This window comes from Plectropomus leopardus, chromosome 13 (genome assembly GCF_008729295.1).
Source record: "Plectropomus leopardus isolate mb chromosome 13, YSFRI_Pleo_2.0, whole genome shotgun sequence".
NCBI classification, from domain to species: domain Eukaryota; kingdom Metazoa; phylum Chordata; class Actinopteri; order Perciformes; family Serranidae; genus Plectropomus; species Plectropomus leopardus.
The window spans coordinates 17,902,463-18,024,364 of record NC_056475.1 but is presented as its reverse complement, the minus strand read 5'-3'; the positions used below and the strand labels follow the sequence as shown (position 1 = coordinate 18,024,364).

The following is a 121,902-nucleotide window of genomic DNA, read 5'->3' as shown; positions in this document are numbered from 1 at the left end:
AAAATACTTTTTCTCATAGATATGCATTGTGACACAGATGTCTGAGCATCAAATCCTCCAAGAAATGATTCAAGCAACTATCAGGGTTTGATCTGTTTAATCCAGTTACATTCGTAGAGTCTAGAAGAACCGCAAGATTAAAGTATTTCATCCCAATTCAAGCTAGCAGAAGGCTAAACCAGACGTTTGCTGCTTGGCTGGTGGAAGGTAACTGCACGGCTGCAATAAGTCACTAGTGATCTTGCTATGGACTGAATAGCAGAAGATTTCTGTAATTTTATGCTGCTAAAATTGAGTTCTTTTGGCTTTGTGCACCATTGAGCAACTTTCATAGTAATGAACAGGGTCCCGTCTGCAACGCTGGATCCAATGCTCTTTATACATCCATGGGTAAATGCCAGGAAGGGAGCCGGGGTTTGAAGCAAATTTTCATAGTAGCCAGTGGAATTACAACTTCTGCATCCGTCACATGATGCCATTGAGCCAAAAAGGACTTTTTCCCCCATACACTTACGATGGGAAGCAGACATATGTCAATCAGTAGATTTATTTTTGTGAGCGTTACAACTTCTATGAAATGACTCGTTTCACTGTTGAGATTCGATCCATTCAGACTGATAACAGCTCAAAAGTCAAGAGGAGTTGCAACATTCATTCATTTTTCCCCATTTAAAGTAGCAGAGCACTTAACTTGAAGAAGCCACTTTGGTAGGCTAAAATTAGCTGCTCAGCCAGAAGTCTCATGTGTGCTTGCTCTATGGGCCAAATGATGCAAAAGATCCAGTTAATTTACAACCAAAAAGTTAAACTTTTTGGCTTAATGCTTCACTGAATAACTTTGATAGAAATGAAGGGGGCCCTGCCTCTGATGCTGTATCCAATTCTCTTTATTCATTCATAGTAAATGCTCGTTGTCTTTCAAAATGCAGGCCCTAGATGTTCTGTAAAACTTTAATGTCTAAAGGTCCAAACAAACATACTCATGCTGACATTTAATAAGATTTGAATAGCTCTCTACAGAGCCACAGAAGACATTATATAAATGTTTTTACAGACTAGTGTTCCTTATCAGGTTGAGTAAACTGAGCTTGATTTGAAAATGTGATTAAATGCCCTTTTTAATTTTTTTTTTTTTTTTATCATAATAGGCTTTATCACACTTATAAGACAATGCATTTGCATAAATGACATGTCTACCGATTATTATTATGTAAACTATCAATATGATATATCGATACAAAGAGATGTGACCTCAAGTCTCGAGGCACAAGTCAATACCAATATAACTCACAATTATTGCCAACAGATGCCACTATATCTGACACATTGGACCTTTAAGGCTGCAGTTCAGAAAAGATGAGAGGCCTGTCTTCTTATAAGTTATCAGCCAGGAGTCATAGGTTGTTTTGTGTACATATGTATATGAGTGTCAGCGACTTGGGTGCAGTATAGACAAAGGGAAAAACATCAGGTAACATTTCATGACTCGTGAAGTGCAGCCTCCCTGTCTGAACCTGTACTGCTACACTGTTATCTTCGCTGCCTGAGGGCACAGATCAGGGAAAGCATCAGATGCCACAAAACCACACTCTTAAATGTGAAGTGTGTGTCATCAACGCACGCAACACAACCCAGATATCTGTGCATGCAGGTGTGCATGCATCTACATCATGCATCTCTATCTGTGCGTGCATGTATGAACAGATGCACCAGTACTTGCTGGTTGCTCAACAGCTGTAACTATCTTTACAGCTGGTGGACAACCTGGTTTCTCCACCCTTTCCTGCCACACAAAAGTAATACTATAAGACCGAAGTTCCAAACCTTGATTCAGAGGTCAGGAGCCACGGACAAAACTGAACAAAAAAAGCTCAGCTATAACTTAAATAATTCACCGTATCGGCTTGTTGTCATCAGCAGTGTTTTTTCCACATCATAGACAAAAATAGGAAGAATGTATCATATATAACATTATTTGTTCAATCCCTTCACATTTTTCACCTTACAGTGCCTTGCGAAAGTATTCGGCCCCCTTGAACCTTTCAACCTTTCACCACATTTCAGGCTTCAAACATAAAGAAATAAAATTTTAATTTTTTGTCAAGAATCAACAACAAGTGGGACACAATCGTGAAGTGGAACGAAATTTATTGGATAATTTAAACTTTTTTAACAAATAAAAAACTGAAAAGTGGGGCGTGCAATATTATTTGGCCCCTTTACTTTCAATGCAGCAAACTCACTCCAGAAGTTCAGTGAGGATCTCTGAATGATCCAATGTTGTCCTAAATGACTGATGATGATAAATAGAATCCACCTGTGTGTAATCAAGTCTCCGTATAAATATGATAAATAGAATCCACCTGTGTGTAATCAAGTCTCCGTATAAATGCACCTGCTCTGTGATAGTCTCAGGGTTCTGTTTAAAGCGCAGAGAGCATCATGAAGACCAAGGAACACACCAGGCAGGTCCGAGATACTGTTGTGGAGAAGTTTAAAGCCGGATTTGGATACAAAAAGATTTCCCAAGCTTTAAACATCTCAAGGAGCACTGTGCAAGCAATCATATTGAAATGGAAGGAGTATCAGACCACTGCAAATCTACCAAGACCCGGCCGTCCCTCCAAACTTTCATCTCAAACAAGGAGAAAACTGATCAGAGATGCAGCCAAGAGGCCCATGATCACTCTGGATGAACTGCAGAGATCTACAGCTGAGGTAGGAGAGTCTGTCCATTGGACAACAATCAGTCGTACACTGCACAAATCTGGCCTTTATGGAAGAGTGGCAAGAAGAAAGCCATTTCTCAAAGATATCCATAAAAAGTCTCGTTTAAAGTTTGCCACAAGCCACCTGGGAGACACACCAAACATGTGGAAGAAGGTGCTCTGGTCAGATGAAACCAAAATCGAACTTTTTGGCCACAATGCAAAACGATATGTTTGGCGTAAAAGCAATACAGCTCATCACCCTGAACACACCATCCCCACTGTCAAACATGGTGGTGGCAGCATCATGGTTTGGGCCTGCTTTTCTTCAGCAGGGACAGGGAAGATGGTTAAAATTGACGGGAAGATGGATGGAGCCAAATACAGGACCATTCTGGAAGAAAACCTGTTGGAGTCTGCACAAGACCTGAGACTGGGACGGAGATTTATCTTCCAACAGGACAATGATCCAAAACATAAAGCCAAATCTACAATGGAATGGTTCACAAATAAACGTATCCAGGTGTTAGAATGGCCAAGTCAAAGTCCAGACCTGAATCCAATCGAGAATCTGTGGAAAGAGCTGAAGACTGCTGTTCACAAACGCTCTCCATCCAACCTCACTGTGCTCGAGCTGTTTTGCAAGGAAGAATGGGCAAGAATTTCAGTCTCTCGATGTGCAAAACTGATAGAAACATACCCCAAGCGACTTGCAGCTGTAATTGGAGCAAAAGGTGGCGCTACAAAGTATTAACGCAAGGGGGCCAAATAATATTGCACGCCCCACTTTTCAGTTTTTTATTTGTTAAAAAAGTTTAAATTACTCAATAAATTTCATTCCACTTCACGATTGTGTCCCACTTGTTGTTGTTTCTTGACAAAAAATTTAAATTTGATATCTTTATGTTTGAAGCCTGAAATGTGGCGAAAGGTTGCAAGGTTCAAGGGGGCCGAATACTTTCGCAAGGCACTGTAAGTCTTCTATTTAAAGTGTCTATCCATCAGTTCATGTATCCTTTTGTCAGTCTACCAATCAATTTATCTTTCCACACATCCCACAGCTCATTTTGTCATCACTCCATCGTTTCACCCATCCATCAGGCAGCTTTGGTCGTTCTGTTTGTACCACAGGGATTAGTGAGAGGCCAGAGATGAGATGAGATGGAGATTACGACAGAGATAATGGTGTTTGGATTTAGAGTCAGAGGCAGTGGGAATTCAAAGCTGCAGCTTTAATCACAGGTGAGCCACGTGCTCTCTGATCTGATTTAGGAGAATGACATACCACAGGTTTAGAACAGCGCGGCTGACAACACTGAAAATAACAAACAACATGAGCGAATAACATGAGATCAGTTTATTTGCTTTACAGTAGCCACAGCAGCAGAATAAAAATTCCTGTAAACTTATATTATATGCTTTGATTTGTGGTCATTGTGGTGACTGGTTCCAAACCTGAATGTGAGGACCCCTTCAGTGGGTCACGAAATGAACTTCAAGGGTTGCAGGATGATTACAAAATAAGGAAATATAATAAAACAAAATTTTCCTAGAATTATGTATATTTTTATTTTGATTTTAATTATCATTTAATTTTTTAAATATTGTGTAGTTTTACCCCATCAGTCCTCTAAATCCTATTCAAATAGGACTCTTATAGAGGAAAATCACTCTTTGACTTTTCTGCTCTCAACACCTACAGATATATACCCTGTGATGAGAAATACTGAATAGACATGTTTAGTAAAATAAAAAAATAGGGAGCCACTAACATGTTAAATGCTGCTAACTCTTTAAAAATGTTTTAACATTGTCCTATGTGTTTTGAAAGGGATCATTTGCCCAAGAGTTGAGTGAATTTCCAGCAAGATGAACTGTTAACATGAAAAGCATCCAAACAAGAGCTGCAATGTTTTCACACATCTGCACAGTCATTTTGCTTTTGCACTTAGTCCATAGGCCCAAAATATAAAGATGACATATAATTGAATAATGTGCCTCAAATTCAAGAAGTGTACATTCCCCCAGTAGTCAAATTTTGTTATCCTCAAATTCATCAGAGTTTACAGATATCTCACAGATTTGAAGCCCAACTTCTGTTTGCAGGCTAAGGAGAACATTTCGACATTGAATTTTCTGAATTTAAAAATTAAAACTTTATGTTTGCTGTGGAGCAGAAGGTTACTTGGATTGATTAATTAATTATGCTACTGTCTGATCAATGAGGTGGACATTTTGGAGCAATAGCGTCATCTGTTGGTAACAAAAACAATGCTTTAACCACTGTAAGGCTTTACAGGTAGGCCTATAAATACAGCACGCACACACACACACACACACACGCACACACACACACACTAAAACGTTATCTATGACATTATTCTCTTACTATTATTATTGTTATTCATTTTTCTATTGACCAAAGACGCCCTGCCAATGGTCAGTGATAGGATAACTCACTTTTTTTCTCCATCATGATCATCTAACACTTGCTTCTGTGTCAGTGGAAGTCCGCATATTCGTAACAAGCTGACAAACCAATGTTTAGTGATTTGAGACAATTATCAAAGTATTAAAAAATATAAGTAGCAGTCATATGTGCGGAGGTAATATAAACATGGCTTCTTACCTGTAAATATGGCAGGGACTGTTATGTATGAATTTCAGGAAATACTGTGTTGAATCTGTCGCGCTCGTTCGCAGTCACTAGAGCAACATGGCGGTCCCTACAAAACAGTAAGTAGCTAACCAGCTAACGTGATTATAATAATGTGTAAATAAGTAAAAACAGACTGTTTTACATGGTTTGTGGTTGTAGTTGTAGTTATGATAAAGAGGTTAATGTACCATAGAAGTCGTTGTGTTACAGCTCATGGTTATTTGTAAAAACGGTGGTTCGCCCCCTGCTGCTCCTGAAGCTATCTAACGATACGCTAACGTTATGCTAACCCCGCTAATAAAGCAGCTAGTGAATGTTTACAAAACTAGAGCCATTTTTGTCTGTGTAATACTTACGATTTTAAGTTTTTCATACCTGCCATGTACTTATCAACTCGCTCTTAATTTTACCAGAAAGATCTTATTTTTTTTTTTTTTCTATTTAGGCCAATGACAAACTAACAGGGAGAGTTTCAAAGCTAATGTCAGTCATTCAAACTGTATTCAGCTGTTTGGTAGGTTTCGCGTAAGCCTTAGACTTTTTAGTTTCTTTCATTGTTGCACGACGTATTGCAGTAGTGAGCTTAACCTTATGTTAGCCCACAATCGCCTGTCTCATAAACAAGTTAACAAACCATAATTTAACCGTCTGAAACCTGAGTAAATTGGCTCGATTTCTTGAAAAACATGGGGAGAAGGAAGTGAGCAACATAACAAGACATGGCCCATAAAATAGCAAGAAATTAGTTACAAGATTAGTAACAAGTTTCAAAAATATTACCTGAAAATAAGAGAGAAAAGTGCTGAAAAAAATACAAATGTAAGTAGAATTATTATAAATACAGTTTTCTGGACGTGTTCTTTTTCCTAGCCTTTTTTCCCTTTCAGTAAAACCAACAATTTTTCAGGTCATTTTCTTGTTCCTTTTAGTCATCAATTTATGGGACGTTTCTAGCCATGTTGCTCACTGCCTTTTCCACATGTTTTCGAAAGAAATCAAACCAATTTGCTCAGGTTTCAAAGGGTTAAACAACTTGTAAAAGACACTGAATACAGCACAAGAAAACTGATGTCAATTCAGGTTTTAAAGGGTTAAATAAGACTGCCCTTGCTACTGGAAAGCAAGTAGGTTCTTTGCAAATTGCTGACATGCAGGATTTTGCCAGTCTGGGTTTAAGAAGACTTGTTGCCTGATTGTCCACAGGTATGGGCTGATCTTGCCTCAGAAGAAAGGAGTTTCAAAGACCCTGCAGAAACACTCAGTGTTTGGAGATGACTCAGATGATGAGGTAGGTAGACTTTTCGATTTACTAAAAGCTGGACAATAGAATGTGCCTTTTGTCACTCACCAATCACTGCATGTGATTTTTGGTTATTCCCGCTATTATGGAAACTGGACAAAAAAACCAAAAACTTACCCAGTTCTCGTTTGGCAGTCTAGCAGACTTCTGTCCAAATTCAATGAATATGTTTTTTTCTTCCTCAGACCACAGTTGGAGAGAGTCTGCAGAAAGAAGCAGTCAAAAAGAAGATGATGAAGCAGGTGAGAGGAAGACTTTGTGACTTAATTTTATTATTATCATCAATGTTATTGTTATGTATTTATATAACCTTTATTATATTATTACCTTTACAAATACATTTTCATTTCTCTGGTGTTTCTCTCTCTGTCTCAAGACACGTTTGGAGATGCACAAGGCCTTGGAGCAGGACAGCACTGTATATGACTATGATGCTGTGTATGATGACATTCAAAAACAGAGACTTGAGAGCAACAAAAAAATTCTGGGAGGCGTTGACAAAAAGGTAATAAATGTGGAACACGTGTATAGCTGTAATTGTCAGCATTGGGATTTCAAAGTGATCTAACGGTTAGAAAGACTGTGCAGCATGCACTAAAATATGTTAGAGCGACACACTGATTCCCTAGGCTGTGGTGCTGCTTTTTTGGCAGTATTGAGTTCTGACATCCTAACGGTGAAAAAAAGGCAAAATGTGAGCTTGAACTTTCTCGTGATTATGAACTTAACTTAATAATGCTCTGTTTGTCTGTGCCTCTTTGTTACAGCCAAAGTATATCCACCAGTTAATGAAAGCAGTCGAGGACCGAAAGAAAGAACAAGAACGAAGGGAAGAAAGGAAGATCCAGAAGGAAAGAGAGGCAGAGGGAGAGAAATTTGCAGATAAAGAAGCTTACGTTACTTCAGCCTACAAGCAAAAACTGCAGGAGCAGAAGGAGGAGCAGGAGAGAGAGAAGAGAGAAGCAGCGATGGAAGGTTAGACAAATACTCTACAACAGATATCTTATTTAAAGCATGAAAACTTCAGCTCAGTTAAGGTGTCTTAACTAGATTCCTTCAAGAATGTTTGTGCCAGTGGGCTTTGGAGAGGTATCTCCTTCTTTAGGGCACAAAAAGGATGACTTAAGGAAAAAGACTTTAAAATGTTTTGGAAAAGTGGATACTTTATATTAAACAATGTAAATTATTATTTTTTTGTTTTGTTCAGCGGCTTTGGATGTGAAGAAACAAAAAGACCTAAGCGGCTTCTACAGGCACCTGCTGAATCAGACTGTAGGAGAGGAGGAGATACCGGATCGCTCAGCAAACAAGTCAGTCATAGCTCCACTTTACATTCGTCAACACAACAAGCACATACATTTCAAAAATATTCAGAGCCTTTGTTTGTATCTTTGTTTTTCTCTCCAAAGAACTCAAACCTCAAAGATTTCAAAAGACACAGAGAGGACTTCGCCTTCACCTCATGACAATATCCCAAGTTCATGCAGTGACAGTGAGGAGGTTCATGAGCAGAAGTCTGGGTTTAGTAAGCCTGGGGCAGGCTCCGCTCACTCAAAACGTCAATACAGACAGAGGTCACCCTCATCGGGGAGCGGAGAAGAGAAAGAGAGAGAGAAGGAGAGAGACAGACATAAGAAGAGCCACAGAGATCAAGACAGAGACAGAGGACGGGACAGAGACAGAGAAAGAGACAGAGAAAGAGAAAGAGACAGAGACAGAGATAGGGACAGAGATAGAGACCGAAACAGGGGAAGGGAACGGGATGACAGGCACGGAGGAAGACGAGATGACAGGGATAGAAGGAAAGACAGGGACAGAGACAGAGACCGAGGCAAAGACGATGACAGAAGCAGAGGCAAGGATACAGACAGGGAGGACAGGCATGGGAAGAGGGAGAGGAGCCCTAAAGAAAGAGAGAGGTATAAGAATGGCGAAAGAGAGAAGAGGAGGAATCCAGATGAAGACAAGCAGAAGGACAAAGATAATGAAGAAGAGAAGGAGAGAAAGAAGGAACCAGAGAAGGAGAAGGCAATGAGGAGAGAAGAAAAAGATCCAGAAAAGAAGGAAGCAGTCGGAGAGCACGGAAATGAAGATGTACAGAAAAAGGAAGGCAAGGAGAAAGAGGGCACGGAGGAGAAGGCGAACAAGTTTGCAAAGCGCAGCACGGATCAGACTGTGAGTTCAGCCAGAGACCGGTACATGGCCAGACAGATGGCACGCTCGGCCTGCAAGACTTACATAGAGAAGGAGGAGGACTGATAGCTGTGCAGCACAAAGCACACACATCCCTGACCTGCACACAACCTTTATCTCTGTTAAGAGGATACAGCTAATGTTAATGTTATTTTTTTAACAAATCCCATAAAAAGCCCAAAATGAATGACTTGTAGGGTTCCCACATCATGGAAAAAAAAATCACAATCTTATGTTCCAGGCCTGGAAAAGTCATTTGTAAAAATTATTAAAAGTTTTGTAAATGTCACAAAATTTTGTTGTGCCTAATAAAATTAATTGTTACAGTAACCTTCCGGGGATAACCTTCCAAATAATGTAACCTAACGGCAAATTCATTTTCTGTACGTGGTGCACGGGTCAACTTAGAGCAGCAGCACGATATATCGTTTCGGCATCGACTTCGTGGCACACAATAGTCGAATTGAAGGGCTCTCTCCCTACATGCTTCAGTCTTCCCTTAATCCAGAGCAGGTACTCTACCTCATGCCAACATTTTTACTTCTGCAGGTTTTCCATATCAAAGCAACCAGACACAACCAGCTGTCCCAGCTGAGTAAACACTTATTTTCACTCATTTTTGTCATACAAAAAGCAAAAATGTACCTAAAAAAAGACTAACAATCAAGCTTATACACAAAGTACTAAAGTCAGGGTAACTTATCTCCAAAGACAAACAAAGTGACAGTAATGCCACTTTTTGTGCAGTTGAGCCACTCTTAATCATCATCGGGGGAATTCCATCACTGCGACAGCCCTAATGTGGAATTGACTCATTATAAACCACAAGTGACCATGTTTATTGGAATACAACTATCACATCAATAATGGCTTATTGATGTGATAGTTTTGGACAACAGTTGAGGTAGCTGTGACAATAATAAGTAATGGAGAGAGTAATCAGGTTTGGGGTACACAGACTCGTTTTTAGGATCTATTTTAATCTTTTTATGGGATTTGTTGACAATAAAAATATTGAATATTGACCTTAACCTGTAACTGCTGACTCCACCATACACTGCAGTACTCAGGTTTAAACAGCAGAGTGTGCTCATGGTCTTTAGTGATGAGAGAGAGAACTGGACTTTTTTTTCCCCTTTGATTTATTATTGTGAAATAAAAACACTGATTTGTAAATATAAGTTTTGACAGAGAGCCCTTTGTAATATTACACAGAAGAATGAGTGTATATAGTAAATCTTATTAACTGGGAAGAAGTTCAGAACTAAATGATGAGCCAGTGATGTTGTGTTTGTTAGTTTGGGTTTTGTATGTTTCTGATGTACTCAGTGATGAGTTAATAAAATCATTTCTGATCCCCGCTTTCTTCTGTTGCTTTGTGTTTGTGCTGCCACTGTCACTCACAATCTGATGTCAAAATGTGTGCAAGAATGAAGATTTCAGCTCACAATTCCACATTTCATGAGGTAACATTTACTTCACCAATGTGATCACACAAATGTGTTACAGCTTTACAGGTTTTGCGCAGGAAGACATTAGTTCTAATTAAAGCAGCGTTTGGTTGCAGGATTCTTCTCTTGTGCGTCTCCTGCGTTCCTGTGTCAGCTTCAGTTTAGCTGTACAGGAAGGAGTTGGACCACTGAAACAAAAAAAAGCAGTTCGTAAATCTTAAATCTCTAATGCTCTTATTGACTTATTTCTACACAGAATGGGACACACACTACAGTGGTGGATGTTATTTAGTCAATTTACTCAAGCACCGTACTTTTTCCACTTAATGCTTCTTAATACACCTAGAACACTACATTTCAGAGGGAAGTACGATCCTTTTTACTCCACTACATTAACCCCTTGAAATCTGAGCAAATTTGCTTGATTTCTTTTTAAAACACAGAGAGAAGGCAATGAGCAAATTAACAAGAAATGACCCAAAAATTAGCAAGAAATTTGTAAAACGTTGTAAGAAAGTTACCTGAAATAAGCACAAAAAAAGGGAAAGAAAAGTAACAGAACAAAAACAGAAAATAACTAAACTAAAATAAAGTTTGAAAAAAATAATAAATATAAATAGCAATATTCTTTCTGTAATCAAATTTTAAATAATTGTAAATATAGTTTTCTTAATATTTTCCTCTGGTCACTTGATAATTTTCTTTTCTTTTTTTTCAGCTAATTTTCAGATTTTCTTCTTACCATTTATTTATTTTTGCAATTTGTGGGACATTTCATACCAAGCTGCTGATTGCCTTTTTTAATTTTTTTTTTTTTTTTTTTTTAAACCAAGAAAAACCCCTATTTCAAGTTTTAAAATACTTGCAAAAGGCATCTAAACGCTGTGCAGGAAAAAATTCTGTCCATCCAGGTTTTTAAGGGTTAAATTGTCAACTTTATCTTCAAGTAATTTTTAAGTTTTAAGCTAAAACATGATGTGCTCACAAAACATGATGCAATGTTAGAGAAAAAAACTGTCAAACAACTAGGCAACATTACAACTGTAAAATGCTATGTATACATTACTGTAATTAGCAATAATCCAATAAATTGGTAACTAATTATAACTTGCCTCATCCCAGGTGAAGTTGATCACCCCATCAGATGATTTTCCACTGAAAACATCTGTAAAGAAAAATAAATATCACATTTTAAAAGCAACATATAAGTAAAAATATTTTTATATGGAGAAATACATAAGCTGCAATACAGGCCACAGTGGTAATCTGACATAACATGATGTGCATTTGAGATTTCATATTTGAGGATTCAAGCTAGGTTAAGTTCTTTCGCCCCGCTGCCCTCTTCATTCTGACCAAATAAAAACCTTTTTTATGGTGTTTATTTGTTCATTTTTCAAAAAAGTGATGTGATAGGTGATTGTTGCTCACTTGAAGCCTTGTCCAGGCGTAACATGAGAGTGATGAAATTCTCCATGTTGGTGCTTGAGGAGTCTGAAAAACGGAACATCAGCAGTCTCACCAAGATGTCGTCCACATCCATCCCTGGAGAAAGTGACAAGTACTCCAGTTACACTCACAAATATGAAGCACGTATCCAAACAAAGGGCATGCTGACTGTCATCTACTATATGTAATACACTGCCTATGTATAAGTACCTCATGCAGTCGTTACTAAAAAAATTGAACTATCCCTTTAGGTTTTGATTATGTTTAACTGGTACCTGCAGACTCGATTGCCCTCTGGAGCTCATAGTCAGACAGGGATCCACTCTGGTTCAAATCTGAGCGATGAAAGAGTTTCTGCAAAAAGGGATTAAACTCCATTTAGAAACAAAGAGCTCTTGAAGTGTGTATGTCATCATCAGAAAGTCCACAGTTTTGAAAGAATTATTTTTAGTGAATAATTGAGGTGATGAATAAAATATGTCTTCATTGATCATGCCCATATTTGCTGCATTACCTTGTATTGACTTATCTTCTCCCAGAGAGTTGAGAATTCAGTGAAGGTCATTGTCATCCTTTTGTCGATCTTTGTACGTTAAGAACCAAAATTGGATCAAAATGTAATAATTTAACTCCTGAAAAGAATGCATCCATTTTGATTTTCTGGCATGCTTTGTAGGACAAGAAAAGCAGCAAAACATGGTGAAGCATTTGAATTGTTCTTTTTCTTTTTAGGATACATCCACAGAGACTATCATGCTCTTGCAGGTATCCAAACCAAAGCCGTTCCAGCCGCCTGTGAATGGTTAACACAGGAAATTTAAATGCCCAAGGTAACTCAGCTGGTGGTGAAACCACCAAAAGATTTCATGATTCACAAAAAATGAATTACAAATGTTCACAAAGCACACGTGATATAAATCAACTCACCATGAGGGAAGTTGTCATTCAGGAGCCTCTGAAGCTGTCTGGGTTTCAGCTCACCGTACTAACAACAGAAAGTGTGACCGATTGATATCAGGAAAAAAAATTGGACAGGCAGATGAAGGAGTGAAAAAGGAAAGATCTGCACACCTGATTAGCGTAGCGGTTAAACATGGTACGGATGGGACTGGTGTCGTCCTTATCGTCTTTCTCTTTTGGAGGCTTCAGATGAAAAGTTCAAAGATTTGACATGAAATTGGTTAACTAAATTTGATCTCTTTAACTTAAAGCTGAAGTATGTACTATATTATTTTGTTCCATACCTCGGGAAGAATCAGGTTCTCCTCCTCTTCGTGGTCATGATCGTGGTCATGATCGTGGTCATGATCATGGTCATGATCATGGTCATCTTCATCATGGGGGCTGGGACCAGATCAGACAATTTTACTTTAGCTGCTATTTTAACTTTAAAGCTACTTTAACTGCTAATTTAGCTGCCAACTGCGGGCAGTACAACAAGCTGCAAGACAATGTGGACAAACTATTAAATTATGAGATTGTTTTGGAGAACGTGATGGCAAACCAAAGTCATGACATGCTTATTTTACACCCCAAAAAACATAGATCCTAAATAATACAGCAAGGACCTGACCTCAGTATCTTAAATCATAGCTTTGACTCTGATCCAGTGTTAACACTGCAGCTTTAAAGCTCTTCTCTGCTTGAAAATTACATGCCCAAAATGAAAGTATTTCTCTAAAACTGCCAGGTCTATGTAAATAATTTTGGTATCAAAATAAATTTAACACTGGGGAGATTTACTGCAGGTGTGTACACATCAGTATAGATGTTACTGGGCCAGATTAAATTAAGAAATAACACAGTATAAATAAAAGATTTTATCGCCGCCTATCAAAACTTTACACTTTCAATGTGAACATCCTTTAAAAATCATGCAGTTGCAGCCCAAAACCTCCACAACATAAAATGTGAAGCAGAGCTAATTCAGAGAGGCTTTAGTGGAGAGATGTTTAGGCAAAACCTCCAGTTGGCCGTTTTAGGCACAATTGTGTACCATCAGTGCACCCCAAATAACGCAAAACTCATTTGAAGTCATTAAAAGTATTAATTCTGTCTAAAAACAATTTTTTTGGCTTTATTAATATGTCACTCAATCAGTTTGTGTTCCCATTCATAGAAAACCTGAATTATTATTGAACCAATGGTCTGGAGTCAGCATGTTATCACTTTCAGCCATCAGACAGGGACACAAAGCATGAAATCAGTGTTCTAATATACAATATATGTTGAATATTTATTTTTACCTGATCTTAGTCTCAGCCTTGGAGTAGACAGTGAGAACGAACTCTGCAGACATGTAGGGTTTCATGGTGGAGGGGATGATCACGTACTCTCCAGGCTCCAGACTGTGCCGCTCAATCAGATCCCTTTTGTTGGTGTAAAGCTGTCTTTGCTTCACAGGATAGTTTCTGTTGAAGAAGGAGGACCTCAGGCGTCCTTTTGGTGTCTGGAAAGGATGTTTATTTAATGTAATGAAACGGCTTCCTAAGCATTAAATTGTTTTATTTGGGTAATTTAAATGTGGAATTTGCACATTTGGGGTGTGATATTTGCTCTTACCCCTGGTGGAATCTGTTGGATATGAAATGGGAAGAAAAAAAAGTCATTTTACAGTTTTCAGATAAGTCAATAAAGCTTGTCACAGGAATAGCCTAAAATAAAGACTGTTTCATGATTTTAATACTTGCTAATTGGTATTTTGCATCATTTATCATGATTTAATACTTAATGAACAAGGAGTCAGGATGCAAACCTTAAAGATGGTAAGTCCAATTGGGTAGGAGTCTTCCCTTTTGCGATGCTTCTGCTGAGGTTTCTGCATCAGAGAGAGGAAGATGTTTTTGTCTTCCTGCTCCTCTCTGTCGATTTTAGTCACCTCCATGCGGAACTGAGGATTGGTCTCAAAAGTAGCTACAGGAGATGCAAAACATTAAAAAGATGAAACTTCAGAGACATTTTTTTACCCTTGCACACATAAAAGACGCAATAAGCATTTTGTCCTTGCAGTTTTTGTTTAAGGTAAAACAGTTCAGCTCACTGTAAGATAAGTTGCCGCCTGCAGATTTCCCTGCTACCCAGCTGCCATCATAAACCATGCACTTCCACTGGCAGGTGAGGTCGCCGTCAATAAAGTTGGGGTTCTCACAGCAGATGGTCAAGTCGGCGAAATTGTGACAGAAGTCCTCCAACTCAATCCTAAAAGACCAAAATACCCAAATGACACAATAGGCTAGGGGCAGATGTCAACCATTTGTTTGAGGGAGCCAAATTTGACCTGTAAATGTTTTATAAGAAAGGAAGTACAATTGTCACTTCACAGGGACTTTAATGTAGCTAATTTACCAGAACTCCCCATCGTGGCGGTCAAAACACTTCTCCCGATCCTCTGGGCTTACTCTATTCCACATGTCAGACCTGAGCACAAGAGGAAAATACATTTATTCTCGGATATTTTTCTTCACATTAAAATAATAAGTCTTCAGTTGTCCTGCGGTGTTTGCATTTTTTTTTATTGCTGTAACATGCACATATGGCTGGAAGAATGAATAATTCAAGTACTTGTCACTCCACTTTCCGTTCCACTCTTGTCTGCCCCAAGGGTTCATGACTCGCACCAGTTTCACTTTGGAGCCATAATATTCAACCTGAAGATGAAGTAATAAATTGACAAATCAGAAACAAAATAACGCTTCAAAGACTTCTAACTTTTCTTCTTGTTTGCCACGTATGCACACATTGAATGTACCTCAGTGACTGCTGTAACAGAATAGGCATGTTGATCCACAATTCCATTTTGCGCCACACTGTTCACAATCCCACCCTGAAAACAGACAAAACAGTTAAATCACACCAGTGACTAATTTTTCCAAATAAAAATTTCCCCAAGAAATCTGTTCTTACCCCTCTTGAGGGAGCAGTCCCGCAGCAAATCATGGAATTGCAATCGGTGGCTCTGCTCAGTGAGTCCCACAGCTCCATATCATGGCCTGACTTGTGGGCATTCTGAAGTTCATAAGTCATATGCACGCCTCCACTGAAATCCTTGCAGGCCTCTGATGGCATCCCAGCATGCAGGTCTGCATACGAACCACACACTCTGAAAAAACAGAATTAGAATAGAATATAATTTAGCTAATGTAACATTTTACTCCTGGATTCTGGTGTTTGTGCCACAACAATGACCCAGGGAAGTGTTTTATATGAGGGTGAGTGGGTTGGTTTCATACTTGGCGTATGCTTTCTCCATCAGAGGACCCCAGAACTCATTTCCACTGTTGGATCGCACAGATAGTAGCTGCTTGTTGAATGTTGGCAGATGGTCATCGATGACAACATCCACCCACTTGCCGAACCTCCAGAACTGATGCAGAAAGGCCGAGGGAGAATTATAAGTTAACTGATGGCCAGAGTAAAAGCATTGTTTTTAAAGGTCCAGTGTGTAGGATTTAATTACATCTAGCAGTAAGGTTGTAGAACTAAAACTCCCCCTGTGTGCAAAGCGTGTAGGAGAATTTCAGTCAGCAGCCTCTTTTACTCCACCAGAAATATCACACCGCCTCGCCATTCTGTGTAAAAGGTATGATCACAGAATAGCGGGACAGAGTTATCTTGCCTTTAAGCCCCCAAAGGAGTTGGCAACAGCATGTAAACAGTGTCTGCATGAACAGGACAGCCACCCGGGCAGGACTGTGGGTGGCAGGTGTGACGTTTTGACAACGTGTTCCGTGTGCGACCCACTGCGGGTGATTTAAAAACCAGCTAGGAGCAGTTAGCAGCTATACAGCAGCCGTAAATGTCTGCAAAGAGAAGGCAATGAGACTCGTAAGCTCCTTACCCTTCCAGCATCAGACTAGATCAGCCCCCATATAACAGAGAAGGCAAATGATTGTTACTGCCATGGAAACACCATTGTTATCGTTAATAAAGTGCTGCAGATGTGTATGTTACATGTCACACTAGAGGCCGACGCTGTTGCTGTTGTGTTACATGCTACACCCATCATGTCTCTTTGAGTTATGCAGTAGCGCAATGCAGTCTATAATTACACAATGGCATGGTGCAGCTGTTGTTTGGTTCCATGTCAAAATGCAAAGGAAGCATAAAGACGGGACTTCCTATCAGCACTATAGCACAGTCTCTGTGTCAAAAGGTCGAATATTTGATTTGGCCACTCTGGGCTACTGTAGAACAACACAGTGGACTCCATGGAAGAGGGCATGCTCTGTATGTACATATAAACATTTAAAGATAAAGAAAACACAATGATTCTCATTTTCAGGTGGTTAGGAACTCATGAGAAAGTAGTAATTACTATAATATACCATTTATGGCTACAGATGCCCCTAAATCCTACACGCTGGACCTTTTACACACTTAGTATGTATCAATAAGTCTTTACCCTGAAGTGAAATATCCCTGCGTAGTTCTCGAAGGTCTGATCCATAGGCACAACTTGCACCATCAGGCCTTTGTGGAATGTCAGTGCGGACATTGCAGCCAGAAACCAACAGTTACCTGGCAAATTATTGAACAAATCAAGCATCGCCACATAAATCAAATTTTTACCAAAGCAAGGTGTTGATGTTGTGTCTTTAACTAAAAAAACAGATCCTTGCTTACCCACATTGCCTTGACCAAAGTCAAAGCGTGAGGCTCCTTTTGTGCAGAAAACAGGCTCTTCGCTGCGGTTTTGTGCTTTCAAGATGTCCTAGACAATGCAACAAAGGAAATAAATCAGATGTGCAATAGCATTTAAAAACACATAAAAAAAATCACAATGTAAAAATGTGCATTCCTCTGCTGTACAAAAACATATATGTGATTGATTAACAAGAGGAGGTAAAAACATATTTGAGAGTATTTTACCGCTGGTCGAAGCCACTCCACTTGGGCTTCATGCCTCCAGCTCAGATCAGGCACGTCTCCCAGAGATCGGTTGTCAGGTGGGAAGGTGCTGTCCACAAACAGATTACGTCTGCGCAGGTAGGTATCTTTCAGCTGCACATAGTCTTGGTTGTTGAACTTGGCAGGGTTGGAGGAGCTCCCCTCGCTGCCATCTTGGTAACGCAAGTTGATGACAGAGGTGCAGTTTCCAGATGGAGCCATGTTGACGAGAGACTTCAGACTCTGATACAAAAAGAGAAACAAAATTAGAGAATGCAGATTTTAATTTTAAAAGCAGCATTTCATGGATGGCGATAATTACCTGCGAGACAGCTACAACCAATCGCTGCTTCTCATATGAGAAGTGACTTGGAGGTGTCCAGTCGTGTGTTTGCAGCGGAATATCCTTCATTTATATACACCTGGTCTTACATAAGGCTGGCCTCAGACCCACCCCCTAAGTACGTATAGAAAAGCTAAAATGGCAGGGTAGCTGACAGGTTTCTGGTTTTAGGCCTTTAAATCATCCCCTGCAGTCAAATAGCACCTGAAATTCTCACTGAATCCTGTCAGACCTGCTAAACTGCACTGTTTTCTCAACCATGGTAATCACGCAATTTTTCTTGAAGTTGTCTGTTCTGTTTTTTTTTTTTTGCTTTTTTTTGCTTTATTTGTTTTGTTATTTTGTTTTGCTTTTTAATGTACCTTTCTATTGTTACTGTACTCTTTCTAATAAAGGCAAAAAGACAAAAACAATGTTTGAAAAAAAATCATATACAAACTATCATTCATAACGTGGTTTTATATTTGTTTATTATTACTATTATTATTATTATTATTATTATTATTATTATTTTTAAATCTATCAGTTGTTTCAAACATTTTCATTTCCTTTTCAAATATTCCACAGAGGATTAACTCCTTTGTCTCTTACACGTCCTTTTTTTGCATTTGTTCTAATCAGTCTAATTTAAGTGAACATGACCAATTAGTTTTGTCTTTGATAGCTAATCTGTTGCATGTTTCAAGTCTTATTTGAATAAATAAATGAATAAATTAAAGAAAGAAACAATAGGATTGGCTCGGTTATCTCTCTCAAACTGCTGAATCACCTTGAATATTTAAAGGTCAATCATCAGTGACATTGTGTCATATCTTATGAGATCTGCCTCAAATATTTTTTAACCAGCAAAACACAAAAAACAAAGTATGAAAACAACAAGATCTGTCTCTGATTGTAAGTTAAGGATGTATGTCAAATCTAATCATGTATGGTTATGTAATGTACAGTAAGATTTCACTGTTTTCACAACAGATCCAAGGATTTTCCAAAAGGGGGGCCTTTGGGGGACTTTACATCTGCTCTGCACTATAATTGTGGGATAACTGAGACTCGCCTTGCGGGAAAGTACAGTATGTTCCTGAGAACTATAATGCACAGAAAGATGGGACGAGATATCTTTTGTCAATGTCAAGCCGGTTTTAGACGGGACAACTTAATTTACTGTATTCTGCTGAATATTTATGCACCAATTCTTGCTTCCTGTTCTGCATCAATTTACAGTGTTAGTGTCTTTAATTTTGTCAAAAAAAGGCTTTTGTCACATGCATGTACATTTACCTGTTCCCCACATTTCCCAAGAAATCTATGCCTATGAACATAACGGCAGTGATGGAGCTTTACATTATATTAGAAGCTTCATTAATAAGTGAATCAGAGCTGCTGTAAGAGATTGCATTACAGATACACTGATTTACTTTTATAGTGCACGCCTCCTCTGGGACCCTGCAGCACTCTCATTGGATGTAATGTCGATTTACTGTTGCAGGATTAATGCACTAACAAAAGCATGTAGATATTAGAATTGATGTCACTATACCTTCACACCTGTTGCCAAAAAAATGTGCACTCTGTCAGCAAGTCTTGACATGTGACAGTAATTATCTCGGCATGTTCTTTTTCAGATTTTTTTCTTTCATTTACATGCTTGCTGTTGCCCTGCAGACAAAAGGTGTCAAGGCGAGATATATGTGAGACGGCGTCAATGAAAGTGGCTCAAAATTTGCATATAGTGCTGCAGTGCTGCAGGCTATCCCGTAATCACAAGGATTTGACACATAAAACAGTTCACAAAGGGAGTACAGAAGTGGTATTTGTGCAAACCATAAACAAGGAATTATGTTTATTGCATAACTTTTATTGCTTGAATCTTCGGCTAGCTTTATAAACATGAGGAGGTAGAAAAACAAGTGCAGACATATTGCCTTTTAAAAATCTTTTGCCTGCAAGCAATATCAAGTGGGTGCTGTTTTCTATGTTCCCTCACAAGACTGACATCACAACTGTACACAGAAGCAGCTTTTTTTTTATTATTATCATTATTTCTTCCATCAGCTCCTGACATGTCAGCATATGTGTCTGCACTTTCTTTGCTGAGAGACCGTATGGATGTAAATCTGCCTAAGTAAAGGTAGATGTAAGAGTTGCCCTTTGGACAAATTCCTTCAAGACGAGATATTGACACGCAATGCTTAAAACAAGCTTTTATAGTGAGTCCTCTCGCATAACGCACATTTTCTTTCAGAACTATTGTGTAAAGAAGTGCACAGAGGAGCCACGAGTAATTATTGGCTTTGAATAAGTGCTTTAGCAAAAATGCTGAAATACTGAACAAAATTTAAAGCAAAGTCAGAAAGTACAGATGAGCAAAGATGCAAGTGCAAGAATCTGCATTGAATAAACACAATTTAAGGTGTGCTTTTGATTGTAGGCTTCAGTCTGAAGCTTTTCTCTCTCTCATTCTAATTACATTCTTACTTGTGGTTATAAGAATTAAAAGTGTGACAAGTGCCAGCAACGTCTGCCAACTTTACTTCCTAGGTGTGGCTCTAACATAATGTTTTGTCAATTCCTAAAGTACTCACTATGTAATCACTTAAGCCTTTAGGAAATTAAGCAAAAGCATACAAAAGAATCACACTATATGTGCTTAGTCTTGTTTATTCTGTTAACTCACCTGTTGCCATGGTTTATATTTGCATGTCCATGCAATGAAGATATATTAAAAGTAATACGTAATAAACCTCATGCAATATGCATGTTGTTTCTTGGTTTGCTATAGGATTATGCAATGAATGTTTTTGCACCAACAATCAGCATATTTTTTATTTTGTCTGGTCATTTTGTACGCAGTGCACACTAAAGGAATACATAAAAACAAAATATTATAGAGATACAACTGGTGCTTAACTTTCTTTACATTGTTTCATTTGAGAAATAACAATTTACTAAAGAATGATTGATGGTTACATGCAATTACACAGAATACCAAGTTTGCTCCAATAAGAGTCAAAACACAATTTTACTGAACCTGCTGCTTGAATAGTAATTTCTGCAATTTGAATGTTTACATCATCTACACAGATTACTGACAGCTCTAATACACATTGATTATGGAGTGATGGTAATTACTAATTATCTAACAGACTATAAAACCATTTTTTTGCTGAAAAACTTAAGCAAACCTGCCCCAGCTGAATCATCACATGCAACACGGAGAGCTTATGTGACAGGATCTGCATTCTTTGCAAACAAAATAGTTCAAGACACACCAAAAACAATGAACACAGGTTCCAACTGGTTTTAAGCCATGTTACCAACGTGGTTCTACGGGTGACAATCGGCCAATCCACCACTTTGTCCCAGACTGATATATGTAAAGAACTACTGAATGGACCGGATGGACTCTTAACACAAGTCAGCTCTGTTTATTTTAACAATGGAGAAAACGTTTTAAGGATTTTAAAAATGGGTCTGTGCATTATGTCACTGAAAAACATTTGCAGTGATATGGGTTGAAGTGAAGAGCTCAGATAGTTCTCACTGTCACTGGAGTCGTCATTAAGTATCTGCCATGTTAGACTGGTGCTGACTGTAAGTGATGAAGCAGCAGCAGGCTAAAACAGGTTAAAAGCCTTTACGGTGATCTGATGGATGAATTTGGTGCAGGAGAAACAATCGTCTGAAACTGTTTCTCACAGTTAGGGAAGGGATATGCCTCTTAATCCAAATAAAATATTACACCTGAAAATGTTCATTTTATGCTAATTTTCAGGTTCATTTTCAGAAGGAGTGAGATTGGGTTTGGTTAAAATTATCAGGGTAAGCTAATCAGGGGCAAAGTAAGGTAAATAAGGACAGGACATGCCTTCGCCATCCTGGAAAATGCAAATTTGCATCTGAAATTTTTTTTTATACAGTGAGAGGAAGTAAAGACATATTTTCCATCTTTGTAAACAGTCTATGAGCCAAGCAAACCTATCAGTGATTTATTTGTTGTCTTGTTGGATTCATATGTGCAGGAAATAATCAAAACTTCCCCAACTTTTAGAAACTCAATCAGTTCTCGCGACTCCCTGAACTCAAGTTTTATCAAGTTTTGCTGTTTCTATACTGTCAAATGCTACCAAACTATTTGTGGGGAATGATTATTTTACTATCACCCGCAGGCAAATTTCCTAAACCACACATTAGAAACTGCCCTTGTTGCACTTCTGTCAGTTCTACTCAGCAATCAGCCGATTTGCCTCAGGCATCATCGATCACATGTCATGTAGCTGTACACACCTGCTTGACTTCTGTCACAGTGAAGGCATCATGGTCCAGCAGACCAGCCTGATGATCAATGGGGATCTACCTGTAAGTGACATAGGTAGCCACCTAGGGCACCATCCAGGTGGGGGACTCCAAAAATGCCTCCCACCTCCAATTTCTTTTTCAAAAAAACTGAAGGGAAATGACGGAGTAGAGTGTATGTTGAGAGTATTAGAGCAAGAGAAAATGAAAAGGCAAAGGCCATCTGTGGCACAGTTCAAAACTAGAAGAAGACAAAATTTGCAAATTTGCACATACCTTTTTTCTTTTGTTTAAGGCTGCCGAATTTGTTGGTTTCCTGCAATTATGTCTCTGTAAGATCCATATGTCCTGAAACAAATAAAGAGGCACCACTTAACATAGCCCAGAAACCTCAGAAATGTATACGTGACTGCCAGCTATGGTGTTGACTTTTGTTAAGTTATAAACTACTTCATAAAAATGTTTTCAACACTCTTGACAAAGACAACTTGATCAATGAATAACATTTCTAATTGTAAATTCTTTGATTATTATTTTAAACAAAACAATGAAAAAGAGAGAAAAAAAAACAAATTTTACTTGGCTGATTATTTACAAAAAGTACACATGTAAATATCACAGCAGAAAGCTTTTCCAAACCTGGTGAAATCTGAAACAGGGACCTTCATGCAATAACAAGTCCTCTCCAAAATGTCAAAAGAGACAGAGGGCGATTAGTACTCAATCATATGATTACTTCTATCACTTAGTTTATTGACAGACAAATAAAGATTACTTGAGGATGAAATGAAATCTCCCAAATTTATCTTTGAAGCTTTGATCCGGAGACACCACTTGTGTCAGATATTATTTGTGAAGAGTCAGTGCCCACACAGGTGAATGCAACCAGCACTTGCCTGCAGGCAGTCACACAGCACATTGCACACTGTCAGAGCTTAAAAATAATTCAAATACCTTCTTTCGAGAGGCCTGTATTTGCATGTGGGAGAACATGTATGTTTACAGATGACTGTCAGCTTGAGAGAGTAAGTCAGATTTGACAGAATACTCCTTTCACAATAATAACAAAACAAGTTTTAAACTAAAGGCTCCTCTGTCTGAACACTAAAGACTCATCAGACACAAAACAGGACAGAGAAATCTTTGTCATGTAAAACAACCAAAACTATGAACTAGAAAATGATTGTGTTTGTGTAGGATCCAGAGTAAGAAGCCAGAGTGTCTGCAGGTCGATTAAAGGCATTAAATTCAGTTTTATAAATATTATGCCTTTAAAATCTTTAGTTTTACATTTGAATTTGTGAGGTCTTAATTCCCACAAATATGTTATCCAATTCAATTTGTCAGTCTTTTAACATATTTATTTATGTAACTTTAGCTTATCTTTTATACTTACCTGCAATACTTGAATAAGAAAAAAAAATTATTGGTCTTAAATGTAATTAAACATTGTCTTAAAAAAAGGTCTTACCCTGACTTTAAGTGTCCAAAAACCTACCTATAGACACCCTGGAAGCTGGTTGAGAAAATGGGTTTTAAAAATGTTAGCTACTTAAACCTTCAAAATGAAGACAAGGGCCAGTTGCACACTCAAAAATCTCTGAGGAACAACTTAAAGGTGTCCCATAAGTTTCTGTTCACATGCAGGATTTCTCAGCTAAACACAATGGAAAGCTAAAATTGAAAGATTTGCACTGTTTACATCCCTGTTGCTAGCAGTCTTCTTTCCTGCATTTATGTAAATTGTAAATGGACTTGCATTTGTATAGCGCTTCTTGTTTAACTGCTCAAAGCACTTTGACGCTACCTGTCACATTCACACACTCGTGGCTCAAGCTACCGTGCAAGGTGCTACCTGCTATTCAGTTTTTATACACAATCACACATCAGTGGCACAGTATCTTGTCCCTGGATACTTTGACTGGACGGGAGGAGCTCGAATCAAACCACCAACCTTTTGAATAGAGGACAATCCACTCTACTGAGCCACAGCCACTCCAGACATCTCAAGAGATGTTTTGATTATTGATGCATAACCAGCTGTAGATCAGAGGAATAGTGTGAGGCTGCGTGCATTAAAATCATCTTTATATGCATGCATACGCATCCTTGTGCTTGTGTATGATACAAACAAAAAGGGATCACATAAAGACACTGCTCTGTAGCACCACAAATGGTTAAACACTCCACAAGGTGCCTTTAAGAGACCCAATCAACAGTCAGTGCCAATACATTATTGTGAACATAAACAGGTTTGTATTTAACAGCATGTTGCAGTTTTAGGATAATGTATGACTGAATGTATAATACAACTGCTCATTGCAGGAGGGTGAATGATTATGATACCTTGGTATAAGATACTGTATATATTGTTTGTTTATGTCGTCCTCTGTGCTTATTTCCTTCATCTTCATCCTGCACGTTTTTGTACTTATTTATTAATATAGTTTATTTTGCACAGTTATCTTGATATTTTGCTATCCCTTTGCTGCTGCAATGTTGGAAATTTCCCCACTGTGGGACTAATAAAGGATTATCTTATCTTGTCTTATCTTGGTGCACTGGGTCCTGAACCCCACTAGGGATCGCCAAAGCTTCATGGGAATATGCAAGGCCTTCTTAATTTTAAGGGGCATTATAAAACTTTTTATTTACATCTTTAGTAGACCTATATCTCATCATTTAATTCATACAGTGATGAAAATAAATCAAATTGTCATTTTTTTTAGATGATTATTCAAGATATAAACGTAAAAAGATCTAACAGCATAAGGACATAGTGAAGGCTTAAAGGCTTATTGGGTTAATTGTACAGTTTATCAATTTATTTGGACTTAAAATGTTATGCATTAAATATAATATGAAATATAAAGAAAATATTTAACTTAAGTCAACAGTCAGCAGGGAATAATCATGACTCTCCCTTCTCCAAACTGTAAAACTCAATCAGTTCTCTCCAAGGGCTGAACACACTGACTTTGAAGGGTTCCTCATCCTTGAAGAGCATGAACAGAAGTTGCCCTTTTTGAACCTGTAAAGATTATAATTCAGACATTCCCTTTTATTAATGTATGTATCTACTTAGGCTTTACTGCATGTATAACCTATATTATTTCTTTCATGCAAAAATATATATCAAATAATTATTTGTTCACCTGTAATGGCACCTGTTTAGAATAAAGGATGACGATATCAGATTAGAGACTTTGCTATCTATATGAATCGCCAATATACAATAAAATTCAGCACAATGACCGTGCACATGTTCACAGATCAGGGACCGAGGCACGAACATGAACATCACTGACTTTGTAGATCATGAACCCCATGGCATGGTATTTAACTTTGCTGCAATATTCCTCATCAGGCTGCTACAGCAGAGACGGTAAGACGTTTTTGTTCTTCTCATTCACAGTGAGACAGAGGTACTGTGGATTTGTCAAGAACTCCTCTGAGGAAAAATATGAGGTAGTTACAGCAGTTACAGAAATGTCAAAGACAAAGTCAACAAGCCAAAGTCAAAAGTTCTTTGTCATATAATGAAACAACAAAAGAGCGCAGCATCTGTAAAATAACTCTTAAAAGATAGTAAGAAATAGCAATCAATCAATCAATAAATACATAAAATAAAAAAAAAAAAAAGGACTTTTACCTTGGCCTTGTTGACATTGTCTATAACATTATGCAAATAATGGAATGAATGTGTCATTTTTCTTATGAGCCTCAGTTGTTTAAGATATCTAGCTGAACTTTGGCCGAGTAACTGGATTTCTCCAGATGCAGAAAGGTGTGTGTGAGGTTACGGTAAACGCAGTACTCTTGTCACATTCACACACACATTCACACACTTTGGAGGGTCTGCCCTGGAACAGAGGCTTAACCAGCTCAATCACACCGACTCTTGGGCGAGTATTTTTTTAACCTGGCCAAAGTGACCAATGTTGCCACAATAAAACTGACTCAAATACGGAGATAGCAATGTTCACCCATGCTTTTGCCTGTCTACCAATTTGGTCCAAATTGAACAATCTCAAACACTATTGGAAAGATAAAGGAAAGCAGATTTCCCAAGGCTTTTTAAATAAACTGGAAAAAACTCCAAAATGATAAATGTAGAAATACTGCTTAAACAGTTTGGTAAATCATGCTAAAGGAGCTGTATAATGACATTTGGAGCAATTACGGTCCAGTGCGTTGGTTTTAGTGGGGTATGTTTTTGTTTATTATCACCTAAAAATTAAGTTAAGCTAACTGTTGCTGTTGCTAGTGGTGTTTGCACTTTGCAGCCATCTGCGTGCAGACAACCTGAAACAGACTAAAAGTCGCATACAGCTCCTTTAACTTTTAGTTATTGCTTTTTGATTGATTGATTGACTGATTTACCAGATTTCTCCACCGTTCTTCACTTTCAGACACTCCTCCCAGACCTTGTCACTCACAGTTTCCCGCAATGCTGACCTGAAACAAAATCACAATTGCTCATTCATATAATGAAAGCAGGAGTCATATAGATAGAGCTGTACTGTTAGCTATACGCAGATAACACTACTTAACTCCAGTCTCAGTTCCACTTTTTTCGCCCCCATGGGTCCAGATTCTCACCAGATTCACCTTCTTCCCCTCACTCTGTTAAATAAATCATGAACAATCACCTTGGTTATATTTGAAAACTTTTTTGTTTTGTTTTAACAAACATCTTCAAATGATGCACAGTCAGAGATGAGACAGTAAAAGAAGAACAAAAGCATTCAGCGTCAGCAGGTCTTATATAAAAGGCAATCACACATCCGTCAGGTACAAACCTGCCTGACTCCTGTCACAGCAAAGGCATGAAATTCCACCAAACTTTTCAGAGATTTCTTTTCCTTTCTCCTGAAACAGATCAATTTCACAAGTTTACAATGGACGATTATCATTATTAACATCTGTATCTCAACTTCTGTCTTTTCACCTCTCCATAAGTCCCACATCCCATCACAGTTTTGCACTGGACGGCTCTGTTCATGACATCCCAGAGTGTCAGGTGGACTTTTGGACAGCGTGTAGGTCATGTGCACCGCCCGCTAAAGTCCTCAAATGCCTCAGGTGGGTTGCCAGCGATCATGTCACCATAAGATCCACAAACCCTGAAGCAAAACATAAACAGGCACTTTTTAATGTAGCAAATGCAAATTATTAAGTTTATCTGGATCTATTTTTCAAAAAAATTAGATTTCAACCACAACAACAAAAAAAGCAGAGACTTAATTCCAAAGCCTAACAGTGGAAGAAAATCTAACTTGGCTGATGTTTTGGCCTCAGATTTTTGGGTATTGACAGTAATTTCAGTGTACAGTGTGCATAAATGAGCACATACTTGGCATACGCTTTCTCTAGCAGGGGAGCCCAGAACTCCAGGAAAGCCAGGAAACTGAGTTTTTTTTGTTGCGTGTTGGCAACAAGTCATTGATGACAACACCCCCCCATTTTCCAAATCTCCAAAACTTCATCAGGGATAGGAGGCATTGTAATTAGTAGAAAGTTATATACAGGGTCCCAAAAAAATTTCCTGGACAAATTTAAAAAAACTTCTGTGACTTTTTTCAAGACCTCTTTTCATGACCATTCGCAACATATAACAAGAACTGTGGAGTTTATTCCAAATGTCTATATTCTTGTAATATATTATGTTTTTTTTTTGCCTGTTGGTTAACTTGTCATGTCGGCGAGCAGTAGCCGAGGTATCTGAAATGAGAAAAACCAATTGCTTGACAGCTTTCAGGTAAAACAGAATTCAGTAATTTAAGAAAAAATGACACGCAAATGCAGCATTTACCTGTTCAAGTTGGATTCTTAAAACCGTTGGGAAGCAGAAACGCAGTGACTGAAGACGAAATCATGCAGTTTAATTATTTCCATGGACTGAATACCAGAAATAACACACCTGCTGCAAACAAGTGTTTGCAGGCTCAGTGCAGAGGGAGTCAACACCCATAATTTGGCAAAAACTGTCTGAATTTAAGCCATCACATTGCACTACATGCCTGCAACACAAAGGATTCAATCTCAAAATCTTCAGTGATTCCAGACAACTTCAAAACTGAAGCAAGACACACAAACATTTAGCGGCAGACAGATCAAAGACCTTTGCAGCGTCTGTTGACAGTCGAGTTACATACAAGAAGGCAGTGAAGTGTGTTGGTACAGTCGGTCAGTTTAAAAAAATAACAAAGGCGATGCTGGTCGCTTTAACGTGTTCATCGGGGAGTCAGTGTTTGCTGAGCTCAGAGTAAGAGAAAATGAAAAATGCAAAAGCAGAGACAGGACCAAGTCATTAAATCTCAAGTCTTTGCACTCAAGTCCCAAGTCAAGACAGGGAAGTCTGAAGTCAACTCAACTTTGCGTCATGAGTCATTGTGCGCTCTTCACCAAATGTGATGTCATTTTAACAACAGTGACAAAAATCAAATTAAAACTTGTACTTCTTAATACAAGTTTGTTGGAAGTTTTATCTCCGCTCATTTTACATACTGCAATGTTTTCTGTTGACCACTGAATATTTCTGTACGCAAATGAAATTATCTTTGTATTTTTTCTCCAACTGGCAAATAATAAGGTCCATTCTTCATGATTTTTTCATGTCATGCTTCTCTCCTGCAACTTGATCGGACGCTGTCAGGTTGATTAAATAAAACTGAATTTGGCGAGTTAAGTGTCGACCTGCTAGAAATAATGTTGACATTCGTGAGTTCAAGCAATAAATAAAACTATAATTGTGACAAACTTCTTAGTTACTAACTTTATGACTTCAGTCTGACTTGAGTTCAGGTAACGTGGTTCAGACCACACCTCTGGGAAAAGCATCCAACCAACAGCACACAGGAAAACAAATTTAAAAAAATAAAAATAAAAAGAGATGATTCTAAATTTGAACGTACCATATTCTTTATTTTTTGTCATTTGTTAAACCTTTTTCAGATAAGCACACCTGCTTTTACACATGAAAAGACTTTGATAAACAATTTTTTATATATGCCCAAATATCACAGATGACCTTTTCAAAAAGGTGGTTAAAAAATACAAAAACGAGGTTGTTTGCACAGTCCAACAAGTCCACCACTAATAACTTTTTTTTTTAAATCCCATTTTTATGCAAAAAAAACAAAATGGCAGAAGTTGCTCCAGCTGTCAAGACGTCACACCGTTGTTTCAGTCGTTGGGTTGTTTTGACTCTTTATAACAATCACATCTAACAGTTACTCATACTGCATTTCACAATGTAAAATGCTGACGTCCGTCTTCAGACCATGTCCAAGAGTCCTCCTGTCATCTGAAGAGAGGATGCCAAATTAGTATTGTATACAAATCTTCACAGCAATAATTAGTTTTCTCCCATATTACGATCACGAGAAAAAGTCACCCAATCACACATCCGAACAGTAAACCAGCAGTTGGCCTTACAAAGAGGCAGAGTCGTGAGTTTAAGAGGATCCTGATATTTAATGTCGAAACAAACCAGTCTCCTCTGGAGTGTTAAAGATTTAGGGTCTTTCTGAGTGACATTTCAGCGACAGATATTTACCTGAAACTCTAATTTAAGCCCATTCTCACTGTTGTCATTTTCATCTTAAAAATTAAAATCACATGATGTCTTACCACATGTAGCTTTGCCAGCACACTGAGGCAGTTTCCTCAACCGCTTGATCCAACTCTGAGGGACAAGAAAGAGCGTCAGTCTGCAAATTATATTAATTCAGGTGTACTGCGTGACACCGGCGTTAAATGTTCAGAAAACCGAGAGTCACCACTGAACATCTGACGGTAATTCCAGCTATTTCAGTTTAGGTTTCATCATAACAACAAAGTTGACTGCAATTAGCATGTTAAAGTTTAAAATCTACCTGTGAATTTACTCCAATGCAGACTGCAGGGGACACATCAGACTGGCTTGACACCTGCAATAAAAAAAAAAAACGTGGAAAACTGAGAACGGACAAATACTTTGAAAACCAATCTTTCTTCAGTAAAGCTTTAAAAGACTCAGAAAACTGGATCTGAGACAATCGTCAGTTGTCGCATCGGACGGCACTTCCTATTCCAGGTTTTCATCACTGAAAAAGCTGCAGATTCATTTATAAGCTTTTTAAATAACTCAGCCTTTGGACATTATTCATCTGTGGACAAAGTCGGCGATGTTTTAAGGCAGGAACACACCAAATGATGTAAGAGCCAATTTGACTTTCAGGATCAGCTGGTCGATGTGTTGGAGGTGCAAGTCGACAACAAATAGAAACCTACAATATGAGCAGGATTTGAAGATTTCAAATCTGTTCATTTTGGCCCCAGAAAAAACTGGACTCAATGTTTGACTTGATCTGGACAACGACAAGTGGGCAGATCTGACTGATGCTGCCGTTTTGACAGAATTAAAGTGACTTCTGTCCCATTAATGCGTCCGCTGCTTGTTGCAGCACATAAATCCAGATGTCTCACTGTACAAAAGGCGAGCTTATAAAAAAAGCTTATTTCTTTATTTTAAGGACAATGAAAACAAAAATTAACTTACAAGCTCCGTCTCGAAGATGAAGTTGCAGCTGCGCCCCGTTAAGATGATGCACCCAACCTTGAGGAAAAAATTCAAAGTGTTGAAAAACTAGCACTGATCAACTCCACTAGAGATTTTCTGGAAATTTTGTGTTCAGAAAACCGAGAGTCACCACTAAACAATCTGCCGGTAATTCCAGCTATTTCAGTTTAGGTTTCATCATAACAGAAGCAGTCAAGTTGCCGTTTTTACAACAGGAAATGCATATTCACCTGCAGGAAATGAACCTCCGTCAAGCTGGTTTAACAGGGCGCATCGGCAGTGCTGCACGACGATTTAACAGCTCTTATGGCAGCTCACACCTTTTTCATAGACAGAAAAAATAAGGTTAAAAGTGACAAAGTCCATTTATTTTCACAGGTCACAGAACTGTTTCATGTCATGATCAGAAAACCGAGAGTCACCACTGAACAATCTGCCGGTAATTCCAGCTATTTCAGTTTAGGTTTCATCACTACATTTCATAGCAACAGCATGTTTTCCACGAGTAAAAACACATTAAACGTACCTCAGTCGTGGCTGAACGTGCCTCTATCACCTTGCATAGACCCATTCTTCTGACCCGTCTTGAAAAGAAAAAAAAAAAATCCTTTCAAATATCTAAAGATGGATCATCACTGACGATAAAACTGCAGTTTTGGCGGCTCAGAACAGTGAGTATGAAACATCGTCAGTTGTCGCATCAGACGGCACTTCCTATTCACAGTTTTCATCACTGTCACAACTTCATTAAGACAGTTTATTTCACTGTAACTCACCCTGCAGGGACATGAGGAGACCTGTTATACCCGACTGGACATCTGTTGGGCTCATGCAAAGAGCCGCCACACTGAGGTCCACCTGGACGAAAAACAAGACAGGCAATATATTAGGATTTAGGTGAAAGTTAAGACTAAGCATCACTCAGTATTTTAGGATTAACATGGATGTGGGTCCATGTGTTTAAAGGGCAACACACAGACTAACATTAGTTTTCTTCCCTCATACTAAAAAAAATACCAATAAGTATAATAATATAATAATTTGTTTAATATCTGTTAAAAACTTGAAATAAAAACATGAGCAGCTTGGCAAGAAATGTTGTGCAAACGGCAAAAAAAAAAAAAAAAGAAACAAAAAAAAAAAAGTAAAAGGTGACAAGGAAGTGATCTATTTGACATTAAAAAAAAAACTGGGGGGGAGAAGACTATAGTTGCCTTACAATTATATATTTTTTAATCACTTTCTTGAACTCACTGTCTTCCCCTTTTGTCGTTAGATTATTTACTCATAACCTTAGTATCCATGAAGTTAAAGTAGACAGTGAGGAACCAAATATAACTAAGTAAGGTTCAAATCTAACCCGCCCTCACAACCAAAAAAAGCCAACAAAAAAACACGAGCTTGCAGAGAAAGAAAACGTTAAATGTAAACAGCAAAACGACACACAGCCCTTTCAGTGGGTCTTAAAGAGGACAAAGAAAAGAGGACTAAAACTCACCTTGTCTTTCATCTCTCCGTTTTTCTCCACGTGGCTGCACGAGGCCCGCCGTCAGAGCTAACGTCACTTTAGCTAACAGATATCACGATTTAACTGAAGTCACGAAATATCGCTCAACTAACGCGATGTTTGGGCAGACAGCGCTGTCTCTGTGTTTACTGAACACTTTTAGCGGGTGCAGCTTCAGCTGCCAGAGACAAGCGGACAGCCTGCAGACCTGAGGACACAGTCAGAAAGGACCGTGGACGCTGTCGCCGACGCTTTTAAAACACTGAACGTCGCGGAAATTAAACGTCACTTATTCTTTAGTTTTTTTGGCGCCATAAAAGCAACCACGTTGTGTCGCCACCTGCTGTACCGGAGTGTGAACAACACTATGTTGTTATTTTTTTTATTTTAATGAGAATGAAATTCTTTGTCCACAAACAAACAAATTTTGGTTCACATCCCTCTTTCTCTCTTATCTTGATTTATTTTAACTCTACACTTTGATCTGTTGCTCTAACAAATAACAAAAAGCAACAGATTGTTTAACAATTACAAAAACTGAATATGAATGATTTTTGTTTGCTTGCTTTTGTTTCTGTCTGTGTCCATTTTTTTTTTTTTTTTTTTTTTAATGATTTGTATTGAATTGTGTATTTGATATTATGATTATTTATTATGTTCTTTGTACAATGTCAACAATTTGTCCTCCCATGTATGTTTATGTTTTTGTTGCCTGGCATATTTTGTACATATTTTTGTTAAATACAGCTGTGAAAAACAAAAACGAACTTCATGCTGTGTTTTGAGGTTAATTTTCTTTATGTGTGGACTAATTTTATTTTAATTTAAATCCAGGCTGTAATTTTTAAGCAGTGGTGAAATAAAAACTAATTTAATGAATGAATAGATAGGCCCTACTGTATCTTCGTTACTATATTTTATTACTATTATTGCAGTAGTAGTAGTAGTAGTAGTAGTAGTAGTAGTAGTACTAAAAACGAAAATGCAGCTATATTTTATTTGGAGACATAAAACATTCATCATCAGTAAGTTGCCATAGAGCAGCCTGTGGCCGCAGGGCGGCGCTGTTTCGCTGGTTTTCTTCTGTAATTACCAGGAGAGTCTCATTAATTTCTTGTCTGTCTGTCTGCTGTCAGTCTGGAGACTCAGCTCGCTGCTGTGAGCATCATTTTGTGCTGGATTTATTTTCTCAGCACACTTTGGATATTACAGCCCATCTTCACGACCAGAGCACATTTCTATCAGCATTTTCCCATCCAGCTGTTTCAGGTAAAGTTGTCAGATTACTTGCACTCTTCTGTCTTTTTTGATCCTGCACTGCTGATGCCCCATCCTTTATCTGCAAATACGCTCCGCTTCTCCACACCTTTCTTAAACTTTGACCTATAAGTTGACAAGTTAGAAATATCGTGTTAGACAAACAAAATGCTCTTGGGGTTGTAATTTTGCCATGAAACAATACCTATATTTGATCTAACCTGATCTGTATATTAAAACTATATTTTATATGATGTTTATCAGGGTTTCATACTTTATAGTTTTTGATTTACTGTACACCCTGCATATACTGAACAATATTTTAACTGTGATATTTCCTCTCTTACAGGAAAACATTAACTATCCTTTCCTGAATTGTGGAGTTTTAGAAACAACAAAAGAGAAAAAAGGAAGATTAAGTGTGTGTCTCATCTTGGAGTGAATGAAAAGTGTGTGTTTGCTGTGACCGAACGTGACAGCTTGAAGGTGTGTGTGAGTGTGTGTACTGATCCACTGCAGCAGCATGTTGCCACCTGTGAAGAAGGACCGGATCATTACTCAGCTCCCACACGTTAGTAACACACACACACACGCACACACACACACACACACAGACACAGACACACACACACACACACACACACACACACACACACACACAGACACAGACACACACACAGACACACTCACAGGCCTATAATGCAATTACAGCAAACAGCATTACTATTCATGATGAGGTTATTTAGAGCCTTAAATGCTGCTCTTTGTTTCTCTGCAAAATTTGCAACATGTTGTTGTCCTCACAGAACCTTGTTACGTTAAGTCTCTATATTTATGATACAAGTAAGGCTTGTTTTTATGGCTGATGTAAAGGACATACTTTTAAATATCAGCCATGAAAAGACACTCAGAGTAGGCCTTTACTCCCTCCCATTTGTCTGTCCAGTGTGTTTTTGTCCCATTATTTTATTTATTTTGTCCCGTTTCCTCTCCTCACTTTGTTTACAGTGTTTCAGTCCCAATGCAGCGCTGCACACCAAAGACAGCTTCCACCCCACAGGTGAAAGCTGCCTGCCAGGTACAGAGGACAGACACAGTGAGGTAAGGTCACAGAGGGGTTAACAAGACAACCCACCCAGTCCTGCTACTACACACACTGTCTGTGACGTGTGTTTAAATGAAATGAATTAGTTGTGGAAATGCTGTTTAAGTCATGCTCTGTCGACTGTGTCAGCTGACAGCTGTTGACCTCACCCATCACATCTGACTGCGCTGATCTGGTGGTCGCTTGTCTCTGCTTATATTGAGTACACTATGTTGTTTCTATGGTAGCCCATAACGGACAAACCAAACACTGGCTCTGAATAGAGACATTCACGTTGTTGTGTCGGCCGCAATTGTTCTTCTACGCACTTAGCACAGGGGAGAAGTTTGAGTACTGCAACCGCAGAGATGCCACTAAATCCTGCACACTGGACCTCTGACCCTTTGAAACCATCATTTCTAAGTACGCAAAATGGTTTGATTTCTGTCACAAACCCGGGGAGAAGGCAATGAGCAACTCAACATGACCTATATATATATATATATATATATATATATATATATATAAGGTATGTATAAGGTACAAGGTAGATTTTTATAAATTTTTTCCTGTAGCATAACTATAAATGTATAACTACGGTATAATGATTACTAATATATTAGTCTGGACATTTTTCCCTAATTTTTGATGATTTTCTAATAGTACCCTCCCCTTTTAAAAACAAATTTTCAGGTCATTTTCTTCACCACATATTACTAATTTCCTGCAATTTGTGGGATATTTTTTGCCAAGTTGGTCACTACCCTTTCCCCCATGTTTTGGAAAGAAATAAAACCAATTTGCTCAGGTTTTAAAGGGTTAAACACCTTGTGAAAGGTGACTGAATGAAGCACAAGAAAACCGATGTCAAACCAGCCTTTAAAGGGCTAAAGGATGAAGGCCTGTGATATTTTTAACAAGTCACATCAAAAAAGTAAATTAGTCAATTTTTTAAAACTTTTTTTAAAGCTCAGTAAATTAAATCAGCTGGGCAGCTTTTAGTAAATGTTACTCAAACAGGACTTTGTTTCTGTATTTGTTAGCGACTATTTTCAGCCGCATGTTTTTATACATTTGGTGTAAGAACAGAGTTATTATGTCTATTTTTCTCTGATATTAAGATTTATGCAGAAAACTGTCAGATTTGGAACAAAACTGCATAATTACAGAAAGCAAACTCTCAGCACATATAATGAATTAAAATGATAAAGCAGATTTCAACAAAGGCTGTGCTGTGCTTTTTTAGGATGTAAACACATTCTGAAGCAAAAAATGATCAGATAATAATCCTTTTGGAAAGCTCAAAAGTTTCTGATTCATAAAAAAAATCCCCTTAATTTGTGAAGTAAGGCTGCTTAAACCCGATCTAGATAATTTAGTTATTAAAATGATTTATGTTTAATGCAAGAGCAGACTGAGGAATGATGATTCATACATTTAGCTGGTTAAAGATCATGTTTAAAGTTACTTATTTTTTAATGTTACGTTTGAAGTGTCTGTGAGGCTTACCATTAAAAAGGTCAAACGCTGTCTGCTGTGTTTCATGGAGTCACGAATGACTTTTCTCCTTTCTGTTGCCAGCTTTAATATCGCCAAAGTCATTGTAGTGGGAGATGTTGCAGTTGGGAAAACGTGTCTGATCAGCAGGTAAGAAGCTGTCATGAATAATTAGGTTAACCCCTTGAAACCTGAGCATATTGGCTTAATTTCTGTCAAATACATGCGAAGACGTCAATAAATAACTTAACAAAGAAATTACCCCAAATTGGCAAGAAATAATTTTTTAAAAATTACTATAAAATTACCTAAAAATTAACAAAATAAAAACAAACGTGGAAATGACTTGGAATATGTGCTAAAAATGCAATTAATTTTAAACATACAATTATAATAAGTTTCGTGTTTTAATTATTTCTAATATTTTTCTCCATCGCTCTCTTTTCTGTCTTTTATTTCAGTTCATTTTCTTGTCAGCTTTTCCTTTTTTTGTGTGTTTCGTTTCTTTTTTTTTTTTGTTTTCAATTTGCTGGACATTTCATACAAATATACATCCAAGTTGCATCTATCCCCATGTTTTCCAAAACAAATTCAACCAGTTTGCTCAGGTTTGAAAGGTTTTAATTCCTGTGAAAAGTGTTTGAATGTAGCACACGAAAACTGATGTCCATCCAGGTTTCAAAGGGTAGATGAAAGGATCTCAAGAAATCAAACGTTTCTAACATTTCAAAGACAAAAGAGTACGTAGTGAAGAAATTAACCGATAATAAAAGATAATGTTTTTTTGTTGCAGGTCTAAAATGATTTATTATTTCTCCCTCTGTTCCTCTGGTGCTTTTAAGATTCCGTAAAGGTGCGTTTGAGAAAAACTACAAAGCAACCATCGGGGTGGATTTTGAGATGGAGCGTTTCGAGGTGCTCGGAGTTCCCTTCAGTCTGCAGCTGTAAGTAGGTTTGTGTATCACAGAAAAACACTCAGTTCACTCAAAGCTCCACACTAACTATCTCACTGACTCCACTGAGGGATCAGCAGGGTTAAATCGCTCAACAGTCTGTTTAACCCTTTGAAATCTTAGCAAACTGGCTCTGCTCTGGGGTGTCCTGTGGCTCAGTGGATAAAGCAGGCACCTCATCCCCTCTCTACCCCTTTCACAAAAAATAACCTTAAAAAAATTGTCTCTGTTCTTTCCAAAACACGGGAAGAAGATAATGAGCAACTTGAGAAGAAATTACCCCAAAATTAGCGCAAGTACACACACAGTGCAATCAGAGTAAGTAAATTACCAGAAAGTCAGTTTTTGAAAAAAGGAAAAGAAAGTTTAAAAAAAATGGAAATGACTTGGAAAAAGCGCCTAAAAAACTTCTGTAACAATTTTAAATATGTAATTATGTAATTATGAAAATCGCAAATGTAGCTATTCTCTAGCTTTCTTAAAAATAATAATTTAAATATTTTACTTTGTGAAACATTTCTTACCAAGTTTCTCATTGCCTTTTCCCCAGGTTTTTGATACTAATCAAACCAATTTGCTCAGCTTTCAAAGGTTTAACCACTCCTGAAAGGCGTCAGAAAGCAGCACAAGGAAAGTGATGTTGCTCCACATCTGCACATTTATGACATCGCATGATTAGATCACTTTTAGGTTATATAACATCCTCTAGATTTGATTAGCTTGTTGTTTGGACTCTTAAGTGGTCCTTAAATGGCTTTAATACATTTTTCCATCACTGCGCTGGTTGTGCAACTCAATGCATGTGTGTAGAATTAAGTAATTTGGCGCTATGAGCTCCAAAAGCCGAGTGCCATCCAGATCCATTATATTCAAGAGGACCCAGACATCAACTCACACCAAAACAGTCTATAGGGATAAATATGTAACAGGAAAAAAAATTTGTCATTTGGGGTGAACTGCTCCTGTTCCTGTTACTGTAAAATCTGACAAGTTGATTTTATATAAAATGACCTTGGAAACCAGTTGCTTGAAAAAAGTAAAGTCAGTATAACTATTAATGTTATTTTATGTTTACTTTATATTTAATTGTTACATTTACTTAAAATGTGGCTGTATTTACTGCATTTTGTGAAGTTGCTGCAACCTAAAAATGACAATGGAAATGACCTTGTTTTTTGTAAGTGTTAAAAACTTAAGTAAACCAAGTTAGTCTGACTTAACTTGATCATCAAAAAGATTTTTCTAATGGTGAAGTTAGGAGATCTGTTAGTTCTGTTTTGTTAACATGTTTAATAATAAAAATATTACTAGTATGACTATTATCCAGACAGCAGGATACAGATACATAGCTCAGTAAACATGGTTTACAAGGGTTGCTAAAAATAAAGATGATTTAATTAAACTTGTCATTTCTAAGTTGCAACAACTTCACAAAATTAAGTAAATGTGACTTACACTTAGAGGAATTAAATATAAAGTAAACACAATACAAATAGTCATATTTAACAAACAAGATTTTTTTTAAACATGAAATCAACTTTTCAGATTTGACAGTAGGGTGAAATCATCAGGTCAAAAATATCAATCTGCCTAATATTTTAGGTTCAGGACCACATCACTTCAAAACTAATGACATTGTCATCAGCTTCAGCTGGACCTTGTGTTTTGTGTAAATTGGCAAATGCTAACACGCTAAACTAAGATGGTGAACATAATAGCAGCTAAACGTCAGCATGTTCACATTGTCATCACGAGCGTAAAGACATTAAAATTTGCTCATCTCCACCAAATATCAAAAGGAGGACAATCAAAGCTGCGTCTGATCTGTTTCAGGTGGGACACAGCCGGTCAGGAGCGCTTCAAATGCATCGCTTCGACATATTACAGAGGAGCACAAGGTGAATGGAGCTCACTCTCTCCAGAATATTACACATCTCAGTTTTAAACCAACATTCACACACGAACACCGTCTGACTGTCCGTACTGTCTCTCAGCCATCATAGTGGTGTTTGACCTGAGCAGTGTGAGCTCGTTAGCACATGCCAGGTGAGGAATACCCCATTAGGATCTTTTTATTGTACCATTAAAATGCCATTTGAAGTCTAATAGTTGTGTGTGTGTGTGTGTGTGTGTGTGTGTGTGTGTGTGTGTCAGGCAGTGGCTGGAGGACGCAATGAAGGAAAACGACCCCTCCAGTGTTTTACTGTTCCTTGTTGGCACCAAGAAGGACCTCAGTGTGGGTGAAATTAGTCTGATACATTTATGCAGTTAATCGATCAGTCAATCGACAGAAAATTAACCAATAACAACAATTTTGATAATAAACTAAAATATGAACGTTTGTTAATATTAGGAGAAATTACCATTTGTGCTGTTACCTTAAATCCGAGAAGAAAACTTGCTCAACTGCCTCCACGGAAAATGACAACATATAGATTTGTTGAGGCGGTTTAAATGGTTTAAAAACAGCAAAATTATATCAGCACATCTGTTTACAAACTCTCACACAGCTCATGTCGTATAATCCCAGTCTAAATTATCCCGTCATATGCTCAGTACTTGCCAAACACGTGCATTTTCACTGAAACATTATTATTTAAAACTGAACTGAAAGTGAAACTTACCTTTGCACACTCCAATTCTGATTTTGTTTTTCTTTTTTTTGGGAAAATGTGTGTAATTGGGAAGTGCTGAACATACGACTGGATAAATGAGACTTAAAATGTGTGAGAGTTTAAACATGGACCCCGATAAATCAATGTGCTTCCATTTTCTGTGGAGGAATGCGAGAAACAAAAGTCTTCTGTACAAATTCAAGATAACACGGCATGACTGATACACACAAGGTCATTTTGTGGGTGAAGTATTCCTTTAAGTTTAAATGTTGTTTTAGTGCTGTGTTTTAGGCAGGAATGATCTGAAGTCATTTTAAAAATGACCTTCTTAAATGTAGCTTTCAGTTGAAATGTCAGAAGTTTTTTTTCTAATATCTTCAGGGCAGAAAAAGACATTTGAGTACTTTGAATCCTTTTTTAAAAATCATCGATTAAATTATTTTTGATTCATTGTTTGGTCCAGATAACTTTCATTTCTAAAGCACTTTGCCGGAGCCCAAAGTGTCGTCATTTAATGTCTTGTTTGACAGTTCAAAGTTCAATCCATTAATGATCGTGTAAGACAAAGAAAAACAGCTAACTCTCCTTTTAAGAACATGGAAGCAAAACAATATTTAGCACTTTTGCTTTAATTATCAAAATAGTTGCAGATTCTTTTTTTTTTGTTGATCAACTAATAATTGCAGCTCTGAATATTTTGCTTTTAGTTTATGATCAGTCTAATTCTACAGTATCCTCTCTCCACGTTTCTCTTTCTCAGACTCCTGATCAGTTGGCTCAGATCGAGCAGGAAGCCATCAAACTCTCAGAGGAAATCAAAGCAGAGTACTGGGCTGTTTCTGCCAAGTCAGGTGGGAGTCAAACACACATTAACAAGAACGAATCCCACAGACTCCCACGGTCATCACCCCAGCATGCTTTTCATGTTCGGTTTTATCCCCCTTTGTCTTTCCTCCGTCGCTTTATTGTTCCAGGAGATGGTGTGAAAGATTTCTTCTTCCGTCTGGCCTCGCTGACTTTTGAGGCCAACGTTTTGGCCGAGCTCGAGAGAAGTGGATCGAGGCACGTCGGTGACATCATCAGTGAGTCGGTTTCCTTATATTCTTTTTTTCTGGGAACTACTGTATCTCAAAATATCAAGTTTGCAGTCACGATTACAAACTAGGTTTTAGGTTGATTTATTTTTTTATAATCTATCCACTGTGGTTTGCGAGAGTTTCAAAAGCTCAAAGGTCTTTTTCTCAACCGACAGAGAAAAGTGTGATTTTTTGGTTAAAGTTGAAGCATAAAAACTTGTGTTGACACATATGAACTGAAGCATCACTTCAGTCTGTAGTTGGATGCTCTTTCATTTCTAAAGTTTGGATCAGGCAATAATGTACGATTCGGTTGATGTTTTTTTTTTTTAAATTTTCTTATTCAACAGATCTAGGATCAAAAAAATAATATGTGTTAATGTGTTCATACCTCAATACTCTGTCTGTCGCACTTTCGACACCTTTCACAAGCATTTCAACCCATGAAACACGAGAAAATTGGTCTGATTTCTTTTGAAAATACAGGAACAAAGATACTTGGCAGAAATGTTTGGAAAATTGAAAAAAAAAAAAAAAACAAACTAAAAAATGACAAGAAATAATTTGAGCAAATGAGCAAGACAGAGATTGTTCGACAGCCAAAACAGTTAAAAATGTCCAAAAACCAAATTTATCATTCTTATAATTATATATTATATTATATATAAATTATCTAACAATTTTTTTTCGTACTTAGGTCTTTTTTCTCTCTTTTAGGTGTGTGTTGGGTTTTTTTTGCTTATTTTGAGGTAATTTTTTTGGGGGGGCATTTCATAAGTTGTCTTCTTCCAGTGTTTCTGAAATAATTCATGCCAATTTGCTCAGGTTTCAAAGGGTTAAACAATAAACATAATTCTAACAGAAGTAAATTATGTGTCTGTTTGAGACTATTTTCCTGTGCAGATCATTACAAACATAATGCTCAGTGGTAGCACACCTGTTTGTTTGTTTGTTTGTTTGTTTGTTTGTTATCCCATGACGTTAAGGCAGTTTTTATGTAAATAAACGTCATAGAAAAGGATTTCTTACCTCAGCCATTCCTTGAGGTCTGACAAACGTGTTGAATGAATCGCTTTGCCATTAAACATTTTCAAAGCTTTTTTAATAATAGTTAAAAAAGTTTAAATCCTGAATTGTTTATATCCACACTCACATGCTAGCAGTCTTCTTCTTCTTTCCTGCTTTTTTGTGTGTTACTGCCACCAACTGTCAGTCAGTGGATTAGCTTGAAACAAGCAACAGGAATGTGTATCACATGCATCCATATGCACCACAGACTGTGTAAATATCAGACGCAGCTACTGTTTGTGGACTGCCATTCAGAAGCATTGGGTTCAGGCTTTTTGGTTGTCACCATCTTCGGTTTTTTTTGGAGCCACAGCCATATTTGAGCAAGAGGTTGGCACAGTGGAGTAACAAGCGGTGGATCTGACCCGCAGACTGTAGTGACACCTTACAGACAGACTCAGCCGGCCCCGTTCTTAAATTTGCGTAATTTTGGGCCTTAATAAAATGTAAAAAACTATTTTTTTTTATACCAGGTTGTAAACAAGTTTATTTCTGCTTTACAATCAGGCATTTTAGCATGGGGGTCTATGGAGATTGATTCTGTTTTGGAGCCAGCCTCAAGTGGCCAGATGATGAACTGCAGTTTTTGGCACTTCCACGTTGGCTTCATTTTCAGCCTCGGAGGTGGCTGCATGGTACGCGCAGGCAAAAAACAAACAGTGACCCACCTGTAAAGACGTTGCTACTAACGTTTAAATATCTACTCGCGACTTCTCATCACAGACTGTGAAGATATGAGCAGCGTAGCACAAAGTGATTTATCTTCTGAGATAATTAGCTCTGAAGGATTTTTGCTATACTGGATAAAAGTTGCCTTTATGTCAAAAGAAAGAAAAAACAGTTTTTCTTTCTCTCATATTCCTTTAATCATTTTGCCGCCTCCAGGTTGGGAACCACTGCTCTAATATATAGTTACAGCCTCCCACAGACGTTTTGTATGTGGGAAAATGTACTTTGCCCAAGTTCATGGCAAAAAAGGAATATGCCTCCTAGTACACCAATGTGGCTCATTTTGTTTTTTTTAATAGTTTTAAAACAATGTTGTTCTTCGGATCAAATCAGTGTTTGTTTTGCTCATTTCACTGGATTTTTGTGACAGTGAAAAATCCATATAATATTGCCCAGATTTTTTATTTAAACCCGTCCGACTGTAGTTCACATTGTTTATCTGAATGCCCAAAAAGTAAAAGGTATTTTATTTTCATTTTCATTGAACACAGGGCTCACAGACAGCACAGAAGCTCATCACAAACCGCCCAAGAGGAAATCCAACTGCTGCTGATGACAGAGGACGACGGCTTGGATGCACCAATAACACAGCAACACAAGGCACAACGAAGGGGGATATAAACCCTTTGAAACCGTGGAAAATTGCCTTGATTTTTTTCAAAAACATGGGGAGAATGCAATATGCAATGAAAGAAGAATTTACCCAAGAATTAGAAAGAAATATTCCAAAAAAAGAAAAAAATTAACTGAAATTAGTGCAATAAATAAATACATAAGTACAATGAAAATAAAAAAACTACTGAAATGACATGAAACAAAAACATGATAATAATGGAACATGGTGTAAATATATAATTATGATATATATAAATATAGTTTTTCTCTCAGCTTGTTTTTCCCAAGCTTTTTCTTTTTTTCCTCATTTTTAAAAAAATATTTTCTAAATCTGCTAAGATCTTGCAATTTGTGGAATATTTTTTTTTACCAAGTTGCTCATTGCCTTTTATTCCCACGTTTTTGAAAGAAATCACATCAGTTACCTCCAGGTTCAAGGTTTAAATACTTGTGAAAGGTGCCTTAAGGCAGCACAAGGAAAGTGATGTTGCTCCAGGTTTCAAATGGTTAAAGTGAAATATGGACTCATCGTGCTCACCGTGGATATCATGAATAGACACTGTAAAAAGCTGTCAAATCAACTAAATCATTTTATGTTTGTGTTGCCCAAGCAGCCTGAGAGGAGGCTGGATGTTTGACATTAGTTACGGCTATAAACAACAGGAAGTCCTCTCAGGAAAGTTTGTACTGCTGGAGTTTACAACAAATAAAGCTTTGTTAGATGCTTGTTAACATTTATCAAAAAAAGGAAGACTATTCTCCACTAGATCTTTAAGCTGCATTTGCTTGTTATAAACGTGCTTTTCGGAAGCAACATTTTTATCCCGTTCCTGGAGAAAATGCCAGACTTGGTGCATATCTGTGGGCTGTCTCGGTGATCCTGCTGTCATGTGTCTGTGCTGCTAATCTGATGCGCACACTGGCTCCCATGACCGCAGTCATACCCACAACGCATCTCTCTCCTCTGACATAAGGGTTCTCATGATGCGGAAAAATAGAGGGATTGTTTGCGCAGACAGGAAGTTGAACCTGAGACTAATTGATTTCCTCACTTAGTTTAGTCAGACAGGAGGAAGAAGTCTTTATAAAGCTGCATATGTTTTCCTATTAAACACAGATATACTTTTATTTCAGCTCATGGATTGTGTAAATAAATTGGTTTTGATCACTCAGTTTTCCTTTTCTTTCTGTTGAGATAGAAAAGCTGGATGGTGTAAAAAAAAAAAAAAAAAAAAGCGTAAAGATTGGGAAAATTCTTCACATTCTGTTCCATCATATTTCCACTGTGAAGAAATGAACACTTACATGTACACACATCACATGAGCGACAATATTTTTTACCAAATACCTCAATATCGCAAGTGTGATGATATTGTAGGTTGACTATTGGCGCTTTAACAAGTTATTTACCCAATGAGATTTATTAAAAAATAATCACTAGTAATTTTTATAATGAATAATCGGGCAAAGACTAGGGCTGCAACTTTGATCTGTCGTTTAATTTTTTAATTAATCAATTAGTTGTGTGGTCAAAAAAAGTCAGAAAATGGTGAAAAAATGCTGTTTTGTGTTCCCCAAAGCCCAAGATGACGTCCTAAAATGACGAAGTATAATCAGTTTTCTGTCACAGAGGGACGAAGAAACCAGAAAATATTTACATTTAAGAAGCTGAAATCAGAGTCAATACTTTTTGAATTACTCAAACCAGTGTATCACTTCTAAAAAAAACTGGCAATTAGTTTAACAGTTGACGACTAGGCGACTGTCGACTATTGAAGCTGTCGTAAAGGCAAATAAAACAGCGAGAAACAATCTCATAAATTCAGAAGATTAAATCACATTACTGTAATGCAGCTTTTAAAAGCAGGAAAAGGAATATTTATGATATTACGATATCAGAAATCTAAGACGATATCTAGTCTGATCATATCGATAAAATATTGATAAATTGCAGAGCTTGGTCTTTCGGACTGCCAGTTTGTTTCCCAAATTAGCGTGAAAACACTCAGGGTTTAATATGAACACTTTTATTAAAGGGATCACAGGTAGAAAAGGTCATCAGCAGTGCCAGAGACATCGTTTCTCCTCTATGATCAATCACAGCCTCGCTGAGAGACACGAAATATCTTAATCTGGCAAGAGACGTAAAACCAAGTACTCAAAAACCATAATTATTTAAAACCATATGCATATTATGGGACCATGATAGTTTGCACACTGCAAAAATAAGCACACCATTGAATACCAGCGCTGCTTGTTTGTACTGTGGCACAGAGGCACACCAGAAAATAAGAAAAAGCTGAATGCATGAGTCATGAAGGATGCAGAGAGGCTTCAAACCGCCACGCAACGATCACAAAAGAGATTCAAGGTGTTTTTTACAACAATATATTCATTCTACTGAAACAGCTGCGTGCAGTTCAGACTATTATACAGAGTTAGCCATATAAACGCAGGGGGAAGTCAGTTTGATAGTAGCAGCTGCTGATAGTGTTGAAGAAATTTGAACTCATCCCACGTAACGTCTTAATTTTACTGTTGATACTGGAGCAGCGGTGTCTCAGGAGATCACATCATTCGAGGTGGCTAACATCGCACCCCAGCGTCAACAGTGAAAATACTCACTGGACTGCAAACATTGAAGAAACAAAAGATTGAAATCTAAGTCATCTTTGAAAAATAACCCTCTGACACTGACGTGACGGGGTACTTCTGCTTATCGTTACTTAAATGTGAGCCAGCTTCTTCTGCGCTGGCTCACATGAGTGCAGATCACAAACGGCATCAGTTGCCTTTAACGTGGCACAATGTTAGTGTCCACACAGTATTCCCAGATAGGTCAAATAAGAGAGTCAACAGTACATTAGAGGCTATCTACAGCAGCCAAATACATAGTCAGGTGATCATAATACAGCATGTGGTGGAAACGGACAAGTAATGTTTGACAGAAACTCAAGCTGACAGGAAGGTTTCTCCTCGAATCGTTTTTTAAACTCGGCCTCGCACTGGGTAGGTGTCTGCACGGTCACAGGTGTGTTTGTTTTGATAGATGTGAAGAGCGGAGGCTTTAAGGTTGAAACAGAAAGAGACAGTCTTTATTCATTCTGACGCATTCCATACAAAAATTATATTTCCTGATTGGCTTGGCAAAGCGCTCTTTTGGCAACTGCTCGCATATCTCCACCACCCGTTAAGGAGGAACAGTGGGTTTCTGGAAGCTGCGCCTGCGCCCCTTTGTCAAAACCAGTCATGGATCGAACTAAAACCAATCGCAAAAATAAAGGTAGTAGGACAGCTTGTCTGACATTGTCTGTGTAGGTCCATATCCTATATGTAACTGCTGTCGGATATTTCAAGTTTCTTTTTTTTTTTTGCCATTGTATGACAATTTCATTTCTGCATGACATATACAGTGTAATCCTGACTGTACAAAACACTGTGCAGCCAGAGGAGATGGCTGGAGGTGAGGAGGGGATGAGATGGGTACACGGGAAGACAAGAGGAAAGAAGGAACTGAGATGAGCCATGATGCCAGAGTGATAAACTGCAGCTACGATATCAGGAGGTGAAGAGAACGAATGAACAGACAGTCAGCTGGATGGACTGGACTCCAGCTGCTGCCTGGCCGGATGAAAGGGCTGATGGGTCGTGGGAGAGACAAAAGGTGGGGGGTTATCCAGATGAAGAAGCAGTACAAAGGATGGGGTTGGGGGTGGGGGTGGGGGGGGGGGGGGGGGGGGTGTACCGACGCCCCCCTCTGTGTCCTATCGGTCCATTTCGTCCAGCAGGGGCGTGGCATCTCCAGCGATGGACATGGGTGTGCTCTCGATCATGGGGCTGGGCGACGGTCGTGGCGTCATCCTCTGGGCTTTCTTCCGCCCCTCCGCTTCTTTCTCCTTCAGCCACTGCTCCGCCATCTTGCCCCAGTCCACTGCAGAGGCGTTGCTGCTGCTGGCTCTGCAAAGAGGGAGGACAAAGAGGGAGGGGTTTCAGTTAAACACAGTGAAGGGTTAAATGGCGGCTGCTTGCTTGGCCCTAAAATGATGTGCAGACTGAGGGTTTAGCGCCATCTAATGGCAGAAAAACTGTCATTCAACAACAAAGCTATACAGCAGATGATCAAAAAAAACTTCAGTTAACAAGGTTTCTTTTTCAGGAGGCGCATGGTTAAATACATCAGGGCACCCAAACATGCTCCACAGGCACTTACTTTGGCTGTTGCTGCTGGGGCGTCCGTCCTCTGGATGAGGTGGAGGATGATGGCGTCCCGGAAGCGTGGCCATGGTGACTGCTGTGATGGCCGTGATGATTGTGGTGTGACACGTGGCTTCCGTGCGGGTGGCTGTGTGCGTGAGAGTGCGAGGACTGTGGGGTGGAGCCGGTGTACTGCGGCGTGCCCAGGGCCTGCTGGCTCGGTGTGGTGTAGGAGTAGCTGGGCGTCATCATGGGCGTCGCAATGGGCTGCTGGGGTGTGGCAAATACCTGCAGAGGAGGAAGTGATGGGAATGAAAGTGGCTCAATGAGTCAAAAATTTATAATACTGATAAAAAAAAGGCCTGTATCTCAACTGGCGTCCTGCATTTGGCGCCACGGCTTCCTTCATACCAGAGTTATGAAAGAATACTATTAAACTGCGCTCTGTTGTAAGCATCATTGTTACTGTTGTGCATTTCTGGATACGCTAACGTTATCTTTTCTTTGTCATGGAAGATTAAAAGTAGGTAACTGCTTCAGTGAATTTCGACTTCTTTTTCTCGCTGACCTGCTGTTAAATCCTGCCCTGCTCCTCTTTCTGGTTGTGGATGTATGTGTCTCGCAGATTACGCCTAATTTTCCTCACTGCATCTTGGTCAAACATCTCTCTAAGTGTTTTTGAGGGTTACGAAAAATCGCATAAAATTAAACCTGTTCCATAACTTTGATGACGGACCGAGTTTTGCAGTCAGACTGTTGACATGACTGACAAAATGTGAGGTTGTAATTATTTTAAATGTGCAACAATTTTGAACAAAAAGAAAAAATATACATATTTCCACAATGCAGGATGAATAAAGTAATTTGAAAAATCCCATTTTGTAACACATGCAACTTAATTTCAGTTGGACTTTTTTCTCTCAAACTAACCAATATTTTATATTTCACATGTTTTAATTTAACTGCATCAGGTTATAAAGTTTAACAATTTTGCATATTTTTGACTATAAATGAGAAACAAAATTATGTAATGGTAGAGTACAAAACTTTTTAGAAAACTTCTTTCAAAACCAACTGGCTGGTGTGAATACATTTCTCATAAATAAAACATATGAAGCGTGACCAAGTATAATTATATAATGCCTCATGTTATGTGGTAATATCTGAAAAGGAAAAAAATCAGCTGGTTTGATGATTTCCTAAACTGCGCCTTTCAAAAGCTTCCTATTTACCACGCTCACGGGACTTAATGTATCTGTGTTTGGTATCATTGTGGGCACCTACAGGTTATATAGACAAAATAAATATTAGTTTAGTCTGTTTGGAGCCACATAAATCACCAAAAACATCTGTCCTGCCAAAAAAGTTATCAAAATTAAAAGCAGCACTCACATGATAAGCAGAGGAGCTCCCTCCTCCTCCTCCTGTGCTGCCACCATAGCCGTACTGGCTGGAGCCCCACTGTGCGGGGGTGGTGTTGGGGTTCTGGCCCTGGCCTGTGACTGCGGCGATGGCACTGAACATCTGAGAGGTCATGTTGCGTGGGAGGGCGTTGACAGCTCGCGTCAAGTCTAGGGAGGAAGGAATACATTAGGCAATAGTAAAATCTACAACAGCTCCACTCATGCTGGAAGCATTGATTTTTGTGCGTGCTGGAGAGAGCGGGACTCACCTGCGATGTTGATATTGGCCGGAGTGGCGTTCAGGGATGCAGGTGTCCTTGTTCGGCTACTGTTGCTGGGAGTGATGCCTTTGACAGATGAGAAAATGTAAGATAATAACCCACTATATCCTTCAACTGTTGTAATATGGCCAGGGTTCCCTCACATTTTCATGGGCAAAATTTCCAAACTTTTCCATTACTTTCTTATGACCCACAATGAAAAACACTTTTTCTTTACCCACTTCAAACATATCAGATTCAAACTCAGCTAACATACATCACGTGAGGGAGGGAAGGTAGAGAGAAAATGAAGAAATGTATGTGATGGTAAACAAAACGTCACTCATCAAATGTTACGTCAACAGCTACAGAAAATAAATCCCATATAAAATTAAATTCAATGACTTTTCCTGGTTTTCCATGAGCATGGGAACCCTGTATAATGTTTCCATACCTGGTACAGGCTCTTGGTAATGATCCTTAAACCAACGGAAAAGTCCGTTCACTGTAGGAAATATCTGTGAACGGTAGCGGAAGCCATCCGGGGTAATAGTCACATACTCAACCCTAGATAAAAAGAAAAAAAAAAAAAAAAACAAAAAAAAAAACCTTGTTATCATTTAAAGAAAGAAACATCGAATAAAAAATGTCTTGGCTGTGGAGCAGCTGTGTGGGAGAGTGGATATGAATTATGATTAGTTGAGCAAATTGGCACGACAAGTGTGACATGACTCAGAGATTCAGATTTGCAAATCTGAGCCTCTGTAGTAGCTATAGCTGCATGTCACCATATGTCACTGTGATTCATGATGTTTAGAGTGCTGAATGGCATCGTCTGCTGTTTTTGTGGTTTAAATGTGAGCTTGAGCTGCTTTGGGGAAAAGCAAAATTAGAAGAACAGCTTATATGATCTTCCTAAAAAACAATGTATAGACTAATAGAACAGTAATCTCTCTCAATCATCACTAATGATCCACTAGAAATGTGTGGCGGTGTATTTATCTGCAGAGACTCTGCCCTGTGCCTGTATTTTCTTTTTTTTTGCTGTGGTTGGGATGTCTCTGGTTGTGTAGCCCGCAGGTGAGGTCAGGGCTGCAGCAATCAGGATTAGCAGCATGCATCCAAGAGGAAGCTTAAAAAAATGCTGTTATGAAAATTGAAGACACAGCATCCAAAACAACGCAAACATGGCGGGGCGAAATGCCAAGCTGACAGCTTGTTTCAAACACGCTTCAAAATGAGAGTGAATCTGGGGTTGGCTTTCACTCCTTCACAGAACTGAAGGAGAGGACAGGGATGAAGTGCGAGGTTGGCCTGTATTCTGTTGGACAGGCAGGTAGCAGCGGATAGCTTAGTTAGCTTGCAAAAGCTTTTTTTTGTTTGAATGTTGTCTTTATTAATAATCTTTGTCCACCGAAACCAGTGTGTGTATGAGGGTTTTTTTTTTACACAAAGAAACCAAAATATGTGATAAAATGCTTTACTGGTGCATCGTGTTTGACGTCACAGACTGGCTGAAAAACAGGGTGGCAGAAAGAGGGAAGGAGCATGAAGGCCAGTGAAAATGTTACAGTGATTACTTCTTTTATATATCTCTTACTGGTTCAGTCTCTCTCTCTCAGACTTGGTGCAGACTAAATTTTTAGCAATGTTCAGGCACAGCTCGGATGGAGACTGATAGTATTTTGTTGCGGCCCGTTATTGCATTGCGCAAGCCAAGGGGCTGAAATTAAGCATGTCTACCTGGTGGCTGTCCTTCTCGATCAAAGCCGACTTGAACCAATAAATATCCGTGACTATTGCCATTTGTTATAAGTTCTGGGAGAGAATGCTCACTGAATACAAGAGCCAGACGTTCGTGAATGTTAGTGGGGTTTTTGTCCACTGGGAAAGAGGCTTAACAGTAACAGACAAATCCTGCATGGTATTATTCAACATTTTCTGGCATCATTAAAGCGAATAATCAGAAAACAGAAGGGACAAAAACATTTTTGCTCACCGTGGTTTTCCACGAGGCTGGTAGCCCAGGATGAATTTTCCTGGCAGATCTTTACATGCCGAGATAAAGTAAGGAATGAAAGTAGGCTTCTCCTTCTTTGTCTTCATCAGTAAGTCCTCCATTTTCTATTTGAGAAAAAGAACAAGACAAAAGGACACATGAGAGGTGCAACTCTGCAACAAATGACTTGTGGAGTTCTGGTTTCCACAGTAAAAATAACATTAGGGTAGATAAGAATATACCTCCTTGCTTCCCTGGTTGCAGTCCTGGAAGTATTTATGCCCAAGTAAATCCCGAGCAAATGACGCCATTGGCTGAATGTACCGAGCAGTGATTTCATCCAGATCTTCAAACTCCTGCAGAGAACGCAAAAGACTCTTTAAAAACATGAAGCAGCCACAACAACACCGATGTTAAACAATACATTTTCTGCAGGTTTGGATCACGCAGGGCAAAGAGGAGTAAACTGCTTACTTCATTGTTGATCCACAGGGTGTGCCCCAAACTGAATGCGTTCTCTTTGCCTTCTTCTCTCACGTCCACGTGCTGGTAGATGCCATCAGCCACCTACAAAACATCACATGATCAGACTGAAATATAGAATGTCAAACAAACTCTTAACATTTAAGTAACGACTTGATTTTCCACATGCAAATGGTCTGATTTGCTTTAAAATTTTATTAATGTGTTTTTATTTTATCGTTTCTTACTTTCCAGGTGACTGTGAGGTGGTTCTCTCCCTTGCTGCTTGGTCTGATGATCAAGTCTCCCTGGTCCAGGGTCTCCATCATTTTCTCTGCCTGGCTGAAACTGATATTGTGGAAGTTGGGGTGGGCGATCACACGCTTTATATATGCTGGAGAGGCACAGAGAATGCAAAGTAAACAAATAACACAAATAACAATTTTTTTTTTAGATATTCCAATTCTAATAACTTATGTTAATCCTGTAATAATACTAACGCGTTCGCTGTTGTTTCTTTTTGAGCTCCTCCTCCTGTTTTTGGTCTTCGGACTCTGTATCAAAGTCATAGTAGCTGTCCTTAGGGAGCTTCCACTCATTGGCTTTGTCCATCAAATCCGAGGTGCGGCACGTGAGGTCGACACTGAATTTCTCAATGTCAATTTTCATGATGCGGCAGTGAACGGTCATGCCCACCTGGAGGAGGAGGAGGAGGAAGGGGAACAATGTAGTGTTACACCAGTGCCACAATAAAAAGAAAGACAGAAAAAGGTGACAATTAATCGTAGATGTCAGGAAATCTTAACTGTCACAAACAGGAAACTCTCAGAAACATAAAAAAAAGAAAAGCATCAGCAAAAGACAAAAAAGATGACAACAAAAAACAATGCCTCACCTTGACCCGCTCCTCAGGGTGTTTGACAACTTTGTCACTGAGAAACTTGGTGGGGATGAATCCTTGGACGCCGTTATCTAATCTGGACCGCACTCCAATGGCCTGACCTGGACACGAACCGCTGTCAAAGTGATTCCACACCTAACGCAGGGGCAAAAACAAACAAAACAAGATATTTAGATGGCAGACTGTCAGCCGTGTTCTAACATTAAAATGCCAAAAGGAGAAAACTCGTGTCTGTTACCTCACTGAGCTCAGGGAAGTTGTCCTGCTGGCAGAAGGGACATTGCCACAGCCCTGTAGTATCGTTACGGATGGCCTGGTCGTAGCTCTCTCCCTGAGGCCGCCGGTGAGCGATACCAGTTACTACACTGGTGATCAGTTTACCTGGAAGAGAAGGAGGAAAAAAACATCAACCACAGGCAAAAACGTTAACCATACTAGTAGAAAGAGCTGCATTTCTGTGTGTGTGGATTACCGATATAAAAGGTTTCTGGAGTCTCCTTGGTGAGCAGGTTGAAGACCTCCTCAGTGTTGGGGACTCTGTAGGCAACTCTCAGGTCTTTGTACCTGCAGCTCAGCTCTGCACGAATGTCATACAGAGTAATCCCTTTGTTGCCGTAACCCTACGTGGACAAAACGAAGAAAACCGGAATAAAACTTGAAAGGTGAGTTGATGTTTCTTTTGGCTTCACAGGTTTCTGAAACACTTGTGTCTGGCATGCCTCTTTGTCTGGACAGAGTATAAAGGTATCTGCACTGTAGGATTTTTTAGGCTGCTTGTTATAACTCTGGCAGCAGAATGCATGAGACATTGCTGCCGTCAAAGCCACAACACCCACACTGACCTGTCTCTCAAGCTCTTCAGCAAAGGCGTCCAGGTCCAGATCTTTGAGACGTTCTGGATTTTCCAAGATCTCCTCCAAAGCTCCGGCTGGGTTGGCATCTTCTGCCGACTCATCGTACTCGAGGGCGTCCACAGCCATCTTGCGAGCCCACTCGTATGTCTCAGGGTGAACACGAGATCCATCCAGAACCTCGATGTAGGAGTCGGTACTGTTTGGAAGGTTTGAAAGAAGAAAAACCGATGCTGATTTAAAATAATTCCACAACAGGCTGAATGGTAGATCGCAGCCATGTCTGACAATGGTAGATTCAACATCTGGATGGTCCGACTTTTTTAATGCTACTCAAAGTTTTGTTTAAGACCAATATTCCAATAATATTTTTGTCCAGTGAAAAAGTTTCATTATCTACGTTAAAAGTTTGTAAAAACAAAACTTTTTATGGTGGAACACATGGAAGACAATGAACATTTTACCAAAAGATATCTGTTAGGTTAACCAACATAAGGAACATATATAGATTCTGTGTTTCTCAATCTGCAAGTGAGACTCCACCACTTGGATTCTCAACATGACAAGTTTAAGAAAAGAAATGTATTAAATTATTTTACAAAAAAAATGTTACCAGTTATTTTGAAATCATACAATGCAATGTCAGAAAAAAAGATCATGTCATTTTTAAGACTTTCAAAAAATTACTTAAAGTGAATTTAATGCCAATTGAGGCCTTATTTTTAGATTGATGAATTCAATACCTTTAAAGACTTTCTGAGGATGCGCAGGAACTGGCCCAAGCGTGTAACAGAACGCAATATGGTACCAACCTGTCCCCAAGAGATGCTGTGTCGATCTTGATGAATCCGGCACAGTTGATAAAAACTTTGGGTCCCATGTGACACATTGTGACCAGCTGGGTTCTGTTTTCCAGGCGAGTGTTGTTCTGCTTCAGGATCTGCACAAATACAAGAACCATGATGCTTTACAGGTCAGCAGAGGAGGCACTACACTTTCAAAGATTACACAAGAGATTCATCAAAGCGCAAATGTGTACCTTGAGCAGGTGGGAGCCCTTTCTTGGTCCAAGACCGCAGACATACTGGACCAGGCTCTGAGTGTGAGGATGGGCGATGGCCCTGTTCACATCCACTCCAACCTCATTGACACGGTTGATGAATTCACAGTAAAGAGCACTGAGCAAATCTTCCTTAACCACATGTTCCTGAGAAAGAAGGTAAGAAAAAAAATAGAGTTTCTCAAAGCTGTGCTCTATGGAGCTGCAGAACATCGTTTTACTATTTGTTTGTGCCTGTGTGCTCGATGAGCTCAGGTGCTTATGTTAATTAATGAGCACTGTCATTATCAAACATAAAACAAACATGGAATCAGGCTTAATTCTTTGTCAACAGCATCTAGTTTTAACGGCCATTACTGATGATCAAGAGTTTGGAGAAGCAACACATCACATTATCATCTTGATAATGATTGATAGGTTAGTACATATTGCATATTACGAAGCAGAAAAGATTATTGAGGGGTTGTTTCCAGACTTCAAGCAACAAACTTTGCTTGCAGTATGTCATGGGCTCTTAATGCAACAAGAGAATAGAAAGTGCAATTTATCTCCTGTTACCAAAAGTCAAAAAATTTAAATCAAAATTAGCTTTAATGTCCAAGTGTGTACACATGCAAGAAACTGAATCTGTTTTTTGGGTTTTTGTTTTTGTTCTTTCTGTAAAAACACTGAAGTAGGCATTCAGTTAAACAGAAACATTTGACAACTATGTATGAATATAAATACCATGCATAAGAGCTACAAGCAACAAACCCCAAAAAACCCAAAAGTTTTAAAATTGTATCATTACACCCAAACTAATTCACTTAACGTGTCTGTGATGTTGCAGGAAATTGTGTAAATTTGGCTGTGATACTTTACAAAGAAAGCATGTTTCAATAATATATAGCAGTAAATAAGTATATAAATGGAGATAAAACACACAAATGCACTATCTCTTCAAAGTCTCACCTGCAGCGGGTGTAGTTTGAGGCAGAGAATATCATCATCACTGCTGCAAACCTGAGCGTACTCCATCAGGGGATCCTGGATCTTCCTGGCTATCGACACAGCCTGTCGCAGCAACGGAGGGTAATCCCTAAAATCAACCTGCACAGATAAAAAGGTGAGGTTATGTTACTTTATTTGTATAAGGGATGAAAAAACTTAAATAGTTATTATCAACTAAAAATGTAGAAATTATCTGAAATAAATGCACAAGCAAGAGAAAATGAGGGTAGAGATTATGGCCAGCCTTCCTATCTGCGCTGCACAGATTGTAGAGATTCGCTCAGAACAGCAATATTAATATTGAATAGCTTGCACTGCACATTCCTTACGTTAGTTTGTCGAAATACTTTCAAACATCTCTCTTATGCCTGGCCTTTAGATTGCATATCATCTGACTACAAATGATGAACACAGATCCATCTTTTTTTTCTACATGGATCTGTGCAAATATTTATACATAGCAATTACATAACTGCAAACCCATCCAGAAAATGTTAACTTTTAGTATACAGAAGGGTCAATTTTCATTCACATTTATTATCCATTTTCTTCTACAGAACAAAAACAATGTGCAAGTACTCTGTACTATACAGGCGTCCAAATCAAGTACTCCAGTACTCAAGTACTGATGCTCATCTCTAATTTTTGTCCGAAAGTAGATTTGGTTTGCAGTAGAAGAATTCTTCTTGAAACATATATTATAAACAACTGACAATAAAGAGACATGATACAAGTCAGGCTCCAATAATCCCTAATAAATAAATAAACTAATAATTAAAAAATGTTTCTAAAGCATCTCTGGCTGAAAAAGCAGAGGGTAAGTTGAAAATGAACAGCAACAAAGGCAGCATTGGGTCAAATCTTGGATCCATCACTGTGTGAACTTGCTATGTAATTGCCATAGTGAGTTAAACTACTCTTGTGTGTGTGCCTATACATGGTATGGTGAGGTGTTATGAATTTACCTCAGACTTCTTGCTGTTCATGTACAATGTGGCCAACTCATTGTCAACAAGTTCCACTCCCACCGCAGGCAGAGAGGACTCTTGTTCAAGCTCGCTGATGGCCCTCTTTATGTCCTCCATGATCATTTGAGCATCGCTGCGCACACAAAGCATGTTTTGAACATTTCAACTTCAAATCCATTACAGTTACTGCTCAAAATATGTACATGTAGCCTCCCAGCACATACAAAAAGAAATCAATTATTTACCGGTTTTCCCCAGCAACAGCTACCACATGAGGTTTCTTGCTTGACAGAAACCTCTTGAGATTTTCAATGTCGTGTGCCTGAAGATAAAACAAACAAACGAGTGATCATCTCAAAGATGCGTCCAGTAACAAGAGCATCTGTTGACTGCACACTCGCGTTCTCTGCTTGTACCTTCTTCTCTCTCTCGTCCTCCCTGAAGGCATTCCTCCTCTTCATAAAGTAGGGCAGACGTAAGAAGTCGACCACCTCCCCTTCCCCGTTGATCAGAGCACAGAAAACTGGTGTGTCTCTGTCGAAGTAAGGTTTATAAGTTAGAAACTATATCGTCACAAAAGTGTGTTTTCTGCAGCAAACATTGGTCTTATACAGTTGCAATTCAAATGTGCAGCATCGCTCACGCACGAAAGCGAGCACTCGGTTGTCAATACCAAAAATGATGGTAAAACTGATGAAAAAAATACTGGTGGGTACATACCTGCTTGGTGCATAGGCAACACCCAGCACCCGAATGCCCTTGCCCTGACTCTCATCCATCAGATCATCGTCTTCCTCAACCTGCTGATCCGGTCGGTAAGGAGCCACCTTTAGCCAGTTATACAACCGACGGCAGCAGGACTGTGAGGAGAAATGGAGAACAGAGGGTTCATAATGAGCTCTAAGGTTTAAACCAGGAAGGATCGTGGGCCTCCAGACTAATTTTTTCGTAGTGGCAAAACAAGTTCAGGGTCCGTCACGTGGTGCCATGCAGCCCAAAAAGACTTTTTCTCACACTGGGTAAGAGACATCAGTAAACTAGTGGATACATTTTTTTACCATCACAACCCTCACAAAATGATTATCGGGACTTGATCCATTCAGTCCGATAAAACTTATAAAGACTAGAAGAGCTGCACAACTGAATCATTTTATCCTCATTCAAGTTAACAGTCAACCAGAAAAAAAACAAAATAGAAAAGCCAGCTAAGCCAGCATAGGTGTTTAGTGTGCCTCCTCAGTGCAGAAGCAGTGCCGATTGTCCAGTTAATTTTATACGCAGTAGTTGAATCATTTTGGCTTCATGCCGCATTGAGCAACTCCCACAGGAATAAAAGGGAACTTGTATTCAATGCCTTATCCAGACCTATTTATTCATCCATGGTTTAAAACACTATATTGTATAACAATTCTATAATTATTTGGCCCTATAACTTAATTTTACAGACGTGATGATTTTGATGACTTTCTGTGCCTAACACTATAAATGCAGACAAATATCATGACAAATTACCCTGACAATGCTCTCTTTGGCCTCAATGATCAGTTTGCTCTTGAGCTCCTTGGCCATCTGAGGGTACAGGAACTGAGTGAGAGCTCTCTCTATGGCCAGAGTTCGTTGCCTGTTCCACTCCTGCACCTGGTGACTGAACTCATCTCTGTAGTAGAACTGTTTGATCTCATCAAAGTACGTCTGGTCCCCAGCATACCTGAGGACGAGCAGAGGGAAGACACAGAGAGAAGCAGAGACAGAGAAGAGTGCCTTAATGTCACCACAGTCATAATTCAAAAGCCCCGTGCTCTACTGGCAAGGATGTAGATAAAAACACAAGCTGCAGCTTAAAAAGAAATTAAACTCGGGGGATCTATCCTACTTATCAACCCCTTCTTTCCTACAACATCCAAAACAGATTTCTATACATACGCTAAAAATGGCACAACACTTCAAAGTCAAATTAGATCCTGTGCTTGGTAAACGTCCTGTGGCCAAGGAATTTCCTCCATCTGGTTGATTAAAAGTGACTTATTTTAAGTGGCCAGCCTCCCTGATCCTTGGTCTGCCTATAATCACATCTTATCGGATTTGAGGAGGTTCATCCTATGCAGATCTAGCAGACCAACATCTAGGGCTGTACCCGACTCTGAGCTATGTAAGTCGAATGTGATTCTGCTGTTAAATATGAATACTCGAGGATTTGTTTTGTTTTTCCATATACATTTTTACAGTAGAGTATGAATGCTGCATTAATGTGATATAGTAAACAAGCTAATGATGCTAACAGCAGATTGCAAATGTGCAACAATATTTTTTGCCAACTCTAGATGTCAAACAAAAGCCGGGGACTGTCGTATTAAATTGCTGTGAGCTGTAAATTCACCACTTCTAAGCAGAGGAGAGAAGACTGTGCTATCGTGGAGCCTTGCAGTGCAGAATCTCTCTTCCTCTGTGATGCTGCATCGCGTCGGCTGCAGCCTCTACCAAAGAGTAGTGTGACAGTCAAGAGCTGTCACTCCACGGCAAAGTCTGGGAACCAAAACCTCCCCAGAGGCACACGGCACAGCACACTGACTAGCAAAAAAACAAAAAAAAAAAACCCTGGCTGCTCAACATGAAGCTATTTTAGTCGACTGAGGGATCGACTGATGATACTAATCAAGGACTTTTAAGGGGCAGCCCCCCCAACGTCACTGAAAAGATCTTCCCTCATTCAGTTTTTTGTCACAAGCATTGTTACTGTGCTTACCCTTTGACCCCTATGAGGTCTATACAGATGTCAATGGAAAGCAGGCCCTCTTCCTCTGCCAGGCACATCTTCAAGAACTGATCCCCGTTCAGCTCCTTTACAGGCTTGTTCTTAAGATACTTGAAAGAGTAGGCAAAGTGAGCTTCGTCCACCTCCTACAGAAAGTAAGCAAAAAGCAACGCAGGTTTAGAACACTATGCAAGCTCAGAAACCTTTCTGTTTAGGGTTCGTTGTCTACGATTTTTGTCTTGTTTTCCAAATGTCTGCAATTACATGTACCCGTACCTTTTTGCCCTTCTTTGTAGGCTTGATGTTGATCTTGGCCCTCTCCTGAAAGGTCTGTCGGAGAACATGTCTGACCAGAGGTTCACGAGCAATCTGCATGGCCACCATGTACCTGGTTCCCTCCAGCACTGCCTCGGGAGTGCTGAACTGACTGCAAACATAATCTTTGGCCAGCTCTACAGGCTCAGCCGGGAACTGCTCTGTCTCGTGACGCTGGTAACTGTCTCTCAGATTTTCTCCAAACTGCTCTGGAGTTAACCCAAACTTTTTAGCCAAGCCATCTGCAGTAAGGAACAAACAGAAAATGAAGTTGAAGTGCTACCAGGCTAGGAAACAAACAAGCAAACAATGTACTCTGAGACTGTGGTGTGCAAGGTGGGAAAGGAGACTAACCAAGTCCTACGCTCTGACAGATGCTGTACATATCTCTACGAGACGCCAGCTTGAGGTCAGGTCCTTTCTGTTCTTCTTCTTCTTCTACCTCAAATTCCTCTTCTTCACCTAAAGAGGCAGACCGTCAAAATCAGTCATGCAGCAGCACTGTTAAAGTATGGCAAACATTCCTTGCCAAAAGTTCATTTGACTTTGAAATAAATGATTCTGTAGTTTTCATCTATCACCATATAATGACATCGTCAATTCAGGTGCATCCATCTTACCATCCTCTGACACTTCTTTGATCTTCTTGAGTTTCTTCTTACTGCCCTTTGCAGCATTCTGCATTTTGGGGATGTCTCGGCCATAGTAGAGCAGAAAGTGGTTGTAGACATCGCCCAGCTCTTCCAGAGTCTGCACATCTTTCAGCCTACAGAAAATGATCAAATAGGTTTAAATGAGGCAGAAAAATGAGTGGTGAGGATACATTAATTTCGCTGTGTATAATGGATCACTATGTGAACGTTATCACTTTAATTTCCTGCAGTTACGTCTTGATTAGTGCAGTCACATCCAATTACAGTACATCTGAGATTATCATTTTCAGAGAGATGTACCGCTCCATGTCTGCTGTGTCCAGAGGACGGATGCCATCAGCCAAAGGTTTGTCAGGGTCAGCCGAGATCTGCTCAAACTGGAAGGACTGCATCTTCTGAAACAGACGGGTCAGGTTCTGCTTCCGGGTCTTCAGCTGAGTCCACTGGTGGATAAAAATGCAAGTCAAGAAAGCAGAATTAGTACACGTGCGCAGTTGTTGAAAGCAAATAATTTAGTATTATGTAAAAGAATATTAATTAATCTTAGAGAAGATTATTATAGAACTGGCTTTGCACCCAGAGGATTCACATTTTCATACTGACTCCCAACATAAGCTCTCCTATGGGGTCGGGTATCATTTGTTTGGGTTTTTTCCGATACTAGAACTATGCTTTATGCTAAAACTGTGCATAAATAGATATCTTAAATAACAACAAAAACAGACAAAGTGGTTAATGACTCGAAATAACTGCTTTTTTATTGCAATGGCAAATTTAAACTTGAAATTGTTACAGTACATTAAACAGTTAAAAGTATACTTTACTGTTACCCAAGTTACACAACTACAATAATTAAAGACTAAATAACAGTTACGGGACTACTGAAATCACAATACGTTAGGATTTGCGATCTGGATCTGCCTCACTGACTCAGGAGAGACTCAGCAGACAGACATTTCCGTATTTTCTGTTTAGGAGCGGCCGAGATTGTTACTACAATGACTACAGCCTGATCAGTCCGCCTTAACAGTTCACCTTAAGGGAGCCAGGGAGGCTAACTTAGCTTGCTAACTTCGGTGCTAACCCCCTTCATTTTAAACAGCAGGTGACAAAAATGAAACAGGAGCCTGACTCGGATCTTAAGGAGCTGTACCATTTATTCACTGACAAAACAGCCTAAGCTGCTCACACATCAAACTGCTATTTAACTTCATACTCTGCTGCTCGCTTCGGACTCACTCATCAAAGTCACAAACACAAACACACAAACGCACACACTTGCTAACTTTATCTCCTACCCACACATTTGGCCCTGAAATGAGGCACAGATCTCTGCGTTATGATTTGGTCCGATGGTAGCAATCAGGAACCAGAACCCAATCCTACTTTCCTTATCTATTCCTTCTGCAAAAACAAAATATCAACAATACCTTTTCATCCCACTGCCACACCTTCCACAGGTCATTGATGTTTAGCTCTGGCTCCACATACTCTTTCCTGTAGAAAGCTATGAATGGGACCTGGAAAAATAAACATGATAATATATAATTTTTTTACTTAAGTGTTACATTTTTCATCCCCTCTTAAAAAATAATAATTTGTTCAGAGAAAAAGTAAACATGTTAAGAAAATCATAGGGTATGGTGTGCTCACTGTACCTCAAACTGCTGATTCCTCATGAAGTTGAGGGCCTCTTTGATCTTGGCAATGGTGCTGGGGCCTTTCCTGCTGAAGTTTGTGGTTGTACCCCGGTCTAGATAATCTGTGCTCTCCTGTTTAGGGCATGGGAGAAAAAACAAGAAAATAGCAAACGAATTCAAATTATGTATCCTCTAACCAGGTATCATACCTGAAAACCCAAGGAATTGTTTTTTAACTTTTGGTATATGCATTTTTCCCCGAGTGTGTATGGCAAAGGTCATACCTGCATGGAGATAGTGAGAGTGGAGAAGCCATGTCTGAAGATCCACTCTGCTTCCTCTTCTAGCTCATCATCCTCAGCGGGCTTTACAGGGATGGATCGTAACTATAAGACGGAAAACAGAATTAGGAAGACTCAAAAACACAAAAAAATAAGCTTCCAAGGCTTAACTGGTTACTCAAAAACCTGTCCACTCCTTTTTATCAGCAGTAATTAAACACGGACATAGAAGAAGCTGTAATAAAGATCCTTTATGTTCCATGTAAGAATGTAACAACAGCAAATTCAACACTATTAGCATTAAAAACACAGACAAACACACACACACACACACACCTGGAACCTCTCAGGCATGTCTGTTGAGCGGATCTCATTGTCTTGGTCAGTCATGTGACTACTTTCCAGCTCACTGGGCTCGTAGATCTCAAAGATGCTCTTTCTCCCTTGCCTCCTCTTAGTCTGCTTCTTGGGCCGGTCCCAACCCTCTTCATCCTGATCCTCCTCCTCTTCCTCACCCTGGTCGTAAGCGTCTGCATCAAAGTCAGCAAAGTCAAAGTCGCCACCGAAAATTTCTTGGGCCTCCTGGAGGGCTCTGTGGGAAGAGGACCAGCGAAGAGGAGGAGAAGCAGTGATTACGTGTTTCACTTCAATCGTGTCTTAAATCAGCTTTCCATTGTGTTTATAGTCTTGTTTCCAAATATATATCAATATTTTTAATTTCATGAATGAGGATGCTATTTGAGCCCTGTTAGATCACTTAATGTAGCAAGGAAAAGCAAGGCTAAAACAAGCTGCTTCTAAAAATAAGAAATCTTTTAAAAAGCCAAATTTGTTTTAATGTCTAGATTTGCTGTATAAACCACGACACTCACGCATCTGTGTATCCCGAGAACTTCTTGCCCCTCTTCTTGGTGATAGGTTGGCCGTCATCATCCACAATAAAATCGTCTATATCTGTGGGACAAAAGCACACATTTAACAACTAATTCATTCTAAAGCACATCTTCAACAAATCAAGTTTGGGACTGAGTTTACATCACTGTTTTTTCTCTATTATTTATCTTAGATACTCTAAGACCGATATAAAAATCCCTCATCCCTGCCCTACCTGACTCCTCGTCCTCTCCTTCTTCCTCATCTTCTGCGTGGTGGAGAGGCTCATCGACAGCCTCGCCTTCCTCCAGCTCGCCCTCTGCATCACCATGAAAGATCTCATCTGCGATCAAGTCCTTCTCGTCATCATCTTCTTCATCATCATCAAGTGTTTTTACACGGTCATATTTCTTCTTCTGTGACACGAGACAGGCACAGCATCAGCACTGCCATCTTTTTCAAATGTGAAAAGCTACGGGTAAAAGTGCACACTGTTACTACAGAGAAAGTAGTGGTGAGAAACTGTTCTTACCCTCCTTTTCACTTTAACACCCAAATTTTCCTCAATGAGGTCCAGATCGTCGTCATCCAGGTAGTCATCATAATCTGCAAAGAGGAAAAGTCAGAGGAAACAACTTCAAGTCATATTGTATTTCTACCACTGTAAAAATAAAAAAAAACAATGTTTTTGTTCTTAGGTGTCATACGCATTATTATTTGTTGACCAAATTAAACGTTGAGATTTAGACAAATATATTCAAATCTTTTTTTTGGGTACCTGTATACTAGGGGTGGTGGAAAAAGCTGCAATATTGCTGCTTGCAATATTTTGAGTGGAAATATTGTATTAATACAAAGTATCGATTTTTTAAAAAATTATATCAATTATTAGTATTGCAAATACTAATGAAACTTTCAGTTGCCAACTACAATAACAAAATCATATTCTTTTTATGTCCACTAGGTACATGTTACTGCGATTAAATGATTGAAGTGAGATGACAACTTCATATTATTAGATACAATTTTTTAACTTACTTTGCAGTTAAAAAAAGGCACAAAAAAGATATAGACAGCAATATACTGATTATCATAATACTCAGCATTTCGCAAAAAAATTTTAAGTCGCAATAACACTGTATCATGATTTAAGTCTTGTGATAATAGTGTTTCGTAGGGCCTCTGGTGACTCTGGTACCATAGTTCATTCATATTTTCAGTCAGCATAGCTACTGCAGGCAATTATCTATTTACTGGGTTCAGTCCAGGTAAATGCAGCTGACACAACACATCCATTTTCTTTAAAAATGAGAAAACAAATATATGAAGGATGATTATACACCACACCGGCAGAGGGCTAACATTCAGCACCACCTGCCAAGGTTAATGCACCAATATGTGCGTGCATCTGGTTCCACAACATATGGAGCTGAAAGAACAAAAAAAGGGAGACAACCTGTTGTTTTACCTGCCCAACAAACAGAGGCCAGAATTAAGTCTGTTCTGATGATTCAGAAACGTAATCCATCTAGACGGATCTCTCAAATTTACTTTATCTATCATGTGTAATATCCTACTCTAAATGAGGAAAATTTGCCTTGACTTTTTAAACATCCCATGATCTCATATCTATCTATCGGTTTGTTTTTTCTCTCTGTGTTCTACTCTTTTTTTATTTTTTTTTTATCTACTTAGCTTATTGTCCCTATAATGTAAAAAAAAAGGTCCTAATAAAAAGCATTAAAAAAGAAATTATTTAATGTTGCTTTCACATTTATGGTTCAGCACAGCAAAGTAGTAAGTAAGACTCAGAAAACTCATTAAAAATATATATGATGTAATAGCAGTATTGTATTATGGCGATAAACCTTGAATTTGCACTTTGATCATTAATTCTGTATTATATTGGGAAATCACTGCAGAGTGGGATACCTAGAAAAATACCATTATGAGGTCAATTGTATTATTTCTGCCAGTATATTATTAGGACCTGATCTGAAAACTGTTCAGACTGAGGTTCTTCTATCTAAAACATTCATATTTTACAGCACTAGGAGTCGGCAGTAACACAAAGGAGTTTAAAACTCAGATAATTATATATTGGCCAATTTAAAAAACAAACTATCTTGATCCCTATTTTTTTTTTTTTTTTATTGTGACAAAGACACATATAAAGCAGGACATTTTACAGCTGAAAAATCAATACGTAGGTGCTCTCTAGTCAACAAAGTATGTCAAAAGGACACCTTCACTAAACTACCTCAAACTAAGTTTAACATTCCTGACCTACAAATGTCTTCAACCGACATATACATGTCATATATCACTGTCAATTCTGGTGGCCTTTTTTCTGTTTTCCTCGCTGTATCACAGTTTTCCAAATTCATAGAGTGTCAACTATTGAGCTATGTTATGCAACTTCTCCTCTTGTGATAAAATTCCACGGCGATGGATGTTCAAAACATTAGCAGGTTTATTTGTATTGCAGTCACCGCACTAGCCATCATTTTTCCCTATCAAAGGCAACGTAGGCGTGATATGCGAGCGATAATGGAGAGGCAAGCCCCTTGTGCGTGGGCGCAGCCATGTACATGGGATTCCAAAAAACAGCACGAGGTTTAGAGGAGCTTTCATTGGGGAATACTTTAAATTGACCACTACCTGTAAAAACAACATACTGTATGACAGCAGTAACGCTTCAAAAACATATGATGCACTTACTGCGCTTTTTACGTCGATGCCTCACTTCCTCCTCTGAGTCACTCCCCCCTCCACTCCCACTTCTAGCATGCTCGTCCTCATCCTCCTCCCCTTCCTCATCTCCATCGTCAATGAGTCCGCGTAAATTTCCCTGCTCATCCTGGTCCTCTGTGTTCTCTTCTTCCTCTTCATCTGTTGAGAAATTAGAGATAGATAAGCGGTCCACACATCATGCAACCCCAGCCTCTGAAAAACAAACCCAAAAGTGAACAATTCAAATCTTACCATCTTCCTCCATAAACCTCTGGGTCTTTTTGGGTTTTAGGTCTTTCTCTTCAAACTCCTCCTCTGACTCCTCAGCCTCACTCTCAATAAAGTCTGACATGACTGCTGCTCCTGAGAATAAGTGCAAAAGGCTTTTAGTAAACATTCAACATCATCCAAGCATCACTTCGTTTTCCCAAGCTAGTCACAAATACAAAAGCAAAACACACACAATAACTCATGCAGCATGTTCCATAGTCCTATGCTGTGATCGCAATTTCACCCAATAATAGTCCCTTTTCTTTGATGTTCTGCTTTAAGGTGGAAAATTAATCGGATTTCACACTATCTGACAGTATTACAGATATATCCCTTATTAGTGTGTTCCAGCTCTTTATTCAAATATTTTAGATGGCATTATTCAAATAGGGGGTCAACAGATTGTTGGCCTGGCCGATTATTGGAGCTGATATTTGGCATTTTGCCAATTTTCTGTATCGATTAATCGCAGATAAAATTAATGAATTAAAAAGTGCAAAGAAAGTGTCAGCATTGGAGGAGCTTTTACTCTGTAAAACCTCAGGAAGCTATTTATATTTATTCATTTGAATTTACACCCAATTTCATAAAAAAAAAAAAAAAAAAGTTGCTGGGAATGTGCTGTGTAGGATGTTGAAAGTCTCAAGTTTTGATTAAACATTTGCCAAATGCTTTTAAAAAAAGTTTTGTGTTCGAGTTTGTTATATTTAAAATTCTAAATACTGACAGATGTTCATTTTAATGTAAATGTATATTGATTCCAAATATCAGTTATCGGTCTCATTGACTTTTGTGCCAGCTACAGAAAATAACTAACAAATAATAAAAATTTAGTCTAACATATTTGGTACATGTGTAAACTTTAGAATCTCCTCCACAATTTAAAATAGTGCTCTGTGGCTTTGAGCCATATATTACTGCAAAGCATTATTTTTCAGAATAAAGAGGTAAACCATGCACGTCTGTTTACTGTATACTCTTTGGAGTCCATTCACACAAGCTGTATGATATTGATTGAATGTGTTATATATTTTTAAACTCCTTAGTAATATTTACGAGGGAAACATACGAAATAGCCCGAACTACACATGCAGGTGTTGCTACTTTTTTGGCACACTCACAAACATGTTTGATCTGTATTAATGCCGAAAAACGTTGAATGAATATAGCAATACTCAACGATGTTGTATGATCGTATTAATTTTTGACACTGTGATAGTTTTCACTCTTCCGTAGTGTTATAATGTCAGTAAATTAAAATAAGACTGGATTTAGGTGGCGAGCTTTAAAAAAAACACCACCTAACAATGTCGCATTGCGCACACACAAGACCGAGGGAGATGACTAACCGTACACACGACTTGTTTTCAGTCTACCTGCATCTGACATTATCAAGATTGTAGTATTAAGTTATCTCCTGAGCAGTGGAACAAAATATATTAACAATAAATTGGGAATTTTAGTCAATAACACTAGCTTGAATTATTATCCCTGTGAGCTAGCACCCATCATCTTAGCTAATACCTGTGCTAGCAATCCAAGTTAACTTGCGAGCAACGCTTAACCAAGTGACTAGTCTTTTATTTTCAAATTGTTCATTTGACTTTATAACAATACGTTAACTTTCAACAAAGGACAATTAACCTCGTATCATCGTTACAGAAATAAACCAAGGCCTCTGAGCCAACTTCGCAGTCTAACGTTAATGCTTTAGCATAGCGGTATCGTTACGTTAGCCTAGCCTAGCATTAGCTGGGACGACAACAACAGCCAGCTGCATTAGCCTTAGCAAGCTAACAGCGGTTAGCTAGGCAGCACAATATAAATATCGAAAATGACCACGGTGATGTTGGACTTACACGTCTCGCTGCGGTGGCACGCTCCGTATATGTCTACAATAATAACGGGATTGTGTTGTGTTTTGTGTTTCGGGGAGCTTGTACTTGTAAAAAATGGCCGATAGCGAGCAGCGTGATGGCAATTCCGGGATGCAGTGAGGGAACAAGCATCCCTTTCGGTTAGCGGGGTGCCGCCCCCTGCTGGTTCACCTTGATTATTCACAAAACTAAACCACTAAATACGACCGCACAATATAACCGCTATTAGTAATTAGTGTAAATATTTTCATATTAATCATAAATATCAAAATATCTCACAGTGACGCTAAATAAACACAAAACAAACCCAAACCCCGATGAGATATTTGCAGTACCACTCCGCTCCGCTAGGGGCGCTGTTTCCCGAGCTTCCGCCTGGCGTACGGTACCTCTTTAGTGACGTAGCGAAAAATGATACAAATCTAAGAGAGGTATCGGCTCAGGATTTGGTAGGAATGGGTAACTTAGAAGGTGCTCTTCTTTCTCACTATTTACCAGCCCTTTTATTGTTGTTTTCCTGTATATTCGGACTGTCAGTCGGTACGGAGCTGAGTTTTGTGACATGTGGATCCGTCCTTAAACTGTTAAATATAAAGCACAATGTGAGACTACACTCGCACGACGTACGCTACGGGTCCGGTGAGTTTTCTGTCATTGAACGATTATTACGCATTAATTACAATATTTTACCAATACTTACCTCTATAATGGAGATGGTGTGATTGAAAGAAACCTGTAAATGACTGGTTTCTATGCTCAAAGGTTGACAGTGTCAGTTTGACATATAGTTAATGTTGACTCCATTGTGCTCACAGTCTAACAGTGCCACATGTCTAAGATTGGTGACACAAAACGTCCTTTAGTTAATAAATACAAGGCAAAGATTTACACAAATGATGGTAAGATTAAGACAGTAAATGGGAAAAACATAAATGTAACGATTTACGACACCATTTTCTTTAAACCAGCTAAATATTCAAACAAAATAGTTAACCTCAAATTAGAGCATTTAAGTTTGAATCTAAAAACGCTCGAGGCAGAGGTATTACAGTGTTATATTTTTCTTTTTTGTTTTTAGTTTTGTTTTCAACTTAGTTTAGTTTCATTTAGTTTCCGGAGTGTCTTATTGTTTAAAAATGTTTAGTTCCATTTTAGTTTTTATTCCTTTCACTATTTATTATTATTATTATTATTATTATTGTTATTATGGGAGTATTTGTCGGGATAAGATTCAACCCTATAAAACTTGGATTGACATCAGTTTTCTTATGCTGCTTTAAGACTCCTTTCACAAGTATTTAAACCTTTAAACCCTGAGCAAAATTGTTTGATTTATTTAAAAAACGTGATAAAAAAAACAATGAGAAACTTGATAATAAATGCGTCACAAATTGTAAGAAATGGACAGATTTAAATGTTTTCTTAAGAAGCTAGGAAAAAATGTTTAGGGAAAAAAAGCTAGGGAAAGGTCATTTATAAAATCCTGATAACATATTTAATGTAAAATTGTTAGAGTATTTTAAGCACTTTTTTGAGGTCATCAGGTGTTGGGTCATTTCTTTTTTTGCCTTCTTCTGATGTTTTTGAAAGAAATCAAGCCAGTTTTCTCAGGCATGAAATGGTTTAAAAGGTTGGAAGGGGTGTTATTACAACACAAAACTGTGTGAAGGCAATTGACTCACAGTCAAGTAAACATCCCAGTCACAATGAAGATATGCACCAATGCTTCCTCACACTTGCTGTGTTGACAACTTTGACCAATCTGACAAAGACTAAAACTAAACCACTTTTCTGTGTGGTTTTATTTTATTTTAGTAAGCTTTTTAAATACAAAGTGTTGTTTCAGTTGGTTGTATTTGTCTTAAGTCTATTTTGTGTTATTATCTCAGTTGAATACATTTTTTTCCACACCTAGTTTTAGATTTTAGTTAAGATTTAGTTACCTGTAATAACTTAAATTCAAGGCGAATACACAGTTGTTGTCCAATGGCTCAAGCCAATGGCTGTTTGCCCACATGATTTCCTGAGTTCAAAGTCAAACCCAATTCAACAATCATCACTTCCACTCTGTCAGTGTTTTTACAGACCTTCATGAACAAATGTAGTAATATTGGCCAACAGTCCAAAACTTCATTAATCAAATTTGCTTTTTTAGCCAAATTTGTTCTTTAATTGCTCACAGTCTCCCGGTATGTTCACTGTGAGTGTCTCTGTAACAGTCCTCCGCTCACTGTGTGTGCTTCTGTGTGTGTGAGACAGGTAGCGGGCAGCAGTCTGTAACAGGAGTGACTGCAGTAGAAGACAGTAACAGCTACTGGAGCGTCCGTGGGACAAGCGACGCCTTGTGCCATCGGGGCACCCCGGTTAAGTGCGGCCAGACGATCCGTCTAACACATGTCAACACAGGCCGTAACCTGCACAGCCACTACTTTGCCTCCCCGCTGTCCTCTAACCAGGTGGGTGCTGCGAGAGGTACACGGGGGAAGAGGAGAGGTTTGATTTATTATTCACATCTCTACCTGCATTGTGAAAGGACTTTAATGCCTTAAAGATGGTTTTGACATTTCCAGATTTTGTGAATTCTGTGAAATGTCTGATAAATCACTTCAACCCTGCCAAGTAAAAGCCACTGAGAGATTAATTGTGGTAATATTACTAATATGCAGACAGAGATGTAAAATACCCAGAGGCTGATACTCACATTTAGTGAAACCTAGACCAACACTTTGAGGCGAACCTGAGTTGACAGCAGCTTTTGCACTTCAGGAAATCTGTTGGAAAACAGCCTCGGGTCAGCAAAAACCTCTCCAATACTGAGGAAGTGTGAAAACACTGTCTAGCCAAAGTGTAACAGGGTTGGAAGATGTGTACAGTGTGATTATAGAAATTTGTCAGCTGTCAGGCACGTTGTACTGTTTATACCAAGGTAGCTATTCCTGAAACATCCCTCAGTGTATTACATGATTGTGGACAATGTTGTAAATCAATAGACAGGTCAGCTTTATGGCGCTTTTGCATCGTTGCATCAGTGTGATGAAGTTTTTTAACAGATCGGCATTGGCAGAAAATAGACATTCTTAACTGGTTATTTCATCTGGAATCTCAACCACTTTTCCAGATCATGCACCTAATCATGTTTATATTTTTTTAATCACTACGGTGATATAAAATTACACATACCACAACAGAAGATTATGTACATAATGAAGGATAAAATAGTACTTTGCACATCTATCTCCAACCAGGTGTGAAGGAGAAGGTGAAGTAGGACACAATTTGCAGACAACTTGCACATACTGTCTAACTTGCAAAAAAAAAAGAATATAGATGTATTTATATTTTTATATATTTATTGGGATGTGTGAGTAACTTGACCTTCACTGGGTAAACAGTCTTGTTGCTTGTTAAAGTTCTAGGTACTGAAATTAAATAGATTTTTTTTTGTTGCAAGTAACACTGTGCTAGAGTTTATATGTTATGGGCATAACCCACAGTGACAGTGCAATATGCATCATAGCCTGTGTGGCCTCCCTCATCTAATCAACAAGTCTGATACATTAGTAACAGTGATATCAGTGGGTCAGGACCATAAACACGCCGGCGCGTGGTGCGCCACGTAGGAGGAGTCTGCACACCATTTAACTGTTATTGTAGCTGGTAGATCAACGGATCCGCTGCTAAATTTCAGCGGCAAGAGCTGCGTTAATGTCACAGTGACCACATGGCCCATACAAACACAAACACGTCAAAAGACATCGATACGACAGAGAACTGATGATGCCTTAAATAAAATCATGTGAACATCACTGTCCATGTAGGCAACTGTTAACTAGGACAGCTAGCATTGCTTTTGTCTTGTAGGACGACATTGTTGTCTGTTTTTTCAGCTGACAGTTACGTGGTCTCTGCCACTGGCTGACAGATTACGCTCCATTTAAACAGCTTTCCCAGCTCTCGCCAAAATATTAAACAGCGCAACGGCGCACTAAAATGGAGCAGATCCAGCACAACCTTCAGTGGAGATTAAAGGGTGTACAAGAGCCAATAAGAAGCCAGCAAGTATTAACTAAACCAAACATGCTGTAATGATCACTGTGTTTGGATATCTAGCTTTGTAAATAGTCTGTGAGTGTTATTGCACAAATAACTTTCATGCAAAAAATGAAGACAGCTGGTGAGTCCAGTTTAGCAGCAGGGAAAATGTAAAGGACAGAAGCGAGGTAAAAGATTAAACACAAACACAGATATTTATTTCTGAAGATTAACGGGATTGTAAAATGGACCCATAAGGCCTGAACAAAAGCAAGCTAACTTATCCTCTCCACTACTCCTTGTCCTTTAAACTCTTTCTCACCTGTCCACAGGAGGTGAGTGCATTTGGCGATGAAGGGGAAGGAGACCACCTGGACGAGTGGACGGTTCAGTGTGGGGGATCTGTGTGGAAGCGAGAGGAGGCTGTCCGCTTCCGTCACAGGGCCACTGATGCGCTGCTGTCAGTGACAGGGGAGCAGTACGGACGGCCGATTCACGGTCAGAGCGAGGTTCACGCCATGTCGAGCCCCAGCCAGCACAGCCTGTGGAAGGTCATGGAGGGCATCTTTATGAAACCCAGCGAGAACCCGGCGGGCAGCCGGGACTACAGTCACCAGCACACCGAGTTCTGAACTTTTCTTCTCCACTTCTGTCACCTCTCATTTTCCTCTCTGTCTACCATCAGTGTCCTACCTCTGTCCCTAATTACGCCTGTACCAGCAACCTCCGGTCTCCCTTTTCTTTCTCGTCACCTTTTGACTGTCATCTTCTGAGAAGACTGTGCCAAAGTCTGTCATGGATCAGGGTGCTTCACCTTATCAATCCAACCTCTCACATTTATCGTGTTTTAGGAAACACTACTTGAATCCTCAAAGATCCAGCAGCTACACACAGAGAGCTAACAACATTTAAAATAGCGTTATTGTTTGCCTTAATGGGTACAAGTAGACATAAAGGTATTAAAGATGCTGTATTAATGTGCCACAACTAATCTAATCGCAGTCTGTGATGCTTTACATCCTCTCCGCTGTTATTGTTAAATAATAAACATCAGCAGTAACATCACAACACAGAAGCAGCACAGGTTTTCAGATCAGATTTAAGTTAATGAGTGAGTCTCGTATTTTGTTGGACTTAAAAAAAATTGTTACACTTGTGCCTTTATCCTTTTTTTAAATGTAGTAGGTGTTTACATTGTGGAGCCTTTTAAACTTTTGAAAACGTCAGAATTTCATTGTGTTGTTCTGGTATTTGTAAGCCATATACGTCTCAACGGATAAGCAGTGTTACCAGGGTATTTTTCCCCCTTTAAGTCAGATTCAGTATAAATGATCTAGCACCAACTGACACCAGAGAACAAGCAGTTTTGTGTGTGGTTTTATTTTTTTGTACATTATTAAAGTGGATGCTGTTAATTGTTTGATCAGCGTCCGAGTGCTGCAAGAAAATACAGTGTTTTAGGTTCATGCTTTTGTGTTAGATCAACTCTTCATTTCAGAGGTTCATCGAACATGCAATGAATACCTCATATTAAAGTGATTTATATGCATAACAGTATCAGTGTGACTATTTGATTTTTTTTTTACTTATTCATCTGGTTTCGATTACAGTTAAGATGATCTTGTGACTTGACAGGTGGTCCTTTCTGCGTGATCACTGATGACACCAGCAGGGCTGGGTATCGTTTAAAAATATGCAATATCAGTACTAATAAAGTGATACTGATACCTAGTAGTGTAGTCAGTGTATTACATACAGTAGATGTCACTCGCCACGCTGCCAGGTTGGAGAAGCAGGCTGGAGTCTGACACAGAAGCTAAGCAATGTGCTGCTGTGGAGGGATCATCAATAAAATTTATTTTAGCCACTTAAAAAAAGCCCCACCTAAAAAAGTCAGTTTAAATGTAGGCTATATTTGGAATATTTTCACTGCTTTACCTTTCCATCAGACAGTTATTTCCAGTGGGCTCCTGAAGCCGTCATTTCGCTTTTTTCAGAGCCAGACTCCACCGTGAAAAACTGTGATATAACGTCTGAATTGAAAGAAGTGATTCAATGCTGAACATAGAAAGTGCTGACCTGAAGCTGCATTATTTGTGACTTTGGTGTTTAAAGGGATTAGTTCTGATTCACCAAAGTAACAAGTAACAAAGTAACAATAGCGCAAACAAACTAAGTGATTGATGCAGCAGCTCACGTGTTCAGTGACCCAAAATGACTTTTTTTCTCAATGAAGTCTGGTGGGTTTGATGACAGCATAAATGTTGAAATAAAGCCGTTCATGGCTTTCATGTTGAAATGGGTTGTTTGACAGCAAGGTTGTCAAAGGTGAAGTTTGAGGACCAAAATGCAGAACAGAAAACAAGCAGCCAGGTAACCAAACAAAAAGCAAACTTAAATGCTGTTCAGTTTTTTTTTTAAAGTACAAAATACAAACAGGTTACCAAAAAACACAAAGTACAAATAAAATGGGAATCAGAAGCCAAACTGAAACAATCTGGGATAACATTAAAAACTCAGGTGAAGACATGAGGAAACACAGAGGCTCTCAGGGAAGGTAACATCACGGTTAACAGACGAACTGACAAAGAACCAACGAAAACACACAGGTATATACACAGGAGAGCACTAATCAAGATAAGGACACACAACTGAGGTAGTGGACACAGGCAACGGGAGAGAAACGCACGGATTGGCTAACAAATGAAGGTGTGGCGGGGAACACAAGGGTGAAGCAAACGAGACTAAAACAGAACAGGCGTGCAGGGAAGACTCTAACAAGGGAGGACAAAAGAGACTGATAGAAGACAGGTGAAACTAATCAGGGAAACACAAAGACAGGAAGTGTTTTGCACCAGGTCAAATTCCTTGTATATGTAAATGTACTTGGTAAGTATTCTGATAAAACCCGATTCTGAAAACCAGACATGACACATAAGGACTGATAAATACAAAATAAAACAAGAAACAGAACAAGAGTAACTAGAAACAAGGAAAACAAGAAACATGGAACACAAACAGAGAACCCCAAAACAAAGTCCATACAATAACACAACACAACACAACACAAGAACCTGAAATCATGCCAAAGGTAAAGCAATGAAAATTCTCTAAACATAGCATACACATACTTTTATAGATCTTATCAGGTTAGACTTTTTTTAGGGAGCTAAAATACAATTTGCTGCCGTCCTCAGTCTACAGCAGTACATTGCTTAGCTTTCATGTCGTCAGGGGTAGCTTTAAAAGAGAAGAGAAAGAGTCACTGGAAAATGATCAAATAACCAGGTAAATATATCAGGAAAATCTTTATTTCTTTTTTTATTTTTATTTTTTTTTTTTAAATAAAAAAATAAAAAAAAAAAATAAAAACAAAATTAATAGAAAAAAAAAAATAAAATCTTTATTTCTAATTACATATTTAAAATTAGACCACAGAAAAATGTTTGTATATTTATTATAATTAATTATGGGTTTTTCAGCACTTTTTTGTCAGGTCATTTCCTGTTTTTTGTTCTTTTTTTCTCCCTAATTTCAGTTTATTTTCTTTTTTCCCCCATTTTAATTTCTTGCTAATTTTGGGGTCATTTCTTGTTAAGTTGCTTCCTTTCCATATTTGGAAATAAATAAAGTCAATTTTCTCAGGTTTAAAAGAGTTAATTTTATAAAGTTCCAGTACCTACGCTCGTCACCAATGACTCTCCTCATGCTGCATTCACAAATTACCAACATTAACAACGAGTTAAAAGCAGTGAATAACAGTATAAGCAGATCATTTATTGTTTCTTTTTACATGTGTCCCTTTACATGATTGTTCATACAGTAATTAAGTAAACTGGAATCACTTGAAGTCCAACTCTTTAATTTTACTATTGAAGATGAAACCTCATTAATGAAGTAATTAAGTAAGCTGGAATCACTTAATAAAGTCAAGCTATTTAACTTTACCCACAAAGATGAAACTAGAGTTTAGGATTGGCACGCTGTTAATGTCTGCCTGGGCCATTACATTTCGCATAAAGCCTTGTTTGTCCACTTAATGGCATGTTTTGGTTCATTATCTGGCGGTTAATGGGGTTTGCATCTGCTATGAGGCTATTCTCCCTTGTGTTTAACCTATGCTCTCTAATTATCATGATTTAGAGTGAGTGCGGATGCCAGCACTGATCCACGGGACTCTCCTTTCTGACACATGTTGACAAAACGTGCGAGTTAACCTCCAGCCATCACGTGCGGCATCCAGCCAAATAAAGATTTAAGATGCAGATCTCACTGTTAACCTTTGTGTGCACGTCAGTCACACCCGCCAAGGTCAGTCAGTTGTGTTTGTAGTGTTGCATGACCTGCATGTATTGTGTGGAGGTGATGTCAGAGCAGTGAGCTTTCTGCACTTGAAGAGGCTGCTCTTCTGATTCACAGCTCCTTTATGCACGCTCTGCCACCTGCATGGAAAAACCGCAGTAAAGGCGCTCAGTGAAATACACGCTTTGTTGTCATCCTATTTTTAGGGTTAGTATTTCAAATGACACAGCGAGGATGACAACAAGTGACAAGTAAAGTAACAGGCCTACTTTATACTGAGTTTTACTATCATGAACAGTACAGTTAAAATGTTTCTGCTCACCAGCTTATTGAGAGCCAAAAGGTATGTTATTTATTTTCCCTATTTAGAGGGACAATTCAACCCAACCAAAATACAATTTTGTCTTCTTACCTGTAGTGCTATTTATCAGTCTAGATTGTTTTGGTGTGAGTGTTGGAGATATCTGCTGTAGAGATGTCTGCCTTTTCTCCATTATAATGGAACTAGATGGCACTGGGTCTGTGGTGCCCAGAGTGCCCAAAACAAACAATAAAAAAAAAAAATTGACAAACTCAACAGCAATGTCTGTTCCAGAGTACTCAATTACTCAATATAATCCACAGACATCTTGTTAGCAGTTTTGTGTAGGAACTATTTTCTTTACACCTTCCAAAAGCATCCATGGAAGGAAGTATACATCTACACATGGGCAAGAAGCTCACACGTGTCAGTGCGAGACGTAAACATGAATGGCCTCCTCGGCTGAGCTGTGATGATAGCTAGCTCACTGATGCTGCCCTTTTTTTCAGTTACCACTCGCAGTCTTTCAACGGAAAAAAAAAATTATAGACCACCATAGTAGAAACGCATGAAAAACTGCTGACAGGACAGCTCAAACTGCAAACAAGGTAAATTATGACGTTCCCCATTACATTTTTATTATTTATTTTTGCTGTTGTCTTTCAAATATTTTTTTCTTTCTGCATTTTGAGCATCACAAGCTGAGTGTCAGCTAGTTCCATTACACTGGAGAGAAGGCAGGCATCTCCATGGCCGATATCTCCAACATTTGGCAATTCACACCAAAACAGTCTGATAAATAGATAAATAACATAAATAGCATTACAGGTAGGAGGGAAAATATGTAGAACTGATTTTCGGGAGAACTGTCTCTTTCAGAATGTTTTTATGTCACTCAGTAATATTTTTTGGTCATTATTATAGCCTACATGTTATACATGCTACATGGTGTTAAGGCAAAATTTGAATGATCTTAGAATCACAAACATCTTTCACAAGTAAACACAGATGCATTACATTTTCTATCAAAACAAGGTTTTATTGCATAAACATATATGGATATATTATTTTTTTTAGATTAAACAGATTAAACTTGTTATTTGCATTTTTAAATATCCATTCAGTTGGCGACTATTGCTGTTTTCTTTCCCCTTTTCTAAGCAGCATGCCAAGGTTGTATTACATATCTGTGTTTAGTTTTTATCGCTATACAATCTACAAGGTAAAAACATGTTTTGGTAAAAACAAATCTCAAAAGCAACTTTCAAAAACATGAAAATCATGAACTGATTCCGTCTTGTTACAGATGTACAGTATAGTAATGTAAACTTCAAAAGTGTTGATAAAAGGTCTTTCAAACGAGTTCCCCTTACATAGCCATGCAAGGATGTCTGAATGGCACATATATTTGAGAATTGTAAAGATAAAGTGGTCTATGCTGGTTTCAAAAGGACCATGACACTAATAGACAGGTGAAAACATGGTCCGTTGGTCAAATGTCAATGTGCTGAGAATATCAAAGACATAAACTGACTCACGAGGATAAGTGTAGCATACATTATACAGCAGTTTATACAGGACTATGAGGCAGTGAAAACATTCCAGAAAAACCTAATGTGACTAAAACACACAATATATCGTAGTCAGTGTCCATTTGAACCGTCCACAGTGAGGCCTACAGACTCTACCCTAGATGACGCGAAACAGAGATGATGATGAGGATGTTGATGGTGTGACCTTGTATTTGCATATTTATGAAAATGCCCTCTCCTGCACTCTGATTTGATTAATAGCTGGTAGAAACTAGAAAAAATGGCTATTACAGTATAAACTGGAGAGTCAAATATGTGACAGTAGTACATACATACCTACATTTAGACCAAGGCTGTGCCACCACAAAGAAAGATTAAATGGATTTCCCTGTCTTTCAGAGACACGAAAATCTAAACAACAACATGCGTACTGATTTACAGTATAATACATTTTTGCTGTGATACTTGATTTTACAAAGCTATTTTTTTATTTAAAAAGAAAGCCCTCCCCCTTTTTATTTTAAACTCACATGGCTGCACGTTAGTTTGATTGAAAGATTTAGTTTTCATCTGACAAGAGACCAAATGATCGCTTCAAGGTAGGAACGAGAACAAACCATATCAAGATCCAATAAAGTCCAAGGGGAGCACCGTGCAATTTAGGAATCAACGCATCTTTTTATGGCATATAACATTGAGTAGTAATGAACACCAACAGGTGTGTTTCAAAGATGGTATCAACACAGGCATGGGTGGATTATGAGACAACGGACCCCTGGACACAGATATACGAAAGGCCCCACCACCTCTCCTACACAGGAGGAAGACACAGACTTTGTAGTGGTTTTGCCTCTTTTTTTTGTTGTTGTTCATTCATTATTTTGTGTCCCTTCATAGCCATTATGCATCTCTTTGGGGTTTTGTGTTTCTTTGTGGTCAATTGTATGTGGTTATTTTGTGTCTTTTTTAGATCATTTTGTGGTTCTTTTGGTTATTTTGTGTGTCTGTGGGGTTGTTTTGCCTGTTTTTGTAGTTACTTTGTCTCTCTTTGCAGTTTATTGGTATTTTTGTGGTCGTTTTGAGTCTTTTCCAAGTTGATACAAATTAAAATAAGTGACATTTTGCAGATGAAGGCCAGGGGGGGCCTGACATTTCGGCCCCCAGCCCTGTGCCTGGTAGGCCTGTTCAGTAATCCATCCATGAACATTGGGCTGGGCAATTCCTTCAATAATGATTGATGAAACAATATTTATCAAAATATACTTATTATATCTTTAAATATCACATAATAACCATAAATAAAATAATATAAAATGATGTTCATGGTAAAGAACTGTGTTCGACCAATTCTTTAAAGGTATACTATGCAGGATTGATGGTTACCATGTATAAAGATGGAAAAAAGCATCTCTTCTTAATCCCTCTGTACAAAACTGAAGCCAAAATATCGGGGATAAGGCCTCAGCCATCTTGCCCTGGAGACATCATTTGGAGTCAGTTTGCGCAGTAGCAATTTCCCCGATATCAAGTTCCTGGCCACACACCTGTCTGACCAATCGACCATCAAACATCAAATAACTAATAAAAAGCAAACTCATCAGAAAAACAAATACTTGAACAAACATCATCGTGATAACTAGACTATTACCCAAAAATAACAAAAAATTATTTGATGTGTAGTTTGAGTTTTTAGTTATGCCCATGTCCGATTAAGTGGCATGATAGGGGGCGGGGTTTATGACTTATACTGCAGCCAACCACCAGAGGGCAATTTTTGGTTTTACTTTTAGGAGCTATGCTGTTGTTCATCTTTATATACAGCCTATGTTGTAAACACGCTCATAAGCAAAGGAGAAAGTAAAAGCCAACCCCAGATTCATCCTTTTGGTGTTTGACCTCCAAGAATTTCCTTTTTTTCAGTGCTGTCTCGCTTACGGTCTGACCCCTAACTGCTATTTTTTTAAACTGCCCTGACCTCACCTAGGGGCTCTGGGGGTCCACACCCATAAGGTCACAGAAAATATGAAAAAAATAAAAAAAATACAGGCAGAAGGAAGAATCTCAGAAAAAAAATCAAATCAAATAAAAAATACACCGTCACTCTCTAAGAGTGCGTCACACATTGTCTATACATTGTTTTTCTAAGAAAATCCTGCATAGTATTTCTTTAAATGTGTTAAATAAAACCTTAATCTCAGGTAATCTTAGTTCTGAACGTCAATTTGCTTAAGACCGTTTGTTTGGACAACAGAGTTTTAGAAAACAGTCACAGGAAATGGACATATGATTATGATACTACTCCAACAGTAGATTATCAATGACTTATCGCCTAGCTCTGCACCCACATAAAAAACATCCTCAAATTGAATCTGTGGTGTCACTGGGATGTTCATCCTCGAGGGGGCTCTATTATTAAAAAAAAAAAAAAAAAGTTGGACGTGATTGTAAACTCCTACAAGGTCTTTTCCAAACTTTTCCTCCCAGTAAGCTTTATAAAATTGTAGTGCCATAAAACATAGCTATGACCACAGACAGGACAGGTACTGCAGCAGTCACCTTCAGTTTCTCATCTGATCCTGAGCTGTACACTGGTGCGACAACATCATTTGGTTGTGAAGGGGGAAAATAATCTCGCTTTTGCCATTAAAAACAGTGAATGCTCACCAACACAGACCAAACTGCCCTTGTGAAACTGTCACAACACATATCAAAGCTCAAATTCAGCGGTGTTGTTCTTCACTTCTGAACACCTTGTAAACATGGCTGTTCAAGCGTTAAGCTGCAGTTCTCATTTTAACCACTAGAACGCAACCTTTTCCAAGAAAACAGCTGTACCGACAGCACGTCACAGCTCTGCTGTATATCCCTGATTTGTCTAACTATATCTACCCTTCATACATTCTGCTGTTGCGAGGAATAATACATTACACAAGATAAGTAATACTATATATACAGAGAAATCCATGGGAGCTAGAGATGTTTGATATGGCAGTGTATATACTGGCATGCTTTTTGTGTGGTGTATATTTACCACAGTTGGGCAGTATTACAATGAGATGCTGAGGTGAAATATTTTCTACAAACACATTACTAAAAATATCATATTTTATCTCAGACCGTTCCTACTGTTAACCAAACCATCGCATCACTATTATCTTATATCCCTCTCATCATGCATTTTACACCTCTCAGACAGCCTGAACTTACATTATGTACTGTCTTTTACACACCTACACAAATGTTCAGTGACCAATCAATCAGTCAATCAATCAGTCAATGCTAAGACTTAATAGTAAAGACAACAGGAAAGTGATGATTTGTTCCTGGTCCCTCACTGAGTATTAAGTTGTGCTCCTTGTAGATACGCAGAAAGACTTCATGTGTCCCAACATTAGTGGATTGGGTCAAGGATTTCGATGTTTCACATAAAGTTTGATGTTTCTAAACGACTATATGGGATGTGATGGATTAACTATGCATCTAAATACTGTGCCCAACATTCAGTGCCCACATTCACTCACAGTCAACGCTACTTCTCTAGGGTAAATATGCAATTGTCCATAATAACCATTATTTGTTTTTTAAATTAGGAATGGCTCAAAGCACCTGATAAACGTTTTCGTTAATTAGAAAATCAAGTTTAAAGGGTGGTCTTGGTCTTGAAAACAGTGAAATAAAACCCTCCATTTATTTTCACTGTTTATAGAAAAACATATATATTTTTTCCAGTTCAGGTTCCTCGTGATCGGTAAGTCCAGTGACTCTACATGGTGACATCTTCAATGCAAAACAAATATATCTCCCTCCATTTCATGTACATTGTCTGCTTCTATAAATTCAAATTAAACTCAAAAAACTCAACTGATTGTTTAGAGAAGTGCTCGGGTTGTGGCTGGTCCTGCTTTGGCTGCGATGTGAGGTCATGGCTGTTCTGTCCACTCCCCATGCTCACAGTGCAATTGGTTACTCCATGCCGTTCCGCAGCATCTGATTGGCTGCGATGAGCATGACACTGATGATGAAAGCCATAGCGAAGGCGCAGATCAGGCTTTTCCTGACACACGTCTGCCGATTCTTCTTCTTAGGATGGACTGAGAGGAGTGACAGAAAAGAGAAAAAACATATGAGGCAAGAGTATAGCTTCTAATGTAATTCTCTGACCCAAGTTCGTGCCTCTCCTGTGATGGTGATTAGTTAATTCATTAGTTAATGCATCTGCATACATAACCATGATGAAATGCTGTCATCCCAGCCTACAGCAGTGCAACAGCAAAGACCAAAATACATGGAAAAATAACTATGTATATCTAAAGACCTATTGATTTCAATCTAATGAATAAAAATAAATAAACAAGTAAATAAATATGTAATAAAATAAATAGAAAATGTGTATTTAAAGGAACAGGAATCTCTGATTTCTTGCAGAGATTGAGGAGTCTTTTAGGGATCAGTGCATCCCAGTACAATCAACCCCAAAGTCCAGATTGTTCGATTAGTGGGAACACTGTTTATCGTAACCAGGAACAGTGTGTTGGTCGGTGCTCAACTCTACTTGGAAAATGTGGTCCTGAAAACCAACTGTACCAAAATACCGAAGTGGACTGCTGTTTAACGTGAATAGCAGTCGACAAGTGGAGTTTAAAAGGTATTTCTCAATGCGGTTTCCCCCAAAATCTGCATCTGTGCGCAGCACACGCTGATCTCATCTTCTGATCAGTACGGCCATGGGTGATAAAGTAGGAAGGCAGGAAAGAGGGTCATTTTTGACACAGTCTCCAGAATATTAACAATAGCAGGCATAATGCAGAACTCAGCTCCGTTGTATGGGTTTGGATCTTGTGATCTTGGCGTCCCTTTACACTGTAGCAACAACATAAACAAACAGATGATGAGGCAAGTGAGCGGGTACGCAAAAACACATCTAATGTGAAAGCTTAGTGGTCTGCGTGTAGTGGCAGGGAGACTATCATACTCTGGGACGGTACAAATAACTGCGGATTTGTGTGGCATGGCAAGGGGTTAGGCTATTGGCCATGTTATTTTTTGGGGGGCATTTTGTCTTTGGCAGAATGGGGTTTTAAGAGACAGAACCATTTCTGTACAGTGTGTAAACACACTCACTGAGGTGTGCACTCACAAGTGCCTTTGGAGGTTTTACAACTGGCAAATGACGAATAAAACAACAAATTATTACAGGAAAGCTAATAATATTAGAATGAAGATATCTTTCGATGTTTTGAGGTAGAGTTATAGCTAACAAGACAATATTTTCGGTCATGTACATTGCTGACCTAGTGTTAGTGTATAGGTGTTTCCTCGCTGCTCATGTTAATGCATTCAGCTTTTTTTTCCCCAAATAGTAATTTATCTTTATCATTACTGTCAAGATTTCTCGTAAGGGCTTGTCTATAGATAATCTGAAAAACAAATAAATAAACAAAAAGAAAACAAACACACTTTTCTTAAGGATACATTAATTTGCTGCAATATTTAGCATATTGCTACAGTAACTTGATTAGACTAGCTTCACTGAAATAAATCATAATTAGCTTGTGTTTTTTTTTTTACAGAGACATCTGTCATGGCTTGACAAGTTGAGCAATCAGTTTTATTCAACATTTATGTAGTTAACTTTGCTATGACTTGTGATAATGATAGTAAGATTTTATGTATATGTTGATTATATTTATTGGTTACATAAAATATAATGAGACTTCGATTAAACAGCTCCTCTTAATGATGTATCTGTCTGTGCCTTTCTGTATCCCTGATGATACAGTGACAGAGAATGAGCTCGTAGTGCTGCAGAGCACCGTGAGCTGAGCTGAACATCTGCTCTCAGTAGAGTTAATACTCTGTAGCCTGGGACCTTGTACTCTACGCCTGTGGGATAAACGTCTTTGTTGATTTACCTGCAGGAATAAGAAGGAAATACTGGAAGCGCTGAATATTATTTGATCTATGTAGAGTTATGTGTTGTCGGCAAGTGGCAACCTCTGGGGCTGAAAAAATTAAGCCAACACAGTAGTGCCGAACACTGTAGTTCTTTGAACGGCCACATGGGGCTGGCTCCAAAACAGAGGAAATCCCCATAGATGCCTATGTTGAAATGCCCAACTTTACAGCAGAAACAAACATGTTTACAGCCTGGTGCAAAAACAGTTTGTTTTTTTTTCAGATTTTTTCCTGTTTATGACAACTGTATAGGTGATGGATTTTTATATATTTTATGTACCTGGTTACATTTTATTGAGGCTTAAAGTTCTGCATAATTAAGGACCACTTTGAGTGACAAGCTGTCTGCCTATAGTGTCCTCAGCTTCTCAGTCAGACCCACCCTTCGCTCCTCTACAGCTCCAGCCTCTTGTCTGAAATTTGGTCACTTCTTGCTCTCAAAAACCAAGATGACAAACTCAAGGCTTCAAAACGGGAGTCCAAAAACAGATGGGTTATGTCACAACAGCTATTTCCATTATTTTTTACACTCTATGTGGTTACCTAGAATTGACCCTTATTTTCTAGTTAGACACATTTTCACATTAAGAAAACACCCGATTTATTTAATTTAGAAAAAATTACTTTCAGGCACAGACAACCACCAGAAACTCCAAAAAATTACTGCACCTGGCCAAGAAATAGTCCAATACATTATCCACATAAAATCAGAAACAGCAAACATGCTAAGCTTAGCTAAACATCTACTGGCATTAGCTTTAGTGCATAAACATATTAAACTAATATCATCATCTTCTCATATGTCAACAAGAAAAAAGCACTGTGTTTCCCAAAATGTCAAATTATATTCAGTAGCTTAAAGTAAACACATAAAAAATGTAGGTCCATTTTCTGTAAATAATACAAATGTGCCAGTACATAAATTTCAAAACAACATGCACCAGCATTTCAGGAAGTATAAAACTGTACAAAGGAGCAGTGGAGATCAAGGGGGCCATTTACATCAGAGACCATCCTATAACGGCGCCAGGGTTATGATCTCCCACCCACATACCCCTATCTTATCACATAATCAAAGCACATGTGTGACACCTGAGCCGCTGACAGTGTGAAGTGAAGTGTGATGAGCTCTGAAAACGCGAGTAAACAGACCTATGAGTTATAGTGAATAAATTTAAACCTGTCTCTCAAGGTGCAACTCTTATCTTTGACCCAGACAAATACTGTACAGATAAAATAGCAGCTAATATTTCCAGTTGCTATGTTTTGCATCTTATCTGAAAGCCAGATCATTAGAAGGTGTGTCAATAACGTAAAAACGATGAATGCATGAGAGGCGCAAACTGGTTTTCAAACTCTCTATGCTGCAGCAAAAACAAAGACAAGAGGAGGGAGGTGGAACTTTTCTGTTCTGCTACCTATTTGTGTGGGCTGAAAGTCAGTTTTCCCCCCCAAAGACATAATCTCAGGAGATTGAAAAAGGAAGAGGAGTAGAGACAGATGTGTCCTCCAACAGGCCTTGCAGCAAGAGCAACAACCAAAAGTTTCCTCTCTGTCAGCCCCCTTGTCTCAGTTTGTTAGAATCACACGCCGCATCAATAAATCAACTCGTAGCTTTGAGTCGTGGATCTAAGAGGGGCTGTGAAAGGCGCTGAAGTCCCGACGGACAGGAAGAAGATGGGTAGGAAGCTTGCATGAAAGAGGGAAGTTGAGGATGTGGGAAGAGGGTTAAATGTGGGGAGTAATACAGCTGTTCTTTACAAGAGAGACTCTGTACCTCTTCATCGCTTCTTTACTCTTCCTCATGCCTACTTCTCCTCTTTCTACTGTTCTATTCCTCTCTCTAACTCCTTCCCTCAACACCAAAAACTTTGTGAAAGAGAGTGCCAAGCCAGCAGTTCCCTGATCCCTTCTTTAGCCTCTTATCTCCTCCTTCACTGTCCCTTCTCTGCTAACTTTCTCCATTTCCTCCCAGCTGTCTCTTTTTAGGCCTCCCCGAGACTGTGGGCCAGTACCCAATGGATTCATTAAGACTTTTCCAGTTTTCCAGCGTGTTTGATCTGTCTTTACCTTTGTCCTAGTCTGACTTGTGGATGTTTCACAGCAGAAAGGCAATTTCTTGCGCTGCACCATGACTAACGCAGGGTCAGATTTAGGTTTTTTCACCCCTCTTCTCCCTAAAGCAACATAATTCGGTTTTATGTCTCAAGTAAAACGCCTTCTGTGTTTCACTGAGGCACTCATTAGCAACTCATAAACCCTCTCGTTTTGGTTTTAAAATTTCAAGAAATGAATCCATGACCTTGAGATTAATTATTGCGTCTGTTTCCTTGAATGTGCCTCAGCAGCATTCTTGACCTTGCTCTCAGGATCGCCCTGGCACAGATGAAACCGTGGTGGATATTTATGTTGGTATAGCAGCAGAGAAAAAATGAGGGATTTCACCTTGAATTTTGCCAAGCAAGACTTTGGAAGTCATTGAAAAAAGTGTGTATGTTTAAAAGTGCTTTATCACCCTCAACTCTACACTTTGTCTTTTCCACTTTTTTTTCTGACAGCCCAAAGAAAGACTTCAGAGAGTTTTAAACTGTCGCTGGGAAGTCTCACTTGCCTTAACCTTTCGTCTTGCCTTCACATTCCTTAGTATCTTTCCTCCTATCCTAAAATATAACTCATCATTATTCTGGTAGATTTAGTAACACCTGTGTTGACTTGCAGTCACATCAAGTGTGATTGTATAATGCAGACCACTGATCCATTCATGTCAAAGTGTGTGGTATCAGCTACTGGAAGGAGCAACAGATTTTACATTTGTCTGTTTTGTCTAAACTTTAGCTTTAAAGGAATAGTTTGACAATTTGGAGAATATGCTCCTTTAAATTCACATGTTGAAATAAAATTTTGGGCCTGGCCACACGCTGGAAACCACCCCACTCCCTCTTTTCCGTGTGTGGGTTTTGACATGTCTGGATATTGCATACTTAGAGCTGTCGACAGCTTGGGCACACGGGGCGAAAGAGAAAACAGTGGAGATGTGAAACTCAGACTCAGTGAGCCTAAAAAGCCTTGTGAAATGAATATTTTGTCTAAAGTTGGTGGTCTGGGTCCCACTGGGGTTGGGGCGGGGGGATGTTGGTCCTCTTAGTGAGACAACTGTTAGTTATTCTATTTTATATCATATCTACATATCATCTTATTTTACCAGTTTTGTCCTTTGGACATTGGTTGCATGTATCATTATTAACCTAGAATAATCTGTTGATTCATTGATATATGCTGCACAATGAATGTCAATAAAATAAAATAAAAAATGATCACAAAAAACAACCTGCTGCATTTTCTTTCACTCCTTTTCTTGGATCTAACTAGGTGGGAAGATGACGCACTTGTTTTTATTTCTGCTGAATCAGCTCTAATTGGTAGGTGTCGTTACTTAAACAGCAGAAAACAGCTGTCATCAAGCATAAAGACAGACCAGTTAGAAATGCTTACCAAACTAGAGAAGCCTGGAAACAAGCTACTTTAGTCCTGCTTCCAGTATTTATGCTAAGCTAAGCTCTTGGCTCTCGCTCCAGGTATGAGAGTGGTATTGATCTTCTTATCTAACTCTCATCAAAAATATTAATACTTTTTTTTCCCCAAAATGTCAAACGATCCAAAAACAGTCTGATCAACCATAAAGTTAGTTTTTTGGAGAATTTTTTGGTTGTGGATATTTTTATGTGGCTCACTGTCAAACTAAAGGTCCAGTAGGATTAAGTGGCATCTAGCAGTGAGGTGTGAAGAGAAACGCCGTGTGTGTAAGAGAAAAACAATAATTTAGTCATCCAGTTCGATAACATTTGGAAAGTGTAAAAGAGCCGCAAGTTTAGATTTTTTAGACCGCCGTTCAAGCTAGTTAGGTGCTACTCCTGATGTCAGTCACTCTGCCAGTGAAGTAACCCACTTGGGCCACGTTTTGGCTGCCGTGAGTCTCTAGTACGTATGCTCTATAAGCCAGTAGATCCAAGTATTTTACACAATTCTACAACCAGAAAAAGAGATTTTTCTGCTCCACGCTCCAATGAGCAGCTCTCGTAGGAATGAACAGGGCCCTGCCCCTATAGCTGTATCCAGACTTCCTATAATACATCTATGGAGAGGACCCGCACCATATGTAGATATACACGGCTCATTCTAAGGTAACAAATACACAATCATTCTTATTTGCAGTAACTAATAAAAAGCATAGTTTTGAATATTATATACAATTTCCTCTGACAGCTGCCCATAAATCCTACATGCTGGACCTTTAACGTGTAAAATATCACATAAATTGCATTATCAAAGAACTTTTCACAAGCAGAGGTATTTATAACAGCAAAGTTTCCACGAGAACAGCCTCCTCACCTCCCTCATACTCAGGGCAGTTCCCTGAGGTTTCATTGAGGCTCTCCTCCTCGGTGATGATGATGTTCTCTATGTCCTTCATTGTCAGGTGGTCCCGAAAGGCGTGGAACAGCACCTGCTTCAGCTCATCCAGAGACAGCTGCTGCATGTCAAACTGCAGGGGCACAAGACGATCAATGCAGAGACACAGTCATCCACAAACAGGCTTTATGAGGGCAGATAAATATAGAAGATTAAAATGAGGTGAGAAATGTACAAGATGCACGGAATTATGGCACATATGAAATTGCATTTTACTGCCTGAATGTGCAATTTACAGGTGCTGTATGTAAGTAGGAAAGGAGTCGGTTATAATGTAATGGCATCATGCTTGCCTATGCATCATCGGTGCTATTTTTGGGTGCCTGAATCAGTATGCAAACCTGCGTGTGTGTATTGATAAAGGAGGATAAATGCAGGCAAGCTCAATTGGTTTAATGGATGTATCAATTACAATGGAAATCGCGGCACATTTATGTCCTTGTAGGTGTTTGTATTCTCAGTTGTGTGTGCATGTTTGTGTTTAAAATGATAAATGGACTCTAGACAATCACTGACTCGAAGCCTGAATCCTAGACTCTGTCCTAGTCTCCATCTGCCTTTCCATAACATCACGTCCTTCCTGCCCTCCCAGCAGATCCCCCCTGCAAGACGCACACACCATCCTCAAACCCACTAGCATCTACATCCAGATTATTTACCTCACTGACAGCCGCAAATACAATCAGTCGCTTGGTTTAGCACAACAGATGGACATACTGAGGCAGGCGAAGCAAAGAGGAAGAAAATAGGGGGTATGTATTGAGTGAGAAGGAGAGGGAGAGAAAATAGGAAAGCATGGGGAGGTCAGAGAAAAATGAGACCAAGGAAGAAGTGGGAGACACAGATGGAGAAAACAGAACTGGCAGACAATTATGGTAGCTAGAGACATAAAAGAGTTGTGATGGTGATTAGGAGATGCTTATTTCAACAAGGGAGCGGTAATACTGCTCATCTTTTATTGCCATGCTCGCTAAACACTAAGAACAGCATCTGGCATGCTCAACCACCTGAAGGAAAAGAGCAGATATTGTTTACTAAAGGAAAGGTAGCTCATGAGACATTAGAAAATGCAGTAAGAATGGGTATTGAACCACGATATTGGCTCTGACCAAAATGCCTGGTCAGATTTCAAGTTTATTGGTCGGCTAAATGTTTTCTTGGAAGAGCCAGGCTGCCTCCAGTCTTTATGCTAAGCTAACTGTGTCCTGGCTGTAACTTCATAACCAATAGATATGAGAGTGGTATCGATGCTTACATCTAACTCTTAGCAAGAAAGCAAATAAGTGTGTTTCCCACTGACTTCAAGCATAATTTTGACATTTATTTTACTGAGCTTTAAAAATGTTTGTGTCGAGATTACACTTAACATTTGAAAACGGTTCTGTTTAGACATTTCTCACAGTAAAGTATTGAAAAATGTTTTGGTATGATATAATTTGGCACTGGTAATGAAACTCAGATATTGTTTTTGCACTTCTATTGAAAAAAAAATATTTTACTGAGCTCTATTTACTGATGTTCTCTGCAGTTTCAAATCACAACACAATCAGTGGAACATAACTAATAAATTAATGCATATGATATCATCTCTCAGCAGGCATACACACACGATAAGAAACACACATACACACAAGCGCACATGCATTAGCTCTGGAATATTGAGTCATTTCTTATTTGTTTTGCGTCTTGCATGTCTGCTTGTGTGTGCAGTGATGTGTAGCCATAAAACACTGCAAATGTGTATTGATTCCAATCTAACTATTCATACTGCTTTTTCAGTTGATTTACACTGTAATTATGGAAACATGCCTGTGGATGCACGCACTCAAGTAGGCCGACACACACACACACACACACACATTAATAGCAGACCTGGGACACTGCAGTAAATAGAAGAATCATTTCACTTATACACAGAAAAACATGCTCATTAAATCGCACTCTCTCTCTAGTTTTCTATCTTTGAGTGCTCCCCCTTTTCAAGTACAGACACTAACCCAACCCAAAAGAGTGCAGAATCAATATTGTTCTCAATTTGGCAAACTTAAATCAAACCAAAATGACCTTTTTCTTTTTCTTTTGAAAGGGTTTGGTTTCATTCTGAGGCTTTTTGAATAGCAAACAAGTAAAAGTGACAGGAGAAGATTAAGACAGAGTCTCTATGACACAGCAAACAACACTGACAATAACACCATCAGAAATTGTTTGCACCTTAGCCACAGTAAATGGAAAAAAAAACTAAATTTAAACAAAAGCGTCTTTCCACCTCCAGAATTTAAAAGTTAGAAACTGCTGCTTATTACAACATATTAATCTCGCACTAATATTCAAAACAGGCCTAAATTTTGTATGATAATGATTTTTATCTACATCAGGAGATTCCATATGTGATTCAGATATACGTATATGGCCAAACACAAACACAGATTGGAGGTTTAACTGCTCTGACTCATGCAAACTCATGTGGCACTCCAGGGCAGAAAAATAGGGAGCGGCAGCCGCAGTTGGAGGGCCTGAGCTGCCTGATCTCTGCTCTCCTCCTTGCCAAAGCTGTCTCTAGGTTGAATGGATGCTGGAAAATGGAGGGAACAACTCTTTGGACTGCAGCCGCAGGACAGACAACATGACAGCTCAGAGCAGGAGCACGGAGTATGTGCAATGTTCCTGTCTGTCTGTCCGATGGGGGGAAAGCCACAGTGGAGCCGCTACCTGTTACCATCCAACAGAGTGATTTCTCTTGCTGCCCGGTCTCTGAAGGACACACACACACAATGATGAACAGGGGATGCAGAGACTCGAGAGTTTGCCTGTCTGAGCATTTCATCTTTCACTGAACTAACTCAAATATGTGATGTGTGTATTTCTGTGCCTGTGAGTGTGCGTGTGACAGGAAAACAGCAGGGGATCGCGAGCAGTGACCGGTGACATACTGAAGGAGCCAGGACACATCAATCAGAAGAACAGGTGCTTACACACCGTCCCTCCCGTCTAATCCTGCCTGTCCTCGTACACAACAAGCTTTTTTTCGTCAGTCGTCCACCTGCTTTGTCCTCTGACCCTTCTCTAAAAAGTCAGCCAAAGTGACAACCTGAAAGCACTGTTTCTTTTATTCTGTACTGTCTTATTTTTATATCTCGCAGCATTGCTGTTCGGGCTATGGTGGCACCCTCAAGTTCCAGTGACGTTTCCGTCTCACTTTGTACTACAGAGCTTGAACCAAAAGAAAAACAAATACCCTATAATGTCTGTACAAAATATATGCACATACAGAGGATTGTTGTAGTATGTGAGATCAGTTTTGGCTTTGAGACCAGTTTCAAGAACATTTTTTAAAGGTCTCAGACTCTGACTCGACCACATTTATACCTTGTTGCCTCAGCCTCAGATAAAGAGGACTCTAATTTTATTCAAAGACCGGTCAAGACCACAACTACGGCGATAACACTTAATAGTCTGTGCCAAAAACAGGGTGCTGAATAAGAAGGTTACATTGATTTTTAGCTTTTTGGAGTTTTTTGCTCACAGAAAACAAAGGAAAATATTCACCTCTGCATATCAAGACTTTGTTAACGGTACACTTTGACATACACACATATATGTTAACAGTACGGGAAACAACAGGTAAACCAATGAGGATGTTTTTACTGGAATGTGGATCTTTCAGATAAATGTGAGGAGTCTCCAAGATTTGTATGCTACATATTTTATCTGAAGTGTGTCTCATACTGTGGGACTCACACTGGTCTGGTCTTAGTCTTGACTTGGTCTCAACAAGTTTTGGTCAAGACTTGGTCTCAGTTTAGGTGGTTTTGACTACAACACTGCATAGAGGAGACATCTTTGTATAAAATTGCAGGTACGATAAGTTATTTTTAACAAGCAGAGGCTACAGCCAACCACAAATGAATAATAGATGAATTAGGTCCACAGAAACAGAATCAGTCACAATTGAATGTGATGAAATGCAATCTGAAGCAAAATGTTCCACAGTCGAGGCACTGAGAGTGAAGAGGCCCAGTCCCAGTCAGTTTTTAGACACCAGAGCTAAAATAATTGCACTACTGCGCTTTGGATGAAACAATTCACCAAATGGCAGCCATTATGTAACATTTTTTAAAAAACTAAAAAAAAAACCTTTACAATTGGCATCACCGGTCATCAGTATGAACACTGCAGACTGTCTCAACAGATGCAGACGGCAGTGATAAGCCTTTCACTGGCTGGCTATTTAATTCTGCCACCTTCATCCTTGTTTCAGTCTCTGTTTCCATTGACAATATTTCTGACAGGTGGTCGACCAAAAAAACCCATAACTTAATGTAAGAAAAAGAAATCTGCGTAACCTGATACAACTTTAACCTAACACTTGTCACATGACTTTTGACACAAATAAGTGCAGACTGGATGTTCACAAGTTCAAAGAGTCTGCCATTTGATTTTCACACAGTGGAAATTGGTCATCATTGGCTGCCTGGAGACTGCCATTACCCAAAATAAATGACTGCTCAAAATAACTTATGTTGGTTTAGGTTTCTCTGACAAGTGGCCCCTTCCAGTCGTACAAATAATGACTGTTCTGTCTTCTTCACAAAGGTGGAAACAGAGTGATGTTACTGCATATTACAGCAACACGTCTTGGGGAGAAGGTCAGGGTGAATGGTGAGCCGTACAAAAAATGCTACTTTGATAGCCGGAGACGATCACTGACAGCCCATCTCCTACCATCAGTCAATGTTGTTGTTTTTTGACCATTAATCCCAAAAAGTAGTTGACGATGTTTTGGAAATGTTTTTTTTTTTTTTTTTTGAAAAGATCAATAGCACTCTCATGTCTGTCTGTTATAAAATAAAGCTGGAGCTAAGAGACCAGTTAGCTTAGCTTAGCATTAAGAGTGGAAACAGAACTAATGCTTGGCTGGGAGCAGTAAAAGTTTTGTTATCACTGTAATGACTGTTGTGTTATTGTTGAACAGAGCCAGGCTAGCTATGTACAGTCTAAACCAATTTCTATATATTAAAAAAAAAAAGCTCATGACAGCTCAAAAATGAAGCCTAAACATCTTGATCACCCCACGGTGGCTGGCTGCAGGACAGGTCATAAACCCTGGCCCCTCCATGTTAACACATGTGACATGGGCCAAACTAAAAACTCAAAGGACATGCCAAATACATTTTCCCAAAGATGGTTTCTGCTATTATTCTCTGTTTTTTTTTAAAATCACCCTAAAGTTTGTTCAAGTGTTCATTTCTCTGATAAGTTTGGTTATAATTGGTTCTTTGATGCTATAAAAAGAGGGGTTTGATATCATGATTAACAGCTGTTTGTCAATCAGTGCACTTGCAATCAGTGGAGCTTACACCATGTCTACTGCTCAGACTCTGGCTTCAAAAGCACAACGTGGCAGCACCTGTATCTTTACACAGTATTTACCGTGCAGACGTTATGGTGGTATCAGTTCATTTCAAGCCTATGTCCTAAAATATCAAACTATTCATTTGAACAGCAACTTAGGTTGCATAAAAATCAAGAGTGGAGCTAAAAAGCACTGCAGCATGGCTTCACTCTCCTCTCTGGTTGAAAATTTAAGCCTGCTTCACTTCTGAACATACTTAGCTTTATTCCTGTGTGTGTTTGATCAATCAACCTCCAGGCCTGAAAAATGAAGCTGACATGAAGGTTTGTTAAAATGCCCGACTAGAATTTTTATCTTCTGTGCAGTAAAGTTTATATCTGAGGCGTTGTCAACTGTCATAGCTATATATGAATCAGTAATATTGACATGGAGGTAAAATACAGCTTGACTGGTTGGGGGAGGCACACAAACGCAAAGCGGTAGTTTGGTTTCAACTTACTTTTTTGTTTTTTTTTCTCTTGTCTATGTAACTGTTTGTACCTTCGTATATGAACATGTGTACAATGAAGAAAGTTAGCAAAGGTAAGAAATCAAACCCAGCAAAACCCCAAACCCGAAAAAAGAATATTAGGGTGCGTTAAATACGTTTTTCAAAGGGCTGTAGGTGGTTTGGTGGTCTTGCAGTGGCAGTAGGTAGTAGAATGGAGGGCATTTAGTGTAAGTTTGGCTCAATCCCCACTTTCTCCTGTCTACATATTGCTTCAAGTCAGGATTCCCACAGCTTAGGGCAAATTGGATTTAGGAATTAATTAATGCCACATGGAATAAAATCTGAGAACAATTTTACAAAAACAAAATTGCTGAAAAAAAAACATGTTCCAGTATCTATTACTTAAGGTTAGCAAGAATTTGTCTGAATATTTATTGTAACATAAAACTTTGCTTTTTAGTGTAGCTAATTTTAATTATTTAAAAGTTACCAATAATTTTAAGATTTTACAATGCAAAGTCAGAAAAAGACCCACATCACATCCATGGGAACACTGCAACCCCCCAAAATTGCTGCTGATGTGTATTGCCCTTCAAGACAAAGCGCATCTGCCAAAGACACTGCTAACATTTTTCAGCTACTGTACACTGATTTAAGATTCTGCGGACCTCTCTCCTGCACGCTCTCGGCGTAGACATAGTTCTTATAGACTATAAACATTGTTATGATATTGGCTAAAGAAATAGTTGTTGTTTTCCATCTTTAGGCACTGTAGCTTCATTTGCAATGGAAGACTGGTTGCTTCCCTTTTCAGATCTAATTTACCGACTGTCAGCAGAAAAGGGGTAACTTGAGTCAGGAGTTTTTCAAAGCAGATACAGTTTGCATCTAAATCTCCCCGAGCTTTTACCCGGACCATGCTACTGTGGAAAGTAAACAGAGAAACAGAAAAGGGTTTTTTTCTTTTTAGATATTTTCACGGCACACTGACTCAAACAAGCAGTGGACGCACGAAATATATTCAACACAAACACGCAAATTCACACACTGAGGTAAAATGTAATCACACACAAAACATGCCAACTCCTTCATCTCCATGAAGAACTCAATCATTATACATTTCACTCTGCAAGGAGGATATTATCTGAACATGGTGAACTGAGTCATTATGGCCCACCATGATGTGCCTCCTTCTCTTCCATCTTTCTCTTTTCAACACAATGACTCTCCCTCTCTTCCCGTCTCCCTCTGAGGTCTGTGAAATATAAACAGACACACACAACATGCACACACAACGCTGCTCTCACTGTCTCCAGAGACACACTTCCTCCCACCATTTCATCCCCCTCCTCCTCCTAGTCTTCCTCCTCCTGCTCCTCTCTTCCTATATGCGTTCATTCCTTGCTCGCTCTCTCCTCTTCCATCTCTCATTTTGCCTTCCCCTTCTTCCTGTTTTCTTTTAGTCTCTCTTTCTCTTTGTGGGAGGTGAACATTTTAAATCACCCCTGAGACGAACACCGTCTGCGACCTTCATGAATCACAAGCTCTCGTACCCCTTCTTTCATTTTCTCCCACTTTCCTCCTTTGTGGTTTTCCTTTACATTCCTGTTATCTTTATGTGGGGCATCCCCCCCTCCCCAGCACCACCACCACCACCCTCCCCATTCCACACATATTGTCCAGCTTGCCGCTCCATTCTCTCATCTCTTTCAGCCGTGTTGGCTGGCACACTGTAGTCCGTCTTGCTTCATCCCTCCTTCATGGATGCAATGTGTCTCATTTATAAAAGGTGTTCCATTTCACACGATTTAGAAAGAAATTATGTTAAAATCAGAAGTCTCTGATGTGTGAATGGCATAGATAGTTTTTTTTTTTTTAATGTTATTTTCTGAAGTGATTGCACAATAAAATCTAGGGTAAAAAAACGTCTATGTAAATGTGGCCCAGTATGTGTTTGTAACCTGAAACACACACACCTCCTCATTTCAGTGAGTCACCCTCTAAATGTTTCTCCTCTCATTTGACTCAAGGAAAGCAGAGAACAGCTTCCTGAGAGCTGTCACCCTGCTCAACCAGCCGTCCTCACACTCAACATCCCCTCCCTACACACTCAAAACTGCACTTTTCATTACTGTCGCATGTCTTACCTAAGAGGCAAAAAAAGCACTCAGAGAGCAGCAAATTCTCTGTCCGGAGCAATTTTCAAAAACAAAGCAAGCCCGTTCAAAAGCATGTAGATGAGCTACAGCCTTAATCACCACTGAGCCCATGTTTGGACACTTAAAAGCGTACAAGCACACAGTTTTCCTCATATAGGGGTACATCCCTGAGATCTTTATTATGGTAATACTCTCTGCAACAATGTGAATGATAAACTCACACACACACACAAACCCAAAAACATACACATACTCAAACACAAACACACTTAATTCTCAGCAGGTCTCTTTTTACTTCAAGGCCCTCGAGTCGAAAGAAAAGGAGTCTCTGTTTTTGTCAGAGAACAGAAGAAGCAGGTGGGGGGCCTGTGTGTGTGTCTGTGTGTGTGTGTGTGTGTGTGTCTGTGTGTGTGTGTGTGTGTGTGTGTGTGTGTGTATTTTTGCACTTTAAGTAGATGTTTGCCTGTGCACAGTCCCTGCAGAAACCAGGATTGTGCTTAAGGATGCAAGACTTGCTCTGACTGCCGAAATACACAGCGAGAGGTGAGGCAGAGTTAGTAAGCGGAGGCATAAAGGATGTAACTGATAAGCAATGAGGACTGTGAGTGATGAGAAAGAGACTCCAGCATCGGCAGGAGGAGGTTTTGTCTTTCACCTGCCAGAAGATGTTGTCAATGGTATTGCCCAGGAATCCTTCTCGGTTGTCGGATGACAGCAGTTTGGGCCCCAGTATCGTCATGAACTCCTCAAAGTCCACCTGGCCGTCCCCTGCAGGCACACACACACACACGCAGAGAAAGGCAGGGAGAAAGACCAGTACAATAGAAAATCAGATACACAGACAGGAAGGCTGGCAGACAGGCGCTAAATAATGCATTTTATGCTCAAGTTTATTCGCTTGCCGAAACAAAGAAAAGCGCCCTGAGATAGATCAACAGATGGATGTGCACCCATCCGTGACAAAAAGCCATGCATCATCAGCACTAATTCACCTATCAAATAAGGTTTGTGCACCTGTGCAAGTGCGTGCCTTTGTGAGTCTTTGCGGGAGCAGTTGTGGGCTCGTACTTGCACTGAAGCGACAATTCAGGCAGCATTTCACAATTTTAAATTCAAGGGACACAACTTGCAAGTGTTTGCATTACGTATTCTACTGCTGCGTGTTGTTGGAGATAGCAATCAACAGCCAGCGTCCCGTGGAATTAATACTCAGTGAACATCTCCCCAACAGCATGTCTTATGACTGAGTTACTGCATAAACTTATTATACTACATATTGCCAATATTGATGTTACCATCAGTCTGCAGCGTTATCTAATGTTGTATTTATTATTCGCTACAAGATGATGTAGATGTAGTCAGCGCAAGTCTCAGTCCTGCTGTGTTAGTATTGGCAGCAGGGTAACTTCCCATTTTATGGGTCTGTAATTTCTGAATAATTTCCAAGAAGTTCCCTAGAAAGAACTGTGTAATTTGGTGCTAATTACAGGGGAAATAGAGACAATATTCAATTTGTACTCATGATGAATGAATTCTAATTAATTAACAAAGGGAGTCTTTTAGTGAGTGCACAGCAGGCCAGCTGAACATGCAAATAAAAGCCATTCAACATGTATCTATAATTAAGTTTTCAATTATATATATTTGGGTTTAAATGGAGCTGTATTTTCAAGGAATTTCCGCTACGATCAGTGTCAAATTACATTTTTTTCCAGAAAACGTCTTGAAAATGACCCGTAAAATGACGTGTTACCTTGTTATACAGTATATTATAAGTATAAAACAGCATTACTTCTCTGTTCTGAAACCCTAGTGCAGTTTCTCAAGCAGCAGCAGCTTTAAATCACCATAATAGAATCTTATATTTTAAGACTACTTTGCTTAAAACCTGAGGGTAGGATAAAAATTATAATATAATTATAATTCTACAGATCATCGGATTAGTATTATTGAAGAAGAGGTTTAACGGCATAAAATTAATCATCTTGAGGACCATGCAGGTTGTCTAGCACCTGATAATAACTGACATTCCCAAAACTAATTGTGCCTGTTCCAGCTTTAAATGCTTTATTAGCGAAGACATCGAGATGATAGAAGTCAGAGGTAGAGGATTTTAGGAGAGATTCTGTCTCCACTCGAAACAAATGGCAGTGCTGCTCTCAGATGGTCAGACTACTCAGGGAGGCAAAAGCAAAAAGCTTTTAGCTTTGACCTTTGATATTTACTGCAAACTGTGGAATCAAGAACAGGCAGATAAGAAGTAGTTGAAAGATTGACTAGCTTGTTTGTGATTCAGGGACTGCTTCGGACTAAATGCAATCCTCTGTGGATTTACAAGGAAAGCTGGAGTTTAAGGAGCAGAAGCAGACAGGTTCTCTGTTTATTGTCTCCAGGGGAATTTATTTTTGACAATTGCCCACCTGCTGCTCTTAAGGCGGTTTAGAAACAGTTTTACGGGAACATGGGCTGTAACTCAAAAGCTCATTTTGCCTCAAGCAAGTAGGCATTAAGGTTTGGCATCATATATTTACCGTGCCTTCTATTTACATCACATTAAAATTCAACTCAGAGAAACTGTCAGAGGGATTGTTTCTTTGGAAGGAAAATATTCTTCTTGTACACTTCAAATTTTGATACAGGCACAGCTGTAAACAAAGATTACACACATGCGCTTTATGTTAAACAGCCTTTTCTGAAAAGGTTCACTCTGTGTGTTTACGTGCGTGCTCTATGCATGCACCCAAGTGTGTGTCCTTATGTAGTGCCTCACCATCCATGTCCAGTCTCTGCATGATGATGGCCAGCTCCACTTCGCTGGGCATGTAACCCAGGGAGCGCATGGCCATGCCCAGCTCCTGTTTGGAGATGAAACCATTCCCATCACGATCCAAAACACGAAATGCCTCACGGATCTCTGCACGACAAACGGACAACATATCACTGTACAACACTGTCTGTCTGCCATCCTCTCCTCTTCCTTTCAGGAACAGACATTTAAGTTACATGGATCATTATGTTCAGTTTTCATCCTGTTTGTGTTTAATAAAATCAAAAATAGCCCTACAGAACAACAGCATATTATGTAATGTTTTGTTGTGGTAGATCCCTTTATTTTCTATGTGAAGTTAAATGTGTGATTTAATTATCTTTTTGGGCATGATGTGTGGGTTTCTGGTTAGTTTGTGCGAAGGTTGGCAGGTGTGGTGTGTGTTTTAAAAGTATCTTTCACCTCTTCTTTGCTTTTATAATCTATTTTTATAGTTAAATATGTGTCCTAAAGGTTGAGCCTCATCACAGTAGATTAAAAAAAAATCTGTTCATCTTTATTCTTTATTGCATTTCAAAGAGGCCGTTATCATTTCCTTGTCTATACTGCTTGTTGCAATACAGATGTTAACAAAACAATAGCATTGTTTGTTCAAATTCATACACTTGACATACAAATTACATATTGGCTAGGAGTACTTGTGGTTGCATGAAGACAGAAACTGCGTGATGTCATAGTGATGTAACACCTCTTATGGTAAAGGACAGGGTTGTTGGGCCATGACGCTGTGTGACTGTTTGCAATTAGGGCTATGCGATATGATGAAATATGTTGTCTAATGATAAAAAACATTTACCGTTTTATATTATGCTGCATCGTTTACATCATCTGATATCGCTTTGCGCTTTGATTTATTAATTTATAACAATACTTTATCAACTTTACTAAACAGTACTTTATATAACTTTATGCTTTACTTTTTTTCACATTATAACAGTATTTCATTAAACTTCATTTTCAACTGTAGATCATTTATTAATTTTGTATTTGAGAAAATTACAGTAGTTTAGTGGATTTTTTAAAATATCAATATATATCGTGCATTATGATATGGCCTATCACCAAGCAGCACACAGACACAGTTAGCTACTAGCTACGTAGCTAAATGTAGCTTTGCATTAAGTAATTTGTGGGGATTTCCTGTGAACCATTGTGTGTGCATAATCAGAGGATATCATTGTATGTAACTGTTGTATGGGGATACATTGACCTACTTTATAAGTTTATTTCGAAAAGAGACTGTATGCATTTAAAGAGTGTACATTTCCTGTGAAAACAAAGACAAAATGTTTGTAACGAGTGTAAATTGACACGCTGTCAAAGAGGATCCAAAGCTGATGCTGGAGGGGTACCTAGAGCATCACAATTGAATGTGTAGGGCCACTGACCAAATGTCAGAAGAGTGTTGAAGAGTGTGAATGAGTTGCCTGATGAAAGGGGCGCCACGTCAGAAACGACCCACCAGCTGTTTAGGTTTGAGGACTTGTTGTAACCATAAAAATTGCTGAATGACTTACGCAATGTAACATAGAGACATCAGATGGTGTCAGCGAGATGCACTAATCCATGAGATGAAATTAATGATTAACAGATTTTAGCAGGTCTGTAGACGGTGCAGAAGGGTGCTTCCCTGATGCTGATAACAGGCTTTCCTATTAACTGGAAGTGTTGCAGCCTTTCTCTCAGGCAAATCAAGGTGATGGTGATTTCTCGCTCTTTCTCCCTCTCCTTTCTCTCTCTCTTTCCTGTCTCTTTTACATCTTTATATACTTATTGTATTTTACAAACCTCGAGGGGCCTGTACCAATCCCTCTGCACAGCACAATCTCCACCAGCAGTGCCAAGAGCATTTCCGACTCTCTCCTCCCACATAAAAGGCTTCCTCCTAACTTGAAATTGTCAGTAAACGAACACAGCTCACAAGGCATCTATCTGTTCGTGCAGCAGAATTACTCAAACCTCCGAGGACCTTCTCACAAAATACCCCGGTCAATCTCCAGCTAATTACCTGTCAATCAGTTGGCACTATCTGAGCAGAGGTGGAGCTTTGGGATGGGGGTGGAGGTGGTCGAATGTATTGACTTTATTAAGACAACAGAGAGACAGGACAGAAGTATTTATTCAACATCTTTTTACAAGAAAGCACTCAATTTTTTCTGTGGATCTCTACATTTCAGGGGTGGGAGAGGGTGTCATTTCAGCTGGCATTCAGCATTTGTGCAGATCTTTACAGGAAAAACACAATTGAGAAGAGTGATAGCCTGCTGCGAGACGGAATTTAAATCACAATTTTGCCAAGACTAATCCTTTTCCTAACTTAAACAATGAATTTTACATGAAGTTCATCTCTGTCTCTGTCTCTCTCAGGCTGTGTGTCATTAATATTCTCGTCCTGACATGCTGCTCCTTCCTTCCTCTGTGTAATAAGTCCGTCTCAGATCTGCCTCCTATGACTGTCTTTGCTCTGTCAGCTGCGTGAGAGCCGAAGTTCACTCGCAGCCCCCATATAAGCCTGTAAATATCCCCAACGGCTGATAACTAGACTCGAGCTCCGAGTCACTGCCTCCCCTTTCTCTCGCACTAAATAAAGTGAGAATCAAAAGCAACGGATTGGGAATGTGGGCTAGCGTGCAGCGTCCCAAAACAAAATGACTTGTATTTGTATGCAGCTCAACAGTGAGGAGTACATTTTCAGTAGGGTTCGAATGAGCTGGTCCTTGATGTATTACTGTGCGATGCCTGTGTGTGTGTTTGTATGAGCATGCATCGGAGCCTGTGTGCCGCTGTGCATTACGATTTCAGCCCCCCAGGACTGTACATGTTCTCACTTTGATTGATGAAAAGCCTCAAGAAAAAAAAAAAATCAGAGAAAAGGATCGCGGCGATCCAACACAGGGGTGATTAACTAGCTTTCTATCTACACTAACAGATGATCCTAGAAGAACCTTCAGCATCTCTCTGAAGTAGGATTAGGAGTTTTCAAATGCTGGCAGCAAACACCACAGAATTTTGTCCACATCAAACAATCCCATTGGTTGCATTGGATCTGTGGCTGACAGGGCTTAGATAATGCCTCATCATGATGTCTGGAGTCTCAGAGTCCAAATTTATTTATATAATTGCTCTACACAGGTCCAAACTATTTTACCCTTCTTGCTGCCCTTGACAAACAAAACCCAGACAGAGGCCAACCGGTCTAATGATGGTGAGGCATTTCAGTCACAGTTCCAGCTCTGCTTTCAGTGCACCAAAGAAACTGTTTTAGTGAACTGGGTTGAGTTGAGATGCGCACAAGGGACATTGGATTAAAAGATTTATGCTACAAAGTACTTCATACCAAAGCTCATTCGAGCAAAGTACAATAGACCACATGTATAAACACAAACAAACGGCCTCAGTCACAAACACACTCTCATGCTCTCAGTCCTAGCTCGTTGACGGGATTAGCTGTTTTTTTTCCCTCCATAGCAACCCATGTTAGATATATATGCACTCATTTCGGTGTAGAAGTCTTTGTTTTGTGCAGCACATGTGAGGTTGTCATAGGATAGGTCCCAAATGTAATCACACACAATATGCTTCAGGATCTGTCAGTCTGCGGTCAGTCATGCACTCACTGAACACACACAGGCTGCATGAGAGTAAAACTCCTGTGTCAGTTTAAGACAATTTAAAGGATACCTGCAGTCTGTTGCAACATGGGTTTTTCTTTGGATTTTCTTAATGCTGGTCATTGATTATGGTAATAAATTGCACTCAGCAAAGCAATTGCTGAGCTCTGCAAAAAATGCTTTAAATATGTTAAAAAGGACAAAAAACACAAGCAGTCAGATAATCAAAAATGAACAAAATTTTGCCAGATTAGATACCACTCTTTTTAGAGGTAATACTGAAAGTGAGAGCACCTGTAATGACACCAATAATCCCTTATGCTAATGCAAAGGAAAGCAGTGCAAGTGCGCACGACTGCGGCACCGTCAGTCAAAGTTGAAGCAGGAAGTTTGACGGTTTGAAATTTGACTAACCTTGTTTACAACCAGCCCATGAGCCAATTATCAGAGGATCGGACCGATGCTTGTTGCTTGTTGTAAGGAAGCTGGCTGTTCTTGCAATTTTTTCATATGGTTTTCTTAAGATGCAGCCTATTCTCATTCCCAGGTTGTCAGATACTGACGCTTTGTTGCGCCCCTCTGCATTTGATACGCACAGGGCACCCTTTAGCATATCTATGAGACGCACCGCTGAAACATATTGTAACTTGTAACGCTTTGAAACAATGTAACGTAATGTGACATAAATAAGAACAATAAGTACACGAGTTACATAATGTTATGTTAAAACATAATAAAATTGACTTCTGGTTTCAAATGGGTTACAAACTGCAGTCTGCTGGATGAAATTCTGATTTTGGATGACCCATTTACCTCCTGTCCCTTCCATGCTATGTGGATTTTCTAGCTCTTTATACCACATCACTTGCTCTCAGCATCAAGCATTGCTGCTGATGGCTTTAAATTGGAATTAGTTGAAAGCCTGGTATGTCTCAGAAAAACGCTAAAGGCTGCCTTTGCCGTCAATATCACACACTGAAGGGAGTGACAAAGCACAAGTATTTAACAACCTGGGAATGAGAATGGGCTGCAGGATCATATGGTTATTATTATTATTGTCAGGGGTGCCATGACAGCGTGTATAGAGGGCTGCCATAATTGTAGCATCTGATTTAAGCTGAAAATATCAGATCTGCGATCATCAGACTGTACTTTAATTGCTGGACAGTCGTAACAAGGTTCTTGAACGGTGAAATCAGATGCGATTAACTGAACCAGGCACTCATTTTCGAGATATACAGAATATATAAAAGTAAATACTTTCATGTGCTCTTGAGAAAACAAAAGTTGTTTTCTTGTGATTAATTATCTTGTTATCTCCAGAAATTGGCCTTTTGCTATCTGGAATCAGATTCAGCATAGATTAACCTATAATCATGAGAAAATGAGCTTTGCTATCTCAAGAGAATGAAATAATTAACATGTGATATTAAGATAGTTGCTTTATTGGATCTTTTGTTTTTCAGCATTGTTACCACATTACCACATCTGTTACTTTGCTGATTGGATATAATCTTATCATATCTAATACAACTAATGGCCAGAGCTACAGAGAATAAAAGTCACGCTGTTTGCTGTCAGCTGTAAAGGCGTTGTATTCACATGAGAAAACATTCATATGAGTCCTTTCTGAAGTGATCACATTCAGGCATGTTGGTATATTCTGGACTGAAAAACCTGGTTATTTCAAAATGAATGAATATTTTCATTATTCAGACTGTAATCTAACCAAAACCTTAGGCCACATTCATTGAAAGCGAAACAACAGACTCGTGTTTTACACAGGCTACATTCAATAAGTTGGATTTCAATCGTGTTATTGGTTATTTACAAACACAACACATGGCTGTCCTTCAGTTTAAACTGCCAAAGTGCAGTTTTATTTTCATACTTTATTTATCACACAGGCCTTTGTGGGTGCTGGTGTCATCGTTTTTCATGTAAGATAGATTGAAAACTTGAATTGGGTTACCAATACATTGGTGTCCTACTTCTAACCTAGTCATATGTATTTTATTTCTCTCAGACACTGCTTCACTCTGAGTCCCGTGACTGATTTTATTTCCTAAGCACCATAATTGGAAACCAATGCATCCAGTCAAGCTCTGACAAAATGGCTAAATGGAAAAACTTTTCCCTGGGAGAATTGACGTGTTGTAACTGCATTGTTCCAGTAGTGGAACATTAATTGCTAGTACCTCACACTTTACTCTGCACCCCCACCACCACCACCACCCTCTCTCTCTCGCTGTAAGCACACTCACCTCCCAGCTCCTCTGTGGAGATACTGGTGAGCTGGAAGGCTTCGCTGCCCTCCGTCAGGGAGCTGCTCAGATAGTTGTCTGGATAGAGCAGGCCCGCCCGCACATGGTGGAATGGCATCTTCTCCCTGCAGAGCAAACACACACACACACACACAGTCTAAATAAACTTGCATGCGTGTGTACGTGAGTGAGAAAATACAGGTAAAAGGGATTTGTGTCCCAGTGTGTGCATGTGTATTCAGACTAGCAGCATGGTCATGAGCCCTTTTTTAGAAACACAAGCTCCTGTGGAGGGTTGTATTGTTCCTCATGCTCATTTCTGGGAGAAACCGCTGTCTCCTTGTGGCAGACTCACAGTGACAAATTATGTAATCACATTATAATTCAATGGAGTCACAAAAAATATTCCAGTGTTATTGTTCTGATAAATACCATCAGAGTATAATCAGGAACCTGGTATTATCTAGCGATCATTCTCGTGCTGTCGTTCTCCTGTTTGCTCTTTGTTCAGGAAAAAGCAGTAAAGTCCTGTCAGTCGCTATCCTTTCCTTCAGATCTCTTGTCCCCCCAGACGAACCCAGCTGCCACCCAACACCTCACCAAGAGACCTGCAGGGCTTGACAGGGCATCTATCAACCGCGGCCCCTTCTGTCGCATGATCAGAGTGACTCTTTGCTTTGATTCATGTGAGTTGCCCCTCTGAGGGCTTTCCCAGTGTAACATTTTGACACTGGCGATATGCTTCATGTAATATTCCTGCCAATAATGCATGCTGAACTATCGAGGTGAGGGAGAGAAAGACAGATAGAGAGGGAGGAAGAGACAGAGATCCCGAGAGTATTTCGTGAGCGTGCCGCTGCCAGACAGAAGAGATAGAGATGGAAGTGGGGATGTCTCTGTCACAGGAAACATGGTCCAAGTATAAACCTCTCCTCTCCTCTCCTCTCCTCTCCCCTTCTCTGTTATTTGAGAATTAAATCCTTCATGGATCTTTGTGAATCAGAGCCAAGGGAGGAACAGGACACAGACTGAGCCTAAAGACAAAGACAGTGTAAAAGGTTAAGAGCTGCGGGACAGGCGAGAGTCTGCTCTGGTGATCTGTAGAGGACACCAGGTGTGAAAATAGCTGTGTGTGCGTGAGACAGAGACAGACAGCAGACATACTGCATGTGCAAAAAGGTGTGTTTAAGTGCACATCGTGTAAAATTACATAGTTTTGCTTTTACATAGTTCTATAAGCTTATAACAGCGATGAAATATCACATCAAGAGACTAAATTAATATAAAGATGAATACATAAATTAACCACTGAGAAGACTGGTGGCCCCTTTGTGACATCAGTTATTTTTACAACACAGAACAGCAGAAGAGCCCTTTTCTTCAGTTTCTCACAATGGCAGACGTAAACAACTGAAAGGCTGATTGAAAAAAATCACACTGCACAAGTTTATTTTAAAGTGATGGACATAAACATTTGAAAGGAAGCAACAGTTTTTTATGAAATATGTGGCTATGAAAATTACGAAATAAGAGAGGTAGAGACAAACTGGGTGTTTTTTTGAGAACTCTGCATCATATTTTACTTCATAATAGTTGTTTATTTCTAGTCATGACCAATAAGAATGGGTGAATTATGGGGCAATGGGCCCCTGGGCACATATAAGCAAAGGGCCCCACCACCTCTCCTATATAGGCCCAAGACACACAGACTTTGCAGTGGTTTTGCATCTCATTGTTATCATTACGCATCTTTTCGAGGGTTTGTTGTTTTGGGTTTCCTTGAGGTAATGTGGTGTCTTGTTTTGTCATTTTGTGTCTGTTTGTAGTCATTTTGAGTCTCTTCCTGTTTTGCATGTGTTAATTTGACATTTGACATTTTGCAAGTTAGGACCAGGGACACTTTGGGTCCCTGGGCCTGTGCCCAGCTGGCTCATCCACCCATGCCAATTAGCCCATTGAGTGTGCTGGTACACATACATCTACTTGAGTTAACATGATAGGAATGTGCGTATCTAGCTGTTTAGGGTGCTAAGTGAATGTGCTGTCACTTCTGTGCAGATTCAGCAGATTTATACACACTAAATGTTAATTCATATGAATGTAAACATGCATGCACATAAAATGTTTATTTCAGCAGAAATTGCAAATGAATTCATACATGCCCATGTTTACATTCCTATGAGTGCATCAATGCATGCATGTTTGTCAGACATGTTTAAATTTACTTATGGATGTTGTTGGGTGCATGTAGGTCCCCCTAAATATTTAAAACATGCGCATTTCTCCTGGCAATAAAAACATTAAAGTAGCAGACGACTTTGTTTAATGAAGCTAAAGACATCCTGCACTATAAATTGATGCAAAAGGCAAAAGTTGATGCAAAGAAATTCACCAGAATTCAGGAAATTAAGTGTTTCAAGCTCAAAATTTCCTGGCGGAAGACCCTATACCTATCTCATATGTGTCCCCCCTAATGTTGAAATAAAACCAAAGAACTTAGTTCGGGGCTTGCATGTATATGATCCATGCATTTTCATCCCAACTCATCAATTGTCACTGCTTTGTGAGTGGACCTACTCATCAAAATATGAATCACCAGTTAGATTACAGTGTCAGTCTTGGACATTCAGGAATGACGTAGCAATTTATGCTTGTTACATGCGTTGTGTCTTTTGAATACATACTTCTGTTTTCACAGGAAATGTGCAGTTCTTGTTACAGGCATTGAGTCTTTTTAAAAATAAACTTAAAACGTATGTAAAACCCTTCAGAAAAACTATCTTGACTGACAATGACTATGATTGTTACGAACATTATGTAACATCACGTGACATACATCATCTGACATACGTCTCATTGTGGCTTTGTACCATGGCAGTTGCCAGTGCATTTCATAACGCTGTGAAGAGTGCCTCAATGCATCGGTATCTGCCCACTGATGAGTTGGGTTGTGGCCCACTGCATTGACAGTCCAATGCGTATCATACCGCCGCAAAAGGTCCCCTTGTGCGTCTGTACTTGACGTTGAGATCACTAACAAAGAGGAGGGATCTGATGCCAATCACTGACAAAGCAGCGGTATTTGACGAGTTGGATGTGATTTACATAACGATGTATGAAGTTTTTCAGTATGTATCGCTGATGTGCAGCACATTTACAAGTGATTATATTAATGGAAAAGACAAAAGAAATGATTTTTAAAAAAGAAAAAAGAGAAATGAACATTTAATGGCTGTTAAATAAGCCACAGCCAGATGAAATCCCCAAATTCTTCAACTCCTCAAATTAAATGGGACCTAGCTATTATTTAATCAGTGGACAAATTAATAAGACATATGATATGAAATTAATATGAGAATGTATTTCAACAGTCCATCTGCTCTCACAATTCTTCCACTGACAAACACCCACTCACTCATGGCAAAACCAGCAAAGACGCATACACATACATCAAACTCAGTCACACACTGACTCTCTCTCTTGCTACCACTCTCACTCACTCCCTACTTTCCTCCCATATATTTTTGGATTGTGGTTTTGCTACTCGTGAAAACACAGACTGTTGTCACAGAGACAGGCATGAGAGCTGACAAGGACAAGCTTGAGCAAAAAACCTCCATCTGATAAGCCTCATCGCCTGGCTGAGAGCAGGAAGAGGAGTGGCAGAAAGACAGATAGACAGACAGACAGGTGATAGAGAGACAGGGGAAGGATGGGGTACGAAGGGGATGAAAGGACCAAATGAAAGCGGGATGGCTGACAGTGTTTGAACTGTGGGGTCACCTGCACTCTGGGGAGTCGAGTTTCAAGTCTGCAGTGTGGTGATCAGAACAAATTTAAGCTCAAAACTGGAGGGAAGAGGCTGGGATGAAGGGAAATGGAGCGACTGAGATTGAGCCAAAAGCTGGGAATAGGGAGAAAGGAGAATCATGTTTTCTCCTCACCTCCCTCTGTCCCCATGGAGAGGAATGCATTAGCGGGATGGCAGAAAAGAGCGGAGAGGTCACAACAGTATTTTTCCCCAACAGCACATGCACAGCGCTGCCATCACAAGCAGGCAGACAAGACAACAGCATTAACAGAATCAACCTGTATTCATCACATCAAAGGAAACAGGTTGTTACTACTGCTGCAGCCACTGATTAACCATCAAAACATTAAAAACTGTGTGATTTAGCTTCATCCAAGGACTGTGGTGTGCATTAGATGTGTGCAGACAAGAATAAATCAAAAAATAATTCTGTTCCTACTTCAAGCCACTAAAACGTCAGTTAGCTTTCCATGTCCTCCCCAGTTTCAGAGATAAGGCTCATGCCGCCTGCCAAACATAATGAGGGACCACAGCTGATGAGCTGAAGCACCAGTGTTGGATGAGTGCAAACTGCAACTCTGTGATGTGTCAGATAGACAAAGCCAAACAAAATGGACAGCAGACAAAATTTACACATCAAAGAAGGACATGTGTTACTTCAACAGGCAACCAAGAATAACGTGGCTTTTATTAGGTTTGCAGCTAAATCAATAATAAAAAACAATTGATGGAAATCAAATTATAACGAGCTCTCTTTTCTGTCTTTGCTCAATGTCACACTGTCAGTGTCCTCCTGAAGTCACCTTGGGCAAAGACAGGCAGCCTCCACAGAGCTGTGATCTCTGCTGTCTCTCTCTTACCCATCAAGGCAGTACTCTAAAAACATTTCCTCAATAGAGGTGCTGGATGGGCTGCCCATCTTGTCGCCTACAGCCGTCTCTCCCGGAGGTCAATCTGGGTCATCCAACACGCTCTAACTGACCCCACCACCAGCTGCTACGCCAACTGAAAAGCTCTGGTGCTTCACCAGCCAGCCCAGGCAGAGGAGCTGTGGACGTGTGCGCCCTTGATCTTCAGTCAGGTGGTCTGAAAGGACGCTTGTTGTTGGATGTTAAAAGAGTCCCCCCCGACGGGAAAAGAGTTGGACACCCACGATAGTCTGCCACTCTGAGCGCATCTGCAGCGGAGGGAGCGCAGCTGGATTCACACCGCCTGCAAAGCCGCTGCTACATGTCACCCTCTTTGCACCGAGAGTGGGGTGTCTGAAAATAAAATTAAAAAAAAAAAAAAAAAAAAAAAAAACTCATGCGCGCTACCCGCCAAAAATGCTCGCACCCACACCGCCCAATACCACGCACGTACTGTAACACCCTCCATCCGTTACCATCCACAGGCGGGTCCCCCCAGGGTATCTGATGATGAATGTGAGGCAGGTGACAGATTTGGCCATCACGCTTTATGACTGTGGAGTTTCAGAGCATCTGGCAATGAAAATGAATACAAGTGGGCTTTAGACTGCAGCCAGCCCCCATTTATCAGAACCAATATGTGAGCTGCTACAGCCTGAGTGAACAGGAGAGCGGCTGATAAGCCACAAAGCTCGATGTATAGTGATGGAGTGCTTTACGTCCCACTGCGTGTTGAGACAATTATACTATAATTACACTTATAGCGCGCATGTGATGGACCTATAATCACCTAATCGCACCGATCAAACCCACACAGCGCGTACTGACGCGCGCGACGCACGCAAACAGCTGGAAAAGAGATTTTCGGGGAGCAGTTGAAATGCAAATAGACACAGACATCATTACGTTGTCAGCCATTAAAACAGCGTAGCTCATCTCCACTGTCAACACATACATAGAGGTCTGTTTACACACGCTCGCGCACAAGCACGCTCCGCACAGCACTGATTACAACAGGTGCAGTCGCCCGCGCGGCTCTGCGGCCATCAGCGGCACCGACGCATGGGCGGGCGGTCGCGGTAATCACCTTTATCACCTTTCACACGCCAACCCAGAGGTGGCACACTAATTAGCCGTCGGGTTAGAGCTTACCTGCCTGTGAAACGCCTGGTCCCCCGGTGTGAGATTCCCCCCGCTCGGTTAGAGCACCGTTGGCGGAGATGCTGAGGGTCTTTTGAATTGCCAAGATGTGTTTAGTCTGTTTGCATCCGTACTGTGCTCTTGAGGAGTCCGTCCGACAGCAAAAGATGGACTCATTCAGTCTGTGTGTGGGACCTGCCTCGGGGATTCACCAGCGTGTCATGAGCTCTACACTTTTTAGATAGTTATAAGAATAAAAAAAAAAATCAACTGGTTAGTGTGGAGGAGGAGGGTGGTGGTGCTGGGAGATACTGTCCGTTGTAGCTGAAGCCCACATGAATGGCCTCCCATCCGTTTTCTACATCTCACTTCTCATCGCCATATCTTGAAATTTTTTGGGATGAAGCAGTTGGTAGGTAGAGTGCCAAATCTTCGTCCTATCAGCTCGCCCAGACGGACGCCACCCAGCCGCCCACGGGTCTGGGTCTAACAACCGGAGCTGGTGGTGCTGCTGCTGTTGCTGTTCGCCTTTTACTAAAAAAAAAAAAAGAAAAAAGAAAATGATAAATCACGATTTAAATTCAATCTGTCGAATCAACACCGGATGATGTCCGGTTGAAAGCTTTGGTCGGTAGAACAGCGGAGGGATGGGACGGGATCTCCCGACGCTCCCCGTGCATTTGTCTCGGCTACTCCCGGTGACAGAGTTAACCCATTTATCGGTCCAGTTCGGGAAGGGAGGGGCCACATGGGGGCCCACGGCAGCAGAGGTGCGAATGTGTATAGGTGAGTGGGGATATGCGACGCCGTGGCGCTCAGTGGGAACTGCCCTGCTCGCAGGTGTGTGTGTGAGTGTGTGTATGAGAGAGAGAGAGAGAGAGAGAGAGAGAGAGAGAGAGAGAGAGAGAGGGAGAGAAAGAGAGAGAGAAGGTGGGTGTTAGGTCCGAGCAATTAAGGTTTCAATGGATCACTGAAGCTACAACATTTCCCCTGGGGAAGAGTGTGTGTTTGTGTTTGTGTTTGTGTCTGTGTGTGTTTGTGTGTGTTTTCATTTAGCCATTCTTCACAGCTTTAAGAGTCATTGATGACCAATTATGGTGCTTAGGAAATGACATCAGCCGCAGTACTTAAATGATGCAGTGTGTGTCTGATACCCCCTCCCCCCCTCACCCTTCCTCCCCCCCATCCCTCCTAAATCTTCGTTTTCTCCTCCACACAAACCCCTTTTTTTGCCTCTGTTAGACGTCCTCTCCCCCCGTGTTATCTCCTAATCAGGCTGCCTGTGTTTTCTGATTAGAATACCCCGCCACTATCCCATTTACACCCCCCGTACTAATTATGTAATAGCCTTTGTGACGCCTCTGTTTCCCCCCGCCAGTGGGACCGCAGCAGCTCAATTGCAGTCTTAGCCTTGAGGTTGAAAACTGTGTCTCCCGCGCTGCTGCGCTGTTATAATTAAAAGTGGTTACAGCAACTTATTTCGCCAATCGATCTCCCTCCCGTTGATTGCAACGGGTTAATACATTAAGTGTGCGCCTGGGGGGGTTAGCAATGTGATAGACTGCTGTTTGTTACTGGGAGTTGAGGCAATAGTGAGAAGTGAATATAACACAAGATTCATGGATGTTTCATCCTAACTACGCTGTGAGCATATCTAATGAGCCTAACAGAGGTTTTGATTATTTTCTCGAGGTTCACTGAGAAATTAGGTCAATCTAAAACACTAAGTTATTCAATGTGCCCTTTAAATCTCATAGAAATCATGTGAGAGGTGTACTGTAAATCTGAAAATTTAATATAATCTTGGAAACTGGTTGCCTTAAAAAAGGACAATAAATATAACAATTTTACACTGTTACATTTACATTGTCTATAATTGTTAAGTTTCCTTAAAAGTTAGTGGTATTTACTCAATTTTGTAAAGTTGTTGCAACTTAAAAATGACAAGTGGAATTAAGTTGTTCTTTTTAAGTGTTAGCAACTTCAGTAAAGCTAGTCTGACTTAACTTAATCATAAAAAGGAGTTTGCCAAGGATGAAGTTAGTAGATCGGCAAGTTCTGTTTCCTAACATATTTAAAAATATACAAATATGATTTACTGCTTTACAGACAGCTAAATACAGATGTATAGACCAGTAAACTTGGTTTACTGAAACTGCTAAAACTGAAAAATTGATTAAGTGAAACTTGTCAATATTAATTTGCAACAACTTTGAGTACATACAACTAAATTTTAAATAAACTTAACAATTAGATATTATGTACACATAAATTAAGATTAAAAGGTATTTATACTTACTTTTTTAAATCCCTTAGCTTCCTAGATTTTTTAAAACTAAAATCAACTTGTCAGATTTTATAGTCTGCCAATCGATCTCCCTCCTGCTCATTAAGTGTGCGCCTTGCGGTTTAACAGTGTGATAGACTACTGTTTGTCACTTGGAGTTGAGGCATTATTGAGAAGTAAAGATATCACAGGATTCATGAATGTTTCACCCTAACTGCACTGTGAGCATATCTAATGAGCCTAACAGAGGTGTTGAAATTTTGTCAAGGTTTACTGAGAAATTAGGTCAATCTAAAACACTAAGTCATTAAATTTACCCTTCAGTTCTCACAGAAATCATATTAAGGAAATGGCAGTTCTCTTAACACATGCATATCTGAGGTGCTGATTTTTTTTTGGCGCTGTCCATGGTGCTGAAATGCTTTCTCCTGCAGAGGTAGGACAGATGAAGGTGAAGTGATGCGCCTCATGTCAACGTTTACAGACAACCTAAACTACATGAGTGTGATTTATGTGAGTTAAAATTAGATCTGAATTTGTTCGAAGGCACCAAGATTATCTTGAGGGACAGTTAGAGGCTATTCCCTTTTCATACATCACCCCTAATTCTATAATAAACCCATAAATGTCATTCGATAGATATAATGTCACTGAGGACTGATGGGCCCTTATATCATAACAGCATTATAATGCATCACCACCCCCAAAATATGACTTAATGACTTTTCAAATAGCCAAAATTTCCTGTCCATGTGTGCATTAAACATATACAGCTGGATGACAAATTAAGGGAAAAACCAACTTCTTTTTCTTCCCTTTTTATGACACTGTAAGATGAAGGGTATTTAATCACACACAGCTACAAAAAAAGTCAAGAGCAACACAGTTAAATCCAAAACTTTCATTATGGTCATTGGTTTAAAGATACGGTTGACATCTTATTACAAAGAAACCAACACAATAAACATGTCAGAGTAAATAAACAAAAAAGCAAAACAAAAAACACTTTAAGCTAAGGTCCAGCTCATTAAGTAATGCCATTCCAAAGATATCACTGGGATATATTTTAAAGTGTTAAAAGTTATCTTTGTTTCCTTAATGTTTATACTTATAGCCAAGGCCTTAAAGGTCTAATAACAAATTAACCCAGGAGCTAGACCTTTGCTATACTGTGCAACATACTTTTTTTTTTAAATGTAGGCCTATTGTTTATACTTTATTTATCTAGTCTTAGAAACTCATGTCTCTTTAAGCATCTTAACTGGGCGCTTCTGTTCTATTTTGTATTTTGTAGTATGTGACAGTTGTCTTAGCTTGTTTATGTTGTTAGAATGTTTTAATGCTGACCCCCTGGTCCGGACATAATCCAACTTGGAGAAGGTCATAACATCAGTTAATAAAAAGCCATCACAACCCTCCAGCGTCAGTGCTCCTGATATAGATTTAAGTCTCTTAAAGTTGGGGTAGGCAGTTTAAATCTGGCGTAATTGGGTAAAAATCCCATAATAAATGTTGAACATATTGTAAATCAAGTGGACTGAGAGAACACTACATTTCTGCGCATCCTCTTGACTCTGTTTTCAGGCTTTAGCAGATCACAGGTCATTTCAGAGAGAGGGCGTTGCATGTACATGTCTCTCTGGTGAAAGCCGGATTCAATGCAGAAGAATCCTGCAAAGAAAGTTGTTATTTCAGCTTTGGCAACAACAGCCTACATTGCAAAGCAACCTGAAAAAGCATGACAGACCTCTCAAAAAGATAGTCTAAAATAGAGTCAGACAATAAATTAAATAAAACATATTAATACTATCAAACCATCTCAGAGATTGAGAGAAAATATTGCTTATAGTTAAGCCTCTGTTAACCAAAACAAAAGGCTCACAGCTGCAGTTCAAGATCACATTTATGTGGCTAACATTAAATAGAGCCTTGACTTAAGGCCACAACACACCAAGCTGACATCAGATAACTAGCAGTGATGAAAGCCCCCTACTGCGCTGCCTCAGGTCACCGTGTCACCGATGGCAAACCAGCACATGCATTCTGCGTCTGCATGAGAAGAGACAATCCTCCATACCAACAGGTGGCAGTCATCTATATCCATCATCCAAAACTTAACTAGAAGAAGCCAGATAGCCAGCTAATGCCAGTTGGCACATTAACAACACAACCCAATTGAAAAAAAAGCATATTTACTGTTCACCAAAGAACAACAACAAATGACAAACAATTTTACCATTATGTAACAATTTTATTCCTCCCTCCCTCTTAACTCTTAACTTAGTTCTCACTTCTATTTATTTTCTCTCGTGTGCTGAGCTGAACAACCAATCAGAGTGATTTCATTCACCGCCCCCTTCGCTGATTCAACATGCTGAATGGTTGGAAAAAAAAGCCCACAAGGGTCAATGAGGGCTAATGGTGCGGGACACACTGTGGCCTTCGCGCCATTGGCTTGGTAAGTCACGGCCTTCACAGTGTGTCCTCTGCCTCACTTTTCGCCATTACAGTCTACCTCAGTAGGAGATGAGCAGGCAGCAGCTTGGGAGACACACCCGAATTCAATTCAATTTAAACTGCCGCAGCAACTTAAATCCAACCAACGTAAATCCAACTCTGGTGGACCACACAGCCCCGACTCCCCGCCGGATCAGGACACTTTCTGTTGCTGCCGTTACAGAAGGTAGACCATGTGCTGCCACTGGTCACCAGCCCGCTGTGGCACCTCGCACTGGGTGTTTACACATGGCTGAATTTAAGCCCCCAGAGCAATTAACAGAAGGTCCGTCTCCCAAACTGCTGTCTGCTCTCCTCCTAAAGAAGAGGAGCAGGGGAGGGACTGTGGGATGTGTAACTAGCTAATTCTTGTGTCATTTGAAATCATATTGTGGCAAGGAAGAGCTGCATGTAACTGTACAAATAGGATTAAATAAATCAATGTTTGGGAAACAGAGGTTACTGTATTAAGCGCATGCATATGCCCCGGTGGGAAGAGCTTAGGACAGAGAGGGGAGATTGATGAGCTACAAAAGGAGGGTGTATTTTCTAATTCAGACTTTTTTTTCTTTTTTCCAACTATACTGGAGCAATAGACACCATTTTTGTGTCATTTTGTGTTCTGATAATGGTGATTAAAAAGGTTTATGATTCATTTTTATACTCATAAAAACCATTTGTGGTCCTTTACCATTTTCCCTTTAATTTGTCATCTATAAGTGGGTTTAAAGGGTAGACTTTGACTTTTTCCAACCAGTTTCAGCAGTGATTGCAAAATATGAAATGGGGAATATTGGAATGTTACAATCAAAAACTATAAATTTTAATCTACTTCTGGGTCCCCTTCAGGTCCTTGTTCTCTAATGGTCGCCTTATTACTGAAGTCCATCTGCTGCCCTAATGGGACACAGCTGTGTGGCGGATATCTGGCCAGGTGATCATTTAAATCTCATGGTGAGATGAGCACAATTTTCTCAGGTGTTGAGAAATCCAATTTAGTGACTTTTTTGAGGTGGAGGGTTACTAGGTCCCGTTCATTACGCTGAAAAGACAGCACATTTGCATTTCATTAACAGGGAAAAAATCTGCTCTGTCAGTCTCTGTCACATAATGACAAAATGTCAGCAGCTCTACTTTGTGCTGTCCATCAATAGAAAACTCTTCAGCGAGTCAAAGACCTTGACTTATATTCAGCTGTATTGCAGTTACCCATTGACTGACTGATTAATACACTTCACCCTGTATATAACATGGATTTTACACTCACAACTGGATTTTGCCAAGGGACCTGAGAGAGGTGACAATTGGCAAAACCTACGACTTCACAAATATAAAGAGAGGAGTCACAAGTGGAAAACCATCAAATAGAGCCACAGGGACACGTTAACATGGACTCTGACCTCACAGCAAATCAATACAGGGAGTCATGTCGGCAATCAAAAGTGGCTGTCCTGTTTCTTCCAGTAATGTTTGCTCTGTCAGACCATTTATTGCTCACTAATAGAGATACGCTTTTTTCCTGCCTCCTGAGCTTTAATCACTACATAAATGCGACCATGACTAAAATATAGCCTGAAGCAACAGACTTAACACTCTGGATTTTTAAAATTTGATTGTTGACAGTGGAAAGAGCCAAGAAATGTAAGGAAGCAACATGCAATGCATGTAAAAAGGTCTTGGGGCTGAATTTAAATCTTGGTGCATCTGTGATGGTCCCAAGACTCAAATCAAGTCAGATTTATTCAATAATTAAGTGAAATAACAGTGTTAAATAGTCCACCTTTTAAAAAAGAAAGAGAAAATGGTGCGGTAGCAGATCAAAAAACGAGGAGCAGGCTTAAGTGAATTTATATATTGAGAGAGTCTCTGTTGAGGTCACACTACAGCAGTCTTCTGAAAAAGAATATTAGCATTTCAAAGTTCATGTTCAGATACGGCAATTTATTTCCTCCACGACAGTGAAAGGTGATGATAATGTGCTGCTTTAATAGCCTCTTTCAGAGTGGTGTATTTATGAAAATGAAAAAATTATCTTAAAGGGCAGCAAAGTTTGTGATTTCAGTCGAGTCTTATGATGATAAAAGTCAAACTGGAGATAATGGGAAATGAACTGTACCTTTCTGTCTTTATGTTGCAGTGTAAAGCCGGAGAAGACACGTTCCCCTTCTGTACGTATGCGTGTGGTACTTCAAATGCTCCTCATATGAATTCTGTCGACTTAGGAAAGTTGCTACTGGCAGACGAGCGATGCCTTGATCTTGTTTCCTGCTCCCTCATGAAGTGGGAACCTGGCAGCTACAGAAACATGAGAAAGCAGATTATGGTTTCAGATCACAACCCTGCTGTATAATACATTCAACATCTCTCCAAATCCAGCCTCATTTTCATTAGCATTTAAATATTGTCATCATCCATTCCACTCCACATCCCCGCCATGCTTATTCCAAGTCCTGCAGCAACGATGACCTTCCTTGGGGAAATAACAGGTTCCCGTCTGCCAGGGTTTTACACTGTAGGTATGATCAAAAATCCAATTTAAACCCCTTTAAAGGAAGTTAATTCACATTCACCTATGTGCCCAGGACTGTGACTAGGAGATACTAAAACAATCAGCCTATAAGTGTGATATGGTGCGTTTGCTTGCATACGTGAATATGTAAATATTTGGCAAATGAATAGAAGTCACAGAAAAAGAGACATGTGAGGTAAACAGGTGAAGCTATAATTGGACCTGACATACAACAAGCAACATTAGCAACATTAAGCTCAAAGGTCATCCAGCCAAACCATATGCTTGGCTATCATGCCAACTGAAATCTGTGAAATTTGTGTCTCAAAACTGTTCCTCACATCCAACACAAAAATGAATACATATCCGGTTACAGGCTGTTCCCATGCACTGTTTGTACATAAACAAAATGTAATGCAACAGTATACAAACCCATTTAATCATGAGCCTGTAATTTGTGTAAAACTTACATAATCAGTAAGAGTGCCTTTATGTGAAATGAGCTGACCAGAGTAAAGAGGGAAGTAGTATAAAGAGTGAAAGTACCCATGACAAGTTGGGGTGGTGGATGGATAAAACAAACACTTTTACCCAGGAGACCACTGTTTGTGTCCTGTCTAACACCAAGTGAAATTTAAGTAATTTTATGGGACATTGTCACCACGTTTCCTTTTCTAAACCAAACCAAGCTTTTTCACAAACTGTTTGTATGTTTTCCAACAAAAAGTAATGCACCCAAAGGCATACATTTCACCCATTCTGAAAGGCTGTGATGCTGTAATGCTGTCTGACAATGTACTTTGATTAGAAAGAATATCCTGATTTTATCTTTTTATTTTTTTCTATAATGTATATCTATTTTATTGTTGTCCTATTAGTCCTAACTATTGTTTACTACCTTGATTTTTGCCTTCTTGTATTTTATTTTTTACTTTGATGACATTTTACTTTGTTTTGTTCTTGTGTTTTCAATGAGATTGGTTTTATTGTAAAGCATTTTGCAACTATGTTTTTTCATAGTGTTATATAAATAGTCTATATATTATATGTTATTATATGTTAAGTTATATATGTTACATGTATAACTTCATAATGCCATTTATGGGGCACCAATTTATGAGACCTTCACACAAATGCTGCGTTCAGACACAGAAATGGCACAGAAACATTAAACAAGGTAAGAGACATAAAATTGTGCAGGTTGTGGTGGCTAAGTAGAAAATTAAAATGTATTTTTCTTGCATTATTTTGCCTGGAGCACCCCGGCTAAGGCCAGAGGCATACTGTCCATGGTAAGGTAGCTATGTGTAAAGGCACTACATATTCCAAAAATACACATAAATGTGCTGTAACTGCTTCATTACTAACTCATGAGTTGTGATGGCTGTAATACTTTTTGGTGCACCAAAGCAAGAGCAAGATAGTCAAGGCAAATGTTTTAAAATTTTCACAGATATTTCAGTAAATAATAGTGTACTTGTAAGTAAAACTGAAGAAATATCTTAAAGATATTAATGTCTAATGTTTTATCTGTGTGAGAAGTAACTAAATGTGATGACAATACATTACTGGGGAGGTTTATATCACTGGATACCTATTTGATAAGACTGTGCAGTCTTCAAAAGAAGTAACCTTATTCTGTCAATCAGTGTGTCCTCATTCCATATTATGTACAAATAGAGTAGCACATACTCTATGTTGTAAATTGAGATATTTTGGCAGAATCATCAGACCACCATTCACCATTTTCCCATCAGTTTTTTTTCCAAGCTGTAAGTTGCTCCTCCATTCCCTTTGCAGACTGAATTATGGGGAAATGGTGTCCATCAGCACCACACTCAAAAATGGAGCAATTTTAGATTGCATGGTCGCCTTAGTGAGCATATTTGATCTGAGCGTTTTTCCCCACCAGGAATGTGCTGTATTTGCATAATGAAAACACTGTCTGAATTAGTATATAGCATGCAAGTAGGGCACTGAGAGTTCTTTTGAGAAAGTCAATGAAGCTTCAGGTGCTCACTGTTTATAAGCTGTCAGCTAAATAACTGCAGTAAAGTGTGTTTGACAGCCTGTAATGACATTAGCCATGGTAACTTTAACATAGTTTGGCGCCCTTGCTGTCCACAGACCATAAAATTAGGAATTACTTTGGCAACTCTGGAGTAGTGACAGGCAAAGAGACAGGTTGGTAGGACTGCTAACGAGTTAGCTGGGCACTGTGACTACCCCGGTGATGACCTACGCGCACCTGCTGGAGACATGATGGATGTTTCCTCAAAATGTAACAGTGCTTCAATTTGGAGATTACTGGGTGAGTCATCATCTCCCTTAAATAAATGGATATACTCAGGAATACACAAACACATGCACACACACATTGTATCACAACATATCATCCTGCTACTTGTCAGTGAGTGTCATTCACTGTAGACATGACTGATCCACAGATCCCTCCTTTGTGCTCTTTGCAGATCTCATTTCCTCATTTAATTATCTAGTAATGTTTTGGTAAATTAAAAGCTCAATTTACTCTCCCCCAGCACTCAATAGGAGTTGCTAAACCCTGGAACAATTACATTTTTAATGGGGTTTCAGGGAAAGTTTTAGTGCAACATGATAGTTTAAATGCTATTTTAAAGATTTTTTTTAACACCTGAGGGGAAAAAAATAAGTTGACGGATAGACATCTTATCATGAAAATGCTCAAATGTAATGCACAAAATATCAGTTTTAGAAACCTTCAATGCAAAAATATCAAAAATCAGCCTTCAAAAAAACCCCATATCAGCGGAAACCTGGCAAACATACACACATACACACACCCACACACACAAGGCATGAATAAATCTCACACCTTGGTAGGTTTAAGCTGTTCTAGTCTGTTTTCTCTTCTGAGCCAGGCAGCTGCCAGTCCATCATCCCTCCAGACACGCGAATTCAGCTGCTGCAGCAGTATTCTTCTTATCCTGTCTGGTTCCAAATGGTTTCAGTTTGGATCAGCCTGAATTTATATCCAAGAAGCACACAGACACACACGCAGACACACATGCAGACACACACATACACACACACACACACACACACACACACACACACACACACACACACACACACACACACACACACACACACACACATCCAAACATACAGTAAGTGGACAGAGTCAACAAAGTGATTTTAAAAAAAAAATAATAACCATTTAATTTCACATTTTGTGTGAATATCACTGAATGTCTATGTACCTTTGTGTATGACAAGCGACAGTAAAGGCATGCATCCAAACCTGATTTAATTCAGGCCGTGGAGAGGTAAATAGAAACCCACAGCAAGAGATGAGCATTAGAAAGAAAAATGGAAGAAGTAACAGAATCAATGACATGAGATAAAACTGAGAGTGCAGCACAGTATGAAAGGGGTTCCTATAGAAACCCACGCTGGAGTTATTCATCACACACACACACACACACACACACACACACACACACACACACACACACACACACACACACACACACACACAGTTGTGTTAAGCCCTAACCACTAACCTTACAACTTTCCCTAACCTTAGCACAGTTCTTCACCCCAAAATTGAACTATTTTAGTTATGAGGACTTTATCGCCGAGAGGAGTGGAAGTCCCCATAATGTTAGTAGTACACGTCTTCACACCCACACACACACACACACACTAACGCATGCTGCTATCAGACCTAAATGAGGTTTAA

At 39.3% G+C, this 121,902-nt stretch overlaps 6 protein-coding genes, 1 long non-coding RNA gene and 5 other non-coding genes across 12 annotated transcripts; 3 read left to right on the top strand and 9 right to left on the bottom strand.

Moving 5' to 3' along the window:
• Nucleotides 1–5,418: 5,418 nt before the first annotated feature.
• Nucleotides 5,419–10,217, top strand: nsrp1 (nuclear speckle splicing regulatory protein 1). Its single transcript, XM_042499099.1, has 7 exons — nt 5,419–5,444; nt 6,571–6,655; nt 6,853–6,909; nt 7,044–7,172; nt 7,435–7,642; nt 7,875–7,977; nt 8,077–10,217. Exons 1-7 carry the CDS (start codon nt 5,425–5,427, stop codon nt 8,924–8,926), a joined length of 1,452 nt encoding a protein of 483 aa, XP_042355033.1. The 5' UTR covers nt 5,419–5,424; the 3' UTR covers nt 8,927–10,217.
• Nucleotides 10,218–10,472: 255 nt separating this feature from the next.
• On the bottom strand, nt 10,473–17,868 carry LOC121952757 (calpain-1 catalytic subunit-like). The gene is made up of 21 exons (XM_042499584.1): nt 17,629–17,868; nt 17,383–17,470; nt 17,162–17,277; nt 15,990–16,123; nt 15,664–15,859; nt 15,509–15,583; nt 15,322–15,407; nt 15,106–15,177; nt 14,801–14,958; nt 14,516–14,673; nt 14,323–14,334; nt 14,007–14,209; nt 13,005–13,104; nt 12,832–12,903; nt 12,688–12,745; nt 12,498–12,553; nt 12,275–12,343; nt 12,036–12,114; nt 11,743–11,856; nt 11,424–11,476; nt 10,473–10,499 (listed from the first exon to the last, which is right to left on the bottom strand). Exons 1-21 carry the CDS (start codon nt 17,866–17,868, stop codon nt 10,473–10,475), a joined length of 2,166 nt encoding a protein of 721 aa, XP_042355518.1.
• An 11,310-nt stretch (nt 17,869–29,178) lies between these two features.
• LOC121952952 lies at nt 29,179–32,584 on the bottom strand. The gene is made up of 8 exons (XR_006106471.1): nt 32,347–32,584; nt 31,625–31,706; nt 31,375–31,432; nt 31,079–31,168; nt 30,828–30,884; nt 30,163–30,216; nt 29,918–29,972; nt 29,179–29,591 (listed from the first exon to the last, which is right to left on the bottom strand). It is a non-coding gene; the product is annotated as an uncharacterized LOC121952952 (long non-coding RNA).
• Nucleotides 30,046–30,118, bottom strand: LOC121953111. Its single transcript, XR_006106484.1, has one exon. It is a non-coding gene; the product is annotated as a small nucleolar RNA SNORD65 (small nucleolar RNA).
• Nucleotides 30,300–30,377, bottom strand: LOC121953115. Its single transcript, XR_006106488.1, has one exon. It is a non-coding gene; the product is annotated as a small nucleolar RNA SNORD49 (small nucleolar RNA).
• Nucleotides 30,958–31,031, bottom strand: LOC121953109. Its single transcript, XR_006106482.1, has one exon. It is a non-coding gene; the product is annotated as a small nucleolar RNA SNORD65 (small nucleolar RNA).
• LOC121953110 lies at nt 31,250–31,323 on the bottom strand. The gene has a single exon (XR_006106483.1). It is a non-coding gene; the product is annotated as a small nucleolar RNA SNORD65 (small nucleolar RNA).
• Nucleotides 31,515–31,586, bottom strand: LOC121953114. The gene has a single exon (XR_006106487.1). It is a non-coding gene; the product is annotated as a small nucleolar RNA SNORD49 (small nucleolar RNA).
• A 1,551-nt stretch (nt 32,585–34,135) lies between the features above and the next one.
• On the top strand, nt 34,136–43,295 carry rab34b (RAB34, member RAS oncogene family b). The gene is given in 11 exon segments (XM_042499831.1): nt 34,136–34,183; nt 34,621–34,665; nt 34,667–34,713; nt 36,278–36,343; nt 37,036–37,137; nt 38,980–39,044; nt 39,141–39,192; nt 39,301–39,382; nt 40,522–40,612; nt 40,736–40,843; nt 43,126–43,295. Coding segments are annotated over 11 exon segments (768 nt in total). The 3' UTR covers nt 43,188–43,295.
• A 3,587-nt stretch (nt 43,296–46,882) lies between these two features.
• Nucleotides 46,883–67,844, bottom strand: supt6h (SPT6 homolog, histone chaperone and transcription elongation factor). Its single transcript, XM_042498659.1, has 37 exons — nt 67,714–67,844; nt 65,837–65,947; nt 65,573–65,743; nt 63,384–63,457; nt 63,087–63,267; nt 62,851–62,932; nt 62,315–62,570; nt 61,982–62,083; nt 61,716–61,829; nt 61,488–61,577; nt 60,358–60,500; nt 60,025–60,170; nt 59,759–59,866; nt 59,366–59,646; nt 59,081–59,235; nt 57,850–58,045; nt 57,058–57,197; nt 56,754–56,871; nt 56,583–56,659; nt 56,335–56,470; nt 55,331–55,468; nt 54,359–54,526; nt 54,132–54,259; nt 53,311–53,518; nt 52,941–53,088; nt 52,707–52,849; nt 52,463–52,603; nt 52,068–52,263; nt 51,816–51,961; nt 51,580–51,672; nt 51,348–51,461; nt 51,106–51,230; nt 49,561–49,673; nt 49,116–49,193; nt 48,836–49,014; nt 47,460–47,731; nt 46,883–47,206 (listed from the first exon to the last, which is right to left on the bottom strand). The coding sequence occupies exons 2-37, from the start codon at nt 65,934–65,936 to the stop codon at nt 47,014–47,016; spliced, it is 5,253 nt and encodes a 1,750-aa protein (XP_042354593.1). The 5' UTR covers nt 65,937–65,947; nt 67,714–67,844; the 3' UTR covers nt 46,883–47,013.
• Nucleotides 67,845–68,151: 307 nt separating this feature from the next.
• Nucleotides 68,152–73,317, top strand: sdf2 (stromal cell-derived factor 2). Its single transcript, XM_042498660.1, has 3 exons — nt 68,152–68,370; nt 69,991–70,187; nt 72,096–73,317. The coding sequence occupies exons 1-3, from the start codon at nt 68,187–68,189 to the stop codon at nt 72,393–72,395; spliced, it is 681 nt and encodes a 226-aa protein (XP_042354594.1). The 5' UTR covers nt 68,152–68,186; the 3' UTR covers nt 72,396–73,317.
• A 7,488-nt stretch (nt 73,318–80,805) lies between these two features.
• caln2 (calneuron 2) lies at nt 80,806–121,123 on the bottom strand. The gene is made up of 8 exons (XM_042499456.1): nt 121,033–121,123; nt 117,786–117,964; nt 110,899–111,420; nt 105,028–105,152; nt 99,096–99,239; nt 96,981–97,093; nt 88,243–88,396; nt 80,806–81,989 (listed from the first exon to the last, which is right to left on the bottom strand). Exons 4-8 carry the CDS (start codon nt 105,143–105,145, stop codon nt 81,862–81,864), a joined length of 657 nt encoding a protein of 218 aa, XP_042355390.1. The 5' UTR covers nt 105,146–105,152; nt 110,899–111,420; nt 117,786–117,964; nt 121,033–121,123; the 3' UTR covers nt 80,806–81,861.
• Nucleotides 121,124–121,902: the final 779 nt, after the last annotated feature.

What these genes read in the sequence shown, in the direction of transcription:
- caln2 (XM_042499456.1), bottom strand. Translation starts at nt 105,145, where the DNA reads ATGCCATTCCACCATGTGCGGGCGGGCCTGCTCTATCCAGACAACTAT. An exon ending in GCAGAGACTGGACATGGATG is followed by an intron (nt 97,094 to 99,095) that starts GTGAGGCACTAC and finishes GTGTGCCTGCAG; the next exon opens with GGGACGGCCAGGTGGACTTT. An exon ending in TTGACAACATCTTCTGGCAG is followed by an intron (nt 88,397 to 96,980) that starts GTGAAAGACAAA and finishes GTGCCCCTGCAG; the next exon opens with TTTGACATGCAGCAGCTGTC.
- LOC121952757 (XM_042499584.1), bottom strand. Translation starts at nt 17,868, where the DNA reads ATGGCTCCATCTGGAAACTGCACCTCTGTCATCAACTTGCGTTACCAA. An exon ending in AGAAGATAAGTCAATACAAG is followed by an intron (nt 12,115 to 12,274) that starts GTAATGCAGCAA and finishes CCCTTTTTGCAG; the next exon opens with AAACTCTTTCATCGCTCAGA. An exon ending in TCAACTTCACCTGGGATGAG is followed by an intron (nt 10,500 to 11,423) that starts GCAAGTTATAAT and finishes TTTTTGTTTCAG; the next exon opens with TGGTCCAACTCCTTCCTGTA.
- sdf2 (XM_042498660.1), top strand. Translation starts at nt 68,187, where the DNA reads ATGGGTAACTTAGAAGGTGCTCTTCTTTCTCACTATTTACCAGCCCTT. An exon ending in CGACGTACGCTACGGGTCCG is followed by an intron (nt 68,371 to 69,990) that starts GTGAGTTTTCTG and finishes TGTGTGAGACAG; the next exon opens with GTAGCGGGCAGCAGTCTGTA. An exon ending in CCCCGCTGTCCTCTAACCAG is followed by an intron (nt 70,188 to 72,095) that starts GTGGGTGCTGCG and finishes ACCTGTCCACAG; the next exon opens with GAGGTGAGTGCATTTGGCGA.
- supt6h (XM_042498659.1), bottom strand. Translation starts at nt 65,936, where the DNA reads ATGTCAGACTTTATTGAGAGTGAGGCTGAGGAGTCAGAGGAGGAGTTT. An exon ending in ACCTCACAGTCACCTGGAAA is followed by an intron (nt 51,673 to 51,815) that starts GTAAGAAACGAT and finishes GATGTTTTGTAG; the next exon opens with GTGGCTGATGGCATCTACCA. An exon ending in GCAACCAGGGAAGCAAGGAG is followed by an intron (nt 51,231 to 51,347) that starts GTATATTCTTAT and finishes TTTCTCAAATAG; the next exon opens with AAAATGGAGGACTTACTGAT.
- nsrp1 (XM_042499099.1), top strand. Translation starts at nt 5,425, where the DNA reads ATGGCGGTCCCTACAAAACA. An exon ending in TGGGAGGCGTTGACAAAAAG is followed by an intron (nt 7,173 to 7,434) that starts GTAATAAATGTG and finishes TCTTTGTTACAG; the next exon opens with CCAAAGTATATCCACCAGTT. An exon ending in GAGAGAAGCAGCGATGGAAG is followed by an intron (nt 7,643 to 7,874) that starts GTTAGACAAATA and finishes TGTTTTGTTCAG; the next exon opens with CGGCTTTGGATGTGAAGAAA.